The sequence below is a fragment of the Lonchura striata genome, chromosome 1 (assembly GCF_046129695.1).
Source record: "Lonchura striata isolate bLonStr1 chromosome 1, bLonStr1.mat, whole genome shotgun sequence".
Classification (NCBI taxonomy): Eukaryota; Metazoa; Chordata; class Aves; order Passeriformes; family Estrildidae; genus Lonchura; species Lonchura striata.
Window position 1 is genome coordinate 110,451,421 of NC_134603.1, and position 133,769 is coordinate 110,585,189.

General features: G+C 39.7%; 2 protein-coding genes across 3 annotated transcripts; both read left to right on the top strand.

Annotated features, from left to right (window-relative positions):
• The first annotated feature begins 6,053 nt into the window (after window positions 1-6,053).
• On the top strand, window positions 6,054-40,687 carry TBX20 (T-box transcription factor 20). The gene is made up of 8 exons (XM_021553267.2): window positions 6,054-6,226; window positions 8,323-8,557; window positions 9,937-10,101; window positions 15,305-15,413; window positions 20,955-21,113; window positions 24,524-24,600; window positions 35,576-35,685; window positions 39,974-40,687. The coding sequence occupies exons 1-8, from the start codon at window positions 6,100-6,102 to the stop codon at window positions 40,312-40,314; spliced, it is 1,323 nt and encodes a 440-aa protein (XP_021408942.1). The 5' UTR covers window positions 6,054-6,099; the 3' UTR covers window positions 40,315-40,687.
• Window positions 40,688-65,154: 24,467 nt separating this feature from the next.
• On the top strand, window positions 65,155-109,725 carry DPY19L1 (dpy-19 like C-mannosyltransferase 1). Of its 2 annotated transcripts, XM_021553274.3 has the most exons (23): window positions 65,155-65,473; window positions 66,397-66,465; window positions 71,442-71,466; window positions 71,998-72,085; window positions 72,696-72,833; window positions 77,810-77,930; window positions 79,457-79,550; window positions 81,603-81,660; window positions 85,175-85,266; window positions 86,654-86,753; window positions 88,094-88,171; window positions 89,718-89,804; window positions 91,239-91,298; window positions 93,707-93,787; window positions 94,546-94,647; window positions 95,354-95,425; window positions 96,876-96,925; window positions 97,547-97,571; window positions 99,160-99,279; window positions 104,493-104,667; window positions 105,425-105,524; window positions 106,964-107,089; window positions 108,147-109,725. In XM_021553274.3, exons 1-23 carry the CDS (start codon window positions 65,182-65,184, stop codon window positions 108,301-108,303), a joined length of 2,310 nt encoding a protein of 769 aa, XP_021408949.2. In that variant the 5' UTR covers window positions 65,155-65,181; the 3' UTR covers window positions 108,304-109,725. The 2 variants fall into 2 exon arrangements, with proteins under 2 accessions (XP_021408949.2, XP_077642780.1); XM_077786654.1 differs by lacking the exons at window positions 65,155-65,473; window positions 71,442-71,466 and having other exon boundaries at window positions 66,395-66,465.
• The last annotated feature ends 24,044 nt before the right edge of the window (window positions 109,726-133,769 follow it).

Here is a 133,769-nt window from a genome sequence, read left to right on the forward strand (position 1 = left end):
TGACTATTGATTTAAGCCCCAAAGTCCAAAGCTGGCATCTGGTCCCTTCAAGCTTGGTGTGCATTGCATAGGTCCTGGCAGTTCTGGGTGTTTGGGGGGATGATTCGTTTTGCTTTAGTTTTCAGTTAAATGATGTTGAAAAAGATGAACAATACAAACTTGTGTATTAATTATTTATATGTGTGTACCTTTAAAAAACACAAAGGCTCATGATTTTTGGTACGTGTGACATGAAAGGAGGCAGAGGTTCCCTCAAAGAATGGTCAGGAAGGCCCTGCTGCCTCAGCCTAGCCCATCCTGCTATGGGGAGCCCAACCTTGTCCTCCACCACCCTCCGGTCCAGGACAGACTCTACTAGGGCAGGGTGTGGTGCTGCCCGGCCGCCGTGGAGCATCGTCTCCCGGGGGTGCAAGAGCCTGTCCCCGCCGCGGGGAGGGATGCTCACAGTCCCCACGCCCCCCGGTGCAGGCACGGCACCGGCGGCTGCGAACCCACTCAACCCATGACAAAGATTTTGTAATGTTGGAATTAAATGATCACATACTAAGTGGTGTATTGCTTGGTTGTGCTCCAAATTATAGCGGCAGAGCGTTAGGAGTTCAAGCCCTTAGTGGAAATTTCGTCAGCTTTCAGTGACAGTTTTAAACCGAAAAAAATAATCTGTGGAGTACCCAAACTCGGATATTTATTTTTGGTAAAAATGTCATCGCTGTCATTAAATATACACTTTGGGTTTATACGGAAAAATAGTGTATTTTCTGCACGTGTAAGGACATTAAAATCTAATTGTGTCTAGCTGATGTGGCGATGAGAGAGCTAGATGATCTTCCAATCTATGCTGTACACAAAATACACTATACACCCAGAGATGGCACGTTGGAATAGGCGCTTATCCTTGCGCTTTCGCAGCGGCGGTGCGTGCGCTCGTCAGCTTGTACCACAAACAGATTTACCACACGGCTCTGGGTCGGGAAGGATGTGTTTAATGATCCTTCTGGCTGCGAGACCTCCTGCGTGTGCATCTGTCCGTGCGTCCGTGTGTCTGTGTGTGTCTGGGTTCTTATACCCGGCTATTCGCGCTCTCCGCGGACAAAGACGTCTCCCGTTCAGGAGCGCGGCAGCCTGCAAAGTGTGAATAATTTTCAGCGAGGAGTTACACTAAATGGGAAAGCTTTTAGCACATTATCCACTGGCAATTGCACTATAATCTAATTGTCAGCCCTCGGGTCTTATTAGAGCCTTTCTCTTTCCACCATTGGATTTGCATCTGGGAGATGCCTAATAGGTTTAAAACGCCTCGCATTTTGCTCCAATAAGCCACCTTCTCGCTGTAGGTGACATTGAGCTGTTTTTGTTGTGAAATTGGATCTCAGGTACCTAGGCTTCTGCCTTGCTGGCGCGGCTCTTTCTGTGAAGGGGAGAGCATGGAGCGGCGGCAGGGGAGCGACGTCCCCGCTGCAGCAAGAGCGCTGGGAGCTGCTCCGAAATCGGGGAGCGCCAAGACAGGGGAAATCCGGCGGACAGAGCAATAGAATTACGTGCAGCGGAGGACAAAAAGCTCCTGAAAGCAGGGCTGATAATCCCGTGAGGTTGCAGGGGAGCAGAGCCAGAGCCGGGTAGCGCTGTAGCCACGGCTTTGTAAAGTAGCGGTGCTCTGACAAGGCACGAACGGGCGAGCCGGAGACCCTGCCCGAGAGAATAAACCCCATTCTTTATGCTGGAGAAACTGGTTTTTATATACAAGGGTGAAAAATAAGAAAGAGCAAAAGATTTTACTCTTCCCTCCTGAGGCAGGAGTAAACTCAATCCCAAAGCAGCACTGTAGGTTACCTTTGAGAGGGGTTGCGGGCTGGAGGGTCAGACACACGCCCCGGGCAGCACGGGGCCAGCAGCGGTCAGGGTGGGACGGCGGCAGGGAGGGTCTCGGCAGCGGCACCCCGCACCCGTAGGCTCCTAATTAAACGTGGTCCTTGCCCTCCCCACAGGCTACGGATCCGGAGGGGAGACGGGGAAGTAACGGAGGAGGAAGGATGGAGGCAAATGCCAGGTTATCCCAAGGGACAGCCGTGAGAAGAGCTCGGCTCGGTGCCGGGCCCGTTTTCGGGACGCAGCCCCGCGGGTGCCGCAGCCCAGGTTTGCCTCTGTGGCGTGAAGTGTGCGGCGTGGAGGCTCTTTCGGGAACAAAAAAAAACCTAAAAGGGCAACTGTCCCTCATGACTACGCGAAAGAGTTGCTTAAAACCTGAGCATGGTTCCCCGCGCGGTGTGCGCCTCTCTCCGCACATCCCGCCCGCCCGCCCGCGGGCCTGCGCGGCCGCGCGGAAACGCGCAGCGTCGGAACTCTTGTCACACAAGCGAAGGAGCACCTGAAATCATCCCTCCGGACCCTAGGTTGCTCGGCGAATTTCTGCGAGTTTTCTGTCCCTCGTGTGTCGTTCCCGTCGTGATTTTTTTCTAGGTGAGGAAAGGGCCGGGAAGAAACGGTGCTCATGGTTTTCACGGGATCGAGCTTTCTCCTTGGATCTTCAGGGATCAGAGGGGGGTTTTGGAGGCGGGCTGCAAGCTCCCTGTTTGAAACCTGACGGCGAAACTGAGACCTAGTCCTGATTAAAGATGGGAACCAAACGAGCTCGATGAGGTGTGCTGCGATTACCGCACTCTGTTTTTTTCTGGTGCACAAGAGAATAAGGAGCTTTTTAGGCAAAGGAAAGTGGGGGAAAAAAGTATTTTGAAAGAATAATGAAGCCTAATGAAATGTCTCTGCCACAGCAAGGCTGACACCAGCGACAAACACATGGATTTGCTAGATTAAAAACAAACTGCACTGTAGATTGCGTGTTCTTCATGTAAGGATAAACAATAACGAAGGATTTAATTGAAACGGGTTCAAGCGAGGCAACCGCCCTGTTGGGGAGCAGCAGGGTTGCTAACTCTGCTCTCGGGAGGGGGTCGGTACAGTGGTGACAGCCGCTCTGCGCCTGGGCGCGGCGGGGACTGGCAGCTCCGGTTCGCATCCCCTGGGAAGAGCGCGCGGACGTTTCCAAATACATCCACTTGGTTGGGAAAGCAGAGAGGCATCAAGAGCTTTAGGGTAGTAGTGTGTTCCCCTGCCACCCCTTGGTCTCTGGAAGCCGGCCCGTCGCCGGAGAGGGCCGTGGGCAGGGATGGCAAAGCAGCCCAGGGAAGCCGAGCTCTCACCCTTTCCGCGTTCGGGCTGCCTGATCCCCGTGTCTCCCAAGTTCGGCCCCGGCGGGGGAGGGAGCCGTAGCGAGGATTAGACGGCCGGAGTCGAGACCCATTCCCTGCCCACGGGGAAGGAGGGGGTGCTCTGGGCGTCTAGACAACGCTCATTTCCTTATCGGAGGCGGAGCGAGGGGAAAAAAACCAAAAATATACAGATTCTCGTCGGATAGAGCGAAAAATTGCATGGCTTAACCAAGCAAAAGAAAAGCCATCCCGTGTGGACGGACCCGTTTAAAATAAAATAAAACGAAGCTCTTGGTTTTTTTTTCCCACCCCGGTCATTTCACTTCCAAGGGCACGAGCAGAGATCTGCAAGCCCCTAAAGCTCGTTCCTCTCACCGGGGGAAACCTCCCACCCGGAGGTGACCGGCAGCCCCGTCCCAGCTCCACGGCCGCGCCGCGGCCTCCGTTCCCCCTCGCCCGCCGCTCCGCTCCCCTCCGCGCCCGGGTGCGCCGAGCTCCGCTCACCGCGCAGCGCTTCCCCCCGCCGCGGCCGAGTCCTCCTCCCCCAGGCCAAGGCAATGACCGGTCGCCCCGCGGGACTGGAAATCCCGCAGCGAGGGAGAGCAGAAATCCGCCCGGAGCTGCCTCAGCTGCCTGCGCTGCGCGTTTCTCAGACGGACGCACAGAAATGTCCACAGTCGCCCACCGCCTCACTCCCCTCAGCCCCAGTGGACCGGGGCAGCCCCTGCTAGGGGCAGGTATGTTACGACCTCACTGCTGGGGGACGGAAATAAGCAAGGGAAAAAGATAGGTTGTTTTGGGGGGTTTGGTTGGTTGGGTTTTTTTACTTTGTTTTGGTTGGGGTTTTGTTTGTTTGTTTGTTTGGGTTTTTTGTTTGGTTGGTTTTTGGGGCTTTTTTTTTTTTTTTGTTGGGTTTTTTTTGTAGGATCTGCGCTGTTACTTTGACAGGTTTTATTATCCTTACTTGCGCGGCGCAGAGAGTAGGTAGGAAACAAAAGGAGACTTAGGCATCCCTGTTACCACCAGAGGAAAGGTGAAGAGGGCAATTTCCCCGGCTGTTTGTACCCTCCTTAGCCTTTCTTTTCAGGCAGGCCGGGCCCTGCTTTTCAGGTAGGGCCAAGGGAGCTCAGGGCCAGGAGCTCGGGACCACTCCCGGAGGGGTCCCAGGAGCGGGGCTGTCGCGCAGGGAAACTGGACCCGTAACTGGCGGGATGTCCCTCGGGAAAAAGTGGTAAAGTGCTGAGGAGACTTTTTGTTTGGTTTTTTTGAAGATTGGTGTCGGCAGAACCTCTCGTCTCTGTTTCCCTGTGTCAAGCAAGGGGCGATGCTTCGTGATCTGACCCTCCCGGCTCGCCAGCCGCGGGGCTGGCTGGGCTCTCCCCTTTCGCCCTTCTCCTCCCGTTAATGCCTGAGGCGAGACCGGGCCCCCAGACCGCTGTGGGCCACGCCGATATCCTCTGGCAGACGCTTTAGGCGCTTCTAAATACGCACGTCCCGTTTGCGATAGATATTCTATCTATAAGCAAATTCAGGAAACAAAAGGGCAAACTGCAGCTGGTTCTCGCTGATCTCAAAGCGATAAAACACTTTTTCGTCTTCCTCACTCTACTGGCTGGAAAGGGTGACCCAAGTGATTCTTTCTCCGTAATAATTAATTAAGTATAGTAGGAACGGGATCGACACCGGGTATGTATGCTCCTGGCACAAGCCTGCATAATAAGAGTCCTTGAATTCTGTTCCAGGTTTAAAAGGCGGAATTTCATTGATAAAGCTGCATGTCCTCTTGTGAGTCGTTCTAGCGAGTAAATATCTTCAGTGATATTTTTATTTAAAGGAATTTAATGAAACGCGACGCTTTATTTAATTTATTCATGACAGTGTGTTTACATTGTATGTGTGAAAGAGTACTGGTGAGAAACGTACTTAAATCACCGCCTTGGAATAAACTACTCGTTGGTACCATCAGCCCGTCCCGACTTTCTCTGTCTTATGTGCTTGATCAATGACATCTATTTCGCCGCAACCGATGAAACGGATTTGAAGAAAACTGTGCGATCAGCGGCCCACGCACTGGTTTGGCTGAGAAGGGAATGCTGCAAGGGTCTCACCTGCAGTCGGTGGAGGCGAGCACATCTCACCGGGATGACAATACTTGGGATCCGGTGCAGCAAAACCAAGGGTACGATCAGCCTTAAGGAGCATACTGTCCCAACAGAAAGCACACAACGACGAAGACGGCTGCTTTGAAAGCTGCGGTCTTTTAATATTTGAATATAAAAGAGAAAATTGACACTCACGCACACGCACCAGAAAAATTCACAATTACATTTCATCCTTTCAAGCGCCTTTCCGCCGTTCCTTGCCTCGGCAAAGCGAATAGCCTAGGGACCTCCTCGGGAGTATCCCTAGGCCTGCCCCCTCCTTCCCCCGCCGGGGCTCAGAGGAGCGGATGGCGCTCCCCGAACCGCAGCCGGGGCCCCGGCGGGGAGCGGGGCTGGGGTGCCCAAAAGGGGAGTGGCTGCAGGGAGCTGTCCCGAGGGCCGGCCGCCCCCTCCCCATCCTGCGGGCGGGCGGGCGGGCAGAGCCCTCCCCTCCCTCCGTCCGTCCGTCCCTCCCTCCTGCTGCTGCTGCTGCTGCTGCTGCTGCTGCTGCTGCTGCTGCCCGCCTCCGCCCCCTCCCCCGCGGCCGGGCCGGGCCGGGCCGGGGCCCTTGACGTGTCCCGGCGCCGATTGGCCGCCGGCCGATAGGATCTCCGCGGCCCCGCGTTAAGGCGGGGAGCTCGCGGCGCCGGGAGCAGAGCGCTCCCGGTATCCCGGCTCCGCCACCCCCGGCCGGTCCTCCCCCCGCCCCGTCCGGGCAGCGCCGCACCGAGCCGCGTCCCCGCACAGTGGCCATGGAGTACACGCCGCCCCCCAAGCCGCAGCTCTCCTCCCGGGCCAACGCCTTCTCCATCGCCGCCCTCATGTCTAGCGGCAGCTCCAAGGACAAGGAGTCCCCCGAGAGCACCATCAAGCCTCTGGGTGAGTGGGGACGGGGGTGACCGCCGGTGTCCGTGGGGTGCGTCCGTCTGTCCTGTCCGCCCTGGCACACCCTTCTCACCGCTCCGGCAGCCGGGCCGGGCGGCGGCGCGTCCCCCCTGTCCCAAGGTTTCCCCTGAAGAGAGGAAAGCAGCACCACCTAAGCTTGAAGGTTGAGCGCTTTCATCACCCACGACTGTTTTTTTTAGGAGAGGCTGTTTATAGCATGAAGAGTTTCCTAAATTCCTCTACTTTCATTTATGCCTCTTATTCATCCAGCTTCGCCATTTGCAGAATAATCCCACATTCTAAGGCAGTTCAATTTTCCTTCGCTGACATGAATCTCTTAAATTTATATCGCAAATCCACTCTGATTCTGAAGTCAAAATAGAGACTCTCCGTTGTCGTGCTTAGGCTTACAAGGGGTAGTAAAACTTGTGTGTAGAACTGAAAACCCCTTCACTCCACAGTTCTTCGATGTAGGCTCATATACGCTGTTTTGCTCTCCGTAGACCGGGAGGAGTTTTTTGTAAGCATTTGCGATTTTCGGGTAAGCGATTTCTCTCTATTCGGCTGCCTCGATTCAGACTCCTGAAAGCTTTTTAAAAACATGAACATCTTCCCCTCCTTCCCCCCCTCCAAGTTTCTGCGGTTTGTCATCCTTTCGTGTATCCAGGAGTTCGCACAAAACTATAAAATATGTGTTAAGCTTTTAGGGCGCCAATGAACAGGATTACGCTCAATCTTAAAAGAATTCAGAAAAGGCAGCTCCTCAGTGTCTGCTGCACCTAATCAACTGTCTCAAAAGATTTCACATAGTCTAGGGATTCATTGTGAACTTCATTTTTAAGTCTGGGCGCTAATGTAGGCCGGGAACGTTGTAGTATTCCCGGTCGACGTATTTATATGGGTTTGTGTTAAACTTAGTGTTAGTGTGGTTGGTTTGAGATTTTGTGTGTGTGTGTTTTTGTTTTCTTTCCCTGAAAATGCTTGTTTAATTTAACTTTTCAAAATTTTAAACCCTTCCCTCATGTCGTTCAACTGAAAATCGAAGGGAAACGACTGCCCTGTGACTCGGCTTTTATTAACTGGAGCTTTAGGCAAAACCTTTCCCTAGAGGGGCAGGGCGCGTTCGTGCTCCTCCCGTTCTTTGGCGCCGGGTGGCGGATCCCTCGCCGCATCCCGGTGCCGCATCTCGGGGCCGGGCAGAGCCTCCGCAGCCCTGCTCCCTCCTGGCCTCGCCTCCGGCGGAAACTCCCAGCGGAGCTGCTGAAGCGCCCGAAGGCTCCCGGGGCTTGCGGGGGAGGGCGGCAGCGCCGGCGGGAGCCAGACGTGGCGGGCGGCCCGCGTCGGCAGCAGCTGCTGCACCCGCGTAGGTTGCGCGGCCGCACGCGGCTCCCCCGGAGCCTGTTTCTCCAAAGGAGCGGGTTCGGTGTCAGCAAACCGGATGGGAGAAAGGCAGACCCAGCTTTCCCGGGATAGTGAGCCGTGCCCGCTGTTTAATTAGTATTTGGGGTTCACTTCCCCGCGAAGGAAGCGCGGAGCCTACGCGGCCGCGCAAGGACTCCTTCTGCGTTGCGCTCTCTGCCAGGGGCGCAATCCAGGAGCAGCGTCCCGTGCTCCCCCAGCGTGACCCTGGCTCTCAGCAGCCCCTCGGCGCCCAACGCTCCCGTTTTAATGAGAATTAGTGACCTTTCCGTGGAACCCCTCGGTTAGCAGGGGGCAGCGCGCAGGGCTGGCTCTGCCCCGCCGTGCCCCGCGGAGCGGATCACGGCCGGGCGGCGGCGAGGCCGGGGCCGTGCTGCTCCCGCCGCGCCCCCGGGCGTCTCTCCCGGTGCCTCTGGGGACTGGCGCCGCTGCGGGCTCTTCCCGGAGCTCATCTCGCCGAAAATCACCACCGCTGCCTTCAGATGATGAGGGGTCGCCTAAAGGATCGGCCAGGTCTGCGGGTGCGCTGGGGCAGAGCGCGGACAGCTGAGCGATAAATGCCTTTCATATATATATATATATATATATAGCTTATGTCGGTGGTCGCATTGTCTTGGCTGAATCCTCTCTCTCCCCCTCTCTCTCTCTTTCTTTTTCTTCAAACCCTGCAGAGCAATTCGTTGAGAAATCCTCCTGCGCCCAGCCTTTGAGTGATTTATCCAGCCTGGACCCTCACGGGGATTTTAGCAGCAGCCCTTCTTCCCTGTGCACCGAGCCCCTCATCCCCACCACTCCCATCATCCCAAGCGAGGAGATGGCTAAAATCTCCTGCAGCCTGGAGACCAAAGAGCTCTGGGACAAGTTTCATGAACTAGGTACCGAGATGATCATCACCAAATCCGGGAGGTAAGGCTGGGCAGCCCCTGGGTTTCCCTCCGGGCATCTTTCGAAAAGCGGCTTTGGACAGGGGGAAAAAAAGGGCAAAGTTACCGAAACCCCGAAACCCCGCATATATATATATATATATATATATATATATATATATATATATATATATATATATATATTTTTTTTTTTTTTTTTTTTTTTGATTGGGAGAACAGCACGGCTGGGCTAAGGGGAGAAGGAGGAGGGTGAAGCCCCATACTTGCCGCAGCCCTTGGTGGGCCCAGCCCGGCTCTGCGCGGTGCGCGGAGCCCCTCTGGGGCAGAGGGAGTCGCGGCCGGGGCTGGCAGCGAGCGCGGTGCGCTGCGGCGGGGCCGGCTGAAATCTACCCGGGCCGTCCTGGCGGCAGGGAATTAGTGTTGTTTCCCTAATAATCAGGTTCGTGACTAAAATCCTGCTGTGATTTTGAGGCGCTGGGTTGGTACAGACCGAGGGAAACGCGGGGTCGTGGGGAAGGGATTCTGTCAGAGCTTGGTTTGGTTTGTTCTTTTCTCTCGGTTGCAAAAATGCGCAAAAGCATTTCGGGCTTTCTTCTTACATCAAGCTATGCCGTTTCTTCAGGAAAACTTGTGGGGTTTGGGTCAGTCAAATGCAGTCCGGAGGAGCCAAATGTCTTTTGAGGTTTCATAATCTCCAAAGTTACTTTTATTAACGTAGTTGCCTGATTTTTTTTTTTTTTTCCAACTGGTGAGCTCTATCGGTATTTTTTAAAAATAGGTATAAAACACGCAATTTAAAGTTCAGTATTTTAAACCATCAAAAATTATTTAACTTTATTTCTAGTCTACAGGATAAGCTTACATTTTAAAATTGTGCTTTGTTAAAAGTTTAGTACAGAAAACAAGTATTTTAGTTTTGAAAATTCCGTTCAAAAATATTGTGAGCAGGCTTAAGAAAACACTCATGTAAAATATGTGAGAATAACACCGGAAATAATTTCTGGAATATTTCCCTTACAGTAGTATAGATCCTGTAAAATATAAATAATTAAAAGAAAATGCAAGTTCCTAAGTATCTATGTACATAAGCTACAACTATTTTCTGAAATCGTTGTGTACTTTTAACTAACAGGCAAACAGTATATTTCTCCTTTCCTTATTCACTTTTTACCATGTTTTTCTTTTTGCTTCTCAAATATAATTTCGATTTCAAACTGATTTTTGTCTCCTTATTAGAGAGACATAAGATTTAACTCCCATCATGTGGAAGCAAAATCAATACATGCTTTAAGTTTTTTCAGGGGATTTAAATACAATTCTTACTTTCAGCAGCTTTTCAGATGCTCTCTTATTTCTATTCTCTGCCTAAATATTTATTTTTTGATTTACCTTTTTTTCTAGGAGAATGTTTCCTACGATCAGGGTTTCCTTCTCGGGAGTGGATCCTGAGGCCAAGTATATTGTGTTAATGGATATAGTTCCTGTGGACAATAAAAGATACAGATATGCCTACCACAGGTCTTCCTGGTTAGTGGCTGGAAAAGCTGACCCTCCTCTCCCTGCGAGGTTTGTAGATTTTATTGCTGCTCTTTTATTTATCTCTACTTTTTTTTTTTTGTCCTTTTTCCCCCTTCACAAAATATCTTGTATTAATCTTCCAATTCTGTTTGCAAACAGTGCTCTGAGATTTTGAGTCCATGTTCAGCAAAGCTGGTTACAAAACTCTGATTACAATTTTTGTGTTGCAAAATCTGGCCTCAAATCTCTGCTTGAGATTTGATTTATACTGAGTATTCCAAGACATGTAGAATTTGGTTAAGAGGTCTTTTACATATACTGGGGTTTAAAAAAAAAAATTAAGTTTGTTGTGATTCAGATAAGAAAACTGAAAAAAAAAAATTTGTGTCTCTTGGATTTTCTCCTCAATATTTGACCTCATAATTTAAAGCCATCCAGGCACCACCAGCCAAGCCAAAGTAGAAATAAATTGCAGTTCATTGCTGTTTATACTTGAAATTATATTATTTCTGTAAAATACCTAGCATTTGCTAACCAATGATTTTTTTCTTGATTTTAATCATCTCTTAGGCAGCAGGCAAAGTACAGAACAGTTCCTCAGCACAGTTTTCTTTTTGTTAAAAGATCATGACATATTCTGAGACATCAGGACAAAACCCTCTGTAAAATAACCCCTCTAAAATAAATTCCCTTTTCTCTACAGAAAAAAATGTTTTAGAAATTTAATTTCCAAAGTCATTCCATTAATGTAATTAATGACTGATTCTTTTAAGCACCGGGCAACTGAGGCTGCAGCGCTGGGCTGTAAAGTGGGAGGGCACTTCAGAGGAGACCCACACTTCATCGTATTCAGCCCAGCACTTCTGTACCTACTTCAGTCCCCAAGTCCAGTGCGACTGCAGCACATGTCGAAAGGCTTTGCTGAGTCAGAACCCGAGATATGGAAATAACGCGGATGCCTCTCAGGCTTCAAAGAAACTTTTTGCAGAAGGCTCAGTGCAGGAGCACAGATCTGCTCCAGGTGGCTTAGCCTGGGGTTAAGAACTTGCTTATTACAGAGGCAAAAATTATAAGTGAAACACAAGAAATGGAAACTCTTTTTTTTTTGGTCTGTGAGTATAGGCACCAAATTCTGCGCGATTTCCTTATATAAATAGTTGAACTGAAATCTTGGTGACTGGTGATCTCTGGAAGGCTGTTCAGGGAAGTAAACAAACAAAAAGCGCAAGCAGAGAAGCTGTGATTAAAGACAGCAACCTAGGAGTTATGTCTGCTTTGTTTTCATGGCCAAAAACTCCTTCTTGCAGTGTGGTTAACGTCTGAGGGCTTCATTTGACGTATTGTAATGGGCACTGATCAAAACCCAAAGAAAAATCACAGATCCTGCTCCAAGGGAATCAGCATCAAAAGAAGAAATAACAGAAGAACAGAAATAATTTTAAAGCAGGATTTTCCCCTTCTTATTTTTCTGTTCACACCCCTTTTGGGATACCTTTAAATAGATTTCTAATTCACACTCTCTTTGGCATAGACTTGCTCAGCAAGGAAATACTAGAACATAAGACAAGAGACAGGAATAATTAGCAATTGCCCTGCTGAGTATTGGGTAAAACCTTCTTGAAGTTTAACAGTTATTTTTATTGTACTGTGGTGATTTTTGGGAGTCCTCAGCAGATCAATGCCCCTGTGTGCAAATCTGTGCTGTTCCATTTTCAGGATGCTTTGTCCCCACATGTGAATGTACACCTTTCCTGCTTCATTTTCAGGATGCTTGGTTTAACAGACTGTTGATAAGAGCACCGGCAGAGATAGCTTTTTCTTTGTGCAGACGGTACTTACATATGCATTTATGAATTTTGTCCTCCTTATACGTCTCTTAGGTGAAAAAAGGATGTCAAGAGGTTCAGTTCCCGTGTTTGCATTACCAGTGCTTCTTCTAGAGAGTTAACGCATCTTTCAGTCTTGCTTGAAAAGATTAAAAGTAATTCTCCTCCCATCTTGAAACGAGTTTAGTCCTGCTCCAATAACAAAACCCTTAAGGAAGTTATGATTTCTTGTCCTCCAAACATAGGTTTTAGCTCTCCCTGCTTGAGGAGTGTCAGTGGGAGTTGTGTGTGTGTTTAGTGTCTGGGAACTGGTAACAAGGTACTTACTCCTCACATACACATTGCTGCTTGCATCTGCCCAGGCACAGTGACATCAGGGGAATAATTCAGGAGTTGTATTGTGCCTGGGTGTAAGACTTTGCAGGATTGAACCAGTTTGATGGTTTTACTCTTTCCATTATAAAAATAACTTTCAACACTATGGCAGTTTTGTGGGTTTTTTTTGGGGTTTTGATTTTTTTTTCAAATTAGTGAGTATTCTGTGATTCTGTTTGAAAGATTAGCCCTTCAGGGAACTTTCTATTAAAACCAGTTTTATCCTTGTCTTCCTGCTGTCAATGTTGAAGACAAGTTTATGTTGCAATGAACAAGTTTATGTTGCAACGAGCACTTAAATAAAAATACTTTTCAGAAAGTCTTTTGTAAATCTTCTAAAGTGGTATCTGGGGATAGAGTTCCTATGTGATATTTTGTGTTTGTATTCCACATTATTAAGACTGTGTGAAACATCAGTTCAGTAAGTTTTAGCATGTACCTTTATTTAATCTTCTTCCTGTTTTCCTTTTTTGCCTCATTTCTTTCACTCAAAATTTTGTCCCTATATTTTTTTAAACTGTATTTGTCTACAGTAATTTGTTAAATTAACTTAGTGTTTACAGACTTACAGAGAACTCTAGGCAGGAAACCTTTAAAAGGTATTATATTTGAAAATTGAGACATTATGGTAAATAAAAGTAGCATGCAGGGGACTTGTGGGACCAGACCATCTGTTAAAGTAAATAGAGGGAGTGCAGTGTTGCATTCCAAAATACACAAGAAAGTAGCAGTACTCAATCCTTGTGTCCATTATGAAACATTATATACCGCGGAGCAAATTCACACCCAAATATGGCTCCTAAATCCTTTGTGAATCCAAGCGAGGAGCCCCTTGCATCTGGCTGGCCTTGTGCAGCAGATCCCAGGCAAACTTCAGGGAGAGCCTCGTGTGCCATGATGGAATGTGCACATTCATCTCACTGACCTGCTTGCTCATGCACACTCGTGGTCTTGCCAACAACTTCTCCTTCAGAAATTGCTTTGTCAAGCCTTTAACCCTTTTCTCTGAGGGGTGCAAGCTTGGGCTGTGGGAGAAGTGTGGGAAATAGGTGTAGCTCACCAGGCAGAACCCTGTGTTGCAGTGGGATTGTTGGGGTGTAGAAAATGGGCTAAGAAAAGTAAGGTCTATTGTATTGTATACCAGTAATTGATATTCCTATCCGTCAGTTACGTTCCTGTTAGCACTTTGCTTACAGGCATTTGATAGCTTTAAAGCAGAGCCAAGCATTAACCATGATGGTGTAAAACAATTGTGCTCAGCTTTTCAGCACAGGGAGGTCTTTACTCATTCCCTGCACATATTTGAAATACTTTGGCTTCTTGGTCCCAATTAGCCAAACCTTGCTGAGTCTGACACTCTGCGATCACAGTAAACATTATTAGCTATCCAGACACTCAAAATTAGGAGGCAGGCTCAAAAAAAAAATCACAACTCTGGCTGAAAATTTGCAGGGCATGTTTGACAATATTTTTGTTTTGCTTTCCCTAATTCAGGGCTCTAAATACTGAAATTTTCACAGTTTTTTAGAGGAAGGTAAAGTTAGTTTTCATGAGAGCTAAGATTCTTTTGACATAACATGATTCCAGGTCTTGGTATTTCAGAATACATCATCATTTTTTATGAGCTTTGCAGGGCAATCACCAGAGTCAATAGCAGCAAGGATGCCTGCATACTAGGAATATTTTATTGTGACAGAAATCCTGGCTCAGCATCCCTCCCATGGACATAGCTAGAGCAGCCAAGTTGTGCTTTGGATCAGTGTAAAGAAAACATCCTGCACATCTGAGGCGAGCTGTGCTGGTAAAACTTTAGTTTCACTGTGTCTTGGGATTCTGCTGGCAAAAACAGAATACAGGATCAAATCTCCTTCCTCTTTGAGCAACAGGGCTGCTCTACCCAGCATCTTTAGTATGGGCATTCCTTGATTAGGGATCTGTGTGCCCTGTTGGAGAGTTACGCCCCACCGTTTAGTGGTTTTCTAAAATCGTAGCTCAACAACAAGGACAAATGTTTATCTTCCTAACCTGGCAGCTCAGTCCTGCTCCACCCACCCAATGGAAGAAAGTCATTTGTGAGGCCAAAGAAATCACCCAAAATGAGAGTCAGGCCCTCAGTGAGTGATAACCAGTGCAGGCAGTAGCAAAACAGGGCTGGTTTGTACTAGCTGAAGATCTAGTCCAGCTCTTAATTTGCCATCACAAATGAACAGTTGAGTTAATAATTTTCAGCAATACATTTTTCCTATAAAATCATTGCTCTTAAATAGCATGGCACTTGTAATTAGTGTAGCCATAATGTATATATCATTGTATCTGCATGTCTTCTTGTTTCCTTTTCTTCTGCTTAATTTCCCAACTGTAGGATTGTTAATAGCAGAGCTGCAACTGATTTTTCATGTCAGACCACTGTGCTGGACTGCAGCCTTCAACCTCTTATAAACAGACGTCACCACAGCAAATGTGTGATCGAGTGCAGGTTAAAATCATTATCACGGCTTAATGTTACATATAAAGAAAAATGCATCTTTATCTACATTCCCCCATTATCTCTGTAATGACACCATGTTTTTTCTCTTGGAGTTGTAGTCATTGTTATTTTAAGTGCTTGTTAGTACAGCTGTGGGGAAAGACATGATCAATTTTTCATTTGGGAAAAGACACAACAGGGAATGTTAATATCTCTATTTTAGATAGAGGGATAAAATAATAGTTATGGTTAAGGAGCAGTCTAGCACTCAGACACAGGATTCTCAATTATGTTCCAGTGAATTAAAATAAGTCATCTGCTTTACTGTCCTTCATGAATTGCTTTATTTCAGGAATTCATTAATTTTGGGGAGATGGTATCATGTTCTAGCAGCAGACTTGTATTACCCTAAGTTCTTAAGAACTTTGTATTACCCTAAATTCTCAGGATATGCCCATGAAACCACCGCATATCCCAAAAGCAAAATGACATATGCATTTTGACTTCATACTGAGGTGGTGCCCACACATAAGCCCAGAGATGAGATTTTATTTTGAGCAGGCATTTCCCCTGTGTTTTTTAGGTTGTATGTGCACCCTGACTCTCCATTCACAGGAGAGCAACTACTGAAGCAGATGGTGTCCTTTGAAAAAGTCAAACTCACCAACAATGAGCTGGATCAGCATGGACATGTGAGTACCTCTATGGGTGGGAAAGGGAAAAGAAATCACAAAGGAATTGCTTGCTTGTGCCACAGGGCTCAATGGAAGAGAGACTGCCATGGGAAAAGGCTGCCATGGTCCCCATGTTACACCTCTTTTTGCCAGCCCTTCATACCACAGGGGTGGAAGATGTTGTGTGAAGCTGGAATATGTTTGGTTTAACATGTTTAAGGGTCCTTTTGGGTTCCTTTGGTCTTGAGGCAACTTTCAAAGTCAGGATTTTCTGTAATATTTCATAAGGTGGAGCCTGGATCAATGGTTCAAATCATGCTCCTACTTCCATTAGAGGCAAAACATCCATCAGGGACAAGTTCAGGGTAGAGCTGAACATCAGAGGAAGGGATAGAAGGAAGGCAGATGAACCTTTTGTTGTGCTTCTGCTTGCATTTTGCTGTGACTTGGCAGTATGCTCTGCCACGTGCCATGGCTAGCAAACCCATATGCTTTTATTCTTGTGTTTGGAAGCTCCCTGCAGGTCACTTCAGGCCACCTGTTAGGGTTGGGTCTGTCAATAAGAGCTCTTTTACTTCCAAACTCATCGCAGCATGAGCTCAGAGTCAGAAGAAAGTACTGACCTGACACCAAAGCAGGGTCTAGAGAATTATAAAACATAAGTGTGCCTAAATTGCCCTTGAAATAACTGTAGGCTAACTGCAAGTCAAGGTGTCACAGGGTGGGCTTGGGCCTCTGAAGGAGACAGGTCCCAGCTCTGATTGGTGCCAGTTTGTTGTCCCAAATCCTAAGGCTGGAAGATGGTGAATAGGATTCAGAGCTGCTTGCCATGGGTTCCTGCTATGCTCCATCAGTGGGGACAACTACTGTAGTTATCTGAGTGCCTAGTGGTAGGTGGTAAGAATAGGTATTGTCTATGCTGTTCTCTCCTGTAGAATGCCTGTAAAATGCAGGACCGACTGAGTAGTGCTTCCAAATTGCAAAGAAAAAGTTAAAATTGTTGCCTCTGGCTTGGTGATTCTCTCAGGGAAGGCAGAAGGAGCAAGGGGACAGATTTGAAAGAATCGTTGGCTGAGAGCAGGGCAGTTCAGTTCAGAAGAATGAGAATAAAGGCAGGGTTAGTAAATGAGGTTTTGGGAAGAGAGGAATGATTTTGAATTCTAAAGCATGTGTAGGAGTAACTAATTAGTTCAGCTGAATAATTGCAGATTACAATGTACCAGAAATCCCTTCTCTAGTGTGGTGTTTATTGCCTGGACTGTGGGAGACAGTGGCCATTTGTCTCAGCTGTGTTCTGTGCAAATATTTTTCATCCGAAAGAGAATTTTCACTCATTTCAAGAACTGAGAATTGAATTGCAGCCATGATAATTTAAAATACATCCTGGAAATAACAGCATCAAAAATAGCTGAAAACCTAAACAAATAAACAAAAAGAAAGCCCAGATAGATGCCTCTGTGTCATTCTTTTGTAGAGATCCATCTGTGGGTATATTGTTCTTGAACCCAGTTCTCATCGTTGTTCCCTTCAGGACTAGAGGAGAATGGTTTTGCTTTTTTCCTCTCTTTTATTTCATAATCTGTAGAAGGGCAAAGCGGAAGATTTGTGGGCTCTATCGCCGAGTGATGATAGAGCAGTATACGTGAGCACTTAAAAAGAAGCATTTTTCATCATAACAGGGGCCATGTGTGCCTCTAATAAAGGGCTTGCAGCAGTATATTGCAAGCTAGTTAGGAGAGTTGCAGTTCCCAGAAGCCCAGAGGAGTAGGAAGAAGAAGTAGGTCTGAGGAGCTGTCGGGAACAGAGACATGTGGCAGAGCAAGAAGATTGAATCGTCTCAAATACAGGCAGCAGCAGAAAATGATCCGCAGTGTTTGAGACACAGCCTTCTCATTAATTTCCGGAGAAGCAGAGGTTGATCCCACTCTTTACACAAAGACTTTGGACAGCCAACAACAATGGAAATTTTTGTGTGCTTGGTTAAGGATAAGCCCTGAAGGCTTGATCCTGTGTTGAGATTTGAGTGACACGTGTTACCCCTTCACAGAGCACTCTCTTTTTAATATTTTGTGGGGGTTTTTGTTCCAAATTAGGATGTTATGTTTTATGTGCTGTCTTACTGAAGCTATGCAAATGCCATCAGTGGATGATCAGTAGAATTAAGGAAGAAATGAGTTCTCCGGAGCCTTTAAGGAGGGCACACTGTGCTACAGCCTATGGCATTTCTGAACTCCTGTGTATGAAGAGAAGAGGAGAATTGAAACACCTCCTGAAATCTCTCCCTTCAGATTCAAAGAGCCAGTCTTCACTTTTTAATTATGTTTGATAAGGCATGTTGGCTCCTGAGAAAGTTTGGATGACCCAAAAGATGCCTTTAAATACTAGTTACAGGTAGGGAAAATGGATCCAGCCTGATTCCAGTTTGTTCTAGTTGCTTGCTGTCTTCACCATCCAGAAGACAGTTTTGGGTTTATTTGTAATTATGGTTTATTTGTGGGGTGGTTCCCTTCCTGAAAAGGAAGAAGTAGAGAAGAGAGGCATTTATTTGTTCTAACGTATGTTTGTTTTCTCTTATTCTGAGAATTTTGGGATTGGCAAGCATTTCTGATTGTGTACTTTGAGCAGCATGTGTAACTCCAGAGTTATGCACATATTCTCCCCAAGCCTCAGGCAGAAGTCTTATCTCTGTGTGCATGGCATACAGCTCACTGCATGGAAACACTTTCAGATACCCTTACCAGAGGAAGGAAATGGATCCTATCTCTAGATTTTTACAGCCAAGCAAGAAGTCGTCATTTTTCTGACTGTGACATATTTATAAATGTGACTTCCCCCCGCCCCCCGCCATTTTTTTAGTGATACTTTTCATACACATTACTTTCTTTAGGACTTTTCATTGTCCTTCATTGGAAAGCCATCATTTCTGGTTTATGGTGGGGTGAGGCATGAGTGTACATTATTGTAATAATGTACTTGGCATTATTTTTGGCATTTACTCAAACACATGAATCTATGCAAAAGCAAACTCAAAGCTGTGAACATGTTTAATAAATAACTGTGAAATCTGAAAAGGGGTCTTGCAATAGCCACAAGGAGTTATGCCCAAGTTTTTTTGATCAATCAGGCACAAGTTAGGAACCATCATGCTTTCAGAAAGAAAACGTTACATGTTAATGCTATTATTTGGTGAATATGGAAGTGGCATTCACAGCACAGTTCCTGAATTCAAACCCACCTTGGAATTTTGCAGCTGGCATCCAGATTGCTTCTGGTTACTGGTCTGTAGCCAGTGGGAGCCAGATGCCTACAAACCTGCCTAACCTTACAGCAGTCAGGATCCTGTAAGGAGGTACCCTGGTTGTCTCCTCTGACTCAGGCTGTCAGCACGAAGGTAGATGGGGTGGCTGAGGGCCCGTGGCTGCCAGCAAGTGTGTGCAGGGGAGCTGCCATGAATATATGGGCACCTGATGTACCTCTTGGGACATGCCAGAAGGATTGGCACTGAGCTGCCATAAAGGACTTTCTGATAGCTACACCATGCAGGAGGGGACTGCTTGGACTTTGAGGACACTCTTGCAGTCTACTCTGTGAGGAACACCTTCTGGATCTAACTTCTTTGGGCTGTTTTTATATGGTCATAACACAAGAAGTTGCACAGATATTAAGGAGTGTCTTTGTGTGTCATCAGTAACTTGTGTGGGGTGCAGGTGGAGAACTACACATACAGATCCTCACATGAAGGAAATGGTGACATTTACCTTGGTCATGGGTGTTTTGTGACCTCCTGTCTGCATTCGGTACTTGTTTTGTACATGAATGACCAGACTTGCCTCTGGTGGGAACAAGAAATGTAGAGTATCATGCAAGGGAAGTTATCCATGTGCACTCTATTTTATGGAAAACTTTCAAAAGGGATTACATGGTCTTATTTGAGAAATGTGGTTCCTTTATCACAATTTGCATTCAGAGAGGAGTGAAAGGGAAGGGCATGTGTGGGAGCTGCTCTCAACTTTTTCCTCTTTCTGCCTGACTGCTGCTCAGATGTAATTCTTTGGTGTGGATATCATGGCCATGAAAGGCAATGGAAAGCACCAAGATCTGTGGGCTAACCCCTCAGTAAGCTCATCACTATCCACACACCCTGCTTTAAAATGTCTTTTCCATCTGCTTAGAGCACTTCAACTAACTAGGATGGCAAGACAAAATTTTACAAAGAGAGAGAAAAGTGCTAAGGATATTAAAGGCAAGGTCCATGGTCACTGAGTATATTCGTATATAAAATGGTGAAGTGCTTTGAAAAAGGACCTGAGCTGGTTAAAGCAAACATGCAACACTTTCAGGATGATGGTTCACTGTCATTGCAATGTTTTTCTTGTTGCTCTGTGCCTCCCCACAAAGTCCCAGTGTGAGTCTTGGCAATATTGGCCCCAAAGGAGCAGCAAAGAAAAACACTGATGGAAATTGTAGCCATGATAGAGCTGTCTCTAAGCTCTCCACTCCAATGCAATGTGCAACCTTTCTCATTGACTTAGCATGAAATACTGCACTGCTGCTGCTATGTTTCAGCTGAAGTTAACGCTTCCTGAGGAATGCACATTAGCTATTCCAGATGTACGGAGCTGACTGCAATGTCGTTATGGCCCCTGCAAAATAGAACCACCCACACCATTGCCAATTTTGTCTTGTGACTGTGATTATATCCAAAACAAGGGCTGGTGTGAGCTGAGCTCTGTATTTAATTCTTATATTGTAATACTGTGGTTAGAGACCGCCGAACAGGCCTCCAGCCAGTGGTAACTAAAGCAAGGGGGACTCTTGGTTTGACTCCAGTGAACGTTGAAATTGGTTGGTTGGTACCTTAGGTTTAGAGTTGTTTTGGGAGCGCGTAAACAATTATTAATGAGGATAGAATAGCAAAACCCAATCATCTGGGGGTTCCGGACTGGTTTCCCTCCCTGCTCTCATTTTTGGTAGTCTGCGGTGGAGAGCACCCCTGAAAGAGTTTGTTTTAAAGGTTTGCCACAGTGAAAGGCTATGTGGAGTATTACTTTTGGTCAGACAGTTTGTGCTGCTGTTGGTAGGTTTTTGGATGGGTCTAATTTTTTCCGTCATGTTTTTTTTCTGAGGGATTTGTGACTGTTTTCATTCTGCACATGAACATTTTCTGCAAGTGGGGGCTCTTGGCCTTTAGCTTTCAGGAGTTACGTATTCACGCCTGCCAACCAGGGCACACTCTGGCAGTGACTAATTCTGTATGTAAAACACCTCACCTGTAGGAACAGGTATTTATGCCTCAAGAAATGCATGCTCACCAGTGGCGTAGGAGTGAGAGGAGACTAGCTCCTGGGATGCCTGCTTTTCCACCTTCATTTCCTGGAACTGCCCAAAGGAACTGGAGGATTTGCTCTGAAAATTAGCCCCTGGCTGGGTAGATTTCAGGTGCTTCTCCTGTAGATCTTCCCCCCACTCCCCCTCCCCCACCCCCTCCATGGTTTTATAGCCTTTAAGTGTTCTGTCAGCCTTCCTCTCAGGACCCTGCTCTGTCATTCTTCCTTGCAGATCATTTTGAACTCCATGCACAAGTACCAGCCAAGGGTGCACATCATTAAGAAGAAGGACCACACAGCTTCTTTGCTAAATCTGAAATCAGAAGAGTTCAGAACATTCATCTTTCCAGAGACAGTTTTTACTGCTGTTACTGCCTACCAGAATCAACTGGTGAGTAGAGTTGCTAATTTCCACACATGTAACTAGATCCCACCCCGCTGAAAAGTCCCTTCTGCCCAATCTAAACCAGGAAAATTTCTGCTATAACCTACCTTTCCATGCCAATCTTATTCACATTCATGAATTATTCCTGAAGATACAGTAGCACTACAGACTTCAAAGCACAGTAAGGATTATTCATGAGAGTGAAACTGGCAAGTCAGAGGCTTTCTTTTGTCTTCCCCTCTGTCTATACAAAGCTGCTTGCATATTGACATTTAGTCATTTTCTAATTATAGCTCATTAAATAACTGTTCTTATTTGCAGTGATCTTTCATGCCACAAGCTATGAACTGAGAGAGATTCTGGTTTGCACATGATGATTTCATGGGCTTAGAAAGTTGACTAATTAAGCTGTAAAGCTCAAACGTAGGGAAAATCACTCAGAGATATGCTTTTCAGAGGCTGCCCAGATTACATCCAGATGTTTGAATTTCAATTTGCATGCCAGTGAATAATATATACAAAATGGAGGAGATCATAACAATGGATTGCTAATGAGTAATTTTAGGAAGTCTATAAACAATCAGAGAACAGAAGCTCTGCTTGATGGTGGATTGGTCTTTAATATTTAAGTCAGTGGAAATATGTTGTTGCCCTCAGTGTGATTCAGAGCATGCTTTAAGGACTTAATGCTGAAAAACCCACCTATTTTGCTCCTTAGTTCCCTCAAGTTAAGAAAAATATAGGCACTGCCCAAATATGTGGGCAAGCAGCATCAGAGAGTTAATGTACCTGCTGGATTATTTAAAGAAGTAGGCATTTCCTAATATGAAGCAAAAGCAATTTTGAAATGCTGTGAATAAAATGAAACTAATGCATAAGGTGCCAAGGAAGTTCCGAAGATAATATTAGTAATATTAAGTCAGTCCTTATGACAGACCCCACATCTTGTTTTAAGTATTTAATATATTGATTTAGAATTAGATTTGTATCTGAATGCTGTAGAAAACATACTCAGCACCTGGTAATCCCAAGTAAATAATGTTTGGACAGGCAGTTAGATTTTTCCATGTAACTTTCTTTAGAAACCAGCAAAATAGTAACAGACACAAAACCAGCTAAACCCAGAATTTATTTCTGTAGGATGGATTTTTGTCTACCAACGATATTTACACTCGAGATGTTTCTAAACTAAGAGCACATACATTGAGTCCTGGAAAATTTCTCAATGGAACATCTCCGGAACCCCTAGAGGTTGATCTTGTCATTTTATTTATGACTAATGAAAATGGAGCCTTTTTTCATTTTTGCCATTTCTTTCAGAACTGTTTTAAGAAGGGATTGATTACATTTCTGGAGGTTATTAGATAAAAGCTAAATACATTACACTTTCAACAAACTATCTCATAATTTAAGATTTAAAGGGCATGCATTTATTTAAACAGTCAAACCACTGCCACAGAGTTGAATTGTAGGTCAGATTTCATTTTAAAATGCTTTCTAGCAGATGTTCTCTGATTGTTTGTGAGACAGTCTCTCAGGAAAAATATGGCCATAAATGATTGTGAGTCTCATCTGGCTTTGGTGGATACAAAAAGTTTCTTCTGTGATGTCATACCAAAACTTTAATATCAGGAAGATGGAAGTTTGATTGGTGAAAATATGCTCAAGAGATGAATAGACATCCTTATTGTTCTGTAGTGCAGTTGGCTTGGTGTGTCGGTGATCTCAGTCAATGGAACTAGTTAGAGCTTGCCTTTTTTCAAGGTGATTTTCAAAATGCTGCCATAAAAATCTTCACTGGATGTGAGGCACTACCTTGCCACTCCGCAACATCACCAACAACTTATGGATGTTGAGGAAGTAGAATGAACCTATAGCTAATTTTCTGAGCTGTTTCAAGGTCCTTGTTACAAGGCTTCAAGGTTGTTTCCACCAGCTGTACGTGAGTGGTGAGACAGCTTCAAACCCTCCACCAACACTCAGGTCCACGGTGTTCGACCACTGACAGAATGTTAATTAAAAACTCAGAATTTCCCATTGTCAGCATGTCCCTTCCTCTCTGTGTTTTCCTCAGAAGACCTCTTTCTCAGAATTAAAAGTTGGTTCCAATTGTCCTCTTTATTTTTTTACATTTTATATAAATATATATTTATCCCCTTTATTATTTCTTTTTATTTTGGGGGAGAAGCCACCCCATTTTCAAATATATTTGTTTAATGAGAACGTTTCATTGTTTGAGTATTTGGAAAAGATCCTATTTCTTTTTCCCTGAGTCTTGAGGCCCAGTTATTAAAAATGAGGTTGTAGCCTCTTCAATACAGTTTGTTTTTTTTTTTTTTGAGGGAAGTCAGGCTGACAAAGCCCCTTAATATGAAATGCTGAGAGCTGTTGATTTTCATGGGCTTAAGCTAGAGCTAGTGGCATTCACTGTCCTGCAGGATGGGTTCTGTGTTTTCTCTCATCAAGCTCTAACTCCCACTTACAATTTTATTTTTAGCTCTTGGAAGAAGTATGGCTGGAAAATCCAAATATTACAATGATGTCTCAGGTTTTATTCACCAAATCTAAATTGGCTGGATAGATAGAAAATTTCACAAGAGCAATAGTGCATTTTTTTCCTAGTCCTCAAAAAAAACCATATTGAAAGCCATCACCATATGCTTGAAAAGTTTCATCACAAAGGGGAGCTCATATGCTTTGGGGCAGGAGGGATTCCTGGGCAATGGGTTGCTAAGTCAGGATGGAAAGAGTGACTGCATGAGTGGGCAGGTTTATAGCTACCTTTGAAGAAGGTTATATTAAGGATCTCTGGTTTTTCAAGACTGATAGTTTCAGTGGGGTTACTCCTTCAATCCAAGCTCTGTCACTTTAAATCTGAGCTCTCCCCACATTTTTCCTTCCCTTCCTCTGCCTCTTTTCATACAAAACCAGTTAATCTGCCCCTGTGTGGTGGCTGGCAGGCCTGGCTGAGAAGATTTCCATCCTGGTAAAAAAAAAAAAAAGGTGGTGGTGAAGTGAAACCACGGCATCAGGCAGTTGGGGCTTGTGCTAGTTGATGTGCAGCTCCACCAAGCAGGCTCAGCTGTTAGCAGGGTGATTTGTGCTGCCTGTGGAAAAGACCTGATTGATGCTGCTAAAGCATTTGGAAGCTGTAATGCTGTCCATGGGTGGCTTCCTTCTGCTATGGGCAACAGGAAGGCTGAGCTTGCCATGCCCTTTGGTCTTTCCACTGCCACATGTGCAGCACACCCTGGTTTGCCTCCTCAGCTTTCCAGTGTCCCAGGAGCAGGGCACACACGCGGGGCAGGCAGATAAAATGAGCAGTGTTGTCACAGGGGATGGATTGGTTAACGCTTTGTACGCTGCAGTACCCTGACACTGTATTCGTGTAACGTTGCTCTTTTTTGTGTTCCCAGATAACCAAGTTGAAAATTGACAGCAACCCTTTTGCTAAAGGATTCCGTGACTCTTCCAGACTCACTGATATCGAGAGGTAATGGGGACTTTCTGTTTACTTTCCATGCAGATAAGATAAAGAGAAGAGAGAGTTTGTAGGAAAAGCATCCTTTCAACTCCTGAGAACCTGTACATTTTAATGTTATCTTGCTGCATATAGTAAGACTCCTCCACATCCTTTAAAAATACTTATAAACTTTACGAAGAAAGAGCTGTTTTGAGTTTTGACATCTGTTCCAGTTGGGGCCTGCCTATATATTCGTCTTCCTCAGGGGGCTTCTTGAAGGGGGAAGAGGGTCAGTTTTACAACTTCAGAATGAAAAGCTTTTTTCTTATCATGCTATTTAATCCTGTTGAGAGCTGTGAACTGGGTCAATGGGAAACAAGGGCAGTGGTCCTGTGAAAAACATCTTTACAGCTCCCCACTGCTCAACATAGTGGAAAAGAGGGAGGATTGCTCCCAAAATTCACTTCAGCAATCCCAGACACCAAATTGGCAATTACTGCCACGAGGATGACTCCCATAACTCCCACTCTGACAACAAAGATGCCATTTTTGTTTCACCAAAGTTGCATTACAAGCTGCATCAGGGGAAGGCTTTATCTGGAAACTGTTTTGTGTGTGTACAGCTCATTACAAGCAACTGCTGCCATAGGGACAGAAGCATTAACCCACAGCTGAGTTAGGAAATAAACTTCAATCTCTTGGTAGCTTTCCAACATGTCACATTTTTATGGTATCGTGTCAAATAACTTGGCAAATGAAGCAAATTAAGCTGCTTGTGTCCTTTAAGCTGGAAGAGAACTCGATGGAGATGGATATAGCACATCCAATTTTCCTATGAGCACACAATCATGCAAGAAAGTTTGGAGAGGCCAAAACTCTCCAGGCTCCTATGTGGAGATATCCAGATGTATCTGTGAATCATTTTTCACAGGTGCATGCAGGGGACAAACTGCTCAGTGAAATCATAGCCGCAGAGCTAGAGAAAGTTTTTACAGCAGTTCAAAAGTACATCTATCTAAGCAGGACCAATGAGTGGGAAATAGTGGTGTCCTTCACACCTTACTAATGACTGGTTCATAAGTGATCTATTGAGTAAATAGGTAAAAGAACAGTAAATTGGAGAAAGAAAGCTTGTAGGCTGCAGTACACACTTGGAAAGTTGTTGAAAATTGTTTCTTAAGTGAAAGCCTTCATTGAAAATGAAAACAAACAAAAAAAAGAGGCAAATTTAATAGGACAGCATGACCTGCTGTATTGAGAGAATACTGAGGTAAACAGCATCCAAAGCTCAGGTCAGTATGCAATAAATAGTCAAGGAATGACCTGTCAGAAGAGGTTTCCTGGTTTTACAGACAAGAGACATCTAACGACACAGCTTTGCAAGGGCGGAAAGAGTCTGAACAGATAAGCTGGGAGAAAAACTCAGTTACCTCTGTGCAGTTGAACTGACTATCATGGTGCTGGATATGAAGGGAATTTTTCCAGAGGACATCTTATTATAACAGCACATGGCATGGAGTCAGAAATGCTGAGCGTAAGCTGCAGTGCCCTTTTGTTTATTGATAAGTGTAAGAATAGAGCCTGAGACAGGCGGCCGAGCCCAGGAACAAATGTTGCCATGAAAGATAAGGCAGAAAAATGTGAAGCCTACAATAAATACCAGAAAAGAGAATGCAAAAAGTATTAAGCTTGCATTATAACTCTGGATTTGAGAGCCCAAGTTTCGGTCAGGTCTGATTTTGACTTAAGTTAGAAAGCTTAGCGCTGATTACTATTACAATAGTATTTCAAAATTCAAAACCTGCTGCACAACGCATCAAGTCATGAGATAATAAAAGTGTAACAGGCAAGTGGGCTGGTAAGAGATAGGCAATTCTCAAACAAAGTTATACAAATGGTGCAGAAATATCTAGGGGTTTATTTGGTTCTGCCATTAAAATATTCAGGCACATGAAGACATCATTCTCTAAGTGCCCACTGGTTCTATAGATTTCATTTTAGCAACAGCAAAATCACTTAAAGAAATCCAAAACAAAGCAAAGGAAATAGCAAAGTGAGATATGACAACAGGAAAAATCACTTATTTGATGTCCATTGCAACATTAATTGCAACTAGGTGAATCTTGAATAGTACAGCATGATTCTTGCTCAGTCTAATTGGAAAATATAAGATCACTGCTGGAGAAAAATACTTATTTTCCAGAGAAAAGACTGTGGAGGCAAAAACACACTTGCACAGCTCTTGAAAATTGAATAGTCCTCTAGAAGCTGTGAAATTACTTTCCCTGCACAGCTCCCTCAGCAGGTGTGCACTCAGCACGTGCATGTGTAATCTACAGTGTGGCGTGGTGATCCTAATGGCCTCCCGTAAAGCATCCCACGATGCTGGGGCCAAGACAGCACTCATTTATCCTGAGTTCTAGCTTTTCCAAATGACCTAAGTAGTGTGAAAGCACACAGAGCTTTGTATTTCATTTCCAAGTATTTAAGCCTGCTTTTTCCTAAACAGCCTTTGGGGAGGGAAACAAATCAGATCAATTGATCTTTAGAGACCTAAAGAAATTAAATTAGTCTGGAGTCAGTTACTGCACTAAACCATCCAGTAATTGGATTGCTTCTTGTAACTGATTGAAAACAGCCTCTATCTGTAACAATATAGGGACCTTTTCTTTATAGTAGATCTGAGAGAAAAACACATCTTTTTATGACATGATGACAGAAATTGCACTTTTTTAACCTAATTGAATATGATTTTATAAATATGTGACTTTAACGATTTCAGGCTTCCCATCCTAGATTTACGATCCTTATGTAAGAAATTCAAGCTGCAAATGCCTTTAGGATTATATCTGTTGGCATTGTATGTGTTGGAGCTGAAATAATATATGTAAAAGTAGTGAAATTTGCACAGCAGTAGAAGAGGTAGGCAACAGCAACACTTTTGAAATGTCCTGTGTTTCTTTTGTTCCTGTCTAAATACCATAGAATGGTTTCCTTGTACTCACAGCTATATGTAAATATTTTAACTATCAGAAAAAAATCTTTGAGTTTGGTGTAGACTGAACTTTTTGCAGGATGCAAGGTTCCTGTCACAATCAACCCTCTCCCTACATTACTTGTGGTAATCTATTTATAGCAATGGGGCAGACTTTATCTGGGGCTACTGGGATTTAGATAAGTTTCTGACTCACCTTTTGATCTTTTTACATGGTATTTACATCTCCTCTACTATAAAACGGCTCCCACTGTGGTTGTGAATGAAAAAATTGAACATTTAGCAGCAATTACCAGAATGTGGAGCTTAGCATACTGTGGTGTTGACTACGGGATGCCAAATCAAGTAATGAGACATTTCTGATGAAGAAAAAACTGCCACAGGCATAAAGGATGCAGAGGCAGAACCCAACAGATGAATTTTTTTCATCTTGAGTCTGAATTTATCTTTTCAGTTGTTGTGAAGAATTAGCCTGTTAAAAATAAACAGATAAATAAAACCATCATAATTACATACTATTCAAAAAAATCCAGTGAAAAAGGTGATATTTTCAAGAGCAGAAGTCTAGTATGTGACAGGCAAGCTCAGGGTGTGGATTTTTAATACTTAAGGAGAGAGTTAAATGAGTATACCCATCTGCGTAAGTCCAATAATGCTTCTGGGATTCTTCAAGAGGAAATATGGAAAAGTATGTTTGCACACCTAAGTAATTTTTAGGCAGAGAAGGGAAGTATGGGGGGATGGGGAAGTAAGAGAGCAGCATCCCAACTGGATTTGCATGGTAATAAAATTCCAGATTTTCCCCTGAGGAGCTTCATCTCTAAGATGTGGAAATAGATCATGCTGCCTTACAAGGCTGTAAGCAAAGTTCATGCTAATGCCTGGATATAGGGGCATTTCCCTGCTGAAGGATCAGTCAAAGCCACGTGCTTAGGGATGGGCTGAGTGCAGCCATCATCTCTCCCAGCTCACCCCACTGAGCTGCCTTCTTCCCCATTCCTGTTGCCTTCAGCTGGTCTAGAAGAACTTCTCAGACTCTTGAAAGCCCCCTACCAGCAGCCAGAAACATATGACCTACCCCCCCTTCCATGGTAAAGTAGGGCTTTGTCATATTCTCCAATAAGTCAAACTGCTGGCTGATCCTTTATTCTCAGCCAGCTGTCAGTCTGTGAATGTCGACAACCAGCCATGAGATATCATCTCAGATGTTTAGGTTCAGAGAAGAAAAGAAGTCCTGAATTTAGGGAGAAATACCAAGGACTCTGGCATCTAAATGCCTGCTATCTAGTGCCAGTATTCCAGATGTTGTTGAGGTTACTCCAGCCTTCAGCTGCTGCTCCAAATGGGTGGGTGAATTGTCTGTATTTTCTGCATCATCCCTTCCAGAACACTGCAGGTGGCTTGGATGCCTTAGCAAATCTTGAAAACACTATGTTTAAACACCTGAATTATTCCCTTCAAATCTGGTTCATCTGACTCTGCTTGTTGTTAGCCGGGCAACTATTCTTTTTCACGCAGCAGCAAGCCCCCCTGTGCCACTTAAATCCTCTTTAGTTCCCAAGTTTTTAAGCACTCATACTCTGGCTCATTTTCCACTTAGGTTTTCTATCTTTTTACTTGCGCAAAATGGTATAAAAATATTATTCTAATTGTTTCCACTCATCTCATGAAGATGTAGTGTGGGCATAACAGGTGGGGATGATGTCAAATTAGATCTATGGTTTCCACCCCAGAGAAAGTTTTCCAGGGACTTCTCCCTACAACTTCACAGGACATCTCTGTACTCACCTCTCATAATTTGGTTACAGTCAGAAAGAAGTGGTTGCTCCACTGGGTGAAGTGGAGCTCCATGGGGCTGGCTATGTAAAATAGTTTTCCAATTTTTATTTGCAATCGAGAGAACTGGTATGAGTGTATTGATAACTTTATGCCCCTTCTTCATAAATGTCATTATTTTTCCCATGCCATGGCTACAGCTTTGTCACATCCATGCATATTACAGCTCATCTACAAGTGCTGGATTTTTACTGAGAGAGTGACAATAAACATCATCACGGAGGTACACTTGTTCTTCTATAGTCATCAATCCCTAGATTTTTCCTAATTCAAGACTCATTTCCCTTCTTTCTTGTATAAATTCTTGCAGTAATGCATTCATCCAACATTTGCCCAGCAGTTTTGACTCTGTGTGAAAGTGTTTTGCAGCTCTGGGTTAGTTTTTGGGCCAGGTCACATGAACTACTGTAGGCTGTAGGTCTTGTTTTGTCCCTGGTTGGTTCAGTTCTAACCTAAGTGGTGGAACAGAACTACTTTGTTCTGCTCAAGGATTTGGTCCATACCATGGACCATCCACAACCTGAACTATGTTCCTGTGGTCAGCATCTATCTACCAGTATGAGCAAGTATATGAAGAAAATTAATATGTCTGTATGTTTGTGCCTATGTAAAGTTGCAAATAAAAGCCACGGGAACATAAAGGCTGAGTGATATCTGAACAGTGGCTCTGATGGCTCATGATGAGTGAACGATTGTTCACTCGCAGCTGCTGTTACAGAAATCTATTTGCTCTTCCTGCTAAGTCATTTTGGTTTTTTGGGAGGTGAGTGGTTTTTGTTGGTTTTTTGGGGGGAGTTTTATTCGTTGGTAGCATTATTTTGATGGGGGTTTTTTTTTGGTTTTTTTTTTAGAGACTTGTTTTTAGCACTTGCGTCTTGGACAAATTAGTCATCTTTTCCCTTAAAAAAAGTCTACTACAGTGCGACTTCCGACAAGTTTATTTTTGTGCCTTCTCAGCCCATTTATTCCATCTGTCTTCACCTCACCTCACTTCTGACATCTTCTGTTATCTGGGCTTTCTTCCAAACATACTAACTGGCAGCTACAAAAAAAAAAGGAAACCTTTGAAATGCAGAACTAAAGAAGTCATTCAGGCTGAAAACTGATAATTCATACACTTTATATCCTGTTCTGTTCTGTATTTTTCTTTTTGTTGGAATGGTCAAGCAAAACACAATTGTCAGTTTTACATTTTATTATTTTCCTTCTTATTTTTTAATTTTTTTTTTAATTGACATTGCCTTTCCTTGTAAAGAACAAGGAAAAAAATAGAAAAACCAAACCCCATAACACCAGGAACAGGGAGCAGATTCTGGGAATATCCTTACCTTTCTGCATACCTGGCCCTTGGATAGCAAGGGGTAAAAAAAAGAAGTTAATAATAAAAGGTTTCTCAGCTCTGCTCTGAATTTTTTACTTTTTGTAGCCATTCCTGACACAGTAACTTGTGCAGAAGGCATAAATTCAGAGTGCCTGGCTCAGCCACTTGTGCTTTCTCATCACTGTTTGACTTCAGCATGTTGTCTTCAAAGAAGCTTGATCCTGGCTCCCACAGGAGGGGATGGCTGCCCCTTACAACAAATTTCACCCTCTTTGTAGCCATGGTATAGATCTGAGCTAGATACTGGATGCCCTAGTTCCAGCAAGTCACTTCTGAATCAGCTTTCTTAACAACTTCACCAACACTAAATATATTGTCTTAAGCATTTTTGACCCAAAGGGAGAAGGTAGGCTTTCCATCTCCGTCTTCTTTCTGCCAAATTCAGAATCAGGGTTGTGGTGACCACGAGGCTGCTGTGCATGCACAGCTGAAGTAGAGAAATAGCAAAAGGAGCAGAAAAAATTACATCAGAGATGCCTGCTCCCACCTAAAAAGAAGCCCTGTTCTTTCATCTTGATTAAAGATCCTGCTCAGGGTAATCTGGGACTTTATCATCTCCTGAGAGAATTTCTATAATCTGGGTTGACAGCAAAAGAAAGTGAGCACCCTCCTACAGAGCCTCAGCTACTTACCAAGCCAACTCAGTTTTCTGCCCTCTCCTAGCTCAAATCCACAGCAAATCTTGGGTTTGGTCTGTAAAGTGTTAGTGAATCATTTGTCAGTAAGATCAGGATTTTCCCATCTTCTTTTTGTCCTTTGAGGCTACTCTGTACATACAGGGACAAAGACTCAGGTTGGAACTCTATGACATAAAGCATCTCTAGCCAGAAGTTTGGTTTTGGAATCAGTTGCCAGCAGAGGTAAGAATGAAATGTTTAATCAAGAGGTTAGAACCTGCAGAATAGCAAGATGTTCCCTGTGCATCCTAAACCCTTTCTAATTGATGAATTCTTTCAGCCTTTCTCATGCTTTAATTTCAGGTTCAAATTTTGCTGTTATATTTCTTGGACAAAAGACACAAGTGCTTCATTCATAATAAGGTTTATTGACAGGGCTGGGCTCAAAGTATGCTTCTATTGGAATGCAGATTATTGGGATCAGCCTGAGCTCCTTTTCCTATTTAACATTTGTCCTTCCTCAGCATCTTCTCTGTGGGTGTGCTTGCCAACATGAACTTCATTTTTTCCTTTCCATTTGGCACATGGTTCCTTTTTCTCAAGCAGCTTCAGTCTCTTACTTGCTCTTCTCCAGCCTGTCATCTCCTACTATTATCCAGTTGTACACATTGCACGACTTAATCATAGTAATATATCGAGTGTATGTGCATGTTTTTTCCCTCCTCTGGGTATTTCAAAGATATCTGTGAGTTGAAGAGCAGCATGGAAGACTGAACTTGTTGGTAGACCACACAAAAACATTTGACAGAATGATGACATCTGTCCTTTATTCAGTTGGCAGCTTGTGACCTCTCAAAACAAAATTTAATGCTAATTTCTTGCTGATAGAAGAAACTGTAGAGTTCTTAGACACATTAAAAGGTAAAAATTGTTAGGTCCCAGTATTAGATAACAAGTCTTTGATCTCAAATAAAGAAACAGGTCAGAAGTTGAGTATTTGAGTTACTGGAAGTCACTTTATTCTTCAGGCAACATGTTTACTGTGGAACACTGCAGAAAAATAAGCAATGACAGCTTTAAAAAAACCTCCATCATATTCTTCACTTGCTATTTTTTAAAATTAAACATAGAATCATAAAGTGGCAAATATTAATTAATGATTCAGTAATTTATAAAATTATTTTCATAAATCCTTGGAAGCACATTGAAATATCTGATGTTTTATACACAACTATAAAGCCAGAGGTAATAATATATTTCTCTTTTAGTAGTGTTAGTGTAATATTTTGGGACTTGAAAAAAAAGTATTTTATTAATCCACTTTCCAGAGCACACCATATTTGGGATAAGCTAAAGAATTCATAATTCCATAAGGAGAATTTTCAGAAATATTTTGAGATTTAAGTCCTTTTGTACCCAGTGGAACAAGGATGTAAGAAGGAATCTGTGTTCTAGACGGCCAGCTTTGTTCCTGCATTTTGAACTAGATTTCACAGGCACTTAAGTCTTGTTGGTAAAGTTTTGCTTCTTCATAAGTATCTGTGCTGGAGTAAGTCCTAAAGCACCTCTGTCTTTAGATGGTGCAGTAAGTTAGTCTCCTCTTTCCAGCCTATGTGGGAAAATCCAAATGGTTTTATAGGTTAAATGAATTGCAACTGCTGTCTTCTCTATCCAGACTCCAAGTGGTGTTCTCTGAGGATGGAATATTGCAGCATGGTGCACAGGCTGCCAGGCCCTTTTCCTTTGAAACACAAGGGGAAGGAAAGACTTCTGCTCTTGTTTGTCTAAGTAGAAGAAACAGTGCTTGGAGGATAACTGAGAGATATGCCTTTTGAGTGGAGAAAATACACTGCTTCTTTTCTCCTTTCCTGTTTCCTTTTGCACATTTAGGTGCGCTCAGCCTTTTGCATTTTGTAGGTGTGTTTGGAGGTTTATATGCAGTATGTGCTGTATGTGGACAGAAGCAGAGCCACCTGGAGACTGGGGACAGGTGCCTAAATTCTGGTGTGAATCTCAGTGTTTTGCACTCACAATGAGAGTCACAGTCTCAATCTCTAAAATGAAAATTCAGTAGGTGTTTTGTGATTCTAGCATAAACATCCAATGTGGTTAGTCAAGATAAGCTCATACAGTTTTGAATATTAAATCTCAGCTGCACAAAAGGAACTATTTCTGTGAGATTAGTTGCTTTCCCTGATCCAAGTTTCCACATTCCCTCTGCTATAAAAACCTTTGCCTCTTGTGCTGATGAATGAGATTAATCTTCCAAAATCTTTTGCATACTATCTGCAACACTACATCATAAAATAAATAAATAAACCTACCACATAGTTCCCTGGTTTCAAACTTTGCAGATTCAGGGTTCACTAAGAAGTCATCTCTCTTTTTCCTTTAACAGAAGACAACCATATAGAATAATAGAGTTCTCTGTCTAGCATACAAACCCATCTGGAAAAAATTTAGTCTGCAATAATTGTGGGCATTTGATTTAGCTTTAAATCCCTGTAGGTAATTCAAATGTAAATTTATTGGGGTGATTTTATCCCCAAGCCGCCATTGGATCCAATGTTTTAGAGGTGAAATTGGCCCACTGTGCTAAAACTACAGCCTGCATTGTTTCTGTTGCATCAGGATATTATTATGTGCTGTAATATCTGCCGTTATAAGCAGACCCTTACTATAAATAAAGTCAGTAGAGACAATACTGGCAATCACCTGTATTAAATTTATTTTTCAGACCTTGATAGGCTAGTAATTCTTGGATTATGAATATGTTTATATACCAGTATCTAAATCACTCAGACAACACCGGTCTAATTTGCTATTCTGTTATGCTGTACTGATATGAAATAGTCCTTTTGGTCAAGTAAAATTCTATGCATTTCACATTCTGCTTCAGAAGAAAGTCTAATGTTTCAAGAGGCATTCAGCACATAATGTAAACAATGCCATCTGTCTTTTTCTTTGGAAAATCTTCTTCAAGATAGCCCTGATATGCCTACTGTTTTCAATCACTTAAAAGGCAGTAATCCAATTATATCATCCTCTATGTAGGAACTGCCATTGCTTTCAGTCCACTTCCAATCCTGACACAAGTAAATCACTTTGATAAGATCCTCTTTTTATTTATTTTTTCTGAGGAGACTAGCATAAGTAATGATGCCAGCGATAGACCAAGGACAAAATGACCATAATGGACTTTCTGTAGGAAAGGAAAACATGTGCCACTGTGATTTATCATGTTACTTGAAAAGTATTTTTCCTTGGAATTTCTGGAACAGGCGCACTCCCTAAGCAAAGGGTGTTAGCAAGTATGAATGGACAAATGGTAAATTCAGACAAAGCATTCATCAAGTAGCAGATTTAAACAACTATTGCTACTTAGATTTCTTAAACAGGAACAGAAGGTCAAAGCAATTTTGGAAATGTGCCTAGGTCATTTTCATCTTTGGTATAATGCCACCTACTTACATGGAAATGCGCTTGGAATGTGTAAGGTTGGATCTTCCTTACAAACTACTAAGGCTTATCATGCAGATATGCTTTCCTTCTATTTAAAAATGGTTTGGGTGACTTCAGTCATCTGTGCTACCAGCGAGCAGGGGCCTGGCAGACAAGTCTAACCTCCCAGAATAGACGTGGCACGAGATCAGTAGTATCTGCAGACTTCCTGCTAAGAACTGCCCTCCACTCTGATGCTGAGAGAGCATAGTCAGAGCTGAGTTGTCTCTGGATACACCTATCTTTTCCCCTGCTTTCAGAAAAAGGGGAAAGCAGCAAATGAGGTAGTCATGTGCGATGCAAAAGCTTGTTTGAAAGGAGCTGGACCACAGGTGTCTCTTTGAACCCAGACTCGTCACTCAGTACAAGTAGCTGCAGAGTTTGCATTTTCAAATTTATGAAGAGTGCTGGTCTGATATTCACTGTCTGAGACCACATCTAGGAAGCACAGTAGGATGTTCACTCTGCTGAAGAAGCTGGTAAGCGGTGATCCGCAATATTAAAAAAATGTAGGCCAAATCTGGCATTTCCAATGTCATGCTATGATGTAATTCTTTTGTTAAGTAACTTTGGAGAGCTTGTGTGAGAAAGCTGTGATCTGGACAAATTAGGATCTTAACAAATTAGGATGCTGCTTAGGATGGTTTTGATATATTAGGTTGTTTCCTTTTACAGAGAAAGTGTGGAGAGCCTTATCCAAAAGCATTCCTATGCTCGATCCCCCATTCGGACCTATGGAGGAGAAGATGATCTCGGAGATGACAGCCAGGCAACACAAAGCAGAGGTAAGAAAACATGCTCATGACGACTCAGTTATGCTTGAGAAAAGCAGGACCGCAAGCAGTAATGTGGTACTCTAAAGCATTTATCTGGTGTGTCTCTCTGCCATAAAGTCATAAAATGAGGAAGAATACTTGTTACCTTTTGGTTCCTTGGGACATCTGATATGCCCACAGCACTGGTGTCGGTGGTTCAATTCAGGAGACAGTTACAGACACAACCATATAATCTTTGCCATCAGAGAGAATTAATTTTGCTTCCTCTTCAAGATGTGTGCAAATCAGAAAACTTCATTACTGTGGTGCTGAGAACAAATTAACACTCCCCATCTCTTGGCAGGATTTACTAGCTGGGCTCCACACCACTTGTAAAGCACCATGTAGATGTGCCACTTGCTGCCCCCTCTGTGAACAGAGAACTTAGTTCTAATCATCTTCAACCAGCCTGTGGTTAACCTACTTTGCATCCTCAGGAAAAAATTTGGTAGTTCCCTGAAAAACTTATGTTTAATTGTTATCTGTTACTCTCTTAAAGGTGCTGTTCCTGCTGAAGCAATTAGCCCCAAATTGACCTATCAAACAATTTGTTGTGTTAGCAGTAGCAAAAGAAGCAGCAAGACAGGCTTGTTCTTTGTGGGGATACTTACTGGAGAAATTGCATCTGTCATAATTTACCACTGGAAATAGAACTCAAACCCTTCCTGTAGGATTGCTGACTAGCATAAACTTTTGTTGCATTATACTTTGCATGTTGACTTTGTGACCTGTCTGATATGCCACAGCCACTTGAGGTGAAGCAGTTCTATCTGTCTTCCGACTGGCAGTGCCCTTGTCTTGTCCTCTAACTTCATACAGTGCTGCTAAGATAACAGCATTCTTTCTGGTCATGAGCTCTCTGGACTTGTGCAGGGAAAACACACTTATTTTTAACTATGAATTGCCCTTCAGCAAAATGTGATTAGGTGGGCTTGTTTTTACACATCTATTCTAAGAGCAGGTCCTTAGATTATGGAGTTTCTGAAGCAACTTTACCTGCTATGATGCCATCCTTTCACATAGTTCTGGGGGATTACCTTGCTTCATGTCAACTTAGATACTAGGCCAGCTATTATTGAAGACAGTATTAAATTTTCCATTGCTGGAAGTGCTAAGAGCAAAGCACCTTCTCTTCAAGAATTAAATTTCTCCCTAGTATGATGTCCTCTCTTGGGAGTGACAAAATGAACCAGGTGAACCTCAGTATGAAAGCTGGCCACTAAATCTCTTCAGAAGAGACTCCTTAGAAAGGTGTTATGGGGGATATACTGCTTTATTGCAATTAATTTTATGTGTAATAAAAGGGTACATTTCTGCATTTGCTCGCAATATGGCAAATGAGTAAGTGAGGAAAATTGTGAATCATGGCAAAGAACTTTTTTCTAATCTGGGAGCCATATGCTACATGGGACGTGAGTGCTCTGGGCAACCAGAGACATGCACAGAAGGTAAATCATACTGCTCTTACACATGAGTAACTGGTCCCGCCTTTGCTCTCTCTTTAGGTCTAGTGTCCTTAAATAATGAAAACTCCTTCAAACTACAAGGAGAGAAAACAATGTTCTTATTGAAATTCCATAGATACTTTCATTTCTGCCAACGAATTTTAAAATTACCTTGCACACAAAACTGATGGGTAGTCCCCTACAAAAGTAAGAGTTGAGAGCCTAATACATACGCATTGCTGGGTGGTGTGTGTTATAAGCTCTTTGAGACCTTGATTGCCTCAGAAGTACTAATTCCCTTGGTGGTGGCAAAAGTGGTATGTGGAGTACTAAGCTGCAATTAGAGACCAAATCAGCTGGAGCAGGAAAGGATGCTTGAGGAAGTTCCTCGTGAAAATCATTGGATAGTGTTGGAAGGGACTGTTAAAGGACATGTAATGCAAACCCCCTTCAGTGAGCAGGGACATCTTCAACTAGATCAGGATACTTAGAGCCCCTTTTAGCTCGACCTTGCTTATTTCCTGGGATGGGACATCTGGCCCCTTTCTGGGCAGCCTGTGCTTCACCAACTGGTGTTTCACCACCCTCACAGTAAAAAAAATTCTTTCCTATATCTAGTCTATCCACTTTTAGTTTAAAGCCTGTACTTGTGACAGATCATGGTAAAAAATTTGTTCCCAGCTTTCTCATAGGCCTGCTTTAAGCACTGATAGGCTACAATTAGCTGTCCCAAAAGTCTGCTCTTCTCAAAACACCACAAGCCCAATTTTCCAAGCCTTTCCTTATAGGAGAAGTGTTCCAGCCCTACAATCATTTCACAGTCATCCATGAGAAAGAATCACATACCTTATTCTGCATAAAACAAAGAAATAAATAGCAGTGATAGACTTGGTAATTACCTCAGCACCCTCCCAAGAGCATTCTCTGCTCAGCAAATTTCAGCCATCTAAAGAGGGAAGCAGCTAACCTACAGTACAAGATGTCTAATTCCAAAGGAACTAACAAATAGGAAATGTATAAATTCAATGGAAACTCTTTAATGCATAATTTCTCTGTGTCTACATCCACACACATCCACAGGATTCATAGTAGCCACCTGGAACAGAGCCAAATGAAAACCTTCTGGGCAAATCCAGATTTGCACCCAGCTTTCCCTGTAGTGCAGTAATGCTCAGATACCCTCCGATTTTTCAAGGGGTTTGCTGTGGTCTGTTAGTAATGTGTCATCCTCAGAGTTTGGCTCTGGATCCTAATTTCCTCTGGTTCAGCGGTAGGACCAGGATTTGGTTCAAGTTTATCTCCACTGCTAAATTGGCTCAATTTATTTTTCCTGTTACTGGGCTCTTTTACTTGTTTCATTAAGCAGAGGAAGAATAATTCATGGTTTGAGAATGCATCCCATAAGAGATTTATAATTTAAAAAAAAAACCACCCCAACAATATACACTTTTTATTTCTGTTGTTTTTTGCTAATAGTTTTGGTTTGAGCATGTGGCTATGATTGGTTATTTTACTTAATTCCAGTAAGTTTTCCTTGATGGATAGAAGTCTTCATATGTTTTCATTCTACAATTTGGATGAACCTCCCTTCTTGAATTAGATTTATGAAACTAGAATCTGTTACAAAATTTGTTGTCTCAAAATGTTTTGCAATACTGAATTGAAATTATATTTCATCAATTACCCTTTCCAACAAATTTATTTTCTAAAGTAAGAAAGCTGGTCAAGTAAGAAAATACATAAGAGACAAAAGTTAAATTATTGTTTAAAGATTAATACAATGAGTTTATTTATAGCATTTTGTTGTATTCCCCATTTCTAGAAATCAGACATATGATGATGACTAGATGCATATGGGAACTACAGAGATGAAGGACAACACAATCATGAGATTATTTGAAAATGACCATGTGTAATTACCCAAATGAATTATTGTTTCCCCAAAATTTTACTGTCAGCAAAAGTAATTAGTTCTAATTTTAAGAAATCATTTTTCTTTTTTAAATGATTCTTCAATCATCAGGAAAGAAAAAGTATTTAAAAGAGTTGGAAGATTTGTAGAAATAGGTTTTGAAACTTTTCAAATTAAACAAATCCAAAACAAAATTATAAACAGACCACTTCCATTTGATCAAAAGTAGATAAATACCTTCAGAGCAAGTTATGCACCTCTTACTATGAATTAGCACCAGTGTTGTTTATTAGAGTACTATACATAATTGGAAAAACAACAAATACTTTAACATTTATGTTTTTAGGATTTTTTTCTCTTTATTATGGAAGGAATCAGGTTGACTGGAAAGATGTAGTGTTGACAGGTTTTACTGGGATTTAAAAAAAAGGGAAAACTTGCAGGGCAAATTACATTTTTCTGCATTTTTGCCACACTAAAAATTTGGGGAAAAACCCCAAAACAACAGTTCTACTAAGGATCTGATGTAAAAACCTACAAGTACATCTTCAAAACAGGGACATAACACAGTGAGCTTCCATGTGAGAGTAGATGTTTCAGGGTTTAGTGGCAGCATTACAAGGTGCTTCAGTGTTTAATATCTAAAATGTTCAATGTGCAAAGCTGATTTTACTGTTGAAGCCACTGCAACAAGCTTCTGAAAATAGAAATTTGTACAAGACATAGTGATAAAGGATAGCAACCAACAAATAACATTTTAAAGATGGAAGTGTTTGGGAAGCATGTCCAATGACAACTGGTTGTTGAAACCAGCCTTGCTGTGAAGGACTCATTTTCTCCCTTTTCACTACTTTACCAGCTTTGTGTGCAAATGTTAGGTATTCTTTCTCTTTGCTTGCAGGGTCAGCCTTTACAACATCTGATAACCTGTCCCTCAGTTCCTGGGTTTCCTCTTCAACCAGTTTCCCAGGATTTCAGCATCCACAGTCTTTGAGTGCCCTGGGTACCAGCACTGCATCCATAGCCACACCCATTCCTCATCCGATCCAAGGATCTCTGCCTCCGTACAGCCGCCTGGGAATGCCTCTTACACCCTCTGCTATAGCCAGCTCCATGCAAAGTAGCGGCCCCACTTTCCCATCCTTCCACATGCCAAGGTACCACCATTATTTTCAGCAGGGTCCTTATGCAGCTATCCAAGGACTGCGTCACTCTTCTGCAGTGATGACACCGTTTGTATGAGTGATGTAAGACGAGAGGAACACAAGCTTTAAAATGTGCAAGTGCGCTATGAAAAATACAAGGGACCTTCCTGAAAGGCCTGTGGCAGGAGTGCTGAACTCATGACAAACCAGCTAAGAGAATGCATTGTGGATATAGATTCCTCTTTTGAGGGATCACAAGAAGAGAGCATGCAGCTTGGAGCTGCTCACAGATCTATGTGTAACACAGCCAAAATGGATCCCAAAGTCCCCAGGATCTTTTGTCACATGCAGCTTGTTCCAAAGGTGCATTATACCTAATGGAAAGAGATTATCTTTAAGTAGCAGTGTACAAACTAATTGTCTATAGGTCTTTTTTCATATGTTAGATAAATTCTAAAAAAGGCAATACTCTTACTCATCTTCATCTCTTCTTGTGACTGATAAGCATCTAAACAGAAATATGTATTGCTATAACTTTGAGCATGTTTTAGGCTATCTCAACATACATTTGCTGAAAACAGGACAAAGTGGAGAAGACCACTGTCCATTTTAAGACTGCATATACTCACCAAAACCAGTATTTCTTAGTTGCTACTATAATCACAAAGAGAATGTTATTAACAAGTCTTTCTTTCTTTCTTTGTTTCTTTCACAAAACACCTATTGGTTCCAAAAAAAGAACTGTGTTACAGGACTGTAGTAGTAATAATGTATTCTGTCCTTCAGTCTAAAAGGAAGCTTGTCCTATGTCTGAGGAGGAACAATTTAACTGTTGGCTAAGGTATAATGAAGAAAAATTTTGATTTGGAAAAATCTGTTACTTAAATTTAGAAACCCAAGATTTCCAATTTTAAAGCAGTGCTTGTTTGCTGCTGTGCGTGCCACCGAAGACTTGTTTCCAGCTGCACATGTGTACCAAGTTAACCCAACTTCAGGCTAGATCAGTCTATAGACTCTCTGGATCAAACTATAAGTAATGGACTGGTATGAGTGGCATTGGAGTATCTTTCCACTTGTTCTGATTTTGTTGGGTTTGATTATGGCTGTTATTGTAAAAGGCACCAGTTGGGCCAGGAAAACCAGTTTTTTCATGTCCCACTATAATGGTGGAGTTTCCTTGGAAAAATATATGTACGGAACTTCACACAAAAGTTTTTTTTCAATTAATGTCTGACTTTTTTTTCAGTTAGTATTTGGGGCTCTCATTCAAAATACTCTAGTATGTTGTGTCTGATGCAATGGAGGAGGAGGCATAAGAAAATAATGACCTTTTCTGCAGAGAGCTAGCATGAATTCTTTGCACTACTGGAAACAGTAGCAAGTGTGATGTTGTTTTTCTGTGTGGCAAGAGCTGGGATTCCATTGTAAATAATAAGATGACACAGAGTTTCTGTGTCAAGTTGCATCCAAACTATAGATGATAATACATCTACTGGCAAAAAAGAATTAGCATAGGTAATCTCATATATTACAGGTCTGTGTAGAGCTGGAACACAAAACAGATTTATTGTCGTCTGCTTTTCACCATTCTGTATTGGTGTCATGGTAAAAAGAGGAGTGCAGTACACTGAGTCACCTACTCCCATCTCTGCGAAGTGCAAGGCAAGGCATATGCATCCCACCATTATGTATTTTCTAGCAGCTGAATTCAAAATCTCAAATTAATGGCCATTTCAATCTGAGAACACTAATATTTGGCATGCAGAAATGCCCCTTATTCTGTTTCAGAGAAAATTCTCTTTCTGGAGAATGAAACTGGATTTTGACAACTTCATTTATTTAAAAAAAAAAAAAAAAAAAAAAAAAAAAAAAAAAAAAAGGGGCTTTCCAGTACAAATGAAATGTGATTAATATCTGAAATAACATGGCAGCAATCTTAGGCTGTCTCAATATAAAAACATGATAAAGCCAACTCCTCTTCCAAATTCACTCTGATGAACTTTGTATTACAGACAATGCAGAATTATCTGTCAAAATCCACAGCTTGATTTTTCCAGTCAGACCAAGTCTCTCTCAGTGGGCTCATCCCACCTTGTGCTTCTCTGTGATGGTTTAGTTCCTTTGCAGCAGAAACCCATTGGGTTACCCACTAATGCAGAATCATAGGCAGGTCCCAAGTAAGGGAATGAAGGCAGCTTGTGACAGATTTCCCCAGGAAGGAGATAAATAGGTATGTCCATTCCTCACTTTCTCTTCCTTGCCCTCACAGTCCTACCTACAAAAGCTGTTGCAGAGATTTGATGTTAAAGGGATTAAGTTCACAGAGGCCACAGGACGTCCAGTGAGGAGCTCTTGCCACTTCACAATGTTTCTGCTCCATGTCCCTCTCACCTTCCTGTAGGCCTGGGGAAGCATGGGAGTGATCCCAGGAATAAAATTTATACCCAACTGAAATAAAATGGAAATTTATTGACTGTAATGGGGGAAGGATTTCCTTCCACATTGTCATCTAAAAATAAGGTCTGGCAGTAGGAACAGTGACTTAAATGACAGGAACAATATAAGAATAGTTTAGGAAAGATTAAACCCCAAGTACAAATCAGCTTTAGCACTGAACTCACAACTGGAAGAAAATGAATATAAATTTGTAATTAATTGGTTAAAGAATGAAATAACTTTTGCTAAAAAACAAAAACAAAACCAAATTTAATTATCTCCACCACTTTGACAATAGCCCAGTAATTTATTTAAGGACTTGCTGTACTGCTGTCAAAATTGTATCACTTTCAGGACAGAACATCTGTTGTTGGTAGATGGGCTAGGAATGCCAAATATAATCTAAAATTTATTTTCCAAATACAATTCATGTTTTATATCCCATGAGAAGTGCTCTTCACCTTTATGAGCTTTTTTCTTGGCTCAGAAAAATGGAACTGGTTTATGTTGTTTGATTTTGTTTGTTGGTTTTTTTTTTTTTTTGTGGGGGGGAGAGTTGTTTGCCTTTTTTTAAGAAGACTAGAGAGAACATGCCTGAATATGCTCTTCAAAGAGATTTTACTTGGAAGTGTTCCAAGTATTTTTGTGTTTTTCCTGAATTACCATTTTATCCATAGATTGTCAACACCCTCCAGTCTTTAATCCAGCAAAAGCATCCCATTTATTAACAAAACTAATTTGGATTCGTCTGAGTATTTTTTCTTCTACTTTTGGAGCCCTGAGAGTCTAAACATAAACCCTCCCATTTTTAATTTATCTCTTTGGTTTGCAGCACTGCTTTCTATGGCCTGAGGCACTGTCAAAGATAGCAAATCAATGCCACTGGGTTTCAGTCGTACTCTTCTGGGTGCAAACAGAATAACAAGTATAGACCAAGTAGATAAAGGTAGCGTTCCTAATGGAAATGCCTCTTCATGAGTCCAAGGATGGTAAGTTGTATGGTAGCTAATGTGCTTGGTACCACAACCTTCAGAATGCAATTGCAGAATTTCTCAGACAGTTTTACCCATGGAGGCCAGGACACTGCATCAACATGTACATGTGTAAGAAGATGTTGCCATTTCCAACATCCAGCAAACACTAACTGGCACTTGAAAAGGAACCTTTTTTAACTGAAAAGCATTTGGGCTGGCAACTTGATTATGTAGTACATCCTCTTTATATGTGCGTACTATACAGAAATAGATATATCAATGAAAATTTTTGCAAAAACTTGGGATAATTTCCAAAAGTGTAAGTCAATATAAATTGTGGTAATTTACTCCTAGATAAGGGGAAAAGCAACAGTGAGATCAGTGTCACACTTATGGCTTCTTTTCTTGAGGAAGTTGTGGCCACAGTGCATATATTCATCATCTGCAGGGGGATGACACTCAATGCAAAATTAATTTTGGTTTTAGTGAGATTTTATCCTCACTATTCTTTACAGAGCATTTCTGCTGCAGGAGATCTGTTTTTTTTACTAACTGCATACTTACTGGCCAGAGGATTTATGTATTACTCTGTAATCAAATGTCCTTGCATATAATCTCTAGATTATCAGAAGACAACTTCTTTTTCTTTTTTTATCTTTTTAAGAGAAAATTAAGCAGTGAATTAAAAAAGCTCTGAAGTAACTTTTTATGATAGTTTAAGGACAAAAAATACAGTTTGCTGTATTTTACCTTTAGCACATTTAAACAATCATTTTCTTTTTAATTATACCTTCAGAAACATGAGGAAAGATTTGGTTTAAAAATAAGGAAGGTAAAAAAACTGGATGTAGCCTCTTTAACAGAATGTACCACAGTTCTTCTGTTTGCTGTGTTGACTTTGTTGTTTATATTGCATTGCGTGAGCACATTCACCATGTACTGAAGTGTGTATTTGTGTGTATGGGGTGGGGGTAGAGGGAAATCTTTTTATGGAAAAAAAAGTTGTGAGCATAAACTATGAAGCAGCATCTAATGAAAAGTTTCTTTTTAAGTGCAATATATTTATTTCTGCTAGAAATATAATATCAACATTATGTAATATTTGAAGCATTAAATGTTATTTGTAAACAGCTTAAAATTATATATATATCACAAAAACTGTACAGAAGTGCAAATGTGTGGATATTCAGTTTCTTTCATTAAAATATTGGGTGTTTTGATATATCATTCTTATTTAGCCAAATCTTTCTGCTTCTATTTTTTTTCCTCTAACCAAGTAACCAAGGGCAGTAGAACTAGTCATAGATGTTTCTTGAGAGTACGCAAAATTTGTTAGGGCTGCTCATCTACAAAAGGAGATCTAAGTCTTGGATTCATATGGAGTGCTAGTTGTACTGCAGTTAAATACAATTGTATCTTGCATGAAATTAGAGAAATTATTTCTTTTTCAGAATGCTTTGCAATCATATTCATAAAAACTCCTGGGTTTGCCAGCAGAACTCAAATAAATGGCTGAAATACAGAGTTCTTAGAGTCCCCAGGGCAGTAAATACAGTCTTAGAAACACAGTATAAGAAGAGAGTGGAACTAGGTCTGTTAAGTCAGGAGAAGTGAAGAATGTAAAAAGTGAGGAGTAAATTCCTCTCCATAAATGCTGCAGGCTTTTTATTTAAAAGGTTTTTTTTCAATTATAAGAGCATATATTAAAGGAAGAGAGAGTTACCTGAGACTCTATCCAAGGTATTCAAAGAGGAAAGATAGTGATGCACAGTACAGGATTGCCTAGAGACTATAAGGAGCAATACGTATCCTTCAAGGTCTTCTAGAACAGGTTAAACATGCAGTTCTCAAGAATGATGTGATTAAAGCTAATCTTGCCCGAGGACAATCAAATGATCTCTTGAGGTGCTTCCAAGCTTCCTACAAGAGCCATCTCTTACAGCAGCTTCTGAAAAAATTCTCATGTTGCTCCAAGAGTTTTTGTTATGCACCCATAATTTATCTTGTCCCAAATTGAGATCAGCTGCTGGGTCTTTTGCAACTAGGTCACAAGATCCCTGTTTTGCAAAGAAGCTCAGTGGGATGGAAGAGCTGTGAGGTTCTAAGGAGCAGTAGCAGCAGCATCGTCTTGGTTTGCAAATGTAAGCGAGGAGATAACAGCCTCAGGTAATTCAAATCTCCCTTGAACTATGCTAAACTGCAACCATGCATTTATGTATCTCATTAACGTTTAGAATGAAAGAAAATTAGAACAGATCGCTGAGTTGGTAACTCTGTATGATGCCTTTTGTCTCTGCATTATATTTTTATGGCATCTCGGTAGCAAAACACCTGCATTCTCTCATGGCTATTCAATGCTGTGAAAGTCTTTTGCTTAACCTCAGGCTAAAGGGGGCTTCCTTGATTATAAGTAACACCAAGCATGTGCACTGGCACTTTCCTGAATCAGAATTATTGGCTGTACGCTGGTTCAAAACGTGGTTATGCCAATGGTCCCATTGAAATCGGCAGGCTTGCTCGCGTAAAGTCAAATCAGTGCTCAAGCGTTGCAGTGGCTCTTCAACAGCAAAACCCCTCATGCTTTGCAGAATCAAGACCTTTGGGAACAAGCTGTCTGTGCAACAAACACCTCTATAATTGGAGCCTTTGTTTGCTATTTTCCAAGGAGAAACAAGGGGATTAAACAAAAATGAAGACTCTAAACTGTCTCCCGGTAGGTTACTTTGAAGAGATAGATGAGTAGTCATAATGACTGTAGGTTGCCTTGTGCATCACATTTAGAAAACAGATTTATATCCAAATTATCTATCTTGGAGATAAGCAGTGCAGAAAACAAATTATTTGGAGAATGCTATTTTCTAAACTTCCTGTGCAGGAACACAATGAATGTACAATTTAGTGGTATATTTAAAACACAGAGCAATAAACAATATTTTGAACCACAATCACTTCAAATACACATAACATATTTAGATTATACACCAACAGTTCAAGATATAAAAACTAACAATAATCACTAATAATAACTCTAAAAATTAAACTGACAGTGGTATAATGTTGAAGATCTTTATTAAAGTCAGCCATTGATATCAGGGTTGGTCAGAGAGTTTCTAGGGACTTTTGCAGGCAGGACCAGAAGCTGGTCCTTGTTCTCCAAAGTAATAACCAGAGGAACCAAGAAAAATCTATGGGGATGCCTATGAGAAAAGTTGGACTGAGAGGTTTTTTTGAGGAGTAGGATAATAATTTCTCCCAATGCAGAGAGTATTAGATATATCACCACTGTAGCATTTTTAGCTCTGTTAATATAAAATAAAATTTGGCAAGCAGACACATCAAAATTTAAGGCTTTTTAGGATGGAAAATAGGTCTATTGCAGGAACTGCATTGACTAATTTGATAAATTAAAATCAAGCAACCATTCTCAAGCAACAATTTTTGCCTCTTGATTGACATTGAATTGTTTATATTTCCATTGTGAAGCCTACCAGGAATATATGCAGTAATTCTGAGCAGTTTTAAGGTGTTGCATCCTAGAGAATCTCCGGGTTTGAGTCATGTTTTCACAAACTCCATGAACGCCCTTTTCAAAGGTCTGTGCTCTCCTGTGTTTGGGGAAGGGTAGTTGCAGAAATGGTTGTCAGCTGAATGGCTGTCCTTCAGATATGCAAGGGACACTCAGCTAGCTCTTGGTCTGTTTAAATTACCAACAACTGCAGAAGAGCTCAAAGAGTAAGATGAATTTTAAAAGGGAAAATGCTTGCAGCTGAATCTGTAATTGATGATATTTAGAACAAATAATGACCCAAAAAGGTGATAACAGTTTCTTGAAAAGCTTCGGCTCTTCTCTATTTGGATGCTTGACTTTGGTCAGCTGTTCTGAGAGAGTGAGAGAAGAAACAAACTGTATACAAAAAAACACAGGTCTGTCACCTGTGTCAGAATTCACCAATTCCATACAATTCCTTTCACATCATTTAAGATGCCTTAAGACAGAGACACAGGTAAAAAGCACAGAAATCATACTAGTTTGAAGTGACAAAGTCTGGAATGATTTTTCTGTGTCTTTTTATCTTTGTCTCTGTCTTAAGGCATCTTAAATGATGTGAAAGGAATTATATGGAATTGGTGAAGTTCATGCCGTCGTTACTTCTAGTCTGCACTGTCTTCCAGGCAGCTTCTAGGGACAATGCATGCATAATTTTAAGTATAAATACTAAATCACTTAGGTATTTGGTGTCATCAGAAACCACCCTCTCTTTGAGTTGTCACAGAGGTGGAGTAAATTGTGATGCTTAAACTGGTAGAGTGCTTCATAGGGGTCATTGAAATTGGACTGCTTTCAATCAGGATTTTTTCTACTGAAAATCCCACCTGATTTTCTGAAACAAAAACTCTCTGGTCTTCACTGGTCTTCCCTCTGGTGTAAAAGTCGAGTGTGGGAGAGCAGTTTCTGTTTCTCTTAAAGACATGGTTGATACATCATCACAAATCAATTATTATTTCTTCCTGTGCTCTCTCATGGATTTATCCCAAGGCAGCCAAAGGAGGAATTACTTTTTATCTTGATGCAAATTGTTAGCAGTAAGATTTGCATTGATAATATCTGAAGATGTACCGAGGGCTTTGCAGTGGCAGGCTTCAATTACTTTCTTTCTGAATGTCATAGCTTTCCAACTTGAGACACCAGTCATACTGCTCATCTCCAATGATATTATAAGTAAGTTAGTAGTACTCAGGGGATTTATCAGCCTGACTTTATTTAATCTTTCCATTTTCAGTTAACATAGTCACCTCAAACAGTGCATTTCCAGAGGATGATTAGATTGTTTCAGATGCTTAAAGACTTTGGCTTTCCTTGCTCCTTCATTTTACAATGCACTAGGAATCTTGTACATTTTTGACTGAACATATAAAAGCCTAACACTTGTGCCCCATCATTTCCTTTACAAGGCTTTAAATACCTCCAAGTTGTTCTTAAATGAATATTTGTTGCAGAGCCTATCTAGCACTTAAGACAACTTGGCATGTTTTCCAGTAGTTCTGGACAGACAACTATTTGTGTTTTCATCACAGAAAATGTTTTCTTTCCTATATAGCTGTTGAGGGCAAAGACTAACAAGGAATATTATAGGCTGAGATTTCAAAGCCATTACAAAGGTAGATGCACAGCTCACACTAATTTTAGCAAGAATCATGTTTCTGAGTCCTGAATAGAAAGTCTTTGCTATAATGTTTGTTATTTTAAAAGGTTTATGGGATTTTTCAGAGACCAGCCTAAACATTTTAACATTTGTTCCTGAATTATTTTAAAGCCTCTTTTGCTCCATGCCATAATATCATGCCTTTGTTCTTCTGTTCTTTCAACCTTGGCCAAACTGTTAGAGAACACATGGATACTTCCTTTCCATTTGCTAATTCAATAATAAGAGAACTCATGTGAGATGAAGAGGTTAATTTACTTTTTTCTTTGTGGAGTTTTGGATTTTTTTTTTTTTTTGTGAGTCCTAGTCTTCAGAGCTTAGTTATTTTTTGCTTTGCTTATAGAAGAACAGCCTATATACTTATCTCAAAGACAGAGCTGCCATCATGACAATATACCCAAAATTGAATTTTGCTGTCCAAAATTTGAGGGATGGGCTCAAGCTGTCTTGACATGAAAGAAATCAGAATGTTAAATGACACAGAGAAGCATCAGACCACCACGCTTTTACCACTGCCAGGAACTACCACCCTGCTCCTGAGCACCTGCTGCCATTCTGCATGCAAAATTTCCCCAAGAGCAAAAGCAAAATGTTTTCCTCTTCAGGGCTTTGGTATAGGCAGCAAAGCAGGCATCAGGTTTGGGACTGGTTTGTCCCCACCTTACCCACAAACACATAAACAGAGTATTTGATGCTGAGGAAGCACCTCGTCAGCTTGTGCCTAGAGCTGCACAAGGCTGTGGATTCCCCCAGTGATCTAAGAGCCCAGAACCTCAGATTGGCAGTGTACAACTTCTCTCCTTCACACACACAAAAACTTATGGCTTAGAATATTTTTAACATTTGTATTATTCTGGAAATGTGAATCGGCAGTGCAGCTGCAATGAGATAGACATTTTCACCAGAATGGACACACTGGAAAATCCAGAAAGATGTAAATAGCAACTGTCCGGATGCAAGAACAGAAATAAATTGGAAGCTGATCATAAGATGCAAGTGGATATTTAGAGTTAGTGTAAATAGAAATACCAAATTAAGCAAATAACATGTAATTTTGAGATGAATTGCCCTATGTGCCAAGCACAAAACTTTGCACTGACTATGATAACATGAGAATAGGGCAGACATTTTAAAACCTAGAATCACATGAGAAATTGCAAACCACAAAAAAGAATACTAAAAGTCACACGTGCAATGTGACCATAAACAAAACTGCAGTATGGTTAAAGACAACTCTAGCTTCAAAAGGTTTCCATAACACGTAACCTGAAAGAAAAACAGATCATACATCCAAATTTCAGCTATACCAGATTCTAACTGAAAAAAAATTTTAAAAGCACCAGTGTAAGCATGTCTAAACACAGGAATTATGAATGCTTATTCTAATTTTTGTGTTTGAATACACTGCTAATTCCCTGTTTACTGCTTTGATTCTGGAGTATGTCCACATAAAATAAGTTGCTCAAATGTGGCTTAAACTAGTTATCCAAACACACAAAGACAACAAATGGGATGACAATAATGGATTTCTGCTTTATCTGGGATTCATGGCAAGTGCTGAACATGCATCCAGATGGAAAAATTATTTAGAGAAGACGAAAAAGACCCCAGAAAAGGAAACAGAGAACTGTGTGTCATCTTCATTTAACTAATGAAAGCCATAAGAATTAATAAGTGCACCAATCGGTTGGAATAAAATTGAGAAAAGAAAGAGAGGTCTGCAAAATTTCCCACACCATTAAATATGACATATTTCACAATGAACAATGACTTCATTTTTGTTTCTCTCCACACTTCACTGATGTTGAATTAACCAATGCCTTAAAATAGATTTGTCCATGTGAAGTCACTTTGCTTTTGAATGAGATGTTTCAAGCTAGTGAGGAAATCAAAAGTTAAAAAAAAAAAAAAGCAAGTCTGCAAAAATGTTACATGATGGTCTGCACTTTTGCTAATAAAGAGAACCATAATTCCTAAACATGAAAAAGTTCAGGCATAAACCTGATTCTGTAGGTACTGTGCATCTCTGTGATGGAAAGGACCACAGCAGGGAGCTTGTTTATTGAACACAAGTGTGATTTCAGCTGTAATTCATTATTTGTATATATAAGACATTATAAACTAGTTGTTCTTCTTGCTCCACCCAAACCCACATGTATTGGATATCCACACGTAGAGCTATAAGGTATAAGAGTACTTTTAAATTTTAATATGGGATGTCTATTCCCCATAATCTAATTTTAAGACTAAAACATTTCAATTCAGCATTAAGGAAACCAACCTTTTCCACTTCAAGGTATCCTCTGATGTTTATTTGGTAATTTTACTGTGAATTTTGTGTTGTTTCACCTTGTGTTGCTTTTATGGACATGAGAAGCAGAATTTAATGAGATCTTCACCTTCCATTAAAAAGAAAAAAGGTGAAAGGAAACTAAGGTGGAATAAATGTTTCAAAATTCAGGATATTAATACATAAAACCATCTTTTAATTCTTGTTTGGACACTTTTTCTTTTCTTTTAATATTTGGGACTGGGAACATAACAATTTTTGCTGTTGTTGCTATGTCAGAAAATACATTTATTTCTAATATAATTTATTCCAGTTACATAACCAAAATAAACAGTAATGGCAAAGTGACTTTTCACTGCAACTCTTTACACACACTTTAGGACTCTAAAGGAAAAGGGCTTGTGGATGGTTTCTGGTTGGCTGATGAGCTGGAAAAATAGGGGAAAATGAATTCAGAATCAAATGAAAATGCAAAATTCAAATTTGGAGGAGTATTGGAGTATTTGGAGAAGGGCTGATTTAAATTAGGAACAAGAAGACCCACACATTTTGGGTAAACTCACAATGTCGTATTCACTGAAAATATTTGACTGTGTCCTCAAGTTAATCACAGCTCCTTGTAAACTTACTAATTTACATCAGCTTCAACTGAAATACTAAAACACTTTATCACCGATCAAATAACTTTTTATTTTCAACTTCTGATATAGTTTCCTCTTTTTATTTCCAGCCGAACATCATTTGGTCTGAATTAGAAACTCATTTCCGCTTCCAGGAACCAGACTTTTCTTTTGACAAAAGCACTTATCACTGAAATTCTTGGCCATGTGGGGTCCTAAGACACTCCTCCAGTTGACTATTTAATCTACTGTATTATTCACTGCCACTCCATCATAGCTTTTATTATTGGATTAAAAAAAAAAAAATTAAAAAGGGAAAAAGAAGGAGGGCATGATTTTTTGTCGGGCATCAGTGAGTTTCTTGCTCGTGCCCTAACACTCAGCCTACTCTGAAGGCAGGCAGGCACAGGAACGTTTCGGTTTGCTCCTAATCGGAAGCTGATGGTTTTTGGGTAGCACACCTGGCAGCAGGGGCCGCCCGGACGAGCAGCGCGCAGGGGAGCGCAGCCGCGCGTCCCGCGGGCGCCCTGTGCCCTCTGCCGGCGGCGCCTCCGCGAGCGGGAGCAGCGACGGGGTTTGGAAAACGGGAGTAAGGAAAAGAGGGATTTGTGTACGCAGGATTACCCGCGCGCCCCACGGGCCACCTCAGTTCAGGCATTGCCTAAATTCCCGCTGCCTCCCCCCTCCCCGACCTCGCTCCCCTGTGACACAGCGGTAACTCGGTTCTTAGCCCGGGAACCTCTTCTGCCACCGCTGCGCAGTTTCACTGGAATACCTCGGACTTTCTCAGGCAGCGATGCTCCTTTTTATCCCCTATACACAGTATGTAACACAGGCTGCCTCGGGTATGTTTTCCCAGTTTTTCTACCAGGTCCTCAGGTACAAAATCCCCATGGTGAGTGAAAGCGTGCTGGCCTGCATCGGATAACTATTTATGTTTCTTAAATTGATTACGCTTTTCCCTGTTTGTTTTTATCTCAGTAGTTTTGTTTGTTTGTTTTCTACTTACTAGTTGGATGGCATCCAGGCAAGTCATAAATGTCTTTTTGGATTAAGAATGGTAATATATAAATTTTTTTACTCTCTTATTTTAAACAAATATTACTGTTGTCTGCAATAAATGAGCCTGAGCAAGAGAAAAAAATTAGCTTGTATCTACATGTACTACTTCTAATTTCTTCCAGGTAGACAAAACAATTATTTTGCTCTGTATCTTAACAAAGAAGTAATCTTTAAATACTTTTGGAACATGTACTCAACACCATACCAAGCAGAAAATACACAGCCTGATTTTCATTTACACAAAAGCCAATTTACAAAGCTCAGGAAGCCTTGCAAGGATTAAAGCATATGTCTGCACCCACTTAGAGCTTTCTTTCCACACCAGAGTTGTGTAACTGAATAGTTGCTCAGGACTTGCTGCTGCTGAACCGGGCAATCATGCCACACCTAACACCTTACTCAGGGCAAAACTATGTAGATTGCATGTTTGCATAAAGAGGCATATATTTTCTTTTGTGGTGATCGTTTTCATACATTTGCAGCCCTTCATTTCGGGTCTCAGAAAGCGTGCTGATAGTCTCAGCATTTTGTCCTCATTTGCTTCCACTCATCATGTTGATCTAAACTGTCATTAATACAGAAGCCATCAGATTACAAAGCCACAACCTACCATTTTTAAAGTGTAATGTTGAATTAAGTTGAAACTGGCTATATAGTAAAAAATAATTTCATGTGATTAGATGAATTCATATATCCAAACATCTTTTTCTGTAGGAAACTGAGTAAAAATCATGAGCATAAGGACTTATTTTCCTCTTTAAATCGTCATGATTTTAGATTTTGTATTCAAGTGGTCACAATGAAAGAAATGGAATCACACAATGGAAAGGATTAATAGTCTCTGCAAAAGGATCAGGTTGTCTCATCTGAACTCCCTAGTGAAATGGGAATAATTCCCTTTTAATGGAAATGCTGAAGTCCAAAGGATGTGTCTGCCATAGCCCTGCCATCTCTGAGGAGTAAAGACATATGACTGGTCTTGAATTTGAAATCCTTCTTCTTCCAAGTCATATTTGGAGACCTTTTTTAGAAACAGGAGGGCTGAACCCCAGGAAAAAAATTCCAATTCCATCAGTGCTAAAACTACAGGGACTTTAAGACACGGATAGGGCAACTCCAAAGAGGAGAGCAGGGATAGGACAGAAACCTGAGAGTATTTATTAAGGACCTTGCAACAGGAGAAGTGTAAGAAAAATTTGAAGGTGCTGTTGCAGTCTTTCTTTTTGCAAGGTGGATGTGAACATCTTTGCCTTCTTTGGCTTTCCTTTTCTTCTTGTACAAGGGGTGCAGTTCTATGAAATTTAAGAAGGGCAAGTGCCAAATTCTGCACCTGGGACAGGGCAACTCCAGTTGTGTGCACAGGGAATGAGAGGTTGGAGAGCAGCGCTGCGGAAGGACCTGGGGGGTCCTGGTTGACAGTAAGGTGAACATGAGTCAGCAGTGCCCTGGCAGCAGGAGGGGCAATCCTGTCCTGAGGGGCAACAGGCACAGCATCTCCTGCCAAGCAAGGGTCTCAGCTTGAGTTCAGTGTGCAGATTTGGGCATCATAATAGAAAAAAGACATGAAGCTGTTAGACAGCATCCAAAAGAGAGCAATGAGGGTGGTGAAAGGCCTTGAGGGGAAACAGCTGAAGTCACTTGGTCTGTTCAGCCTGGAGAAGATTGAGGGGAGACCTTACTGCAGCCCTCCCTTCCCTGTGAGGGAAAGAGGAGCGACAGACATTGATCTCCTCACTTTCATAACCAGGGACAGGACTTGAGGAAACATCATGGAGCTGAATCAGATGAGATTTAGATTGGGTATCAGGAAAAGGCTGCTCAGCCAGAGGGGGCTTGGGCACTGGAAGAGGCTCCCAGGGAAGTGGTCACAGCACCAAGCTTTGTCTGATTTCAGGAATTGTTTAGATAATGCTCTCAGGTACATGGTGTGATTCCCAGGGTGTCCTGTGCAGGACCAGGAGCTGGACTCCATGATCCTGATGGGGCCATTCAAACTCAGCATTTTCTATCCTTCTATGATTCTAATTCAGGTAGTAGTGACATTGAGGAGTGAGAACCAGAAACAGGCTCTTCACAAGACCTTCAAGGGATTTATTTATGGAAATCCTGAGTAGGAAGAAACCTCAAGTCAGTTCAAAAGAAGACAGCAGCAAAAATCTATCACAGAATAGACCCACTCTTGAACTATAGCAATAGACTGGATATGATGCCAGGAGAAAGCAACATTTATTGTATCCTGAGGTAGAGAAGATACATACAAGGATGCCTTCTCAAGCTCTTGAATTACATGAGAAATTTAACCATGGCTGACTGGTTTTTACATGTCTTTGGGAATGTAATGTTTTTGGGGTATTTGACCTACTATAAGCAGCAGGTCAGGCGATGCAGATTCCAGGACGAAAATTCACTTCAGCACTTAGATTTTTTTTCTACCTGTAGTACTCCTTTAAAAACATATGAAACACTGAAAAGCACAGAATCTTTGGTGGATTTAGGCCTCTGTTGAACTTTCACATTTAGGGTTATTTTCTAATATTACTTTTCTTTCCTCTTTCCTTCTTTGTCCTCTGACTTTTCATTTTCTTCCTCATTTATTGCCTACTCCTCTTCATTCTCATTCCACATACACATCCCCTATTCTCAATGCTAAAAATCAAATATTGTCACAGTTCTCTTCCTTCCTTGTTATCACTTCATTTTAGACTATCCACTGTACTTAGAAAATAGATCTGTGGCAGACCTCGTAGTGAAACCTGTGTACCTCTTTAAGACCCAGGCATTTTTCGACTGTAAACTTTTTCCTTCTTTTCTTCTTCTGCTCTCCCACCTCAAGAGAAAGGCCTAAGCAAATATTACAGGTTTGTCTCCGCTCTTCTGCTTTCAAAGTTCTTTCTCTTTTCTTGGGTGTTTTTTTTTTTCTTTTTTTTTTTTCTTTTTTAGGTAGTGGCAAAATTTGAAGGTGTTGCCCATGTAGTTTACTGTTGAAGACTGATAATCTCCAAGTTACATAGAGCCTTTGTGATAAACAGCATGGCATCTCAGGGTAAAAGTAGCATTTTCCTCGGTATATTAGGAGCTGGGTGGTCTCAAGCTCAAAGCTGGGTCAGGGGGTACTTGGGATGAATTTTTTTCATACTCACTGAGGGATTAACTGGTATATAATAATAATAGGTAGGGCAGGAAGGGGTCTTCCAAGATCATCTCCTTGACTCAAGCCAAGATCAGTTTATAATTAAACCACCTCTGGAAGATGTTTATCTTTTTTGTTTTTAAGAGACCTCAACAATGGAGACTCCACAGGTCCTTTAAAGATTCTGACACTTAACTATTCTTTCTTTAGAAATTGGCCCTGATATCTAACCTGACCCAGACAGAAATTTTAGCCCTTTACTCCTTATCCATGCTTCTGTCACTTATTGTACCGACCTTTTGCTTATTTGAAAACTGATATTACATTCTTTTGATTACTATTCTCCAGGCTACTTTTTGCATCTTCCTTGTGTAGACCTCAGGGGTGTTTTCTGCTGTGTGTATGTGCTTGGTGGAGGGGGAAATCTGCTTTGCAACTACCATGGCTGATGTAAAATAAGGATGACAGCAAGGGATAAAGGAGATTAGGAAAAGTCCCTGTCTTTCAGTGGGTCTGCACTACTGAAGTGCAGTGTTCACTATCAGACACATTCCTTTAGCTGAGATCTCCCCAGTACTAACTAAAGTTAATAGATGACTGCAAAGTAAGACTGTCATAATCCATTTTGTATTCTTTCTTCTGCAGTTTTTCTGACAATGCTGGCAATAAGGCTTATAATGACAGCTGAAATGTGGAAGTTCCATGCTGCCTGTAAAATGGAACTCCACATATGGTGTGCAAACATGAAACTACTTCAAACCTGGTGCAGGCAGTTTTGAGTTGTTAGTGGTCTGTTGGAAAGGCAGACAGAATTTTTCCAAGTACCTCAACAGATCAGAAAGTACTCCCTAAAGAGGAAATACCTTTTAAAACTTTATCATCTTGTTCTGACAGTCATTCTGCTCTTTGACATCCTTTTCTCCTTCCATTAAGTGGCAATTTAAAAACATCCTTCCAATGAAGTATTTCTGTAGCAAAACCCAGGATTACTAGTGGGCCATAGTATCCTTGCGGCGCAGGCCTGGGACTCATTCTGGAACCACAGCTCTACTCAGTGAAATTCTCTGTGACTTCATGACATGATAGCTGCATGGGAGAAATGGCAAAAGACAGGTCTGTCTTGTGATATATGCCTTCCATGCCTAGCAGTGCAAGATTTTTAGCATTTTATTGATGCTTTTTATATATACGTGCATGCAAACACATACACTTGTATATGCACACTTGAAAGGACATTATTTAGTGAATTATCCTCATTTAGCTGTGGGGCTAGCAGGAGAAGATGAATGCCATCCTGTATTCAGGCTTCAGTCCATCATCAATGATATATATCATCAATGCAATCTCTCTGGAAGAGAAATCCTCTGAACTCCCACGTGTCATGCCACAGGGAGCCATGCTACAAGATCCCTTACTGGGAAACAAGTTGTAGCACATTGAGGAACTGGAGTGGTTGCACCTGCCTGGTGAAACAATAAGTCAGCTGCTGCTGTCTGAGCACAATGAGTTATTCTGTCAAACTAAAACCAAATTGATAATATGTAGCAAACAGTATATTTTAGGAATTTTCCCCCTTCCTTTATAAAATCTCTTCAGTCTGACAGCTGCATGCTTCTTGAGAAATGGGTGAGGCTAGAGATTTTTGTTGCCTATAGATACTTCTTTTGAATTGCTTTTAGTAAAATCGAAAGTTCTAATGGTAGGGATGGAATTGGCAGAGCAGTCCATGCCTTGTGAAAATGTAAATGGGGCTTTTGGGATAAGAGAGGGAGCGCCACCAAGGGTCTCTGGTTACTTGTGAGCACAAGACCACAAGTTTGTGGGCCAGCAGGAATGGTCCCAGGCATTCTCACAGGACAGTCTGTGGTGCTCCAGGTGGCACTCACAGGGAAGTGAAACTACCTACGTTGCCACACACCACTCGTGGAGAGAGTGAAGACAAACACAAATTGAAGAGGCGCTTGTAAAGAACACCTCGGTAAGTAACAGGTAATTTGTATCTGCAGAGCTGGAATGATCACCTGGAGCAATACAAATCTGTGGCAGAGCTATTTACAACTTGTACTTGAAACACAGGCCTGATTCTTCTTACTTTGCATGCATCTCCAAGTGCTTCCTTATGTAGACTTACACAACATTTACAAGTCAGGTGTGATTCAAGATCCGCTTAGACCAGTGGTTTAATTTAAATTATCAGCAACTCTGACAAAGCAGCATTAGTCAGCAAGACGTGAAAATGGCCCAGCCAATCTGTTTTCTTTTCAATGAATCAAACAACGCCAGACTTGGCCTACTAGCCTAGATGAAAGAGTATATTGAAACACAAATGAACGCGTTATTTCACCCGCTGTTGTTTTCAATTGTGATGATGCAGCAGCAGAGAGGATGCATTGGACAGGAGAGGGCACTGTGACCTCAAAAATAAGCTACAAACGGGGCTGTAATGGAGCCCTTTTGTGAACGCAGCTGATCAGACACAGACAAATGCCCTATTCCAACAGAGAAAAAAAAAAAAACCAACAAACAAAAACTCTGTCTGTTTCTTAGTAGTTCTAGAGACCAGAGAAATAATGTCAAAAAACAAGGAGGGGTGGGACTTGGATATAGTGTAAAGGCAGGATCACTACAAACTTCCACAGGAATAAATTTAAAAAAAAAGGGATGAATTCCATCAAGATGCTTGACACTGTGGAACATCTTAATGTTTTGTGAACACAGACTTTAAAGCCTGAGTTGGGTGCCATTCTTAACAAAGTTTAAGAATGTATAATGAAGTATTTAGGATCATGCTTGGAGACAGATTGTCAAAAAGTTCAAAAGGTGGGGAAGGAGATGAGAAGATGCAACTACTACTTTTAGTCACCAACAGGAACTCCAAGTACCATTTTCAAAATTTTTATGTGTAAAATTTGTAGCATATTTTTAGTCTTCTATGGGTATAGATTAAAGGGTTTGAAGCCTCAGTATCTCTTTTTTTCCTCCTCTTCATAACGTATCTAGCAAAAAGACCAGATCGACCAAGAAAATTACCTGCACCCTCAAAGTGACTGGGTTAGTCACCTCAGTTTCTCATAAAGAAGTCACCCTTTCTGAATCATATACAGGAAGCAAGTAGCATTCCCAAACCAAGAATTGTTTGTCACTTAAGGGGTGTTTAATGTGTAGGATTATCTTGTCTTCAGTCTTGTCTGCCATGCTACTCAGCTTGCCAGAGGTACTTTCTATCACTGTCCTAATGTGCCTCTTCTTGACCTCCAGTAACCAGGGCAGCAAAACACATTCTGGAGTCCCCCCTGAAATGAAAATCAGGTTAAGCAAAGAGTGAAAAATAAACTTGCAAACATCTGAACAGGCAAGCTTAGACCCTGCAGCTGTTTCTGATACAGCTGTTTGTATTTCACAGTGGTCCACAAGATTCTCTTGCCAAAACAGATTTGCCAATAAATCTCCACCAATGCAGATATACTGACTTCAATATGGCAACATATTTCAAGAGCCCCACCGTTTCTCACATCTGGCTGCTCTGCCAGTTCTTCACTGAAAAGTTATTCTGTGAGCACTTCCAGATCATCGCTTTCCTCCTGTTTCTAAGCCTATTGCTGATCTTCCTGTATTTCCACCATGAGTGGTGTCTATATTCTCAATCTCACACAGCGAGCATCTGCCATGAAATACAGTAGTAGCTCAGCCCGTGTTCATATGGTCCTGTTCTGTTGTTATCACTTAGCTTCTGCTGGTCGCTGCAAGCTGTTTCCTCCGTGTTCTCTGACGCATCTTTTGGCAGCTGCTACTTAGAGACATAGCAGATAAACACCGACTCCATAAAAAATTAAGTAAAACCACCGTGGCTAGTAAATCAGGTTAGGGGAAGCCGGATCCATCACTTCTGCTTGTAAATATTGAGTTCTGTGGTCCTCGGATAACTTACTCTATAATTTGCTCCTCCAAATAGAAGCATAATGAGATGCAGTTGCAGTGGCTGTGAATCATAGCATCTATGCCAAATTAGCATGACTACTCACAGTGGCCAAATGCCACGCAATGAGAATGTGGCATGTACAGCAAGAGATCTTCATTTTGAAATCTGTAAGGAGATTATGTCATGCAGAGGAGTTAAAAGTCCTCAGAACAGTGAAGAATTACAGAAACATTCCAGGCCTCAGTTGGGAGGAGATGCTTACACTCCATGACTTAGTGTCACAGGGACATTTCTCTCTGTGCATGTCTATGAAAAATCCTGAGAGAGAGAGAAATGTCCCTGTGACAACTTAGGAAGGAGCATTGCCAAATTTTCCCAGTCAGCTGCTCAATAGGGCAGATGAGCGCCTGTGCTCTTTCATCATTCTGTCTGCAGCAAGGGAAGAAGGGTAACTGGAAATATGTTAGAGCTACCTAAAAGGTTCTCACAATTTCTTTTTTGAAGTCACAGTATTTAGTGGCCCCTTTTTTTAACTTTTTTTTTTTTTTTTTTCTTCAGAGCTTCAGGGAAGCACTTAAGGTAGCATAAATATATGGTACTGGAAACTGAAAGCAAAGAAATAACCAGAACTCTGGTGGAAGCGAATAAGGTTTTCTGAGTCACTAATGTTCTTCAGTGTTATTCTGGCAGCAGGAAGTCTGAGGCTCATAATCAACATTATAAAAACAAAGGAAGTAATTTCCATGTCAAAGATAGAAGGGCTTTCATGACCTCTCATTCAAAATACGTAATTTTTTGTTTCTTTTGTTGCTGTTGCCAGGGTAGACAAGCTAGGTAAATTGTTCTTATTTGTTTCTAGTAGAAACAAGGTTTTGGTTGTATGAGCAGTTAGCCATACAGATACAGATAATCCAGTTTTACATGGTTTTATATATATATAAAAGTTAAAGTTAATGCACCTGCAATTTTAAAAGTGAGAGAAGATAGATATGAGCAGACATGTGCAAGCAGAGATCAGATTACTAACCTACCAGGAGCCTATGTCCCCCTCCTCAGAATACAGGTAATGTATGCTTAAAGGGGTTAGCTCAAGGGGGAATATTTGTATCCTGCAGAAAGTGAACTGGTCCCACAAAGCTGTTAGAAAGGAAAAGGTACACACTATAACAGTTTGCCACTGCATTCTGCTGCTTTTGTTTTTCCCTAGCAAATTCCTCCATGCACAAACTCCAATGGCAACCCCGCATCTGTACTTCTGCCTTACAAGACTCCTTTGTCTTCTGCACTTATATTCAGCCTGGTCTTCACAAGAAGAGGTCACAAATATTTCTGTTTTCATAAAGATCTTTCTGTACATTAGAATTTGTCTGTTCTGTGGCTGAAGCTCAAGTAGTATAAATAATGAGTTAAGTCAGATATGGCCATATGGCGTGGAGCTCAAAATGCTCTAACATCCTGGTTAGTTACCTGAGGCTCTGAGCACCACATTGCTGCAGCTCTCTTGCTGTCAGCACTCAAAATAGCTCATTTAATGCTAGGTTGAGTACATCTTACCAGTCACACAGTGGTTTTCTGAAGAGACATACTTTCTAGAACATGCCTTCATTGCATGCTAACCTTGGATTAAATGAATCAAGAAAAGGGAGTCTGAAGTTCCCTAGCTTGCTACAATGCTGTCCTGCTATTATTAAGTCTGCTGCTGAACGTGTGAAAGTATGGGGGATCAACAGAAACTTCATAGAAGCAAAGCCCTGTGGTAGGTGGAAACGGCAGCCTTGTCACAAAATCTGCAGAATACGCTCTGAGGCAGTGCCACTGGAACAAAGCAGAGCAGTACAAGAAACATCTTTACAGACTGAAAAAGGGAATCTCTACAGGGACCCCTATTCAGACCACCTTGAAGGTGACTGGAGAGAGAAAGGATTTGTATTGGTAACAAACTAGAAAGCAAAGGTCTCACTTGAAGCAAGAGAAAAAGAAAAGCCTTTTTTGTAATGAAACAATACAGAAGATGAGAATGAGTGGGGAGAGGAATGCAAGCTCTCCGTTACTGTTTGGTAATGAGGTGAGCCTGTCCAGCATCCCGAGGAATGAATGCTGTTAGAGAATGTATAGGGACTGCCAAGGCCAATGTGCTTCACTAGCAGGGGCTTGTTCCTAAGGACTGTGAATTATTTCCACTGACAGCGTGTCACAACCACTATGCAACTAAGATTGCTGATATCTGTCAGTGATTTGGAAATATGAAGGGACAGTCCAGTGATCATAGAAAATGTGTGAGCAAAGAGATAGAGAAGACCTAGTGGAAACAGAAATATTGCGTTCCAGAATGTGCCTTGTTCTGGGACAGCAGAAAACTGTAGAACAAACTCTCACATATTTTGCTTTCCCTGGACAAAAGAAGTTAGGACAATCTGATCAAGACAATGTCTCTCTCCTATGTACTTGTATTAGTCTGTCAGCACCCTTGAGAGTTCAGAAAAATCTAATTTATTTCCAGAGATATATTTCTTTCCTTCCCTTCCTTTTTTGTTATAAACAGAAAGATTCATTGGAATCACTCCTTTTGCTGTAGTGTGCAGGATTAGTAATGAGCCACACTGTCTGAAACATGATACTGGATATTAAACATAGCACTTCTCAAAAAAATATGCAATTCCTGTGATGATATATACCCACGTTTCATTTCTTATTACTTGTATCTTGTAGTTTGAAACAAATGTCATTTTATTTTTAGAGGTGTACTGCTCTACTGCAGCTCTTCCGAAATAGTGTTGGAGGTTTTCTATAGCAATTCATGGTTGCTGAATATGGGCACCTTTATATTTAAGAATGTGATGTTCTGTTTTTGTACACTTATAGTAACTTTTAAAACCTTTAGAATTGTTTAGTAGTATGTGCCTTTGTAGTCAGTTTCTGTGGGTGGCACCTGTTGAAATAAATTGCCTGAAGAGTTTTATTCAGAGAAAACAGCCTGAAGGTAATTGATCTGCTGCAGGCTGGAGCAGGCCTAGTTAATCTCAATGGTTGAGCCATCCCACAGCAATTTTATGAACCTTAATAATATCAACCCTTCAAGTTTCTAAGTGTTCCATGACTCTATTGATTTTGGCAAAAATTGAAATATAGGTTACAGGAGTTAAAAATCAGCAGAATGTATCATATTGCTCTTTTTCTATGCTGGTTATGTACAAAACTCTATCTGGAGTCTGTACCCTTCAATCACTCAGACAGCAACAACAGTTATAACAAGGCTACTCAATTAAAATCAAATACAAAGAAAAGCAGATTGTGGGACTTTTTCTCCTGAAAAGCAGGTGGGGAAAATAGTATGTAGTCTTCAAACACTTGAAAGGTGTTCCTTTTATGCCTTCATTTATATTTAGGATGTAATAAGCACAGATAAATGTTTCTTGCAATAAGAAACTGCCACACATAATTCATGTTGGAAGAAGAGCCTGGGTACTCAGGAGACCGTCTGTCTTCTATGAAAAATTGTGCTTCTTCCTTGCTTGCTTTTTTGAGATCAGTGTAATACATGTCCTTTAAAGTTATTTCCCCAAAACATCTAGTAGTAAAAGGTTGATTCTCCCCCAGCAAGGGAAAGAAATATGGGCCAAGAGGACTTGGACACACAGGATTTCTGTCAGTCCCACAGGCTGGTTTGTTTAGTCCCAGTTTTATCTTCACAACCTTATTGGGGTGTAAATGACCTTACTACTACCACAAAGACAGCAAAAGCCATCCTATTCTTACACTTCCATTGCCTCAGTAGCTGAATCTGAACCGAAATTACTTTCTGAGCTAACAATGTGACAGTTATCTATCTGTTTAATAATTTTTAAAAATAGTAGTGTGGTATTTGCCACATTAGACTCAAACCTTGTGTTTCACAGAAGATTCATAAAAATAATTAAGAAAAGGAGATGGACATAACGAGGTTGTAAACATTTTAGAAGAAACGTACATATGTTATGTCAGAGGAAAAAGTGGAAAGGCTAGGAAAAGTAAACAGAGTTAAATGGTCAAACATAGAAAACTTTTTTGAGCAAGAACATAAAATGAAGAGTGCAGAGGGATAAAGAAAAGCCTGAAGACAGCAATAAGGAGCACCTGGAAGGCAAGGAATAGCTACAGTCAAGAAAGAGAAAAAGAAGAAGAGGTAGAAGAAGTAAGAGCCAAATGGATCTGTTTGGAGAGGCTGCATTTACTGAATACATTATATGTTATACTCTGCTATATTTAACCAATACCACCAAAAAGTGGTATTTAAATTAATATCCCTATCGGATGAGCCACTGCCTGAGCGCTGTTCTGTGCAGAGTAGGAGAGCACACGAAAGAGGAAGAACAATGGCTTTGCTGTAGCTGGGTCTTGTTCCACAGTTGTGCTGTATATTCGTCACTCTTCAAAGAGGAGTAATTGGAGTAGGAACTTCAGGGATTGTGACTGGGAGCTCCTGAAGCTCTGGAAAAGTCATGAAACACCTCATGTCCCAAGCCTCCGCATAACAGAGTTGCAATGGGGCAACTTTTAACCTATGCAACGGGGCCTTTTAACCTCTGAACCCCAAGCAAGGGTTTGGCTGGATCTGCAGGGCGCTCATGAGCAAAGTGGCCGCATTGCAAAGGCAAACCCACAATAAAACTCCAGAACAAGGAGGAGAAGGAAGAAGAGGGGTGTTTTCTGTGGTGCGGAAGCCCTATAGGGCGTAGCAACAACACAGACAAGTGCTTCTGGGAGTTCAGTTTTGGGGATTTGGGCGGGTGGAGGGGCGCTGGGCACTTTTAGGGTGGGCTCAGTTTAAGCAGACGGTATTACAGAGTTGAGCGGCCCGGGAACAGCGGGGACGGCAACTGAGCGAAACACCAAGCGGTGTCGGAGGGCGAGGCCGCAGCAGCGCGGGGGCAGCCCGCCCGCACGGGGACCGACGGCAGAACCACAGGGGTCTCTCGGGAAGGAGCGGGAAGGAGTGAGCGGGAACAGCCCCGCTCCCGCCTCCCCCTTCTCCTCCTCCTCCCGCCGCTCGCCGGGCTCGGGGCGGCGCGTCCGTGAGCGGCGGGCGGAGCGGGGCCGCGGGCCGCTCCCGCCCCGCCGGCAGCGCCGCCCCCGCCCCCACGTGTCCAGCCGGGCGGAGCGGCGGCGGCGGCGGAGCGAGCACCGGCCGCCCCCTCGCCCCGTTACTCCGAGCCCGCCGGCTGCGGCTCCGCCCCGTGGCCTCCGGGCCCTGCCAGGGGGTGGGGGACGCTCCTCGCTGAGCACCGCCCCCTCGGCTCGGCTGCCCTCCCCTCCGGCGCGGCGCTCCGGCCCCGGCGGGGACTATGCGGAGATGGTCGTCCCGAGCCGAGGCAGGAACAAAGAGTCGCCGCCGCTCAAGCCCGGGCAGCAGCAGCAGCAGCAGTCGCCGGGCGCCAGCCCCAGCCGCGGCCGCCGGCCGCACTCGCCCGGCAGGCAGGGCTCCGGCGGGGCCCGCGCCATGCGGAAGGGAGGCGGCGGCCGGCGGGGAGGCAGGGGCGACCCCCGGGGACCCTGCCGGGAGGGGCCCGCGGCGGACGGCGAGCGGGACGTGCTGGGCCGCGGGCCCCTGAGTCTCCTGCGCCTCTGCGGAGACCGGCTCCGAGGTGAGGTTCCTGCCCCGAACCCTGCCCCCGCTGCGCTGCCTCTGCCCCCGCGGGGATGGCAGCCGGCCCTTCCGTCCGGGAGAAGTGCGGCGGGGCTGAGCGCCGCTTCCCGTCCCTTTCCGGCGAGTGGCTGCACCCTTGCCCCGTGGGGCGGGGTGGCTCTTGCGGGGAAGGGAGCGCCGGGACGTCTTTTCCCGGGAAGCAGCAGCCGTGGTCGGGCGGGCGGGCAGGTCCCTCCCGCGGGAGCGAAGGCGCAGGGAGGGCGGGGAGGCGGCGGGCGGTGCCCGGCGCTGCCCGGGCAGGGCGGCGGGGTCGCGCTCCCGCTCTGCCCGGGCCCGTGCCCCAGCCTGGCGCACCGCGGGCACGGTAGAGAGAGAGAGAAGCTGACAAAACCCACACCGGGATCGGCGAGAAACGGGGGCGAGGGGAGGGGAAAGGGCTTGTTACCAGTTCAGCGTAATTTGGGGGGGAAGTGGGGAAACGTGCTGCTTGTGAAAGTAACTCTTGTTAGAACAGTCTGTCTGGTGGTGTGACTATCGCAGCTTGCGGTGCTGGCATGACCAGCTTATTTCTGCTGAAAAGCATGGAGGGTTCAGTATTCTTTAGAAGTCTGACTTTCTGCTTGAGCAAATTTGCCAGTAACACAGCTGTGTAGAAATACCCTTTTGACAAGTTATTCTGTAAAAGTTACTTCAGAAATTAAAAACCCGACGATTTATGTAGTCACCTTAGTAGTCTATCTGTGATGTTCAAAGCTTTTACGTGTAGTTATGAATTTGCAGAGTGACGTTTCTTTCAGCATTTTTGAGCTCTAGTCGAGATTTTACATAAAACTAATGTTGCAGAGCTCAGATTTCTTTTTATAGACGCTGTGCTTAAGTGATGCTTAAGTGATGCTTAAGGTGCTTGTGTTCTTTTGGCAGTATTTGTTGTCGACAGAAAGGCCTTCATCACTAAAGCCGATAGCAACATTTGGCTCACGGTCCTTCTGGGTAAGTAGAAGGCATACATCGTGGGTGGGGGGGAATACTGATCTTTTTACCTTTCTTTCTGTGTAATTGTAAATTGTCCAAAATATATTCGGAAATACAACTTTGAAAAAAAAAAAAAAAAAAAACATAGCCAATGTTGAAAAGGGACAGGAAATAACTTCCTACCTGGTAACTTTTGGAAAGGTGTTACTGTAGCAGTTGATGTGGTATCACAATATTTATAGGGAAAAAAAAATTCCAGATATTTATGTATTTCTCTTATCTAGTCATTAATTTGTAGAGGGGGGAAAAGCAACAACTCTTGTTAAGTAATGTAATCACAGCAGTTTGTTTGGTGGAAGAACATACAGTTGTAGAGGGATGTAAATTCAGATGTTATTATCTTTGGGAATATTTTTGAATTAATAATGGAATGGTTAACGATCAAAGTCTTGAAAAAAACACCTAATGTATTTGCAAAGAGATGCATTCTTAAAGTTAACAGATGTTAGGTAATAGCATATTTGTCAGATGGACCATTAGATATACCCTAAAAGGTATTCTAATAAAGATTTTCAGGGTATTCCAAAGATGTTGATCACATCACCGGTAGTCCTGCTTGCCGGAGGGAGTTTCTTCAGTTTGATGAATTACATTGCAAAGTAGTTGCAGGGAAACAGCCCTTAGCTTACAATCTAATTAATGAATAAAGTGTTCTTGAATTGCTTTACTTTCATCTGTTTATTCAGCATTTCCTAGACTTGTAGTTACTTAAATGACACAGAAATGCTAAAATGATGGTCAGAATTGAAAAATGCATTCCTCTGATTGAAATTTGAGAGCAGATTAGGGAGAGAGCTTTATAATTTCTGGAATTTTAATTTGTCCATGAAACCCAGATAACCTATTAAATATTTCAGGGAGATTTTTTTTTCAATTGGAGTAATAGCAGAGTATGTACTAGCATACAGTATTTGCAGTAGCAAAGAATGTACTTATACTAAATATGAAATAGTGACTTCTGATTAGGTTTAGTGCAATTTGAATTTTTGTTGTTGCTTTATTTAAGATCTAAGGCCCATATTTTAAAAACAGAGGCTCCCACAGCTGGAGTTAGTGTAATTATAGAGTGTGATTTTTTTTTTTTCCTCTCACAAATTATCTCCCAATTTATGTGCAGTAATATAGTTGTCAGACTTTCAAGGATGTTCTTACACAACCCTTCACCCTATTATGTTGTTTAATTTTTTTTTCATTATGACCATTGACTTGAGGCCTTATTCCTGAAGGCATCCTTATTATATTGCACAGAATTTCAGAATGTAACAACTTTACTAAGCTGCAGAAGTAGTCAATGCTTGCAGGTTTCTCATTGTTTCCAGTTCTGCTGTATTCATACCTGGTCACTTCGTGAATATTTGCAAAATATGAATCAGTTTATTGTGCCCTTCACATCCTCTTGAATTACAGTGTCTCAGCATTTGTTGTTCCTTTGGTAAATCAGGCCAAAGAATAGTTCTTCAGTATTTAATTTCCACAATTAGAATCCTTTTTATATGCCATTCATATTGCTTTTCTTAGAATAACACACAGGCAAAATAGGAAATCTATCAGATTTTACATAATAGCCCTAGTCTGCAAAAATCTTATCATATGCTTTGGTTTTAGGACTTCTTAGGCTGGGTGAGAAAATGGCATCTGCAAGTTCAAGTACATAGTAGCTGCGTAAGTGTCTATAGCATTAGGACTATAGTACTCCCTTCCTATTCCCTCTCCAGTAAGGACATTAATGAGATCAAAGGATGGTAATTTGACAGAGCTGAGCTGCATGTTTTCCATCAGAAACTGACTTAATGCAGTCTGTTGAAAAATGCTGATTTGGACTTTGAGTGGAAGTCTATGAATTAAGCCCATTGTCTCTTGAAATATGAGTAATTAACATTAATTGCTGTGTGATTATGAAAGGTCTTCACTTCATACTTATAATAGAATGATACTGTGAAAATGTATATTAAATTCTCCAAAATAGCTGTGAATGTATTTACATTTACTGCATTGACTTTCAGTAAAACATTTACTGAAGAGAAGAATGAGATTTAAAGACATTGTTTCCTCTATGAAATAAGTGGTATGTCTGGATGTGAAATGTAATTTCCATAATAATAGATAATTTATTTGTATCAATAAAATACTGCATATTTGCCTTATTTGGAACCATATGAATTTGAATTAATGAACAATACTGGTAACTAATATTCGTTGGACTTTACATTCTTACCTAACGTGTGATCTGTCTTAAATTATTTTTTTTATAGCTGGTGTATGTCTATATGCAAATGTATTTCAGTTTCTAATCTTAATGAAAATTTTGTGAATGTTGCTGAGAAATAAAATAATGCCTTGCGCACATGTGTAATTATTACTCAATAAGCAATAACTAAGAAAGCTATGGGCTGCTCTCTTTCTTTCCATACAATTGCTGCAGAACTTGTTTTTTTTTGTATGGAATATGGTTTGCTGCATTGCTGATAGAGCTAAATGTGCTTACCTGGAAATCCATGTCGTATCAATGCCTGCTCTTCTGAAAGACATTTGCAGCTTTCCATGAGAAATAATGTAAGTGTTCTTAGTATAAAAATAACCCCTGCTGCTCCTGAACCTTTCCTAAAACATTGAGTTCTGCTTACACCAAGCAATTTTGGTGATGTTTTTTTTTTAGGAAGTATACAAACAGGTGAAGTTTTAAGTGAAAGATTGAGGTCCTCATTTTCTAACTGGAACTGTATTTTCTAACTGTAAAACTCTGAGAGAAATTTCAGTAGGTTATAGTACCAACTCACCTGCTGTGTGAAGTGTTTAGCATGAGGTCAGTGTTGTTAAATTGTACCAGCAGCAGCTAGTTTAGAAAAAAATTTTAGTTTTTTTTTTTTTTTTGTGTGTGTGTTTTTCTTCTTGTTTTTGGTGGTATTTTTTTGTCTTACCCAGCTTCACCTTGGATCTCTTTACACACAAAACTTAAATTTTAAAATTAGGTCATAATGCAACATTACAGTTAGGAACCTTGTTGTGACCATGATAACAAGTACTGGCAGTAGCAGCAGCACTTCCAGGCTCTGTTGGAGGAATATGTGAATAAAAAATATATATGGAACATATATATTGGGTATATATACTAGGGCATGAAGTTGTACATTAAGTCCACTCCCATACCACATAAATGCAGTGGGTTTGCAAAGGTGTTTTTCTTTCTCTTATCCCTGCTGCTTTCCAGAAACAGACAACCCTAGTCTTGTAACATGCAGGCTGGACAAATGTACATTCCCTAACTCTCAGACTACATTCTACATCAGCATGCAGGTGCTGCTGTGTGTTTTACCAATGTCAAAGCAACCTGACTCATTCCATGTCTTCAGAGAGGCAGCAGCAGTGTTCGGTGCCAGGAGGAGGGCAGGTGTGTGCTAGTCAGCACCCTGGAGAGGGACACGGTGCCCAGCACCTTTCTGGCCACAGCTGGGTCTAAGCAGGGAGGGTGGTTGTCCTCTCCGTTTTCTCTCTGCTCCATACAGACTATGTGAATAAGAGGGTTCTTCATTAACAGTAAAGATTTTCGTGAATTAAAGACAGCTAGTCTGCCAGATCTTTCTATGGCAGAAAGCCTAGAGGGTAACTGAGACACCTTCAGTCTAGGAGGAGCACTGTGGTCCCTCTAAATGCCTTCCCATTGTCCCTCATTCAGGCAGGCTTTGCTTCCATGGTGGGCTGCATTTGTTGTCAGCACTGCCCAAGTGAAATGGAGTGGTTCCTGCTCTCTCTGGATCTTGTCATGCCCAAGAGGTCAGAGACCTAGACTGTTAAGTCACTGCTTTATCAGCATTTGTCTCTTCCCTTTGTCCCTCAGACTGCCTCCCTTGTTCTGTATCAATATGGCAGCAGTGCAGATAGTCTTCAAATGGACAAATGGAACCTAATTCTGTGCACAGTCTATAATTTTTTAGCAATTACAGTTTCAATTAGATTTGTGTTGGTTGTCATGGTCCATTTGGATTTCTCGTATTTACAGCACAGTTTTCTCTGTAATTTAAAATTTATTTTATGAGTCCATTAGGAAAGAAAGCAAACAAACATGACAAACAAGGACCAGTCCACTTTGTATACGCTAGTCTAACACTGAATCAACATTTAAGGCATGAGGTTTTGAACTCACAAGTTCTCTAGTTCATAGCTCAACTTAAAACTTCTAACTTGTGCACCTCTCAGCAAAATAATTCCCTTGATGATGGTGGGAGTGTTCATCCTTCCTTTTTCATCGTAACGGTGTATCACCTGGGAAGCATGAAAGCCTCAGGGATCCAGCTGCTGCTGGATCTGCTTCAGAAACTTTTTGGCTAAGCTTGTGTTTTCACCTTAAAGCTTGAAAGTTTGGTCTGTAGCATTTCCATGAGTTAGCAGATTCTGAAGAAACTGCCAGACAGGAGGTGTAGGAGATGGCTGCAGAAGGCTGCAGGAGATAATGGCTGCAGAATGACCTTAAGCCCTTTCAGGCCACTGGGTTCTGCCTGTTACTTGCCCTTGCTTTGAACTAGCAGTGCTGCTCATAGTGTGCTTCAGGCCTTAGGTAGTGAAAATCTGAGCAGGAGCTGAGCAAACACTCACAGTAGGCATCATAAAAATTCTAAAAATATTTACGCTTATTAAAAAAAAAAAGCTTTTGATTCAGTTTTGTTGTTGATAGCTGAAATGTGTGCATTAGATGCTGGTGGGTCAGCTTGAGTGATGCAAGATGTAGGTGGAAACATTGCTTAGTGCTGAATACCAGAGAAAATTTTCAAAGACCTGTCTGTGGAGGTTGATTCAGATGTTCCTGTTCTTCTGTTTGCTGGGCTCTTGGGTGCTTCTGTGCAGCTCTGAAGTAGTACTGCAATTACTGCAGTGAACACAAGTTCATGTTCAGTTATTTAAATACTTGAGTAACTTTGCACCTTTTGTTTCCTTTACAGCTGTTTTTGCAGGAATCCTACATTGGTAAGGTTAAATTTATTGCTTCAGAGTAATATGGTATTTTAAAATAATAAAAATAAAATTTTTAGTTATTTTTAGAGAAGTTGTTGGGATAATTTATATTTAGAACTTTCCTCACAAGACTAAATTATCTTTGAACTGAATAATTTGGTTCTTGTGAAGATGATGTGAAAGGTTTCTTAAGCCTGTTCAGAGAAGAGTGAAGCTTGCTTTTCAGGTGAAAAGTTGCTGCTTGTCCTTAAGTGTCTTCACTTTAATTAAATTAATTAAAATACATTACAGTTTTATGTATAATATGTAGCATTATAGTATTGTTACTAATGCCATAATAGAATTTAATAAATATTCTTTGTTCATGCTTTTTCAGTTTAAAAGTGTCTGAATAGATGAGGATATTAGTATAATATATGAATAAATTACAATAGCAGTGTGTAAGTAAACTTTGGGTATTCATTGAATGTTCTTTGCTATCTATGACTTAATGCATATTCTAAACCTCTTTATTCCATTTTAATTGCTATTATTTTTTGGCAGGTGTCACATAACAACTCTCTTTGAAAATGACCGTCATTTTTCTCACCTGTCAACACTAGAAAGAGAAATGGCATTTCGCACAGAAATGGTTAGATTATGTTTCAGTGTTTGGAAAACTTCAGTCTGTAATCTGATCATGTGCTTTCCAAAATTTCTTAATACATTGCGCATAAGTATACATATTGATCTCTTAACACTACACTTTTACTGCAGAGTATTTGTGTGGCTTGTAGCTGATCCTTATCAATGTGTCAGTTTTCTTAAAATATAATCTAAAAGTATGGTTCTGAAGGACCCAAAATACAACACTGCAAGTACCCTAGACCTTGCTTTCAGTTGTAGTCCTCTTTTGCGGCCTTTTTTGTCTAAATATTTTGTTAATTAATATATGTTGGCATAGATACACACACACCCCTTTTGTCTGCTTTTATTTTGAGAATTGTGGAACACTATTTAATGCATAGTTAGCAGCCCAAATGAAAGATTGCCAGGTATGCTATGAAACAAAGTGGAAGGAAACCTACATCACTTGTTTTGGTGTCAGTGATAGAAGAGATTTGGAAAACTGGAGTAATATTTAATACGCCTGTCCTGTTTGTTACGTTACAAAATTTGTTTAAAAATGAAGATTGTATGTAGTGGTTCCTGAAGCAGAAGTGACATCTTTAATTGTAAATAATTAATCTGATCTTCTGTAGGGTCTTTATTATTCCTACTTCAAGATCATTATTGAGGCACCATCATTTTGGAGTGGAGTATGCGCCATTATGAATGACAAACTAACTGAATATCCTTTAGTGATTAACACCTTACAAAGGTTCAATCTTTACCCAGAGGTAAGCTATGTTTTAAATATAATACCTTCTGCAATTCTTTGGTTGTTTTAGCTTTGACTACGGATTTGTAAAAGTTAGTGTGGAAAATGTGTTTGTAAAGATACAGTGACTTATGAAGTGTTGCTTAAATACTGTATTTCAGCTTCAGATTTCAAATGAGAAAGTTACTTCATACATTGTGATCAATTTCCAAGCTTCAAGTATTTTCAATCAACTATGAAAGCTTTCTAGATCTTAGTATTTTGTGCCCAAAAGTTGCAGACCAATTCTGTACTTGCCTCTTTTTGTTCTTTTCCCTGAAAACAAGTAGGTTGCTGATATTATGTACTTAAGGAAATAAGATGTATGAAGTATCAGTAGTATGTGACAATAATAACTGAAGTAATACAGGTTGCAAGAGGTTATTTTGTTTTCCATTTTGTGTAGGACACACAAAACTCACAGAACCAAGCACATCACAGTTCCTAGTGGCTGTGAAATCCATGAGTGATAGTAGTCAGATGTTGCAGAGTAAATTCCTCTGTGGAGGACTGACTGCTGTTGGTTTGTGCATACTTAATGTTTCACTTGTTACCTGGTTAGATCACATTCCCATTCTGCTTTTTTGTCAGTAAAAAGAACATGTGTTTAAAGTACAGAAATGTTGAGGATTCTGTCTCTTAAGGATTTGCCAGTATCTCTCAAATATTTTGCAAAGGGAAGATTCCTTTGGTTAATGTTAATTACATTTCTGTAATTTCATGTGTCAGCAGCTGTTTATTTTTATGAGAACCAGCCAATAATGGCTGTGATTGTTGGGTCCTAGCTTTTATACTCATTCTCCTTCTCTGTTGGGGCAGAGCTGCTTTCAGGAACTGTATGTGTAAGAGTTCTTGATGTGCATATATTTGTACCAGTTGCACGTAGTGGTTTCATTTGCTTCTTAAGTCCTTGTTCTGGGAGAACTAAATGCTATGTAGGTGAGCCCTTTTTGTTGCCCTCTCACTTTTTTACAGTTTGCTTGGAATTTTTTTCTAACTCTGGATGGATTGCAATTCATTTCTAGAAATGGCCCATTGTGAACATCATTTGAAAACTAAAGAGTTATTTCCTCTAGCTGAAAAAGATTTCTTGACTTCAGCTATAGTTTGACTTTCAAAAATCAAGGATTACTGGTCAAATGAACTTGTTCTTAAAGACTCACCAGTATCATCCTGAAAGATGACAAAATAAATTAGATGATGAAATCAGATATACTGGCTGACATTCTATAAGAACACTGGGTTGATTACAGTACAAAATGTGTAGGCTTGTCTGTTAATTCAGATTTCTAGGATTATACTTGCTCATAGAAATTGGAGTTAAGGTATGAATTAATTCATCTTTTTTGTGCCTGTGTGGGCATGCAAAGCAGACAAGTAGTCTCCTCTACTCCTTTCAGTCATTTACTGCTTAATGTGTAGACTTCCTGTAAATAGTGCTTTGGGTTTTTTTTAAGTGTATTTCTTGAGTACTCCTGTTTCCACATAACTGTATTTATAAAACTGTCAATAGGTGCAATTTGACATTCGAAATACATTGTCTGAATTTATAGAATTTTCTTATTATTATAATGGGGCTGGGTGGTGAGAAGATGCTTGTTTATTTATTTGTTGGCAGTAAAATTTTTCCTTCAGATGCTCAGTATCCAGTCATGCTTCCTGAAAGTGTTTCATTTCCTGTTTGATATTTTGGGATCTTTCCAGCTCTTTTAGCCTATTAGTAGCACTAAGTCTGAATTCTATTAAAATGTTTGTTTGTTTAATGGATATTAAAATTAAATTAATCAAAACCAATCTGGAAATTCCATTGCTAAATATGATGTTAAATTAATTAAGAAAAGTAAAACAATTAACTTACATATACAGTCAATATTAGCCTTAAAAACTTTAAAAAAGGAAAAAAGGTAAAATGAGAGTATAGCAATCAATACATCATCTATGTAAATTATACATACAAACAGTAAAAAAAATATCAAAATCTACAAGGTTGTCCTTGTAGCTGCACAACGGTAAAATCCAAATAAAGTTGATTTTCCAAGTATTTGCTCCATGGTCAGGGTGTTCTAGTAATTGTAGTGTTCTCATTTCTGATGAAAAATGGTAGAGAGATAATGTGTTAGTTTCTGTGGTGGCGAGATAACGTGTTAAGTTTGCTCTCTGGATGTTCATTGTTATGGAACAGTTGATATTTCTATGTGTGGTGGTGATACTGAAGATGTGAGTTGAAATGAGGAGTGTGTTGCAAAGATCTGTGTAGTTGGCTTTAAAGTGCACACTCAAAGGCAGCTAGTGAAAGGGCTTGACTTTTCTATGTGTTCTTTTGCAGCAAAGGACTGGCCTTGTCCACAGAGCGCTCCTTGGTCTGAAAGCTAGGCTTTGTTTTCCAAGTGCTGCATTTACTGCCTTACCTGATACAGAACAATAGAAATTTCAGAAACATCACTGTGCTCCAACTGACCTAGCAATTTTGTTCTTCCTACTGATTTGTTTCCATTTTTATGCCCATGTTAACTGTTTCATGTAAAGTAGCTTCTGGCAAAAAATAGGTTTTTTTGCTTGAAGTACCTAGCCTGATACCTTTTTAGGGAGTATTCACGTGTAAAATCTGTGGCAGACACAGGCAGTTGTGGCATAAACAGGTTAAATGGTTAAGTTGATAAATTAGTAATTGATTTTTTTTTTTTTTTTTTTTTTTTTTTTTTTTTTTTTTTGGTGCAACATTGGTTTGGCAAGAATGCTTAATATGCTTGTCTAGTGTCACTTTCAGGGCTGGTGATGCAAATCTGCCATACATCAGATGTTTTTAACAAAGCACATTCGGGTGATAAGAAGAAAGGCACTGATTTGATTCTCCAGGCCTATTGATGTCTGTCTGGGGATGGGTCAGGTGTGTGGTTCATGTATGCACATGTGCACTGCCAGAAGCACCAGGGCACAGAAGTTCCGAAAGCTTCCATAAATTCAGGATACTGTACTTTGTAAGGCACAATATTGAGGCTCAGAGTCTCGGTATAGGAAGATGTAGTTATATTTTAAATATACAGAATTTGCACTGCGAGGGTGTGAAGGCCACAGATGAAGTGAGCCACGAAGATTGGAGCCTTGATATTAGAAATTAATGAATTTTAAAATCCCAGAACAGTTGAGGTTGGAAGGGCTGTCTGAAGGTCTTCTAGTCTCAACACTGCTCAAACCAGGGTGAAATAGAGCAGGTTGCTCAGGGTCATCTCCAGTTTCGGTTTGAATATACTCCACCTCTGTGCAGATTGTTCCAGTGTTTATAACTCCCAAATAACTACTTGGTTTATAATTGGTTTATAACTCCCAATAACCACTCCCAAATTAAAAAAGTTTTTTTTCCTATGTATAAGTGGAATTTCTTGTATTTGAATTTGTGCTCATTGTCTCATCTCTTGTCAACCAAAACGTCTATCTCAGTCATCTTTATTCTATGTCCTTCTTGTCTTGGGCAGCCCAGAACTCAGCTCAGCACTGCAAATAGTCTTAGCAATACTGAGTGGAGGGGAAGAGTCACCTTTCTTGTCCTGATGACATACAGCTGATGATATATTTGTCTTTTTTGCATCAAGGGCTTGTTGCTGGTTCAACTATAAATTGTCCACAAGGACGCACAGGTCCTTTTCTGCAAAACTGCTTTCTAGGTGGTCAGCTTCCAACTATAATGGTGCACAATGGTGTTCATCCCCAGTGCAGGGCTGACTTTGCATTTCCCTGTTAGCAAGATTCCTGTTGGCCCATTTCTCCTGCCTTTTGATGTCCCTCTGAATGGCAGCACAAGGATCAGTCACTCCTTCCAGTGTTTATCCTGCAGATTGGCTAGGGATGTTCCCTTGTGCCATCATCTAGTCTTAAGATGTAGAACAGATTGACAGCAGATTAAAAAAAAATATCTGCAGTTGTCTCCTTATTTATCAAGACAGTCATCTCAGAAGGTTATAAAGCTGGGCAGGTGTGATTTCACTTTGTAAATCCATGCTGATTGCTTCCAATCACTTTTCTGTCCTTTGTATATTTGGAAGTGGTTTCCAGGAGCATTTACTCCATCACATTCTCACACCCATTGTCTGTTTTTCTTTCTTGCCCTTCTTGAAGATAGAAGTGACATAAAGAGTTTTATTAATTGTATGGGGAACGAGAAGAGAGAATCATCTTTCTTATATATGTTCTCTGTGACACAGGGCAGAGGCAGCTAATACTGCAGTGGTGAAACATATTGTCAGTCTGGGAACCCCTGGGTTATAACTTTCAAAGCAGCTCAACTGGAATGGCCACATTACTCATTTATGAACTCTATAAAGTCAGTTATATCCTGACAGAATAGCTTGGTAATGTTATTAACTAATGGCTTTGCTGTGAGATGAGTTTTCATTTTTGCTGTGTGTAAAGTACTGATGTTTTCTGTGTCAGGTGTTGAGGTTTAGTTGAGTTGTTGTTATAAGAGCATCATTTGCATGGAAAATGGAAATGCTCTCTTACATTGCATCTGGAAGCCCTTTGAATGCATGCTTAAGATTAACCTATCAAAATTTAGCAGACTAAAAATCCTAAAGATTTGGTCCACTAATATTCTTGTGAGGTGGAGAAAAATTAATTGGCTTGAATGAGTTCAGTTTGGTCAACTGTCCTCTGTCAACAACATCTGTGATTTTAATATCTGATATAAACAAAAATACTCAAATGAGGAACCTTCCAGGCAATGCAATACATAGGTTTGTTTTTTTTTTCTGAATATTGTAGCTTGATGCATGAAAATATTTCTGTTCTAAAGCATCTAAGGCATAATTTTAGTCTGTAAATGAAGTCTGTTAGATGCCTCTAGGAAATTGTGGTCAAAAGTGCTGAGATAAATCCTGAGTTTGAAAATGAGCCTGGATGAGGGCCAGCTGTCATGAGAGGTTACTCTGGGCAGAAACTTCTAATCCTATTTTCCTCTAGGTGGTCCTTGCCAGCTGGTACCGCATATATACCACCATTATGGATTTCCTTGGTGTACCAACAAAGACATGTTGGACTGTAAACAGAGGAAAAGGACTTAGTCCTGTCGAAAGCTGTGAAGGTAAATTCTGGTTTATGATGGTTTCTCCTTGGAAGCGTGCACTTGTGACTTTATGTATTTCAGAAATAATAAATATTCCTGTGTTACCAAGGGTGAAAAATGTAGGTTTTGCTTATTAGGCAACTCCTCCAGCCGAGATTGAATTCCTATCCTGGACTTCAAAACTTCACAGTTATTGTCTGAGCCTTCATAATGTTGGATTGTTACAAAGAATAAGATGTCCTCAATGTAGGAGCCTACTGTACTTGTGTTAATTTGTGTAACTTCTGAAGGATCCCAAGTACATTCCAACTTCCTGCATTTCAGAATTTGCTCCCTCAGTTTTGGAGATTTTTTAGAGAAATCTTACTTAGTGATGCTACTGAGAAGAATCCTCTTCCTCTCATGAGCTGCTATTCAGCATAAGAATTTCAACCTTAAACCTTGATTAGACACCAAAGCAAAGATGCTGCCACTTTTTTTTTTTCCCCCATGTTTGAAATACTGGCTTGTCAAGTACGTATTAAACAATAAAAGTACCTTACCAAGAAGTGCTTTCGAGGTATTCTACAGTCAGTTCAAGATGAATAATAGATGGTAGTTTGTGAAGTTGTTTCATTTTATCATTTAGAATACCTTTGTGTGATGACAGGGTAGTATTTTTCCTTTGCACAAAGGCTGTTAAGAACTTCAGAGCTTGAATGGTTCACTTTCTCTAATTTTGTGTGAAGCAATAAACAGTGTTCCTGTTTTTCATGAAAACAAAACCAACAGAAGCACCAGCTATTGAGACTACTGTGTTTTGTGAGCATATCATCATCTTACTTTAGAAAACTGTCTTGCTGTGTTTTCAGCAGTGGGGAATAATCAGTTTTGCATATGAAACTGAAGTTTTGCTGCCATTCACTTTAATGAATAAGGCTTTTTATGCTGTATTGCTGAAATGATTAGAGCCAGGAGGGTCTAAAGAAATGTGGGAAGGCAAATAACAGCAAGAAGAGTGAGCACAGAAGTGTCTGTTAATGAATAAATTGAAAGACTTGCATTACTGGAAAATATCTTGGCTTATAATGAAACAAAGAAAGCAAAGAGCATTGTATGTGATATGTTGAAAGATGGATTTACTCCTGCAAAATATGGGAAGTGAGAGTCTAGGATCAACTAACCTGTTCTAAGAAGCTCTGTGAAATAAAAATGTAGTCTAGAGAATATTCTTAGCAGTACTTCTACCTTCTAAACCTCACAGGTTTTTCTCTGCAGTTAATGCATCCCTCTTGGCTTTTTCTGTCACTGACTGCTGCAATGTTATATCTACCCCTACTCTTCCTGGTTGTATTTCAAAGCTCTGGTCTCCTGATTGAATCTTCACAATAGTCTTAATGACATCTACTTTTTTCTTTTAATTGTCTCTTTCTGTAGATACACTGAGATACTATGCTGATAGTTTATATATAATAGATAGGATAGTATGCTGATTGTATGGTGCTTTATAACCAATATGGCCTTTCTTCTGTATTTTACAACAAATATTAACTGTTTTTTGTTAGGGTTGGGAGACCCTGCTTCCTTTTATGTTGCTGTGATTTTTCTGTTGAATGGATTTATGATGTCACTGTTCTTCATATATGGTACATACCTCAGGTAAGGCAGTTGAGACTGGGCTATTTAGTTGGTATTAGCTGTCTGTTTTAAACAAAATTTGAAAAAGAGAATGTAAAATTATTTTTATGGGATATTGGTTATTTGTTTGTACAGCAGTAGTGCTTTTTTTTACATACACATTGTCACTAAAAATTACTGAAATAGAGAAGCTTTTTGCTTAAAATAATGATGATGCTGCTGGAAAAAATACTGTAGAAAATTTTATTGACATATCTCATTGATACCACTGGGTTGTGAATAAAGCTAGGTATTTGTATGTGTTTTAAACAGTTTGTGACATATTTCTGCTCTTAAAATTATCACTGTAACTCATTTTTAAACACAAGTTGAATGATGGTGTACTTTTAACCAAGACTGGGGTTTTCCCAGTGCTTTGCTTCAAGTCGTATTTGCATGTATTTCCATTTTAATGTAACTGAGAAAGCAAAATATGTTTTGACCTAATACATTCTTTTGTACGAATTGTATGCACTTCCCTTTTTCTAGAAATTTCTGTTTTCAGTATCTGTCCTTACAGTTCAGGAGCTGTAATACACTTCCATGTAAAAATGGATTCCACATTCAGCAGAAAAGCAGAAGTGGAAATACATTTTCTGTTTACATCTGTTTTCATGTGTTGGTTTTGCCAAAATGTGAAAGGCAGCTATAGTTTCCTCTGAGACATGTGATTGGCTTCCCCCTCACTCATTTTCTGCCTTCATTGTCATGGGTTTTCTTCTTTCTCTCTCTCAACCATGTGCTGATAGTTAAAATAAGGAATAGCTCAGGGCAGACACTGTCAGTAAAAATAGGAGGTTGCCTAGTGCATGTTTTGAGGAAGTAGGTAAACTTTGAATATTTGTGTCATTAACTTGAATATTTCTCTTAGGGGAGTATACAGAAATTCACATTCATATATGAATGTCATTGAAAAATCAGTACACTCTTTATTTCTCATTACTTCCTTTAGAAAGCATAGACCTTGAGTTTTGTTTCTGGTTTGGGGTGGATTTTCGGCAAATTTTTGTTTTGTTTCTAGGGCTAACACTTGGTTAAAACTTGGTATCTTTAATCCTCAGATTTTGTACCCAGAACCTACTGATTCTGTTTGACTTGTATATTTAGTGACGTGTGAAAGATCTGAGAGTGTTGGAAGGGGTTTTTTTGGTTCACTTTTGTGTGTGGTTGATTTTTTTTGCTGTTGTTTTGTTTGGGTTTTTTTTTTAAGACTCTTAACATCTGGCTGCTGCTTTTGTTTAGTAGCAAAAATGGTATTATCTGTCATTCAGAGTAGTAGTGAACTTGTGTGCACAGAAAAGTTCTTTGCTTTATATCACATGACTTGAGCAATTACAAATATGTTCAAACAAACAGGAACTTTTTCTATTGCTCTTTTAAAATGGGAAAAATATAAGTAATATCTTTGGGTTTACTTTTGCTATTTATTCAATAGGTGAATTTGATTGATATAGAAATATAAAAAATACTTATATCAAGGGCTTAGAAAGCTTCCTCATGTTAACATTGCAGTATTTCACATAAAAATTATACTGTATCTTGCATTGACCATATAATGAGTTGATTCTAAATATGTTTTTTTTAATGTGCTTGATTTGATTACCCTAAATTAATCTTTAGATCCAGACCAAAATTTTGTGTTGGGTGATTGAGCATGCAGATTCTGAAATTTACTGCTCAACATCTTAGGGAAGAAGTACTGTGTTTATATTGCCAGTTTTTTAAAGCAGCAGATGTAATGATCTAACCCAAAATTTGTGAGCAGTGGAATAACTGTTTTCCAAATTATTAACATTAAAATTGGTGTTCTGCAAAAAAGAGTTGATGTATGAAGGACTGGTGTGCTCTGAAATAAACACTGTCTAACTAGTATTTTAATATTGTATGTACTCTGTTGATTGCCTTCCCTTGATGTTTGAAAGCTTTCCTCCTTTCCCCCAATAAACTTAGCTATATACAAGTGCTACTTCACATTTTTTAAGCAACATTGATCGTGATAAGATTCTCTTGTATCTATTTTTCTTCTTCTCATAGTGGGAGTCGTCTAGGAGGCCTTGTTACCGTGTTGTGCTTCTTTTTCAATCATGGAGAGGTAGGTTTCTCTCTCCCACCGCTCTTTTTTTTTTTTTTTTTTTAATTATTATTGAAGTTTAAGCTAATTCTGATTTCATTAAATGTAGTGATGTTGCTTATTTATTTGAACTTAAATTCAATTAAAATAAATAAATAAAACAATTAAAATCAAAATACACTATGACTGAAAAATACATAGCGCAATCCAATGTCCCTTTAGTGCTTAAAATAAAAAATCAGAAAGGATCTATAATGTAAATTGGCCCTGAGATTGAAACTTACTAGCACAATGACTTCAAGTTTCAAAACATCAGAATACTCTATTTTCGTGTCCATACCACACATAACTGGGGTACATGTACCATATGATTAAGCTTCAGAAGCTTCTCTAAATTGCTATATATTTTATTGGAAATTCATCAATACAAAGAAAATGCAAAAAAACCTCTGTATTACTTAGATACTATACCCAGGATATACAGAATTTAGAAGTAGTGTATGTATGTAAAGGCTTCCAGTGCTAAGCTTAAGTAAGCTGCATTGCAGGAAAGAAGAAATAAAGAAACTGTCACTTACAGCATCTCCTGGTTTTCCCAGTTAATGCTGTTCATGTCATTGTTTCATATTTTGGAAGAAAAATCATAGCTTTCAGTCTTATTCCCTTGAGCTGTTTTTTTCTTTTTTCTTAGTGCTCATTTTATGAATGGAAATTTGTAAAGAACTTCTAAATGGAAACTAACTACCATACAAATTAGTTTAGGGTTGAATTTATGTTTTGTTTTCTTACTTTACTGAGCTGGACTTGGTAGAGAACACTGAGTTGTAAGAATATGTATTGTACATAACAGAATTAGAGATGCTTCCATTCACAGTAAGCTTTGACAGATTTCTTATAAAACAAAAATAGGTATGATAAAATAACTATTTAAGTAACTATTCATTTGAAGTGTCTTTTCTTTAAATATCCCCCATGTATGCATGGGGGATATTTAAAGAATTTAGGCATTTAAGAATTTAAGTATGTTAAAGCATTGTCACCTATGGATGCTGAAGTGCCTGGTTGAGAACAGGTAAACATTAGAGTTGCTAAACTTACGTTGTGTTCTGCAACTGTAAATATGGCATTTTATGTGGATTTCTGTTATTAAGTGAAATGATGTTTGATCCTTTGCTAGTGAATACTAATTGAATAGGTCCTGTTTTGCCAAGTCTGTGAAGGTGGTAAGTGTAACTTCAGAAAGAAATGTGTTGAAAACTTACAGGTAGTGGTAAAAGAAAACCATTTATTTCACTATGGTAGGTGACTGTAGGAGAGCTTCTCTCTCTCTCTGTGAATGACTTGACTTGGGGAAAAAAAGCACAGATAATGTATTTTGGAGAATGGTGTGAGATCAGATCTGCATAGCTCTGCACAGATGTAGTCTGGGCTTAGGTAGGGCTTAAGGAAGACAACCCTGATTCAAGCTCAGTTGTATGGATTTCTGGAGAAAATAGGAAATACTTGCAGGGGTGCAGCGTTGGATCTCAGCTGGCACTTTGTGTTTGGACCATAGCTGAATGGAAAAACTCAGACTTATTTGATATTGTTGTGTATATGGCTATGGTAGTACCTGCAGTTCCAGGTGCACAGGGGGCCTCTCCTCACTGGGTTGAATGCCATGCTGTGGGTGTGCCTAATGTATGTAAGAGATGCCCAGATCTTTGATAGGCTTGTGATTATGTGCAAATCATCTTGTGTGGGTCGAAGGTGGGTGCAGTAGAGCTAGACCAGCTGCCAAAAATTTCCTTTCCAATTTGGGAAGGATAGGACTGAACTACATGAGTAAGCCTGCTGCAAGCCTTGGTATCTGAGCTCTAATGCTGTGTAAAAGTGGTATGTAAAAATGCTCTCTGACTTTGAGCTAGTGACCCTAAGGCTGTATGTTTTGGTTTGTGCTGTGCTTGTGCTACTGTATTTTAAAGATTTCAAACGTAGACAAATCTGATATATTTCTACCTGCAGCAGACTGAGTTTATAGCCTTGATAAATCATCCACAGATGATTGAGTTTAGCATTATATTCAAAATATAGAAAAGTAGCATAGCCCATGTTAGTCAATCCACTTCTAAGGATGCTTCCTTTTTATGGTTGTGTATGCTCATCATTTTTTTCCTGTCTTATCTTCTCCAGTATCATAAGATTTGGTAAAGCAAGTGTTGCTGTAGTCTTGAAAATAAGCAAAATGACTACACTGCTTTAGAATAATCATGACTATATTTATTGCTTATTAAAAAAAATTAGCTCATCACATCTGTGCAGTCAGCTGAGGACAGCATATTAATACATATATTTATAAAAGGTTTATTTTAATGATAATTGGTGTGGCTTTTACAAAGAGTGCTTTGAGATGTCAGAGACTGTGATTAATGTGATGGGTTTCTGTTCTTTGCTTTTATTTTACACTAATAATTTATCATACTTGGGAAATAGCAAGACAATAAGCAAGGAATTATGTAATGTTGATTTTAATGACTTGTTTGGTAAGACAATATTTTTAAAAGTGGTTTAAAATTCTGGGAAGCAAAGGTGAAGGAACAGCCTGGCATCAGTATCCTGAGTATTTTCGTAGATCCGTTATAGTCCATGTTAAGATGAATTACATTTTTCTCTTGTACTTGTATAGAATTTACTTCTAATTTTTGATGCAAGTCTCTTGACAGCCAATTTGAATCTGGTTTTTGTATGTCAAAGTACTCCTGTAAAGTTGTATTTGTTCTTTTTATTAAGTTCATTGCAAGGACTTTATAAAGAGCTGAATATAAACATTGGAATCAACAGTTGTAGCTGAGCCATTTGCCATGAGTCCCATTATTTATTTGTCATGAACCCATTAATTAAGAAATTAATGAAAAAACTATTCAGTTGACTTCAGTGTATCATGCTTTGCTTTATTAGGGTTAAAGAGTGGGATACAATAGTTATGTATGAGTAGTATAGGTTCTGTATGAGCTTAATTTAATGAGTTTAGTGTACTGGCCTGTTTTTCAGGACAGCTTCAGATTTTATACTTAATGTACTGTTACTAATAGAAATGAGAAATGTTTGTAACCTAGAGAACTGTAGCATAATGAGGAATATATTGCTTTATCCTTCAGATCATCTCCCAACACCCTATCTCTAAGTGTGGCAAGTCACTGCATGAATTTGAGAATTATTTACCTAGAAGAGTTTATTATTTCAGCAAAATCAGGGACAAGTAGCTGCTGCCCTCCTTTTTTCTTGGATATTCTCTAGCTGCCACATTTCATTTTGGAAAAGCAGTGATCTGTTTTAATTAGAGAGTGTATTTTGGGCCCCAAGTGTGGAAGCCACTTCCTTTTCCTTCCTCTTTTCTGCTTCCTGGCTTGTTTTTTTAACATTCTGACTAAAGCCTCATATAGCTCAGTTTTTGCTTTATTGGCATATCTGTAGTCATTCATTTTTAAATACAAATGCATGGTTTTATAGAAGTGCATCAGTGAGTGTTACTATCTAACCCAGTTCTTATTTTCAGTGTACTCGTGTCATGTGGACTCCGCCTCTTCGTGAAAGTTTCTCATACCCTTTCCTTGTGATGCAGATGTTGCTTTTGACCTATATTCTCAGGTACCTCTCAGTTTATACTGGGTCTTTACAATGCTTTAAAAAAACTGAATGTTGCAGGACATTTATTTAGGTGCCGTTATTTAAATATTTATTTGAATGCCTCCATGTGCTGTAACAATGGTATCATTAACAGAGAAACTTTCCTCTGGCTGTTACATTGCAGACGCTGCACCAGTATATCTGCAGTCATATTACTCACTTATTAAAAGGAAAAACTTTGCAACTTGAAGACATGATTAACATAAAAATCAGAGTTACTGTGTTGGCAAATACGTGTCTAAAGTAAAAATCAGAATTTTTGGTTGATGTCCCTTCCTTCCCATGAGAAACAAGCTGATACTTCATCAATTGGTTTTGTCCCTCTTGGAGAGTGGTATGTTGGCTGCACGTAGAGTAAGCCTATGCTTTGCAACAGAGGATGCTATAGGCACCCATAAGCTAGTATGTTCTTGCAGTTTTCTATGACTAATTAACTACTCTCATTAACTAGTTCAGTGATTTAGAGCAGGCTAATTACATTAATGCAGGGATGCTCTTGAGTTCATTAGCCCTGCTTTTTCTGTGATTATTTCTGGCTTCCAACATGATTATGTTCCTGTCTTGCCTCTGTTTTAGAAAATAAGCATGACCATTCATACTTAAGGGCTTCTCTACCAACTCCATTGCATCAGATTTACAATGTATTTATGATTTAGCTGAACTCAGTACTTATAACCACCAATTTTCTTTTATTAGGTCATACTGATTTGTAGTTATTGATGTTTAAAGCAAAAGTATTTCATGCTTGTCACTAATTTATGTTTTTTATATGAGGAAAAGATATGTGCTGTCTAGGATTTAGTGAAATTTGAAACATGACGTTTCAGAATTGAATTTGCACTGATTCAACACAGGATTAAATATTTTAAATAGCCTTTATTTCAAGACATGGAGAATAGATTGGGGTTTCAGTTACAGATGAGTTTCATGTACTTGTCATTGTCTCCTCCCCTGAAACATCACTCAGGATTGCTAGCACAAAGTTGCAGAAAGTAAATACGCTAGAAATGTGAGAGAGAGGAGTTAAATCACTTTTAAATGCAGACTATTCTGAAAGAGTTGTGATTTTAGCTGAAATGGAAATGGTTTTGCCAGGAGAAGACTTGTTTGGCAATCAGTGACTCATCAAATAGTTAAGGAACATTAAACATCAGAGCTGTTGTCATGGAAACTCAAGGGAAAAAAATATGAAATTTGTTTCAGCAGTGTTATTTGTAGTTGATCAATATTGCTAGCTATCTTCCAAGGTAACTGTGTTTTTATTGCATTTTCTATTCTGCTTTTCAATTATGTGCAAACACCTGTGTAATTGTACTTACTGATGCCTATTCTGTCTCTTTTTCCCAAGGATTCCGAGTATTAATACAGGAAGCTTGATTGCACTGTGTGTTTCTAATATCTTTTTCATGCTTCCCTGGCAGTTTGCTCAGTTTGTTCTTCTAACTCAGGTAAGCCCATATTTGCCTCTAAATAACCTCTTTGTCTAACCTGGACAAATTGACTGCTTTGTATAGCTAGCCATTGAATTCACAACTATACTTTCCTTTTAGCCAGATTTCATTTTCACTGGCAGGAAAGATTCTCACTATATACCACATCAATCTTGCTAGTCTTGAGTTTAAAAGTTGACTATTTACACAATTTACATTCTGTCTCCAGGACTAAAAATATTTACTTTTCCCATATAAACAGCCTCTAGCCTGAGATCAGTACATTAGAGCAAGAAAAAAAAAACTTTGTCGTTTGAAGCACAAAAAAAAAAAAAACCACTGATCAGGCTGTTAAAATTTTTAAATATACAGGTGTTTGCATAATGTGTAATATCTGGCATGATTTTGCATGATTTTTTATATAATTCTGATGAGTAGTGCTGTAGTCTGAGATTTTGGATAGTTGAGGCAACTGTATTTAGCACTGAAATCTGGTGAATGCTGACTAGAGCTGTAGGATACTGTCACACAGCAACTTTCTTTGTGTTTGAGTTGGTTGAAATGAATTTCAGCCTGTTGACTGAAATCCATCTGTGTCTCCAGACCTTTTCACTTGCCTGCCTTACTTGAAGCAGATTATGTCTGGTTTGAGTTGATAGCTTTAAACAATCAATATAAGCTGTGGTACAGAAGGTTTCTAACTGCATAAGAGGAAAACAATAAATTCTGTAACATACTGAGAAAAACTCATCAATATAAGCTGTTCAAGTTGCTGAGCCTGAAATTTGAAAATTCAGGTTCACTTCATAATTTCATTAGTTTTCCATATGAGTTTTAAAAGGCTGTTTAATCCATACGTCAACAAGCTTTATTTTCCTCATCAGCAAATTGCTGAAAACTTAAAATTAATGAGTAATTCTGTTGTGGTTTTGACTGATGTATTTTGGGGTTTTTGGTTTTGGTTTGTTTGGTTTGGGGTTTTTTGTTTGTTTGTTTGTTTGTTGGGTTTTTTCCCATTTTTGTTTGGCTTTTGTTTATGTGGTTTGGTTTTTGGTTGGATTGGGTTTTTTTTAAATTTTATTCTAAATTTAAAGGTGAAAGGTAATGTGTTAGTGCTTCATTTTGGTGACTTGGATTTTTATAAAGTTGAATACTTATTTTGTAAACATTCAACTGTATTTCATAATTTTTATTTAGAGCACCACAACAGGATTTTTGAAAAAAATAATTATGAAACACCTAAGTACTTAGCAAAAAGTAGCAATAAAAGTTAATGAATGTTTGAATAATCTTTACTTTTGCATGAAGGAGTACACCAGTGCAAATTGTTTTAACTTCGTTTTCACTTTTGGTTTTAGATAGCCTCATTATTTGCGGTGTGTATTATGGGTTATATTGACTCCAGCAAATTGCAGAAGATACTATCTGCTCATATGGTAATGCTTTTTAAAATAAACCTTAAGTCTTCTCAAGCAGGTCAAAGCATGAAAAGAGACCATTTGTCTGAAGTGTTTTCCTTAGTTGCACAAAGGTTGAAAACATGCAGTGATAATGGAGGGGGTGGTCTGGATTGGAACTAAAATCGGGTTTTGAAAACTACGGTAGTCTTGACCATGCAGAGATCTTGTGGTTTAACTATTTGGGGAGATACTTAGAAAGGAAGACAAGAAAGTAAAATGTGAAGTTGAAAACCAATTTTTTTTCAAAACTGTATGAAACAATCAAGAAAGAAAAGAAAGATAATTAAAAGATGTGTCAGTTTCTGCATAATACCTGATTTTAATTTTTGAAGTGGAGAACATGGTCAAGTTTTGCTTTTTGGACTGAGATTAGAGTTTTAAATACAAAGGAAGATGTAGACTATTTTTTTAAGAAATGTGATGGTGTTTAAATATTTTTTTGCTAAAATTGTATTATGCTAACTCAATGGGTGAAAAGAGAATATTTCCCCAGAAAAGTAACTAAATTGTATTTCATATGTTTTAAAACATTTTTTTGAAATACTGTAAATGATAAACTAAAGGCAATGGTAAGTTCTATGCGATTCATTTCTCATTAAAGCAGGGACAAAATAAGCAGATTTGTTTGGTAGGTTTTTGACAGAAGCAGGATGACATACTTAAGTTTTCTGGCTTATGTCAATAGCTGTATCATAATTTAGGTGCCGAAGTGGCATAAATAGCCTATTTTCAGATAGATAAACAGTCATGTTATGTTACAGAGACAGCTTATTGAATCTGGGTAAACTGCCAGTCTGTTTCGTGGTGTTTTCAATTTTTGCCTCCCTCCTACCTTCCTCCTTCTATGGAAAATGAAAGTCTTAACTATATGAAGAGGGGAGTAGAAAAGTCTGCAAATTACTGTGTTATTTTTCCTTATTCCTGTGTATAAAAGAAGACAGAGCTTGTGTATTGATTTTTGCCCTCCAATTTGGAAAATGTAATTCAGATTGGTTTCTTTTAAAAAAGAGAGCACAGTAGGTCAGGATGATGGATAAAAAAATATTTCAGCCTTGAATTAGGTGCATATGATCAAACAGTCAATAGTTCTGCTTCCCTGACTTTGATGATGCTGGTATTTTAAGTAAATATTTGTCAGGAAGAAAGAAGACATCAAGCATTCTATTAATTTTTATGTTTGTCCAGAATTCTAAAAGGTAACAAACAGGATGGAGAGAACTCATACACTAACATAGAAAAAAATGAATATGTTAGATAAATTTCTGAAGTTATTTCTATTGCATTACATAAATTTATCCTATTACTAGGATTTGTTCTTACATACTTTTAATAAATAAATTAAAACAATTATCTACACTTGGCTACCTGTTGCTATTGGGTTCTTACAATCTGTGTTTTTAGAACAAATCTCAAGTGTATCAGGATTGCATTTTGCTGTAAAGTAAGTGTTTTTAAAATTAAAACTGTTATCACATTAGGTAATTCTTTTCTATTTTAAATTGAATAATTTTTATTCTTTCAGGTATCTCTTCTGGTGTGTTTTATTCTGATGTTCGGTAATTCAATGTTGCTGACATCATATTATGCTGCATCTTTAGTAGTTATCTCGGTAAGTTGCTTAAGAAGAATCATATGCTGTGCTGAGATTGCAGTGCTGCACTGTTAAATATGTATTGGTGTAAAATGTGCAACTGCTGCACTACCAGACAGATGAGAAACATGAGAAGCAGAATTAGACCATAAAGATATCTGGTGAAAGGGTAAGTGCTAATTCAAGAAATCATGGATTTGCACCAAAACCTCTTTGTAAGAGAAACTCAGATAAGACTCAGCTCTTCTACTTTTATAGTTCTCTTCTTTTTATAAAAATACAAAATTTATCATGTATGTAATTTTGACCAAAGTGATTGTAAAACAAGAAGCATGAGCAAGGAGAAGCTTCATTTAAATGCTTCTTATTGATAGTAAATCCTCTACTGCAGAACAAATGACTAAGCCATATATAATAGTGTTTAAGACTGTTTGAAACAGCTGCGTCATGCCACTGTGCTAGCGAAATTATTCACTGAAGATTCATCATCTCACCATTCATTATCTTAATTTTTCTTCAAATAGGAAAAAACCCCACAACCTCTTTCAGTTTTGCTTTGTTCCTCATAAAGGATTTATGTATGGAGATAAAGTGTTGTGAACAGATCCTATTTAGCTTACTGCAAATCATCTTAATTTCTGATTCTTTTTTGTCTACTTATTTATATTTTGTCAATCAGCAAGAGTGTGGCAATTTCTCACTTATGCTAGTAGAAAACTGCCTTGGCTGCTTATTTGCTGTAGTATAGTTTACTTTTTATGAATATTCTAGTTTCTTGTATCAGCTTTTGTAATTATATATTAAATACAGGTTGAGTTGCATTTTCAACCTGTTGAGTTCCTTGCCTGTTTTCTGCTTTGATAAAAGTATTTGTTGTTTGTGTTTTATTTGGATGCTTATATTGGCCTCAGTCTCACATATGGACTCGATTTCTGGAAGCTTTTAATTACATTGCTCATCTAATTAGCCTAAAATGGTTTTTCCTTCTGTCATAAAATGAACACATTGTGAAACAGAAAGGAGTGACTTCTACTGCCCTCCATGTTCTGTTGCCTTACTTGAAAATTGTATTGTGCTGCCAGTAATTTATTTCTTGCTTCAGTGTCTTGTCGTTCACAGAAGCAGACAGAACTCAGTTTCCCATTGGTTTTGATTTAAAGAAGCTTAGAAATGAATAATACAGAATCTCCTTACTCCTTCAGGAGAAAAGTAGTCTTCCATTAATTGTACTCGAACTGCAGGAAGAGTTTTTATGTTGCAAGTTTTGCCAGTTCTGGGTGAAATCATACTATATATATTCATATCTCAGGTTTTATTAATTATGGAAGATTTTTAAACAAATAAATATGTGATGCAGTAGGCTTACCAAAAGGAAAAACTGCTAATTCAGGGTACTGGAATAGCTTGTTATTATTACATTACCTGAAAATGTGCATTAATTTCTTTTATTAGGGAATTCTTGAATGGAGTCCAAAAGTCTTGAAAAGGCGCAAAAGAGAAGTCTATGTATGGGTAAGGAATTTTGAATATTTTGAATTTCAAAGAAAAACTATGACTTTGTTTTGTTTTTGTCAAATAGAGACACAGCTTCTGGTTTTGTTTCTAATAATTGAAAATCAAGGAATATAGCTGAATTACTGTCTTTAATAAATTGTCAATTGTCAGCAATTAGTATTAAATTCCTGAAGAAATAGAGCATAAACACGCATTTATATCAGAAAGCTGAAATAGCCTTTAAATGGCTACATGTTTAATTTTCACATTGCCAAATTTACATGTTTATAAAACTAAGAACTGTATGGAAATCCTTTTAAAGTAAATGTCAATTTAGAAAAGGCAAGTAAAAGGCGAACAGTCCTTGCAGAAATGGAGATTAAGGTACTGCATTAGATATATTCACTAAAATGTGGATATCTATATAATTATCTATATTATTTTTTAAGGATATTTTTATGACAACAGCAAACAAAATTGCATAGGGAAGCAAGTCAGAGTAAAACACTGTAGAGTGTGTGGGTGAGGTTGGAGGGTAGTAGAAGTCATGTCCAAACAGAGAGAACACTCCTAAAACTATTATGAATAAAATGTAACTCTATAGGAAACATGAGAATTGACTTGCTGCTTAAGACATAATGTTAACATGTAAAAACACCTGAAATGGGAGCCTACCAAGACTATGCCTGACTTAAGACCAGCATTTTTATTAAAGGAAGGGTAAGCTGATATCAAAACTGGCTGAAATTCATACAGTTATTATAAAGGAATTAGACTAGGAAGGAATTAAAATATTTATAACAAACTGCAGTGCGTGTATACATGCCTGGCTGTAGTACCAGGGAAGATCAGAGTGTAGGGAAATTTCATGTCAGGTTTCTGAAATGGAGATCCAAGGCACTTGTGGAATGGCAAACTAATAAATCTGGGTTTTGTAAAAGAATAAAAACTTGTACAATAAGGAAGGTGTTAGGCTGGATGTATGTACAGCATAATGAGAGACATCCAATGCTGCCTTTGTCAAAGGAAGTCACGCCTTGCAAAAGTGTTTGACTTCTCTGAAGGTTGTAGATAAGGGTGTGTGGGTGAATGTCACGTACATAAGTTTCAGGAACTTTTTGGAGAAGCTGTCTAACTGGAACTATAAAAGAAATTAAGCTCCATGAGATAAGGTATGAATGTTAGAAGTTCAGAAACAAAGGGTGGGATTAAATGCTAAGTTTTCAAAAGACCACCACGACCCTAAAAACATATGTAAAATGATTGATCCTAAATAAGGTGCTACCATTCAGCAGAGAAATATCAGTATTCTTATGCAAAGTTCTCTCAACACACCAATTCATTACTGAGCAGTATGAGGAGAATACTTGATGGAAAAGACAGAAGGACCTGTAGAGAAAGCAGAATTTAGTTTTTTTATTATGTAAATTCATATGTAACATTGTAAATATTGCATGTAGTCTCAGTCAATGTGTCTTACCTAAAAAAAATTAAAAACTATAATGCCTTCCCCCAAAATCTATTGACATTGAGTATGTAGATAATTATTAATGTAGATCTACCAAATAGCTGAGGTTTTTAAATACGTAATAATTCTACATCTTCTAAAATAAAGGTAAATACAGCAAAACCAGTGAAGAAAAGTAGAATGTAATTGCAGTTTTTTTAGTGTTCCTTATGGTAGCAGCAATAAGCTGTTAAGGAATAAGAAAGTTACTGTGGAAGAAAAACACTCAGAGGCATTCAGTAAAGGATTAGGATATCTCCTAGGTATTTAGGTTTCTTAGCAGCCATTAAATGAGATGACTAAATGCAACCCATCATCACTTAAAAGCCCTGGTTACATTAGGGCAAAGATCAGGTTTTTGTTGCATTCTCTCTGAAAGCATCTGCTGTGAGTCCCAAATACAAGATACTGAGACAGGTTGTCCTATTCAGTTGATCCACTTTTATAAGGAATTAGCTAGATTAAAGTACACTGCCAAGAATTTAACCTTCTTGGTACAGGAATAAACTTTATACATAACTAAAAGGAGTAACTGTTTGTTTATATTTCCATCAACTTCTAACCTCAGATCATCTTGAGACAGTGCTATAAATCAGTAAATTCCTCCAAAGATTTGAATTACCAGGCTAGCACAACATGATAATATAGAACAGCTCTTGTCCAAAAAGAACTGATAGGCACAAAACAGATGGAATAGACAATGAGGCTGCTCCTGTTTAAAGATAACTTTTCTACCCCCTCTGCTGCAATGTTGTATGCAGTGGTACAGCTGTAGTGTAAATCGGTGCAAAATTATTTCAGCTTATTATTTCAACATAGCAGAGTTTATAAGTTGTAGCTAAATTTAAGAAGCCTTTTAAAAAAGAAAAAATTTGTAGACGATAAAGACATCCATTTCATTCTAAATATATTTTTCAAGGTCATTGAAGGATTTGCCTGGTTATTTGGGACAGTCACCTTGAAATACCTGACTTCTCTTGTGTTTGGAATAGCTGATGATGTAAGTTCTTTTATCAGAGTATCTGGTTGGTATCTTTCAAAAATTTTGTTATTCCTGACATTTGATTTTGACGTCTTACTGATATACTTTCCTGAATTTCCAGAATTTGTTTTCAGAAGTGCGAGAGAGATTGTATGTTTGCTTTTTCTTTCATTATGTATTATCACTTTGAGATGTTATTACCAAAATTTACGAAAACACAAGTATCTTTACTTTTGTATGTGAATGCTCTATGTGTTTGTTTTTAAATGTAAATTTATAGGGCTTTGTTTGTCTTGGGTATCTTCTATGTGCACCTTTATTTACTCAGTTTGTAAATTCACTCTTTTCCTAAATTAATTTTCAGGACAGTTTTGAAATGCTTCTAGTAACAGGTACAGCCTTTGCTGTATTTCAGCCCCTTTATTCTATTGTTAAAAACCTGTCAGCAGATGTGTATCAAGGGGTAAAAGATAGCAAGGTCCAGTCTTAAAATATGACTATGCAAAACTATACTCTTGTTGAATACAATCACTTTTTTTTGCTGTTTTCTGCTTTTTATTTAACACCATACAATCTGTGTTAGACCCAAAGATGTTATTTAATATACTGGAAGTAGAATTTTGGTGCTCTTCTAACAACATTATAAGTGATATAAACTTCAGTTCTAATTAAAAATATTTCTCAATACAATAAAATTTCTCATATTTATACTACTTTGCTGTGGAAAACAGGACAGTTTTTGCTTACGACAGTTTGGTATTTCTTTCTTTTACCAGGCTCATATAGGAAATATATTGAAATCTAAATTTATTGGCTACAAAGATTTTGATACATTAATGTATACCTGCGCTGCTGAGTTTGACTTCATGGAAAAAGAGGTAATTTTGTCAAAATATGTAATTTTGGAAGAGGGAACTTCTTTCTTTAGCTTTATTTGTAACTCAAACATTTGAGAACCACATCTCTTACAGCCATCCTAAGTTCAAATACATACTTGAAAAGAGAAATTGATGAACTAAGGCTAGATTTAATTGGGCTTATTGCATTTAAGTGAACTTTAACCAAAACAGTGTTTTGATTTTAGATCTAAGAAATATGTTTGCTTGAATGAAAGAAATGAAAAAAAGAAGAAAAGAATAAATGAAAGATTACAGTTCTGCAAACAAGATTTTATGGGGCTCTCAGTACCTGGTTTTTAGTATATGGAAAATGTACTGAGAGCTGCAAGGACATTATATAGTAGGCTTAGACTAGAACAGCATTGAAGCTTCATAATGTGGCATTAATAGACTTCTTTTAACATATCAGTGCCTAGGTATGCATTTAGAGTGTTTACAGATTAGTCGACCTATAGTACTCAAATTCAGATGAGATAGATTAAATTTCTCATCTTTGGATGGCTTGCCAAAGAACTGGAAATAATTTACTGATGACTTTAGTATTAGGGCTTTAGTATGATTCCTGGGTGGAATTTACATTTACATTTTACTCTAGAAAGATCTCCTTATATTAATTTCTTCAAAATGGCGATTGAAATAATTACAGATAAAGGAAAGCAATTAATGAACTTAATTTCCATTTTAGACTCCAGTAAGATACACAAGGACTCTGCTATTACCAGTCGTTCTGGTGGTTTTTGGGGTAATCATCAAAAGGGTAAGTGATTGATTTACTGAGTCACCTTTACCTTGAACTTACATTTCAGTTTTTTTGTTTTTAAGGGATTGCTATTTATTTATTTAATTGAGATGGAAAGAAATTTATGTGGTGGGTTAACCTTTGCTGACTACCAGGTGCCTGCCAAGCCATGCTGCCATTCCCTCCCCTCAGTATGATGGGGAAGGAAGAGTAGAAAAATCTCATGGGTCAAGATAAGTACAAGGGTCTTACTCTCTGATTCACTATCATGAGCAAAACAGACTTGGATTGAGGAAGATCAAATTAATTTTTTTGTGAATTCAAAATAAAATGCCAAAAGCAAACCAAAAACTAAAACCATCTTTTCCTCATCCCCAGGCTCAGTAGGTCTCTTCCATCAGCTACAGTTGTTTTAAGAATGGGGTCGGCATAGGTCCTTTCCATGTTTCTTCAGAAACAGACTGCTCCAGCTTGTGTCCCCCACAGCTTGCAGCTCCTGCCATAAAACCTGCTCCTTTGTGGATTCTTGTCCACAAGCTGCAGTTCCTGCCACGAGCTGTTTCCTTTGTGGGCTCTCTGTAGGTTGCAGCATCTTTCAAGGCATGTGCACCTGTTCTGGCATGGGGTCCTGCACAGGTCTCAGATGAATTTCTGTCTGTTCCACCATAATCCTACATGGGCTTCCAGGGAAAAAAAAAACAAAACAAAACAAAAACCAACTTATATCACCATGGTGTTTCCCAAAAGCTACTATCTCATGGAGCACCTCCTCCCACTACTTCACTGACCTCGGTGACTTGAGGGTTATTTCACTCCCAGTTTTCTTACTGCTCTTTCTTAAACATGCTGCAGAGTTATCTTTTTGTAAACATATTATCAATAGGGGCCCCACTAGTGTTGCTGATGAGTTCAGCTTTGGCCAATGGTAGATCTGGTTTGAAGCTGTCTGGAACTGTCTCTCTCTGACATGGGGGAAGCCCCATGTCTCTTCCCACAGAAGCCACCCTGCTGCAATGCTCCCCCTGCTGAAACCTTGACATGTAATACAGTCAGAAAAAACACAGGTTTTCAAAAACATGTATTTAAAATTCTGTATTCTCTTTACAAAGATTTTTGCAAAGGTCCAGCCCTGAGTCAGTGATAAAACTTGATTTGAAAAGAAATTTCTGTTATTTAGCTGATGAATACTAAAACTGGAGTTTATAACTGTTTTTGTAAATTTGATTATGTATCGTTTGTGTAAAAACAACTTACAGTTTGCACAGGAACAGATGGGATAACTGCTAACTGCCTGACTAATTAAAAATCCTCTAAAAGAAGTTTTAGCTAAAACATTGCATGTCTTTTATCTTAGCATTATCTCAAAAAGAGATTACCCAGGTGTAGTTTAATTTAGGAAATGTTGAAAATGCTTCAAAATGCTTTTTAAAGTATGTTCATACTTTTTGTTGTTTCTTGTTTTCTTCAGGCAATTAAATACATTCTGTGGTCCTTATCTCACACAGGCCGATATGAGAAGTAAGTATTGTCTCCTCTTTTAATGTAAAACTGAATTTTGTGCTGGAAGTTCATTTGATTTGCTATATGCTACAAAATTCAGAATTTTACAATATGTAAGTCCTTTTTGAAAGGTTAGTTATGTGCAGTTCAGTAACTGAATGGATGTATTACAAATTGTATATTTATATTATAAGTAAAACTAAGGCTATCTGCTCAACTTGTTTTAGACATCTTAACCCATTTATGCCTAGATTTTATATCTAATGATTTACTGTTCTGCTCTGTTCCTAAAGCAGTATTTATGTGCCTTTTTTTTTCTTTTTTTACTATAAATAGTGAATGCAAACTTTTTTTTCCCCATTATTTTATTCCAGGTTATAAAGGTACCTGAGGTTCATTTCATGGAAATAATTTTAAGAATCAATACTCAAGATTTCGAAATAGATACAAGGATTGAAGAAGATAGTTACAATTGGCCATTTATTTCAAAACTTGCATAGAGGGGAAAAAATCTGACACTTGATTCACGCTTACTGGATTAGTTGCATTGTCTAATGCCATTAGAAATTATTTTAAAATAAAACCATTTGTTCTGTAGTACATAAATAATGATGGGTTTTGGGTTGTTATTTTTTTCAGAGAGGAACGTTTTAACCATGGTGAGGTAAGATTCTTTTTCTGCACAATTTTATTCCTTTGTTAATGGAAATACTCAGTATTGAAATGGAGGTTGCAATGGGCTGATGCTCATACATGTGGATTATTTGAAGTTAAGTATTTGCATTGTTATTTCCCTAATCTGAATTTGGGCCTGGCATGTCACCAGGATAACTCGGAAATGTTGAATAAAGGAATATACTGGGTAATGGGGGTTTGTACGAGAGAGGAATCTTGTACTTTTACTGTAGCTGTTCCAAAAGACATTGAAATTAGGTTGGATTTCCCATTTTCTACATGGAGACTGAGAAGGAGATTGGTTCCTTTGCTGGGGTTTCACATGATGTATAATGTTCAAATTCTGTTTTGAGATATGCCATAATGAATGTTGTAGTGCACATGGTTTTCAGTAAAATGGTGCAAAGCAACGTGGTGTGTCCCCCTCTGGAGCCCTCGGAACAGGAAGAGCATGGACCTGTTAGTGCAGGTCCAGAGGAGGTCTGCAAAAACAGAGGGATAGAATGCCTCTGCTATGAAGACAGGCTGAGAGTGTTGGGGTTGTTCAGCCTGGAGAAGAGAAGGCTGCAGGGAGACTTTAATGGGGACTTAAAAGAAAGACAAGGACAAATTTTTAGCAAGGCCTGGTCCAATAGGACAAGGGATAATGACTTAGTACTGGAATCGGGCAGATTTAGGCAAGCTATAGGAAAGAAATCTTAATATAATGAGAGTGGTGAAGCACTGAGATCAGGTGGCCCAGAGAGTTGGTAGATGTCTGTCATGGTTTAACTCCAAGTTGCCTTAGAGGAGGTTTAGATTAGATATGAGGAAAAATACCCAGAAGTATTGTCAAGGAGTGGGATAGGCTGCCCAGGGAAGGAGTTTAGTCACCATCCCTAAGGCTTTTAAGTACGTGTAGATGTGGCATTGAGGTCATGGTTTAGCAGTGGACTTGGCAGTGTCAGATTAATGAGTGGACTTGACCTTAGAGGTCATTTCAAACGTAAATGATTCTATGATAATCAATCAGATAAAAGCACTGATTGCAAAAATGCCTCTGATTTAGCACAGCACTTTGGCAAGTAACATAGATTAATGTTAGGAGTAATGAGTGCCATATCTGATACTTTTTAGAATACTAAAGCAAGATGCCTCTGATTGTATCATTATCAAGGCTGATCGTATTTGCTTCTCTTATTCCATACTTGTGTATTTTGGGCACTAAAAAACAGGATCTCTTAACTGCTATAAAGAGGTTATACAAGAATTTTTACATATCCTGTTGTTGCCTAAGTTAAGCCTGTTAATGTCTAAGGATTTTTTAAATAGCTAGCTGTTTCTCTAGCTCCATTTTCTTTTATTAATGTTTCTCCTTCTTGTTATTCCATTTATTAGCATACTACATGCACTTTAGATAAAAAATAACAGAAAGTCATTATCACCATCTGAAATATTAATATCTTTACTTTGACTTGGACTCTTTCAGACAAGCTCATCATTTAAGCTATACTGAAAATGAAGTTGTGTGTTTAAGGCAGAAATGAAAAGTATGCAAATATGCTTCTGTGTCTTGTGGTTTCTTTTTTTCTTTTCAGCTGGTATTCCATGCGTTGCAGCTGTTGGCATACAGTGTCCTAGCGATTTTAATAATGAGACTAAAGCTGTTTTTAACGCCACATCTGTGTATTATGGCTTCCTTGGTGTGTTCAAAACAGGTAAGTTTTTGTCCTGTAGCTGTCTTCATATTTAGAGTATTACACAGATATTTGTCCTAAAGCAGATTTCTCTGTGTGTAATTGCTGTATCTGAAGGTACCAGATAAAAATAAACCAGATTATATTGCCTGTCAAAAATGGTTCCGTTCTCCCCTCTTCCCAAATAAAGCAAAAGTCTTGCTTTATGCAGCTTGTCCAACTGCATTATTATACAAGTTAACATGCTGTGTATCAAGCTTGAGCACAGGGAGATGTATCTTAGATTTTACTGTGTTTGCACACCTCTATGCCTCTGCAAGTTTTTATTGACTATTAATTTTATCCAGTGTTTGTTTACACTGTGTTTTCACAGCTCTTCAGAGCTTATTGCCTTGCATATTTCTTGTCTATTAATTCTTTGCAGAAGTCTCATTTGAAGTCTTGCATGTTGAAAACTTTTCAGTCATAAAAATCAAAACTCATATGCCTAACTCAGACTTAATCATTCTACTTTGAATAATCTGTAACATCAAATGTTACTAGATATCCTCCAGATAGAAAAGGTCTTAGAATAGACTTTCCACGTTTCATTATCTATGTTTCTGAGAAGTGAACGTGATTAAATCTCTATTTAGATAGCTATTTTAGAAGCTTTGAACATGCAGCAAAAGTAGGGTAAGTAGTCCTTTGTCTGGGAAGCAGGCAGGAAGGTAGACTGAAAAGTGTCTGAGCAGCTGGGTCCAGAGATCAGTGGTGCCAAGTCTGATTGAAGGCCAGTAACCTGAGGGGCCAGTGCTGGCTCCAAGACTGTTCAGTGTCTTTGTTAATGGACTGAATGGTGGGGCAGAGTGTACCCTCAGCAAGTTTGCGGATGGTACAAAACTGGGGGGAATGGCAGGGTCTTGCACATGGTGCCCAGTGACAGCACCAGAGGTGATGGGCACGTGCTGAAATGCAAGCAGCTCCCTCTGAACATGGGGAAGCTTTTTCACTGGAGGGGTGGAAAGCATTGGCATGATTGCCCATGGATGTGGTGGGGTGTCCATCCTTGGAGGTATTCGGAAGCTGTCTGGACATTGACCAGGGACACTTGGCTCTGGGTGACCATGCTCAAACCAGCCTTCAGAGGTTGCTGTCACCCTGCACAGCACTGTGGTTTTGTAAAAAGTCTAAAGGAGAATTAGGGTGCTATGGTGAAGGCAGTTCCTGTCTGTAGAACAGCTGATACCCATGTCAAACAACTAGAAGATGAGCGAATGAGACAGATTTATGCAGAGAAGAGAAAGTTATCTGATGTTAGGCCAGCTGAAGAAATAATTGCTTTCCAGAAAAATGAACTGCTTCCTAAATGATCTTTAGAAAAGGGTAGTTCTTTATAACACTGGACAGATTACACAGTATTGGTCTGCGTAAATGTGCTCATCCCTTTCTTGATGCCTGATGTACTTGGCATAGGTGAAAGTGCCGAGTGTTTGCCAACATCAAATTAATCTCTACAGTTAAAATACAAAATGCTAAGAAATTATCGAAACCTCTTTCTTTAGCCACCTTGTAATTGAGTATTTGGGCTTAGGAATTTCCTCTACATGGTTGCTATTCTATTGTTCAGTTTTGCAGCTCTTAGTTGTTCTTCAAATGCTGGCATCCTCTTAGGTGGTCTGGTTGTTCATGCAATAGCAGTTTGTACTGGTTATTTTTCTAAGTGAATTTTCATAAGGTGTTTCTGAGCAATTTGTAATGAAGCTTCTTTTAAAAAGCCAGAAAAACAAAATGAAAAAATACGTTCTTTTAACATGCAATTTCTAGATAACAATTATGATTTACATTAAAGCTGCCAAAGTTGATTTGGTCTTAGTTATTTTTTTAACTGTGTATTTCTTGATGGGCTTTTCTGCCCTGTTGGTTTTGGTGGTGGTATTTGTAGTAGAATTTTGTAGCAAAGTTCAGAAGTAAAAATATTTATATATTTTGTGCCACTGTAAAGTCTGTTCTGATTTTTTTTACCTGCGTGGTGACTTTTTTTTTAAGCACCTGAGTGTGATAGCATTTCAGTAATTTTTCCTGGATTGTTGTGGGTGTTTAGTACTGCAGATGAGGTCATCAGGCCACTTAGGGAATGCTAGTGCTTTTCGTAATTGTTGCATGTTGGATCTTAGAGGATCCCACGTGTCATAAGTGTGTAAATATTGGAAGGGAGGACAGTATTTTGTCAATATTTTTTTATCCGCTGCTTCCAACTGCATTTTGGCCCTTTGATTGTTCTGCTGTTTCCTATTGTAGAGTGAGGGTAAGCTTCTCAGGAAGCTGCAATTGCAGATGATAACCTCTTCTGGGAGCTGCCCCTGTTGGTTGGATCAGGTGACGGGTCCAGTGAGTTTCCCTTCCTTCATTGCAGGATCATGGAGGCACAGTTAGTTGGCTTGAAAGAAACAGATCATGAGTGCTAGGGAAGGGCTTTAGATTGCTGCAGGTCAGACATTTATTTCGTGCAGAAAGGGATAAATGACGAGCAGTACTACATGATACAACCTGGGAATATCCTGGCCCTGGTTTGAGCCTGAGGAGAAGCGTTCAAAGAAGTGAATCTAACTTTAAGTGAACAGCATAATGGAAAATCGAATAGATTTCCTTGTCCTTTTATTAGTGAAGGTTGTTTTACCTGTTCAGCTGTTCCCCAGGTTGGTGTTGATTGATACCCATAGAAGGCAAGCTGGATTTTTTTTACTGGTCTGACAGATGTGTGCTTGCTTTAGTAGAGAGAGGCTGATAATCTTCCAAGCAATACAGGACTGGCTTCAGCATGGTAGGCAGACACTGGCCCATAAGGCCGATCACTTCTAAGACTTAAGCAAACAATAAGAAAACTTTGTTTGTTGTTCTTGTTTTGGTTGGTTTGCTTGTTTTTGTAGGGCCAGGAGAATATCAAGTGGTTTTTAATGAACTTTTTCTATCCTACTGGCAGCTGAGGAGAAGTAAAAAAACTTGGGGCTGAAAAATCTGATTGTATGTGCAATACTGATCCAGAATTTCTTGGATGGAGGAAGATGTGACTTGTGATAAAATGATTGATTAACACTCAGTACACTTTATCATTGGATAAAGTTTTAAGTGTTTGAACATAAGTTAATAAGTAATAATTTGGTTTTACAGATGCAAGAAAAAATTAAGCAAATTTAAGATAGGCAGTTATTGTAATTGAGGTCAGCGCTATCCTTCCATCTAGCAGATCATGAAAGCTTCTCTGCAGTGGTACATTAGTACATCTAATTTGTTTTGAGGCTAAAAATTACTTTTTGCACATAGAAAAATAAAAAATTCTATGTTGTGTTCTTTTCAGCCCATTGCATGAATCCCTACACTTTCATTTTTCCCTTACCAGCAGCTTGTGGCAGCTAATGGACAATAAAAATGATAATGTTCTTTTTCTAATAAAGAATATTTTCATTGTCTGGAATGCTTTCTGATGAAAAGAAGTTACTTAATGTTGATTTTCATTGGAGAGTAATTCAATTCATAACACATTTTCAATAAAAGATTTTTAATTAAATAAAAATATAAAGTAACTACATATTTGCAAAGGGAAAAAACTCCCTTCTTCTATACAGCTGCATTTAAAGTATGAGGAACCTGTGATTAGAACCTTTAATTCTCATAGGTTGAACGAAGAGGAGTCATTAAATCATGGATCAGTTCAGTTTTGTCATTTAATTTACTGTTTGTGCTTCAAATTAGGTCCAGATCTGCTGTTGTTACTGTTCAGACTTTTGACATCCTCTTTCTGTTAGGGGAAATGATACTATCCTGAGTGGAAATTAAAACGAAATAGCTGGAGAAAGACAACCCAAAACCTTGAATTCATAAGAAAAAACCACATAAGGAACAGCATCCGATGAAAGAAACACTTTTTTTATATTGCATATATATTCAATCATTCTGGGCTCCTTGTGTAAACAAAATAGTGCTAAATTCAGAGACTTTGAACATCAATGAGGCTTTATAAAAGCATGCCAGTAATGTAATTTTCTTTGATTTTAAATGCTGTGGAACTGTCAAAGTTCTAGCATGTCAATGAAGTGACATTTTTGGAGCTGTTGGTGAAAAGGTTTGCTCATGTAGAGCAGCCTGCAAATGAATTCATTTCACGTCATCCTTCCAGATCCACACAGTGGTCAGACCTGTTTGGGATATTAACTTTCCCTGGATAATATTGCTGTTCTTCTCAGAGTGTTTAGTGAGTCTTTAGGGATGAGAGTAGAGGATACTGTATTTTTGGAGAGGTGGCTGGAGAATTTTAATAATCTGAGGTAGTTTGTGGTTAGTTTATAAGAAGGATAACAAACACTACCTAATTGGTGTAGTCAGCCTTGTGGGAGCTTCTACTGAGAGACTTTCTTTTATCGATTCATGCTTTAATTAAAAAAACCCCAGGTAACAGTACTATGAATGAAATGTATTTATTTAGCATGAGTTTGATATTTTTGATGTGTGGAGCCTTATAATTGGGAAAAAATGTAGTTTATACTTTCTTATTTAAGGTTTAGTTCAAATATGGGTGTAGTAAAGTGTTACTGCTGAAACTAAGCTTCAACACAGCAAATTTAGTACTACTTTTTTAGTTACCCATTTTCATGTATTTATGAATATTTGCTTAGAGCCTCCAGCAAATAGATTTTAGGAAACAATGCAAGCCCCAATTCAAGAAAGGAAAGAGTGGATTGTAAAGCAGCATTAAGCTTACTATCCTCAAAGTCTGTCTTTCTAATAAGTTTCAAAAGTTTGCAGTACAATCTCTAATCTGTATACTACAGATAAAAACTCTAAATGGAAACAGGAGATAAAATACTGTAAAAGTCCAGTTAGCTTTATTAAATCATCTTTAGTTGCAGATTTTGACATTTGAGATTTGACATACAACTTTAAAAGTTTACATTAACATGATTTTTTAAAATTCTTATATTTATTTAGAATTGCAAATGAAATGTGCAATATTTGTTAAACATGAGTAATTCTTAGGAATTATATTCTGAAATACAGTATGTATTATATATAATATTATGTTCTGAACTATATTATAATAATACGAATTATAATCTGAAGTTCAGTGGAGAAAAAATAGCAGAGATGTTTCGTAGTGCAATATATGTTAAGTTGCTAATATAGAAATAAAAATGAGTTGTTCTGCATACAGCATTACAGAATTGTTGTCTAGGAATTAATTGATTCTTGCATTTCAGTTGTTTGGATGGCTCTTCTATAAAGTCCAGCCCAAAACACTGGTCTTTGCTATTTTAGCATTGATGACAATAGAGGGATCTGCAAACCTTCGAACTCAATGGAACATCATGGGAGAATTTAGCAACTTGCCACAGGAAGAACTCCTAGAGTGGATACAAGTCAATACCAGGCAAGGTAAACTATTTCATAATGTAGGATGTCTCCATTTATTGTGAGGTTGAGCCATGGAATCTGTCACAAACGACTGCAGAGGTAACACCTGCTACTATCTGTTGCTCTGGCCAGTGCACTTGTTCACATAAAAGCTGTGGGAAAAAAGCACCAAAAGCTGTTTTTGTTAGACTCCTGGCTACTGATCTGGAGGTTCTAACCACTGGTGGATTATTTTCAACAAAAGTGTCTTTGCCAAGTCAAATTAAAATAGGTTTTTACTTAAATAAATATGTGGGTCCTGTATGTGAGTACATGATCAGCCTTTTGCTAGAAGAGAACTAAAAATATGTATGTGTGTTGTGGATGCACCCCTCCTTTTCCTAAAATCTGTCAGGAAACTGGTTGGAAACAAGGTAGTTGCTTACTAGAGAGAATATATGTTAAAGCCATAGTGGACTGAGATTTTACTGCCCGTTTAACACTGATGAAAGAGTTGTTAAAATGAGTATGTTACCCTACCCATTTGAAAAAAATAAGATGTATTAATTAAATCTCCATTCTTGGATGCTGAGTTATCTAATTGCTTGTATTGAGTTCAAGGTTACAAAAAACCCAAACTAAAGCTCTGATTTTGTGCATTTCCCGTTGATGTTACATACAGCCTTTTAAAAAGGAGTATCCTACCCTTGTCATGGTTTTTCTACAGGATTACTGGTCAGATTGCTTCTCTAATTGCTTGAGTCCTCATTTCAAAAATGCCTTTGATTGTGTATTTCAGATGCAGTTTTTGCAGGAGCAATGCCTACAATGGCAAGTGTTAAATTGTCTACACTTCGTCCTATTGTAAATCATCCTCATTATGAAGATGCAGGATTAAGGTAAATTTTGCAGTTGTGGTTTTATTTATGTCTTCTATTGATTCTTGTTATGTCTGTAGTACACAGTAGGAATGGCATTGTGTTATGTTGTAAAATTTGTTAAAATCTCATAGAACTGGATTTGTTATTTCAGTCAGATTGAAAACACATTATTTCTTGAGGATTTATGTTCCTCAGAAAGGATACACTCTGGAGACAGATATGGCTTCAAACTTACATACAGGACAATCAGAATTAAGTTAAGGAATTGGATTTCATCGGTACACTTACAGCCTTTCTTCATTCTAGTTTCTCTGACATTGTAGAGAGATAGAGTTTTTTTTCCAAGATAGCTAGTATATTTATTTCTATTAGCTTTCTATGATGGGCTGTCATTTTTTAATGATAATTGGTTAATTATTGAAGCTGAAATTTTGTAGTGGAGTTACTAAGATTTGTACTCTTGTTTTCAAAATCAGGATTTTTCCCTAAATTGAAATTGATTTATCTGAAAAGGTCATGAATTTATTTTACTAAATTTAATAATGTAGCATCATTTTTTGTTAATTTGGTGAAACTGCTTAAAAGAAATCCAACACAACAAAAATGCAGCAAGACAGAGAGGGATAAAAGAGAAAGGACAGGGATTTATTTTACATGCCTTATGTCCTTATGCTCTCTGCTTAGCATTAACTGGTTTTAACTTTTGGTCAGCCCTGAATTGGTCAGACAGTGGGACTTGGATGATCATGTAGGTCCCTTTCAACTGAAATGTTCTGTCCTAGTTACAAAATCATGGGACAAGGTGTGTTTGGGAAAAATAAGGTATAGGCAATACCTGTATTAAGTGTCAGAAAATAGATGGGCTTTAACAGAGGAGGGTATTACTGGATGTGATATGGACTGGAGGGACCTTAAAGGTCTTCTAGTTCCAAAACAGGCTCGTGGTGTCCCAGGGCTGATTTTGCTTGATGACTGCAGGTGGACTCCAGGTTTTGTGCTCTGCATTTCAAAATGTCCCAGCAAGGGTGGTGTGACCATAGTGACACATAGTGACAGGGATCTTTAGTGGGGAGACTCAGCAGAGGATTGATTGTTCCTGATCACCCCAGTCCAAGCAAGGTCGTTTCTAGCCTTGAGTAATTACATGCTTTGACATTGCTTTGACATCAATCATGGTTGCATTGCTTTGACATTTTACACTTCCAGTTCACAGTAACCATGGATCTCGTTACACAGTTGTCTCCTGCTACAGAAAAACCAAAGGGCTGTCTGCTGTGTTCCTGGAATCATTATATTTCTGGAGATGTAATCATACCTAAGCAAATGGCACTATTAATGTAAACTTTGCTTCAGCATAGTTACTTTGTGAAATAAAAACGCCTTCCTCTACAGTCTAAGGTTAAAGCTTCCATTTTTATGCTCTATTGCAACTAACACCTAGATTTTTCTTTTTGAAGGGCCAGAACTAAAGTAGTGTATTCCATGTACAGTCGAAAACCTGCAAGTCAAGTAAAAAGAGATTTGATGAAACTAGGAGTAAATTACTACATCCTTGAAGAGTCACTGTGTGTAAGCAGAAAAAAGTAAGTAATCTCCTTCCTTCTCACAAGAATAATGCACCCCTCAAATATGTAGTCTAAGATTCATATAAAGTTTTGGATTGTTGATTGGTGCTTTATTTATTAAAAGTGTCCAAGATAGATTTTTGTCCAGCATCTGTAGATAGTAACTGATCTAATTGACTTTACCCTCATTAGCAGCCCTGTGTTCTTTGTGTGAACCTGGAAAGCTGTGTTATATGTGTTTTAAACTTCACTGTAAAACACAGAAGGAAAGAAGTCATTACAAAGGAAATAAGCAATTATTCTCTGATGGCAAGAACAGATGTGTGTGTATAATGTAAGCCTAGTATGAATAAAAAAGGTGCAGAGTAAAAGACAGTTGGAGCACCAAAATGTTATGACCACTAATAGTTGCTAAAAATTTTGTCACATTTAAGATGTTCTTCAGAAAGAGCTATGCTTTTACTTCCCCCCTCACCCCCCCTTGGTTTCTCTTTCTGGCCTCCAGAGCACAATTAGTTTGGATTTTTGATTTTATTTTCATTTAGAATCAAATTAAATTTATCTGTTCAATTTCTTTTCTATTATCTTTCGCAAAATTAGAATATTCTCAGTTATTGTGACTTTGAAAAGTGGTTGTACAGGGAATTGATGTTGGCTGTGATCTTTTATAAAAACAAAAAAATTACTACTTTTTTAAGGTGTTTTACTTCCTGAATTTTCTTTAGAAATGTTAGCAATATGTATGCCACTCTCCATTTTATAGGAAGATTTAAGGGTCCCTGGTAATGTATAATGTGTTGCATAATTTGTTTTGTTTGATGTACTTCCTCCTCCAAATGAATTCTTTATCAATTACATAACCACAAAAGCCAGATGTATTTTACACATTCTCAATACCATTTTAAAATTACTGCTATATTTATTGATCTTGTAATCTGGTAATTTTTCTAGTATAAACACAAACTTAAAAAAATACAGATGGCACATACAAGTATTCATGGGGCACTATGAAGCAAGCTTCATGGATTTTTTTATGGCATTTCTTAATTTCTCTTTTCATATTCCTATTTTTTAGGCCTGGCTGCAGTATGCCTGAAATTTGGGATGTCGAAGATCCTGCTAATAGAGGAAAAATTCCTTTATGTACCCTTATGAGCAAGGATTCCAGGCCATATTTCATCACAGTATTTGAAAATAGTAATTACAGAGTCTTGAAGATTCCAAAGGAATAACATTTCAATGCAATGAAGCATCAGTCTTTCAAATCTTTAAACTAGTAACTGTAAGAATTCTAAATCAGAAATACCTTTTTTACTAGACTTAAAATGGAAAAATTTTATTTTATTATTTACCATTTTAAGTGAATTCTGATTATAGAAATATCTTAAACCTAACAGTTTGGATTTCTATTTCAGGGTCAGTCCCTTGAGATTTGCTATGCAAATGATTATATGTTTGCACATTTTATTTAACACTGATCCAAAAAGAGCTAAAAGTAGCTATGGAAAAGTTCGTAGGTGGACTTGAAACTTCATTTTTTTGGTGCATGTTATTGGAATCCTATTGATATTAAAAAAAGAAGACTAATAAGGGTAATATTTGCAGTAAGCAATAGTTTAGCTTCTCAGTGTCCAAGGGTTTTTAGCATTCTTATGCATTCAGAATAAGCTGGCATAATATACATGAAATTTTTTAGGGAAAATGCTTTATTCAGGAAAAATCTGTCATAGCCTTAGAAAGATACTAAAATAAATCCTTCACTGCCTTAACTAGACCTTCAGCGCCTAACTTGATAAGAAATTACTTTCAAAATTTAATGCCCTTTTTCCTTTCCCTATATATTAGATCCTGCCTGGACTTTTTCATTAGCATTAAAGGAAAATGAAATTTATCCCAGTTGTGCTATGGGTGTAGTCAGTTTTGTGGGTATAATTGCTCCAGCATTATTAGACTGATTCTGCTGTTTTTCTGTCATCTTGATGTCACACCAGTATTATAATTAGATAATAGAGAGCTCACTTTCCGAGATACCCAGTCTGAGGACACCCTTTAGTCATTTAACTGAATTTTTGTATGTTTATTGCCATTGGGAGCTATCACAGTAATTGTGATTCTACAGCATCATAAGAGTGCTAAGGTCTGATGTTTCGCCGTGTGTCTTTCATGGTTTGGATTTGTTTCAACTAGGTTTTCTTGTTCACATCAGTCTGTTGGTATGACTGGTCTTTTTAGCCCTAATAACATCTGGTGATCCTGGATGTTATAGGGACACCATCCATCACGCCTGTAACAGTGTCAATTAAATGGGAACCTGTGATAAAGTAGTAGTATAACAACTGATCAGTATTCTAAAATGTCTTATTTTTTTATAATCTGTTTTATTGAGAGGGTGAGGGAGAATGGCTGAAAATGCGTTAGCTTTTTAACTTTTACAGAGTAGATTTTGGAAAAATTTCTATAAGGAAACTCACAAAAAAAGGGCTTTTGGGAAGTCACTTTTTAAAATGTTAATTGAATTCAAGGAAGCAGGAAAAAGTCTTTATATAAACATTGTGACTAGTGTTTCGGCACAAAAAGGTACTGTATTTTTATGAAGTTTATGCCAACTGTTGACATGTACTTACGTGGTTAAATAAAAAAGAGAAAGATGGAAATTGTGCTCATGTTTCTGGTAGGTGTTACACTTCTCTTATGTCTGTTAAACTGAAGTTTAACACAGTTACCACAGCGGATACAACTGAAGCTGAACTTTCAACTAAAAAAATGCACAGAAGGCTGCTGATGATTAAACCAAAATCACACACCTCTTTCTGGCTTCCTTTTTATTCAAAATATCAGTGCAGAAATATGTGAAAAGACTGGTGGAATGAGGAAATATTTGAAAGTTAAAGTTCAAAGATGTGCTTTAGTAAAAATGTTCATCATTTGTTGAGGAGGTGACTGTTACTCAGTACATGGCCAGACACTGCAAATTCTCATCTCCAGGGATATTATGCTGATCCTCTCTTTAAACTGCTCTGAAACCCAAATAATTATTTTAATCTGTTTGATATTAATGTGATAAAATATAGTAATGAAAAAATATGGAGTAAAAAATGCAACATTTGATTTGGATTAAGAAATCTGTGAATTCTTGAATCATGTGTCTTATGTTTTGAATTTCCTGTCATCTCGGTAATTTGCTCTCCATTTCAAAGGAAAGAATTTTTATTTAATCAACACAACATTTAACACATAGGAGCACCATGTTAACATTATGCTTTTTGCTGCAACCTCAGCCAGAAAGCACAAGTTGGAGGCTTCTGAGCTCTCATTGAAGTTGCTTCTTTCCTTGCGAGATCTGAACCAATAGATGTGTAACACAAGTAAGTTTGGCTTTAAATACATGCAGGCCTTAAAGTAATTTAGTCACAAAGCTGGACTACTTCCATACTTGAAGACAGTTTCCATTACATTTTAGTAATATTGGATAATTGTGCTGGTTTTGGCTGCGGGCTGTGTTTTGGCAGAGCCAAGGTGTGCTGCCACACTGGCTGGGAAGTTGGGGTTTTGTGGGAGGTGGGGAAGAGACACAGCCAGGACAGGAGACCCAAACTGGCCAAAGGGACATCTCAGACCATGTGACATTATGCTCAGTGTGTAACAAAGTGGGGAGAGGGAGGAAGAAGGGAGGGATGTTTGGAGTGATGGTGTCTGTATTCCCAAGTCACTGCTGTGGGTGGTGGGGCCCTGCTCTCCCAGAGATGGATGAGCACTTGCCTGTCCATGGGAAGCACCAAATTAATTCCTTTTTCTTTTGCTTGTGTGTCCAGTTTTTGCTTTCTCTCTTAAACTGTCTGTATCTCAGCCCATGAGTTTTCTGGTTTTTGCTCTCCTCATTCTCCCCTTGATCCTGCTGGTGGAGGAGTGAGCAAGTGCCTGTGTGGGGCTTGGCTGCTTGCTTAGGTTAAAGCAAAACTATGACAATCTGAAATGTCTGTTGGAATCTGAAATACTGCTTACTTTGCATTAAATTTCTTCAGTAAAATGGACACAGTTACAATTTTGACTGGTAATTGTGCAAGCTTAATATTCAGTATGGAATCCAAATGAAGCACCTTCATGAAATGAAGGTGCTAAGTCCTCTTCAGTACTGTCTTGCATTTCATTCTATTCATACACCATTTTAAAAAAATGCTCTTTTGACTTCCTTTGCGGCAGTTGAAACAGTGAACTTGAATCAATCTCTTAAACGTTTATGATTAAGACATGGAGTTCCAAAGCACAGGACTCGCTCCAAGTGAAGAAAACTCCTTTACCAAAAGCAGATAAGTAAGGAAGGGTATAAACATAGGGTTGTCAGAAATCAGCGTTGTTTTTCTGCATGGCATACAGAAGTTCTAAATATGGAAGCTGGTCAGCTGTGCAGAATTTGCTTGGGTAGTGAAACCTGTCAGTGCCACAATAAGTTCTCAGCTATAGCTGTACAATATAAGCACTTTTTTCAGTACAAAATCAAAGTCAAGTGTTGTGATGAACTGTTTGTAGTGGAGCTTTAAGCTGACCCTTTCAGTTGCAACAGAGTAATAGGAGGATTTACAGGGGTAGGCAGAATCTCCTTCTCAGCAAACTGGCTTGTTCCTGGTGCCATGCAATAATTTTCTATTATTGATGTAATTCATATAATGTCTGAAAGCATCAGTTGTTTGAGTGGGTTCATCATGTAATAGTTCAACAACTTTATTACTTCCTGATACAACATATATAGAACACTTAATGCCAATAGATGAAGAGATATGGATAGAAAACACAGACTGAATGAATAATATTGATTTCATATCTGGCTGAGGACTCAGGGAGGATCCCTGTGGCCAGTCTTCCACCCTGTCAAGGTTATTAATGTTTAAAGTGATTCTTGAGTACAAGCAGCATTTGTTTTGCCTGTTTGGTAGGAAGGATGAGGTCCAGATTTTAGCCTGAAGAATATGAAGACACTGACTAGATTGCATTTAAAGGTGATACTGAGCCTGCAACAGGAAAACCTCTCTCCTTTAAATGTTTACCTGAAAAGAGGCAAACACTCTGGTTCATTCTTTAGGCTTGACCAAGTTTATTTTCAAAGCCAGTGCACCAAATTCTTACTTCCATTACCAATAATCCCTGTGTTCGAGCACCTGAACAGTGTCATCTTCATGTTACTGAGCAACCAGTTGCTCAGCTTCTCTGACTACAAGTCCCTGGAGTGTCTTGAGATGCTGTTAGCAAACATTATTTACAGGCAGTTAGTGTTTTGGTGTTGGTATCTCTGTCTGAGTACTGCAAAATAAATCCTAACCTCTTTTGAAATGCTGACTTTTATAGTTTACCTATTTCTGAAAATCCTGCTTTTTTTCTTGGCTTAAGCAAGGTAGCAAAGCCTGAAAATAGCCCAGAGTAGGATGCCGCCTATTTTTTTTCCTAAATTAGCTTTATGATGGTGTATGATCTGTTGTCTTGCTTTTATTTGGAATGTTAAAATGTAATGCATCTATAGTTGGAGAAGTTTATCTTCTACTGCTTACTAAAAATTTTTTGAAAAAGCTGAACTTAGAAGCAAACTTAGTAAATGCATTGAGTAGAAACTTTTACATTCCTGGAGTATTTCAAAGGCCATTCGACTCAAAACACAAATTGTATAAAATCACTAGGTGTAGATGATTTCCTTAACCTTAATTTTCTTTGTTCTAGATCCTTGCTGAATTTAGCTGCAGTTATCATGCTACTGGCTGCTGCATAAAGAATCTTTGATTTGATACACTTTGGCTATTTTTGTGTTACTACATAATTTGATCATAAAATGGTCCTTAAAGATCATCCAGTTCCAGCCCCCTGCCATGAGCAGTTACCTCCCCCTATTTCAGGTTGCTCAAAGCCTCATCCAGCCTGACCCCGAAAAATAAAAGGGACAATTATTTTGAGAAAGAATAGATAATAACAAGATGATCAAAAGAAACTGTATTCCACAACCTCTTTATTGACAACTTTAATTTTAGAATTTACTACCTTCAATGGTTAAAACCATTGAAACTTTACTTAGGAAGTGGTGCTTACAAAATCTGTAACTAATTTTAAGCTAATGACATCTTGCCTATTTACTTGAAGAACTACAGGTTTGTTTCATCCATGAAGATTTGCCTGAAATAAAAAGATACTGTAAAAAAGCTTTTGAATCAGGAGCTTGTGACACGTATTGTCGTATTGTCTTTCTTTGAAACCTCAATGTGCAACTGAATTAATATTTGAATTTAGAAGGAAAGCTGTCAGCACTGATGGCTTGTTTTGTTAAGGTGCCCTTGCGCATAAGGAAGTAGTGAAACAATAAAGTTCCAATTGAAATAAATTGAAAAGTATAAATATTTGCAATGTCAAGGGGCAGCCAAACTGTCAAAAGGAAACATGGTTTCAATAAAGTCAGACTTCATTTGGAAGGTCTCTTTCTGGTTTTTGTTTTTGTTGTTTTTTTTTTTTCCTGTGTTCCATTTTGTTTTATTCTGTTTCTCTTTGGTACTAGGAAATGGGATAAAACTGGACAGAATAGACTTCAGAAAATTGTATAGCTGAAACTGAGATGATGTTTGTGTCTTCCAAAAGTGACCTGGTTTTAGTAAATCTCGTCAAAATGCCTGGCTTATGCCAGTAATCCAAATATGTGGTCTTGAACTGGTGAGTTAGTAGGAGCTGGATTTGTTCTTAGGGAGAACTATGTTGCTACTACCCTAAGCAGCAAATCTAGACATGGGCTTTACTGAGGAATCTTCAGGCTGCTGGAAATCTGCATGACATATTTTTTTAGGTCATAGTGGAAACCAAGTTTCCCAAGGACTTTGATTTAATCTTAAGAGCACTTTGAAAAAATGTTACATATTGTGTCATGGTGCAGTCCTTTGAAAGAAGTAGAACTTGCTCTGTCATACAGAGGAGGCACTCTGGGCAAAATGAGGGATTGCTGAGACATAATTAACATAATGAACAAAGCTTAGTACAAAAGAGGTGAAGGAACGGCTTTTCCAAAGTTGTGAATTATTTTGTGTGCCTTCATTCTAGGGTGTGCAGTCCTGGCCCAACTTCCAGGAAAAAGGTATTGGTCAAGTCAGTCACTCAGAACTGGCTGCTTCAACTGAAACTTTCACCCCAGGAGGAAGGTAGAGAAACTGATATCCTAAAAATAGCTTATTCCAGGCTATGTGTATAATAGTTGTTATAAAGAGTAGTAATAGTAGTAATAAATCTTGAAAACTTTTCAAGAAAGAAATAAGTTTTTATTTTAAAAAGATTGCCTGGTCCTCAATGATCACTGCTTCAAGCTGCCCCTTTGCTTTGGATATAGGACTAGAGTTTGTTCACTGTTTTTTGCTGCCACATAAGGAGTTGCTGAGTCCTTCCACTCCAAGGCTCTTTTTTTTTGTTCTCTTTCCAAGACTGATGTTAAAGCACATTAAGACAAGTCACTGAAGAAGCAACAGGAGGATGTTGCTCTGCTGTGCTAAGCATTTCAGTTGGAAAGCTTTTGTGAAGAGCTGTGCTTAATGAACATGTGACCTGTACAATGCCCACTCCCATTGTCAGAGTTCTTGAAACAGAAGAGGATATTGTCCAGTGTGTTTAAAACCACAAAATTTGAATGGCCTGTGGTTGGCGGTGTCACTCCATAGCATTATCATTTACCAGCTTAACTGCTTGGTTTGTCTTTATTCAGGGGGTTTTCTGAATTGTTTCAGATCATCTAGACTCTCTTAGGCAGCGCATGGTTGCTGTCACCTTTGCTATCAGTGAGGAAAGGCGCAGGACCTTTGTTCCCTCTTGTCTCACTGTGCTTTCCTTTTCTTCGCCCATCTTTATACCACATATTTACCCTTTTTACCACTGTGCTTCACCTAATACATTTGTGTTAAAAATAATATTCTACTCTGTGACTAAAGGGATTTAAATGCTGTCTGTGCAGAGCAGGCAACTATGATGGAGAGTTACCTGTTTCTGCACCCCCCTGTTTAAATTCCACAAGTAAGTAACAACAGTGGTGAACCTTTTGATATTGCTACCACTCTGTAAATGCTTACAGTTCCTTCTGGGACTTTCTTCTGCAAATTTCTGACAGGAAATTACAGTAAATACACATGAAAATTTTACTGTTTGTTTTATGAATCAGTGCAATTTCCTCTGATAAAGTGACCAAAATATCGGAAGATATTCTCTGACAGTGTTTCAGATCACACTGATCTGTTCTGGTAGGTCAGGTTACATTTGTTAAGAACCAAGGATGAAGGACCACACAGTTTTGAAATACAATTGAGGGTATTGAACAGTACAGACACACTTAATCAGTTTCTGCTCTCCTGATAGCCCTTCGTACTTTCTCATGTGAAGTGACTGTGTGACTGTGGGCAGCCTTCTCTGTTGCCATATGAGCTGATAGCAGAGGGTATGTGAACAGAGAGATAATTTCAAGGTAAAAAGCAAAGGAGCCAAAACCTCTTGCTGTCTCAGCTTATTGAGTTCTTTGTATCTGTTGTTTCTGCACAGTCAGTGGCAGAGGTCCATTGCAGGGAATCTTTCTGGACATTACTTGCACCCTTGGACGCAGACCCTGTAAATGAGTTTCACTGACTGCTTTGTGAGTGCCTAAATACAGCTGTGAGAACAAGATGGGTGGCAGCTAGTGACCAGCAAGGTGTGTGTAGGAGACATACTCAGAGCTGGGAAGGTCACATTCTGTGCCATGGGCTGTCACCATGGAGCGTGCTGACCTGCACAGCTGGCATGTCAGAGTTCAGGCAGGTTTCCTCTGTAGCAGGTATCACTGCCAGGTGAGATGCCATCCAAGTGCTACTCCAGCTACTTTAGGGAGGTTGCCCTTGGTTTTAGTCCACATTTCCAGTATCCAGGAACCCATTTACTTAGGCTTTGCTTCTTGAGAGGTTGGGTTCAATCTCATCATTGGATGAAACTTCGCTATCCATTTACTAGCATGTGTGTTTGATTTTGGAAGGATTTAGAGAAGGATAAACTAAACTTTCCCTGAGGTGGAGATTTTCTACTTCCTCAGGATTACTGAAGCCTAAGCACACAATTTGTACAAGCTGTAATACCACCTCTCAACTGTTCTGTGACTGAGAAAGATTTAAAGGCTGAGGGGAGACACAGCCATCACATTCAATTAGAGAAAAACATCAATAAATTATTGTTTTTCATTGAATTAAAAATAAAATGAAGGATGAACCTTTGAAGAAATGAAAAGCTGATTTGACTTTGAGAGAATGGCTAATGCAAAATACAGTTATGAGAATGTTAAATAGAATCTTTCTCTAAACCTTTCTAAGGTAAGTGATATTAAAATGGTGGAAAGATTTAGTTTGGTTAAAGCTGTATTTCCATATATGTGACAGCATAAACAGAAGTGCCACTGATTAATTCATTGTCCCCCAGCCAGCTGTCATGCCAATTTGAAATTTCATGTAGTCATGCCATAAACCCAGATCAAGAATTGCTGAGTTTGTAGTCTCATTCATCACACAGCTACAGGAACCTTCAAACAACCAAGGAGAAAAAGCATCATGAAGAAATACACAGACAGTCAACCAGCTTTTTCAGTGACTGGGTCAAACAAGACTTGTAGAAGCCTGGGATGCTGGACCTTCAGAACAGCCCTGCTCAGTCAGGCCCTACCAAAAAACTTCTGAACTCTTACCTAAGTTCAGTGAAATTTCATGGAGAGGTAGAGCTCTAATAGGATATTTCATACAGGTTTTGGTGAAACTGGTAGACAGGTGGAAGGCAAGAGAGGTCAGTGTTTCCTTCTTCACTGCAAAAGCAGCAGAACCACACTGTTGTCTCTGTGCAGGTATAGTGAGGACATGGGAAAAAGGGTATTATGGTAAAGGTAAGGTAAAAGTAAAGGTAAAATTACGGTAAAGGAGGGAAAGCTAAGGAAAGCAGGCTTTACTGTTCATAGGGCTATTAATTAGGGTTTCTTACCCTTTGGAAAGTGCTTATATTTCAGAGCTTTTTCCCACAGCTCTGCACATAAGAGCAAGAGAGAGACCTTTCACTGGAAGGATCGAGATGCCTACCAGGCATATTGGTTGCATCAGCCCAATTTTAAGATATTATTTTCATCCTAATACTCCAGACAGAAAAGCCCCTCTCCTGCCTCATATCTGCAGGTTGTGCTTAAGGAGTGTATGCACATCCCTGCCCCTTTCCTGGCAGCTCCACAGCTCAAGGGCTTGGAAGCAGAGGCTCCAGCTGCTGTGCCCTTCCTGAGTTAGCACAGGTGGGACCAGCACCTGCTGCAGGGAGGACCAAGGAAGGGAGGCTGTCTGAATATTGTTTGGAGTGCTGTGGATACTCCAGCAAATCACCCTGTGGCCTACAGGGATTACAGTCCTGTTTCCAAGGACACAACAAAAAGCCAGAGGGGGCTGCAGGTAGATCCAACCCAAGGTCCTGTAGGCTTGCAGGCATAAATCAGCACAGGCTTGGGAAGCAAGCTGTGGAGCTGAGGCACATCTGTGGGTCTTGTGAGGTGCACAGGTTCAAGGGGACTGGCTTGGGGACAGCAAGGATGTGGAGTGTTTGTCTGCATTTGACCTGCAGACTCCCACAGCTCTGGAGGAGACAGTGGTGTGTGCTTCTCTAATACAGTGGACTATTTCCTAAGGCATGGTTGAGTCATATTTATCCCCTTTATTATCTGCTGATAGTTTAACTAAGTCAACCAAACTAGAGAGTGAACAAGGCTTTCTAGTTTCAGCCCCTTCACCAGTGCAAGTGGAATCTGCTACAAAGGGCTGAGCGCTTGCAGCCGTCCATGAAGCCACTAGGAAATTTGAATGGAAAGTATCAGTTTAGACTAGGTGATGCAAGGCTCCTGGTTCCACAGAGATGGAAGGATGGGCTTTCTCACAGGGGTGTTGGGGACATCATTTTGTTGATGTGTCTAATGCAAACTTGTGGTGTGATAATGGCTGTGAAATAGAAATCTAAAGCAGCACATCTGAAAAGTGTGGAATAAAGGAGGTGTGTGGCCATGCACTCAACATTTGGGATAAGGTAAACTAATGAAATAGAATTAATCTGGGTAACCTATTTCATGTGCTGTATAAATCAATTATACTTGTGGCAATAATTCTGTTCTATAATGTATGTCCACATATAGAAAGAATAAATAATCAAAATAAAGAATAAATTAACTGTCACACCCAACCTTAATTGTGGCTTGTGCTAATTTTGGAGGGATTATCTTTGGCACATTTGTGGGTTTTCCAGGGTCTAGGCATGCACACGTGTGCTGTGTGGTCCAAGGGCACGCAAACAGTGGATTTTTGTTAGGTACAATGCTGGATCAGGGTTTTCATCCATGGTACCCTCACAGTGCTTTGTCATCAGAGTACATTTTACCAGACAGTTTTGGAAAGCTTTGACAGCTCGAAAGGCTGCCTGCTTTCTGAGTACAAAACCAATGTCAGCAGCTTCACAAACTGCTGCTGCTGCCAGAAAGCTTGGTCTGCTGGCTCTCCATCTCCACCCTCTCCTTTAGTTAGCTGAGGCCTTCCTGCAGCTTTATGAGGAAGAGGATATAGGAAACAGGTCAAGGTAATACTTGGTGTTGCTGAAATTAAAGCTGATTTAAAGCATTTGTGCATATTATGTGTAGACATATGTAGCCAACAGATGAGAGATGAAGGTGAAGGAAACATGCACACTGGAAAACCCTTAGCAAGCCCTCTGTGACACTGTGTTACAAAGTCACACCCTAAAGCGTGTGATTGTGAAAAGTGGGTACTGGTTTTGATGTCAAAGTTGAGTATCTGTGAAGATAAGCATTGTGAGGTTGTGAATGTGTCCTGGGTAGAGAGCTGACCACTGCTGAGTATCTCACTAGCTTTGCTTGAGAGCTCTTCTGTTGCAAGGGAACTCCATACTAAAGGTGCAGATAGTTTTTTCCATAATTTATAAAATTTTGGATGTTTCATGACAATTTTCAAGCTTATATTCAGATTGTTTTGATTAGATAGAGAGGTGCATGATAAGTAAGTACAGAACAGTCATCACCTGAGCTGTCACCAGCCTGAATGTGTATGCACAGGTGGAGGGCATGAGCTTTAATTGTAGGGTGGAGCTGTATCTGAGATACCCTGTCTAGGATAAAGGTTTTGTTATTTTTATTTAACATATCTCCTACTCTTCCTCAGGTATAAAGAAAATAAAACAACTAAGTGATATGTAAAGGAAAGCCTCAGGCTGCAGAAAAGGGGAGAACATTATGCCATCTAATGTGTTGTCAACAGCTAACACTGACATAGGCATGAAAATCCAGAGCAAAATGTAAAGTGATTGAACTGCACCAAATTGAACAGCCAGAGATTTAGAGAGAGGTCAGGAGATAATTGCTAGGAAGTATTGGGAATAAGACTTTTGGTTTTGGTATAAGGTTGTGTTGAACAAGGCAAGCAGGCTCTGTAGTGCTGTAGGTAGGTGCCACCTGTGTCACCCAAAAGGACAGGTACTGGAACTGGTCTATCCTGGGGCAAAAGTGTTTTAGAATCATAGAATCATTTTTAGGTTGAAAAATAATATCATTGAGTCCAGCCACTAATCTAGCACTACCAGGTCTACCTCTAGAGCATGTCCTTAGGCTCCACATCTATGCCTTTTCTAAATATCTCTGGGGATGGTGACTCAACCATTCCCTTGGGCCACTTCTTCCAGCACTTGACAACCCTATTTGTGGAGAATTTTTCATAGTATCCAAGCTAAACCTCCCTAGTACAGAGCTGTAAGATTTTAGCAGTTGTTGTCCCAGACACAGAAGTGCTGAAAAAATAATGACTGATGTGTTGAACATGACTCAGTACCCAGTTGCAGCCCATATGGAGTGAGACAGATCCAGTGCCCTCCTATTATGCAAAGGCTTGAAGGAGTTCCTGGAATCTTGCACATCCGGGATACCTGGCACCTAAAAGACCTGAATTACAGTTGTCTGGTTGAAAGACTGTTTATTTGCTAACTGAGATCAGTTTGTTACCTGGCAGCACAATGCAGCATCTGCTAATTGATTTGGAACAAAGCTCAGTGGCAACAAGGAATTTAGAAACACTGAACTGAAGGAATGCACATCATCAACTTCAATCCAAGGGTACTTAGTCATGGTCCAAAGTGGCCGAGTTCAATGTTTCAGTTCAAAGTGGCTGAGTTCTACTTTCAGTTCAATGTTTCATATGCTGTTGCCTGTATAAATTTAGTATGTCAGAGCTCTAGAAAATTGTTTTTCTTGCCTTTTCATATTCTCCATATGTTTTTGCTCAGGTAACTGCAGAAAGATAGCTCATTTCAGTGTAAAATTTCTTATGTCAATATTTTATCCTTTGTAAGCTGTATAACTAGATGAGATGCTAATACATAACCCAGAAAAGAATTCTCACTTTAAATGGAAATGTAAAAGTAATGGAATTTTGCCATTCTGGAAATAGTTGTTTTCCTTTGGATTTAGGTTGATTTAAACACTTTTTTCAAGTGCTGACTTACAGCTGAGAACAAGGAGTGAGCCTGAACCTGATGCTTCTTGACAGGGTGTTGCTGCCTGTGTACAAATAAGGATGGGATGGATAACGGGCTGGGAGCATATCGACTCTGCAGGCAGGGATTTAAAGATTGTAGCTGGCATAAAAGCAGATGTGTAAAGCTTTCATCTTGGTGCCTCAAATGACAAAGGCAAAGTAGCTGCAGCAGTGCTGGCCCGGAATGTTTAGGCAGAAACGCGTCTGAGTTGCAGCGCTCTTGGTATTCTGCCTGGTCAGATGAAAAACCACCTCGTGTGCCTCTGTACAGCAGTGTTTGCATCCCTAACACTGCTCTGCCAGTGTGAGGGAGGGCAGAGAGATGCCCAGGCATCGCTGAGGGATCCTCACCTCCTGCAGCCCAGAGAACAGCTGGAGACATCCCAGGAGCATGGGGCTCTCGTCTGAATTGCGATGGGGCTGGGAAGCACAGCCCTGGTTCCTACCTCCAGACAAGTATATTTCAAAGAAGGTAAAGAAACAGCCTCAGAGCCTTGCAGCAGGCTCAGTGTGGTGTAAATTCTTGAAGCAATGCAAGTAATGAGGATTTCAAAGTGTAGTTAAAGGTCATGAACTTCACTTTCAGTACTACAGCAAAATAGAATTAAAAAAAGACATATAAATCACAAATATGTGTGTCTTGATTAATATAATGGCATTTTGAAAAGGACAAAGGATTCCCCTGAATAATATTTAAACTTTCATGTTGCAAATTGCTTGAATGAATAAAAATGGCATTTTTAGAAGGTCAAAAATTGCTTCATAAAGGTATCTAATCTTAGATTCTTACTTCTTACAGCCATGCTTCTGCTCATGTTGCTCTAGACTCATTCCAGCTGAGGAATCTGAGCTGTGGAGGAACTGACCCTCTTTGTCTGTGGATTAAGGTATATCAGTCTAGAGAGTGGCCCTTTCTGGATGCTTTTCATTACTGCCGGTGACTATGCCAGCTCAATAAACCTCTAGGTAAAGTCCATCCCTGTCCCAAAGAAAGCTGAGGGGGAAATTCTGAGCATTCTGTGCAAATCACAGTTTACGTGGCAAAGCAAAAATAGCAGGCAGAGGAGGCTGATAGGATTTTCTGTAGATGTGTGTTTGGCACCACTTTCCTTCCGCCCTTCATGGAGATTCTTTGTGAGCTGCCTGAAGTGTCCCTGCTCTTGCTTTTCTGCTTCTGCTCTCAGATTAGCAAGATTAGGGGCTTCCTTACTTTTTGGGAGATGTTTAGCCTTGGGCATAGAGTGTGGATGGGGGGACCAGAAGGGTGAGGGAGAAGTAGGGGCTACCCCAGTGCAGGCAACTTAGTGTCCAGTTCCTGGAACCAATGGACTGAACTTGCATTTTGGTGCTCAGCCTGTCTCCATTCAAATACACACCTAAATGTGTTTTTGGCATCAGTAGTGTTACAGACAACACAGTTAATTTCATACCATCATATCAAAGGATTGTCCCTACTCTTAAATCTTATCCCTCTGAGGCAAATGTTCCAGGGAATGCAGGAGGATGGGGTTGGAGAGATGGTAGCATGACCTTTTGTAGAAAGGGTAATCAGTGGGAGAAAGTTGCATATTTAAGTACCCATCTGAATTAGAGCTCTGCGGTTGCTGCATTGATCCAATGTATGGAAGTGCAGTGTCTGGCTCACTTTGAAAAATGCAGCCAGCAAGGAGCAATGTTGTCCTCTAGGAAATGTGCTCATGATCCTTCCTTCTCTCCCTCCTTGCATGGCAGATGAGCAGGGGATAAACCACATTGCCATCATTTGTACTGGGTTAAATAAGGGATGTGTGAATTTTGAGCTACTAAACTCATCCCCATCTGGGAGGGGAATGTGTCACAGTTCCAAATCTTCCAGGGTCTGACCTCTTCATGGCAAATTCTCTTTCTTGGCCTGTATTGTTAGTCTTTTACATAGTAACTGACTGTGCCTCACCTGGAAACGGTATGTGTTGTTGTGTCCCTTTATTTGTTGTTTTCTTTCTATCAATTTTGTGCAATTCCAAGGCACAGTTACAGTGTGGGCTGAGTAATTATGTTGCTGCTTTATATGCCTCTTATGTAATTATAGTTACAGAGACAATATCAGCCTCCTTCTCTCTAAAGTTGCACTGTGTAAAGCTCTTCTATCACAATTGCCTTTTGGGTAATTCATTTGGTCTGCTTAGACTAGCACTGATTTGTAAAAAGAAGGATTTTCCTATGCTATCACCAAAGGGTAACAGGCATTATAGGCACACTTGTTCTTGGAGAGTCCCAAGGGTGCAGGGGTGGATGGCACAAGCTACAGCAATATGTGTGGTTAGCATTAGATCAAGGAACAGAACGAATAGGAAGGCTTGGCCTGATCTCATCAACAAATTAGATTAAATAGACTTGGCGGCTGATTGAAGCTCTAGTTGTCAGAGTGTCAGTGAACCCTTGTTCGTGAGCTGATTGGAAAATTGCAGTTTTCCTTCTGGTAACTTGAATGCCTTCCTTCCCTTCAACCTGCTGTTGTTTCATTCTGATATTTCAGAGCTTGCTCATTGTGGTTAATATTTCCAAATAAAACAAAGTCACTTTCAGTAGCAAAAGAAATATTGTTTGGGATTTTGCTGTTGGAACAGTTGTGAGAATTGAGTTTTTCTGATAAAAGTGTAAATAACTGAAACTTGGAGTTTGACCATCTGCCCATATCTGTTTCTGGCCAGCTTGAATACACCTTTAGATGGATGCTGACATGTTGGGAATGCAACTTCATTTCATCTTTCCTGCCACTTTGTACTGACTGATGAAGTCAGCTCAAGGTCACTGTGTACCCTGGTTGGTCTGACTCTTACAAAGGTGATGACCTGCTGTTGTTGGACTACTGAAGATGTACTATGGCAAACATAAATGGCTGAATTGTGGGGATCAGCGGTTTCACAGGTCTTTGGACCAAACCTCCCCATTCTCAGGGTGGGCTTGTTAGCAATGAATTTATTCTTCACGAGTTATGGTGGGAAGTTTTGGCTAGGTCGGAGCAATACCCCCACCAGCCAGTGACAGATGCACCCTGTACAAAGTGAGAAGCTCACTTTGGGGAAGTCTGAAGTGGCACCGAGGCCTCACTCTGCCTTTGTCTTGCAATATTAGAGAAATTGTGTCACCAGGCTCTCATGTCCACTAGATACTTTTTTGACACAGAGCAATCACAGTCTGTGATAGCTTGAGCCAGGTGCCTCTAAAGATGGACCTCAAACAGAGAAATCCCTGGGCAATTACAGCTTTACAGTTTGAACTCCTTGTCCTTCATATGACAGTATGGACAATCAGACAAATTAATGGGGTGTTATCACTATGTGTTGGTTCCCTGTTTTGTTACCAAATGTTGCAATGTTGTCTTCATACTCTCTTAGGTCAGATTTGGTGAGAGTTTCAGCTGATTCTGGAGTCAGTGTTGTAATGTGTCTGTTCTAGTTCATATACCATGACCTAGAGGCTCTCCACTCTAGCTATTAATTTTTAAGCAATATTTAAGCTGCTAGCTTTATCTATTGTAACCATTATTAATGTTCAGTTGTTAGCTCCAGATTTCACTTTAATCCATCTTTGACTTACACAACATAACCATAGAGTTCATGTAAAGTTCAGCTTGCAGCCTAACAAATCTAGATATTTATGTCTACTTCCAAATAATATAAAAATGTCAATGTGCAGGCTAGCCAGAGACAGGTCTTACCTGGAGCACCCATATCTTTGTTTATTTAGTGTGTCTACAGAGTTAAGACCTTTGCAGGACCACCCTCTGTGGGAGTGAGGCAGGAAATTTGTGTAGAGTGAAGAGTTTGCTACTGGTGCCTCCAGTTTTCTATCAGTTAAAGGTGTCTCATCAGTCTTGACAGAGTGCAGGCAATTTTGCACATGGATATGTGCACCCTTTCAGTGATCCTGGTGCAGATTTGATGTGTCAGGGCTGCTGCAGCTTGACCTCCGACTGTCCTCCACAGGCATGTCCCCACCACCCCCTGCATGCTAGTGGTTCTCAGAAATGATCTGGCTAAAAACAACCCTAACAAAAAGAAAGTTTTCTTTCAGACAGCCTGAAGGACATGACACCTTAGATTCAGACTGGCTTCAGACAGCTGTGAGAAAACCCATTGGCTTCAAACCCCCCCAGAGAGTTGCTGCCCTAAGGCCTAACAAGCTGTCAGCCTAAATGCTGTCACAGGATGCCCATCCCTTCTTTCTCAGGACCCTTGTCTGTACATGCCTGGAGATGTAGGCAGAACTCTGTGCCCTGTTATCATCTTCTGTGGAAGTCATGAACAAGAAACCAAAGGAAAACTAGGAAGTGGGATTTATTCCATCACAACCAAGGGTTCTGCTCATGCTTCTAGGTGTCTGCAGTTTGCAGAGATTGTGGCCCAAAGAATTTTTAAGTGAATAAGTTGCTAAGAGTTTGTTGTGATGGAGGGTGGAAAAGAAATTAGATCAATTTTATCAGTCAGAGTTTAGGTGACATTTGAGATATGCTAAATTAACCTTCAAAATGTTTCCAAATGTCTTGTTTAGAAAAAAAGGACATTCAGTCTGGGTAAAACAGACAATGAATGAGTGCATGTAAACAAATTCCCTAAAGCATTCATAACTGCATTTCCTCAGCCTCTAGTATTACATCAGGTAATGAATTATTTTTGCATCTGTCTTATTGAACAAAATATACCACCACCTGAACTTGAAGGGGAAGAGGGAGCAATATATTTAAACTAAACCTGGATGCAGCTGAACACAGAGATTATAAAAAACCCCCCTGAACATTCACAATATTGTTTCCACATTCCAATTTAAAAAAATGAAAACAGGCTTAATTCTGTATTTTGTTGCTACTACAACTTTGCCATTGGTTTGTGTGGCTCCAATTTCAGACCTTAAAAAATTGTGATGAAAAGAGAATGAAATATTAATATAGGTTAACTCTTGTGAAAATCCTTACCAGGTTTGCCTGATGCTTGTAGGCCCTGTGTTTGCACAGCCACATGTGAGATGCTGACAAATATCCATGTCCTTTCACAGAGAACCTGTCTTTTGAGGAGAGCTCAAGCACATAGGGGCCCCAGTATTGTTTCTGGAGGGAATAGATTCTGCTGGTCTAGGTGCCAGGGTTCTCTCAAGGGGAAGCCTGGCCCATTGCTGCTTGGCTACAAGCATTCTGGCACTTAGACAAGGCCAGTTGTCAAGTTTTTCTGAGACCGTACATCTCAATAGTCACAGTGGACCACACTCCCCATGGGGATCAGCAGAATACACTGCCTTCAGGAAGGATTAATGCCCACTAATCCTCTATTCAAGAGAAAAAGACTCAGGTGTTTGCCAAGCACCAATGAGCCAGTTTAGTCCTTTCCTCTCTCCCTGCACTTATTTTTTTCTTTTTTAAAATAAATCCTTCTCAAAATTACAAAAGCAGATCCAAGCAGTCACAGTGACTCAGCTGTAGAGCCATAAGCAGTCCACATTGCAGATTAAATTTGCAACTGGTAATATCATTGTGCAGCACTGTGAAAATGTAAAATCACTCTTTTCCTACTGACTACATGAAAAGTACCACATGCAAAGATTTACATCAAGCCAGAACAGTTGCTAGAAGAGGAAAAGGAGGAACTGACATCCTCAAAGTGGTTAGAAACCATCTCCCCCAGCACCCTGTTTTACCAGTACTGTAAATACAGGGTTTATCTGAAAGGTAGAAAGGAAACAGACTCAAAAGCAATATATGACAGGGCACTCATTCAGATGAATGTTGCAGGGAGTGGTATTTCACCACTTTTCTGTGATATTTTTTACTTCCAAAGATAGCAATCGTGATATTTTTAATCTGAAATCCACCCAGAGCTACTGCAGGTGCTGCTCATTTCAGTCAAACATTTAAGAGTTTACAAAGATTTAAACTGATTAAGTGTTAGAGAGGAGTGATGAATTCCAAATACTGACATGCTAATTACTATAATGCATTTGTAGTGATTGCTTACAAGTGTAATTGCCTTTCTCATTGAATCCAGCTCTCTTTGTTCCTTGGTCATGGGACAAAATAGGTAGGAGTGTCACCAAATCTCCAAAAACTGGAACAAGACTCCTTAATACCAACTTAGTGTTAAGAAGGGCATCATTTATTCAGGCACTCGGTTTCACAGTCTATTCTTTATCTTTCTTTTTTTATCTTATTTCTGCCCTCATAAGGTAACTGTCCCAACAGTGCATAAATAGTATCACAATGTCGTCCAAATTCTGGCTTTCTCCCAGATAAACTAAACAATGTTTGTGTGTTCCTTTTGATTTCAATGTCAGAATTTCAACTGACAACAACAGGAACAGGAAATCTCCTTCATAATTGCGTGAGTTTCTTGCTGCTACCCAACCATGTCTTGTTCATCTCTTCTGTTAAGATGCTCACTTTACTCTGTGTCCTGCTGAGATGAGATTAGGAGTTTGTTTTACCCAGACTTTACCCAGCCACTGCTTTTCCTGTGCCACTTCAACATGTCCTAGAAGATACTGGGGCACTTGACTGATTTTGATTATATATTACTAATCATTATCTTGTTTCTGTCCCAAACCAAGGATGCAAAAATCATGTTGGCAGCTGGACAACCATTTTACCTTTGTTTCTTCCATTACCCATTATGGCTAACTTGCTTGAAGGGAAGAGGCAAAGCCATGCAGAATATAACTCTGCTTTACAAATCCCATAAACTGAAGAAGGCTTGCTGAACTGTGCTTATAAAAGAGAAGCTCTTCAGCTTTGATAAGAAAACAACCAAGATGAGGAATCCAGTACTTCTTCGTCATGGTAATTCCCTCCACTATTTAAAAACACCCAAAATGTAAAAGTTTTTTGAAAAAGGTGTGATTTTTATGTCTGTCCTTCCCATTGTGTGTGGAAAGATATTGAATAACCCCTTGTTTCTTTTCCCTGATCTCCTTTGGTCTCCTGATAACACTGGGAGCTCATGCTTTGTTGTTCATCATAATTATAATCTCTAGTCCCTTTCTAGTCTTGGGCTTTGCATCCACAGCACCACATTCTTTAGATAGAGGGGACATTCTTTTCCCCTTGATGCATAGTTTAGTGTTTGATTGTACTCATGCATGTTTTGTATAGGACTAATTTACTGAATGTCCTTGTCCTGCTTTTGTGAACACTCAGCCCCCATCAGTGTTTATCTGTTTGACATCTGCATAGCTTAGCAGAAGTGATTTCCTTTATAGTTTCAAATCACTGATAAGTATACTGAATCAGATCAATATGATATTTCTCCACATTCTTTTTTGATCTGCCTACAGGGTTCAGATTGCATAACACTTGGTAGCAAAGCAATTGCAAGAACCCTGGGGACAGAATTTCCAGTGGAAGGTGATTCATCAATGCCCTCTTTGCCTGTACTATCCTGGCAGAGGGCACCTGCAGCCAGCTCTGCCTGTCCCCCACTAATCCCCTGCATTTCCCCCTGTCCCTTTTCTGTATAGCAAGTGGAGATGGAGAGTTAGATGGAAAGGAGACCCCTGCCATCAAGGATTGTGTGGGGATTGCTCTGGATTTCAATGCACTGCAACATGGTGACAGGAGAATTTCTGATGCACTGCAAGGGATTTATGAAGCTGCAATGGGATGAAAGGAGAAAGCCCTAAATGGTGGGGGGGTTTGGAATGCCAAAATGTCATGCTGCAGTTCTGATTGTAGCTGTGGATTGTAGTAAACAAGCTTTCCTGATAGTCACTCTACTTGAAAAGTCTTTTTTTCCCCCTCTGCTTTTCAGCAATGCTTTAAAGGACTTAAAAGCAGCTTTAGAGCAGAAGTGCTACTTTTGTCTCTGCTTGCACGTATGCCACCTGAAATAGTACAAACCATAAATTACTTTAATAGATAACAGCAGAAACTTCAAAAATCTTTGTGATTCAAACTTCAGTGGCAGCTAATGTAGCAATTCAGAAGAGGAAAACTGGGAAACTGCAGTCATATTTTGTGCTGCTGGCTGAAAAGATCATGAAATTACTTCAGCTAATCATATAAAGATTGTCAGTCAGTGGAGCAGTGGTTCTGTGTTTAAATGGTTTAATGACTCCACTGGTGAATGTCCTGTAGCTTGATAATCATTTGTCTTTGAATTAATTATCTGAGTCATATTAGCTTTGTGAAGCAGAAATGGAGTGGTGGGCGGCTTTTATTACACCACAGAAATATTAAAATCAGAGTGCTATACTGTTAATCTTAAACTAGAATGTCTTGGCAGAGACAAGCACTGAGGGCACTTTTACCCTGAAGCTCACCTTCTCCTTGAACAAACAGCAAAGCAATCAGGCATGCTGAGTCTTTTATCCAAAAGCTTTTACTTTACTAAAAAGACATATGTCAAAGATTGTGCGACTGTCTCCTAGACAGAGGGATGGTGTATATACAAAGCCAGTGTCTACGGATCAGCTGGGTGCAGCAGCATGCAGAGGCATCCAAAGTGTCTCTGAATATGGGTACAATGACCAGGGTACTGTGGCCCCAGACCTTTTGCCTGTAACCTCATGCATGCACTAGAGTTCCATACAGAGGGCTACTCAAATGATGGGCTTGGACATGGCTTTTGACTATGAGTAAATATTTCCTGGGCTTTTTCCAGTCTGATTCCTTCTCTCTGCAGTCTGGTGTTCAGGCTGCAGATGCAAGTGCATGATACAGGTTACCCCACAGAAACTAGGGTTTCCCCAGGCTGAGAAGATGAGAAAGAAGATGAAAGAGAAGATGACAATGAATCCCCAAACTCTCCATGAAGAGAGTGACACCTGTGAAATACTCCAAGCCCACTTTTTGCCACAGTCCGAGGGCAGGGTAGCACATTTTATTGAGTTTAAGACTTTTTGTCTATTGGGACCTGTAAAGCATGGATTTTATGCTGCTTAATCCCAGTTTGCAGTGGGAAGGAGTAAAATCTATGAGAATTCTGATCTTGACTTGGAAGAGAGTTGTATTTTCCCTGAGATTGCCTTTCGTTCCTACTAATGTGACTCTGAGCATACTTGGTGATCCAGGAATTATGTTATACCACTGCCAAACCCATAAAAATGTCAAGAAGATGTCTGAGGTTTGTGCAAAAATCCTGGAAAGATTTGTGTCCCATAGTGTCATTTAATACATGTTGTTTCAAGACTGCTGGTATTCTATGATATTCCTGTCTCTCCTGTCTGTGGTGTAATTTGAATCCACTGAATTTCAGCAGGGTATCAGGGCATTCTTTCAAGAAATATGAATGACCTGTGAAATAGGAAGCAAGCATTACTTGTTTCACCACTCTGTCACCATTTCTGTGGTCCCTCCCATCCCATTTCTTAGGTGTCTTGTTAGATAATTCAATGTCAGTATGCACTATTTTTCTCCTAGCATTTTGCTTGGCCAACCTGAAGAAAAGTCTCTGCAACCTGTTTTTTTAAATGTCAGTTTGTTTTGAGGTGGCAGTTAAATCAGTTCAGTCCTGCCTGAAATAGTAAATGTAAACACATTAAACAGGTCTTGTGCTCTTCCTGAACAGAGCCTGATCAACTCCCAGCGAAACCAACAAAAAGAATCTTCCTGACTTGTGATAGGGCTGGGTTAATCTACCAGAAATATTTATTCATCACCCAACAGGCCTCCTCCAACAATGCAAACTGAAGTTCATGCTGCTTTATCTAAGAGAAGAAATTAAATTGATTAGATACTTTCAAAATATAGCAGCTTAATTGCCTTCAGGCTTTTGTAAAGTCTCCAGCTGGCTAGACTACTAATCTTGTGCAATTATTCTCATAATTATAAAATTAAAATTATGCCTGTTTTCTGATGATTGATCATGGTTCAGAATGGCTCACACTTGAATTTCTTGATATATGGATTTAGGCTTGATTTAATGAACCCACCATATTTTCAATGAAAGGTGATAAAGACCTGCTGAGATACGTAAACAGAGAACCTGGCTCCAGATATTAAACAGGTTCAAATGTGTAATGCTGGATTCCCACCAGGCCCTTTCTGATATCTGAGTCCCTGTGTGAGCCATATCAACAGCTTGCCTCCATATATTGTTAATTAGGTATCTCACCCACGGCTTTGGAATTTGAAATGAGCGTTTACTGTAGGCATGCAGTATGGTGTGTTGCAGTGATTCTTCCTGGCCAAGCAGTGCTCTTTAAGAAAACTGAGACAGAGCCATTTGCCCCTTCTTGAATCAGGTTAGACTCATTTGCATGAAATTTCTCTCATTATTTCCCTTTTCATAAGAATGCAGACAATTTTCTAGACTCAACAAGAAACCCCAAGCCACATGAAAATATTGGTGTAGGAGGGAAGATAGGCTAAAAATGCAGGGAGGAGCTGCAGAGGGGTGTGAAAGCAGAGGCAGCTTGTCCTGGTTTTGCCTGAGATAAAGTTAATTTCTTCTAAGTAGCTGGTAGATTGATATGGTTTGGATTTTGTATGAGAATAATGTTGACAACATACTGATGTCTTGGCTGTTGATGAGCAGTACTTGCCCTGAGACTTCTCAGTGTCTCATGCTTGACCACTGAGCAGGTGCACAAGAAGCTAGAAGGGAGCATGGCCAGGGCAGCTGACCTCAGCTGGCCAAAGAGATGCTCTGTACCATAGAATATCATGCCCAGTATTTAAACTGGGGGAGTTACCTGGACAGGATTACTGGTTGTGGGGATGGGGTTTGACATTGGTCATCTGCTCTATTGTGCATAACTTGTTTTTCTTGAGCATCCTCTCTTCCTCTCTCTCTTTTTAAATTACTACCACTACTATTATTGTATTTTATTTGTTTCAAATATTGAGCTGTTGTTACCCTACAAGTTTTTGTGGCAGGGAGAGAGCAAGCAGCTGTGTAGCATTTAGTTGCCAATTGGGCTTAAATTGCAACACAGCTCCAGGGTGCTCCTCTGTGAGGGTCTTTTCCCTAGAATGGGAAGTCATGAGAAGAGTCTGAGGGGTCAATACCACAGAGTGGAACCATGGACACCATGGGGGAGTGTAAGTCAGGAAATGTCTTTCTTGTAGCCCTGGGGATTTTGGATCTGAGAAGCTACATTAAGACCTTGCTTAAGCACGCTGCTTAACCCTGTAGCCAAGGCCATGGTGATGCTGAAGTACCTCTCTTTACCATTTTATTCAGCAAATATTCTATGCATGCAAAAAAAATAATATAATAATAATTTTCTACAAGAACTTGATTGACAAAAACTATCTCCAGATGACCCTACACCTTGTCCCACATTGCCAGCCCATTCTTTGGGGAATGTTCTGGGAATTGCCAAGTGTTTGATGACATTTGACTTTCTACTATGAGCTATCTGACACCCACGGCATCTCATAAACACCATAATGCTGAGTCACCTTTAAATTGCTATTTTGGCGCCATATTAAAACTGAGTATGCTTCTTCCACCTACATTACATATATACAAATCTGTAATTCCCCTGTCTAGGTTTTAAAAAGCTCTCTTGGAATAATTCTCCCAAGGAGAAGATTAAGCCAGGAGGTCCAAATGGGACTTGGTGATATTTTGCTACTTGATCACTTTAAAGTCTCCTTTCACTCCCTAGAAACTATGTGAAGTGCCTTTTGGCTTTTAGCATGATCAAGGGAGTCTGACTTATGTTTAATTTTCTGTGTAAAGCATTTAAGAGATCCAAATCCTTTAAGCTGAGGACACTTCATCAATTTACAGTTACAGGAATTTTTCCCTTTGGCATTAGTCTTTCCTGCCCAGGAGGCTGTTCTCCTATCACTCCATACATAACTTATGCAATTACAGGCTTTTAGTCACTTCTTTGTAAAACCATGAGCATGTGTGAAGGCAGTAGAATGGAAACACAGTGGTGAGTGGATCCAGGTTGTTTGCAAGCCACCAGTGTAGCTGTGGGCTGCTGCTCTAGCACAAGGTTGTTGTGTGAGAAGAGTGTGAGGGTCTTGGGCAAAGAGGACAGAGGATTGAGCGTCAAAGAGCACTGCTTGTATAACTCTGCTCTCATCAGTGTTGATCTCAGACTGAAAGCCTGAACTCAATCAAAAAGGCCAGATGCTACCTTGTACTTTCCTGAAATTTGTGATGTGAGTTGTTAGGGCAGCAATGGGGAGAGCATGGTCATGCCTGAAAGTTCATTGGCTTTTCCAGCTCTCTCAGTTTGACTTAAGAGGATATTGTCTCTCTAAGTAGAGTTCCCTTTGACACTATTCATATTAGGTTTCCTCACTGCACCATTAGAGAGGCATGGCTATTAGCAAGATCCAAAATGAGAGGAACGACTCCTGGTCCTTTTGAAAAGCTTGTAGAGAAAGCTTTACCTTGCCTTGTCTTGCTGTGGATTTAGATCTCAATGAACAGCCATAGCAGAAACTAGAAGGGCTCTCTTATAACCCAAAAGCTTGTTTCCAACCCATTCATCAAGGTCTGGGTAGGCTGATTATTGCATTAAATTAATTGATTTAAATTTATTCATAGTGAGATTATTCCAGGGGGCAGGGTTTGTTGCAGACATATGTTTTAAAGTAGTTTTTTTCCTTTTCCTCCTTTTGTCACTGACATTATTGTCTTGACAGGCACCAGAAATACCCCTTTCCAACTTTCCATTTTACCAGCCTCAACAAACCAAAACCTCAGATTGTTATTTTCCATGTTCCCTCTTTCTCTTTTTTAACACTGAGTGGTCTCATCAGAGAGCAACAGTGACACTCACACAATCTTAGATCTCTTCTGACAAATGCTTCACCAGATACCTGTGGAGATCATATTAGCCCCCTGACCCCACTGGCTATGATGGTGTCAGTAACCAGGCATCCTCTGGCTGAGGATGCTCAATGCTTTCTTCTCTTCAGACATTTCCAGCTGAAGGGTTCACAATTTACAACAGAATTTCTCATAATTGTTAACATAGTGTTGTACTTTTCACATTTCTGTTATTTGTGTCCTGAAGTCATCATTTGGGTCATCTTTCTATGTGATGCCTCAGACTCTGCATTTTTACTGAGTTTATTAAAGTTGCTGAATTTTAACTTATTTTCATTTGCCTTGCTTGGGACTAAATCAACAGCTAAGATTCTAACTATGTACCAGTGTAACCAACTCAGCCTGAAGAATTAGGAAAGTCTA

What these genes read in the sequence shown, in the direction of transcription:
- TBX20 (XM_021553267.2), top strand. Translation starts at nt 6,100, where the DNA reads ATGGAGTACACGCCGCCCCCCAAGCCGCAGCTCTCCTCCCGGGCCAAC. An exon ending in AGCTGGATCAGCATGGACAT is followed by an intron (nt 15,414 to 20,954) that starts GTGAGTACCTCT and finishes TCTTCCTTGCAG; the next exon opens with ATCATTTTGAACTCCATGCA. An exon ending in AGACTCACTGATATCGAGAG is followed by an intron (nt 24,601 to 35,575) that starts GTAATGGGGACT and finishes TTCCTTTTACAG; the next exon opens with AGAAAGTGTGGAGAGCCTTA.
- DPY19L1 (XM_021553274.3), top strand. Translation starts at nt 65,182, where the DNA reads ATGGTCGTCCCGAGCCGAGGCAGGAACAAAGAGTCGCCGCCGCTCAAG. An exon ending in ACAAGTCAATACCAGGCAAG is followed by an intron (nt 104,668 to 105,424) that starts GTAAACTATTTC and finishes TGTGTATTTCAG; the next exon opens with ATGCAGTTTTTGCAGGAGCA. An exon ending in TATGAAGATGCAGGATTAAG is followed by an intron (nt 105,525 to 106,963) that starts GTAAATTTTGCA and finishes TTCTTTTTGAAG; the next exon opens with GGCCAGAACTAAAGTAGTGT.